Source organism: Megascapheus bottae, chromosome 1, assembly GCF_031878675.1.
Source record: "Megascapheus bottae isolate mThoBot1 chromosome 1, mThoBot2.hap1, whole genome shotgun sequence".
In the NCBI taxonomy this organism is placed as follows: Eukaryota; Metazoa; Chordata; class Mammalia; order Rodentia; family Geomyidae; genus Megascapheus; species Megascapheus bottae.
The window spans coordinates 104343237-104465132 of NC_143509.1; the positions used below are offsets into that span (position 1 = coordinate 104343237).

At 57.4% G+C, this 121896-nt stretch overlaps 3 protein-coding genes across 5 annotated transcripts; 1 reads left to right on the plus strand and 2 right to left on the minus strand.

Moving 5' to 3' along the window:
- Nucleotides 1-3821: 3821 nt before the first annotated feature.
- Pttg1ip (PTTG1 interacting protein) lies at nt 3822-16052 on the minus strand. Its single transcript, XM_090350550.1, has 6 exons — nt 15848-16052; nt 11342-11394; nt 10591-10699; nt 9145-9316; nt 7671-7717; nt 3822-4416 (listed from the first exon to the last, which is right to left on the minus strand). The coding sequence occupies exons 1-6, from the start codon at nt 15963-15965 to the stop codon at nt 4379-4381; spliced, it is 537 nt and encodes a 178-aa protein (XP_090206676.1). The 5' UTR covers nt 15966-16052; the 3' UTR covers nt 3822-4378.
- An 8487-nt stretch (nt 16053-24539) lies between these two features.
- On the minus strand, nt 24540-52470 carry Itgb2 (integrin subunit beta 2). The gene is made up of 16 exons (XM_090350562.1): nt 52345-52470; nt 45741-45801; nt 42054-42142; nt 41445-41625; nt 40493-40663; nt 39413-39654; nt 37712-37867; nt 36358-36453; nt 32694-32783; nt 31967-32107; nt 31468-31655; nt 29510-29754; nt 28781-29000; nt 28147-28349; nt 25403-25569; nt 24540-25164 (listed from the first exon to the last, which is right to left on the minus strand). The coding sequence occupies exons 1-16, from the start codon at nt 52354-52356 to the stop codon at nt 25102-25104; spliced, it is 2325 nt and encodes a 774-aa protein (XP_090206688.1). The 5' UTR covers nt 52357-52470; the 3' UTR covers nt 24540-25101.
- Nucleotides 52471-64274: 11804 nt separating this feature from the next.
- On the plus strand, nt 64275-111724 carry Slx9 (SLX9 ribosome biogenesis factor). 3 transcript variants are annotated; one of them, XM_090350593.1, is made up of 6 exons: nt 64275-64438; nt 65088-65193; nt 79091-79159; nt 84062-84209; nt 87978-88046; nt 111420-111724. In XM_090350593.1, exons 1-6 carry the CDS (start codon nt 64304-64306, stop codon nt 111475-111477), a joined length of 585 nt encoding a protein of 194 aa, XP_090206719.1. In that variant the 5' UTR covers nt 64275-64303; the 3' UTR covers nt 111478-111724. The 3 variants fall into 3 exon arrangements, with proteins under 3 accessions (XP_090206719.1, XP_090206701.1, XP_090206711.1); XM_090350575.1 differs by lacking the exon at nt 111420-111724 and adding an exon at nt 88876-89137; XM_090350585.1 differs by lacking the exon at nt 111420-111724 and adding an exon at nt 88876-89137 and having other exon boundaries at nt 87981-88046.
- Nucleotides 111725-121896: the final 10172 nt, after the last annotated feature.

Below are 121896 nucleotides of genomic sequence, written 5' to 3' on the forward strand. Positions count from 1 at the left end.
GATCTCAGCCTCCTGAGTAGCTAGGATTACAGTACTGAGCCAGCTCCATGACTCTTTTATCTGCAGTAAACTACTCAGAAAAACTTGGAAGTAGAGCTGTGGTTCAAGAGATAGAGTGTCAGCAAGGTCAGGGACAGCATCCAGGCTCTTAAGTTTGAGCCCCAGGACTGGCAAAAAGAAAAACACAAAGCCCAGAATGACTTGTAGCTGTACTTGTTTTTCCTGGGTGATCTAAGAAAGCAATGCATAGAAAACCGTGATTATATTAAGAGTGCACATTATTCTAACTTTGATTTATAATGTGCAATTTATTAAAATGCTTTACTAAATTCAAAAAAGAGAATTTGCAGGGCTGGAAGTTTGCTTGCCTAGCATGCATGAAGGCCCAGGTTCAATTCCTCGGTACCCCTTACATAGGAAAAGCCAGAACTGGTGCTGTGGCTTAAGTGGTAGAGCGCTAGCCTTGAGAAAGCCCAAGGACAGTGCTCAGACCTTGAGTTGAAACCCCAGGACTGGAAAAAAAAAAAAAAAAAATTGAGCCATTTGATCCATCAATCAGACTGTATTATTTATTTAGTGCTGTAATTTCTCAGGTGTTTTCAATGACTAATCTTGCCCACCTTTTGTTAAATTTATTGTTGTGTTTTCAGTGTTATAGTAATTTGTGTGTGTTGTCTGAGGGGAGGAGACTAGGGCTTGAACTCAGGGCTTCACACGTGGTTTTTTCACTCAGGCCTGTGCTCTCCTGTTTGAGCCACAGCTCTATGTTCGTTTGGTGTATTTTGGGTTTTCGTTTGTTTGTCTGTTTGGTAGTTTAGATAAGAGTCTCATGAGTTTCCTGCTCTGGCTGGCTTTGAACCTCAGGTCTCAGACCTCAGCCTCCTGAATAGCTAGGATCACACGTCAGCCTGTACCATCTGGCTGTATTGTACATTTTATTTTCAGATTTTTCGTTTTCCATTTTCAGCTGGTATTAAGCATGCTGTTCTTGTTTTTGCAAAAAGCCCATGCAGATACTAGCAGAGTCTGCTACTATTATCAAGCATCTATTGCCAAATCATAAACAATCCAACTGTGGTGCCCTAGCACTACCAGTCTACTTGTGTCTCGTTATCTGGATGAAGTCTGGTCTGCACCTACCCGGTGCTCTTGGCTGCTTTGCCCGGGCTCCCTCACGTGGCTGCAGTCTGCCAACTGCTCCACAGAACCAGCCATGTCTGGTGTGAGTCACTGCTGCCAGCCCAGCCCACTGCCTCTGGCAGGGTAGCCTGGGCTTCTCAACCTGAGTAAACTTCCGAGAGGGAACAGAAGATGCAGGCCTGCTAAGGCTGGGATTTCAGAGCCATGCACTCACTTCTGCCCTGTCTATTGGCCAGGGCACCACCTGGCTTGCCAGGCAAGGGGACAAGTATGCCATGGAGATAGACCTATGACAGCAAGGTAATGAAAATGTCAAAGAGCAGAAAACGGATAAAAATGCAAAAGAGCAGAGAGTATGGCTCATGGCAAGGCCTTTGCCTACATCTACGAGGCCTGTGGGAAATACCCACAACCTCCAAATGGGCAAAATGCACTGGGAGAAGATCAGGAAAATGCTTAAGCCCACAAGTAAGGGAAATGGGTGGGCTGACCCGGCCCCCTCACTGTTGGTGTGAAACAAGTTTCTGAGTGGGTAAAGGCTGCTTCCGAGGAAGTATCCCCAGACGACCCATTCTTTTGTGGACTGCCTGGCCTGCCACCTACAGAAAAAGAAATGAGGTGGCATGTTTTTTGCTAATATTCATACCAATGCATTTAAAGTCTAGATTGAATACATGGATGACTTCCTAGAAAAATAGGAACCAGAAAGTTTAAAACCTACACAATATGCAGCTGGATGGCGTGGTTCTCAGTTACTTAGGAGGTTAACATGTGGGGGATTGCGCCGGCCGCCCCGTGGCTCACGCCTGCCATCCCAGCTACTCAGGACGCTGAGATCCGAGGATCAAGGTTTAAAGCCAGCCTGGGCACAAAAGGACCTGAGACTCTTATCTCCAATTAACCTCTAGAAAACTGGAACTGGCTAGAAGGTAGGGCAGTAGCCTTGAGCTGAAGAGCTCAGGGACAGTGTCTAGGCCGAGTTCAAGCCCCATGACCCTCCCCCCCCCCACACACACAAGGGGAGAATTGTAGATGCCCTGGGCAGAGAAGCCCACAAGATTCCTTCAAAATAACTGGTACAAAGTAGGGCTCAAAGTGTGACTCAAGACTTGCCAGTCTAGCAAGTGCACAGCCAGAACCACACGCATGGAAGAGGACAGCAAGACACGCTGTGGGCTTCCCCTCGTGTGGAAGAGGACAGAAGGCCATGCTGTGAGCTTTCCCTCAAGTGGAAGAGGACTGGAGGCCACGCAGTGGGATTCTCTACGTGGAGGACATAAGAGCACACTGTAGGACCCCTTACTTTTCTGTCCCGGCTGGAATGTTTGGTGTGCACAGGAGGTGAGTTACTAAACGAATAAGCAGAGACCTGCCGTGCCATCTTCCCACAGAATGAGTGAATCTGAAAGCCATGGGGGGTGGGGAGGCGGCAGCCATTTCTAGGTTTTTCCCCTGGAGGCCCTGAAGATTTGCCACCTGCAGAGTACAGGTGTGCGGCTGTCCACCGCTGCCCATTACACTGGGGTGACCCGGGGTCATGGCCACTGCTCTAGCGCTGAGTAGAAAAGCACCACGGGCAGGCCACAGGCCTGCAGTGGAACCGGCCACCCCCCAGGCCCACAACCATGGAGACCGAACACTCAGACAGCAGAGCAGCATTAACTCATTTTATTGGAAATTTTGGTTAAAAAGCAAGGCACCTTCTGGTGTTCAGGTGTACAGCCTGGAGGAAGGCACAGGGCCCAAGGCCAGGCCCGCCGTTGCCTGCTGTGCTCCTACAATGTCCACTCAGCAACCTCAGTGACATCACTGTGACTCTACACCACTACTGCACCAGTGCAAGGCTCACTAAAGTCTACCTCAAAGTTTCTTTTATCAGCAAACAGTAGAAAGTCAAATTTTGAAAATATAAAATATGCTGGAATGTTTATAATACTTTAAATTGTTATCAAATGCCCAAGAAGTCAGAAAAATAACATATTAAAGATTATTTTCCTAGCTTGTAAAAATGTCTGGTAGAGACCTGGGGGCGAGGTGACAAGTCACAAGTGTTGGTGACACCAAGGCACAGGAAGCACAGGATGCAGTAGATAGGTTCCCAGCCCACCCACCACGGTGTGTCAGCCTCCTTTCCGAGATTTTAATTCAAGGCAATCTGGCAAGTGAGACTATTTCTGAATTTTATGGTGGCCCTCGCTCTCTCTCCCTGTCATCAAGCATACCATGGTTACTAAAGCTACACGTCTTGATTCTAAAGCGAAGTGCATTGTGGAGGGCTTTGTGGGCTACCTGGAGTCCACTGATGAACTTCCAGAGGCCAACACCGCTGGAGGCAGAGCTGCGCTGAACACAGTGCAGGCGGCTAGCGGGCAGCGTGAGAACAGTGCCTGGGCTGGACCCCACACACCTGCCTCCAGTACACCTGGCCCGAAGGGAGCCCTTCACCCTCCTTGAAGTGGACATGCCATCCCCAGGCTCCCCCGAGACAAGCCCCACCATGGCCCAACAGAGGAGGAGGAATCAGAGTCCTGCCAGAGCAACTGGACAGGAAGCAAGGCAGACTCAGAGAGGACTTCCAACCACACTTTGTGTCTCCAGGGGAAGATGTCTCATCACCTGGTCAAGATATTAAAATACCACCTTATAGGGCCTGAAATTTCACATCTAGGGTTTTTTGTTTGTTTTGTTGTTTTGTTCTTGGTGAAAATCTGTGTGAGGGAATCAAAAATGATTTTTAGAAGACAAAGTGGTTTTATCTCCAAAGCTATTCAATACAGATGGGCTAAGGAGTACTGTATCCTAGGAAGCTATGCTTTCACAAAGGCCTCCAGAACTAGAACTGGGTGGGCAGACATACCAGTCTTCCCTGAGGACCAAGGACAGACAGGTGACCTTCATGTGCTCTGTGGGCAGTGCAGGCCAGGCTGTGTGGCCGTGAGCCAGGAAGGGGTGTGGCAGGTGTGGCACACAGGCTCCTGGCTTGAGATAAGTTACACTGAGTGGAGAACAAATACATTTCCTCCAGAGAAACCCAGCGAGCTCTTAGCTTCAGCAACAGTGGCAAGGGAAGGGAAGGTCACGGCTTGCAGAGACAAGAGCAGGACTATGCTTCGAGGCTGCTCCCCTGTCCCAGCTGGAGGTTGGCAGGCTCACCCCCCAGTGTCTGCCTGCAGACTGCGCCAAGAGGCAGGCTCTCTCAGGAAGCTTTGGGACTGCCTGGTCCGAAGGAAGTACAGCTTTAAAACTTTGCATATGGGTTTTGTTCTTTAAACAGACCTGAAAAAAAAATTATAAATTTACTTACTCAACTGGAAATGACATTCACCAAATATAAGATAGCTAATTTTATAGTAAGATTTACTGAACTTGAGAGAAAAAGGAATTCTAAACAGACTTGAATACTATCTAAGCTGGATCTTTACTAAAGTCAAACATAGCTGGGTTTAAAACTGCTACCAGCCAGAAGTAGTACTGCTGGTCTGGAATCCCAGTACATGGGAGGCAGAAGCAGAAGGACTGTGAGGTTAAGGCCAGCCTAGAGAAAGATAGCAAGAGTATCTCAAAAGAACCAAAGAAAACACACACACACACACACACACACACACACACACACACACACACACACACACACACTCGACATGAAATTTATCAGAATTCCAAAAACAGCCTAAGAAACGAACTCACAGTTGCTAATAAAGAGAAATTAAAGTCAAAGCAAGTATTTTTTCCCACAATGGCTGCCTACAAAGTAAGCAAAACTCTTAAACACTGAACATCTTTAGATTTGTTGTTGAACTGCAAAAAGAATAAAGACCACAAAATTAACTCTAAGTGTTGCAATATACAGGATACAATGTCAATTTAACCATGAAATTCCCATTTGTGTACTTATTACCTAGGACTGGGAGTTCTTCTTTACAGGGTAGAGTTAGTATCTCTCCAACCAACACTCCTCCCTGCCCACCCTCCTGTGTGCACACACGTGCAGGCACATGCACGCAGCTGACTGCATCAGTGTAATTAAAGGACCAGCTCAGCCGCACAGCAGCGTCAGGTGAGGCAGCCTGGAATGAGCACAGACCTGATGGATCCATTCTCCTTGTCACTGAGTCAGTATTAAAAAGCTTCACCTTCGTGGAAAGCGGGCTGCATGCCATAAGGCTGCCCTCACCACATGGCAGAGCAACTCCATGGCAGTGGCTTACTGGAAGCCAAGCAGCTATACACAGAGAACCCTGGGAACCTGGGGGAGGGGCAGGGCAAGGACAAGGCACTCTGTCCTGGGGAGACGCGGAAAGAAGCAGGTTCACGTAGGACACCATGACCTTTGAGAAGTTCATAGGGTCGCTGAGAAGGCATTTAGCAGCCTTGAAGACACCAGCAGCCAAGGACCAGCAAGGGACAGATGCTGGCCTGAAGATACGTCTAGGGCCGGAGTCCAGCGCAGCCTTGGACCCAGTATGGTATGCTGAACAGATAGACCACCAGCCCAGAGACAGAGACCCCAATACCATACGCCATGGGGCGCCTCCATGGGCATTTCTTATTTCATCTGGAACCTACAGAGCCCCATTTTGCTGGTGCTGCAGCTTCTCACAGATGACCCAGAGACAATTAGCGCCAGAGTCTGGAAATCAAGTGTCTTCCACGACTCCTGTATGGAAGGTTTGGTCCCTATTTCAATGTTCAGACTTTTGGCAACTGGACCCAAAGGTTCTGACACCATCAGTAGATTAATCAACTGGTAGCCTGATTGGGAGGGGGCGGAAGCCAGAGATGGGGCCTGCTTGGAGGAAGCAGGCAGTTTCTATCACAACCGCTTGCTTTGCCACTTGCCATGGCCAGATGGGCTGAAACCCCAGCAACTGTGGCCCAAAGGCAGCTTTTCCTCCTTTCAGCCACTCATCAGAGGCCTTTTTTTTCTCAGCAGGAAACGCTCACACAGTGACATAATAATGTCCCTGGCAAATGAGACACTGACATACCACCAAGCTAGCATCTCACACAAATCCAAGTCGTCGTCTGTGGGAAGGATTTTCACACTCCCCTATCCAGACTCTAGAATCCATGCTAAGGCCAGTACAGTAGCTCACAACTGTAGCCTGCCCTCAGGCCTGTCGCCTCCCATAAGGGCAGGTCAGAGGTCAGCTTCTACTACCAGAAAGCAACCCCAAAGTCCACTGCAGAAAACTAGCAAACGTCATGGGCTTTAAAGCTCAGAATCAAAGCAGGAACAGATGTGGAGCTTAATGTTTTGTTACTATCGTGAGCCGTAGTTAAGAGTCAGTCATTTCACATGCTGGACATCTAGTTAATTCCAATAAAACAGAAGGTTTACCCATGCACATATGGTCACGCTGCTTTCCTTCAAGCTCACCCCCTGAAGAAATCGCTCCAAATCAAAAGAAGAGCTGGACACAGTGGCTCATGCCTGTAATCCAAGCTACTCAGGAGCTGAGAAAAAGCTGGAAGTAGTGGCTCAAGTGGTAGAGCTTTGGCCTTGAGAAAATCCCAAGGATTGTGCTCAGGCCTTGAGTTCAAGCCCCACAGCTGGCAAAAAAAAAAAAAAAGACAAAGCACAGAGGAGACTGAAGTGAGAGTGGCACCAAGTCCAGAAACTCATAGAGGGGAGGCTATGCAGTGCATTCTCCTTTCAGGCAAACAGGATGCTAGCCCTTCTAGAAATCGCCATACTTCCCAAGCGTGAACATGTACCCGTGACTGAGAAGTCTGCTGTGACAAGGCCTTGTGAGGCCGTCTGTGGGAGCCAGGGAGCTCAGGGGCTATGACTGGCTGCAGATCTGTCTGTGTGCTTGGACTGTGAATGACGCCAGGAGAAAAATCTCTCCTAGGCATAAGGAGGATGCAGGACAACGAGTGTCTGGCCTTCTGCAGTGATCCAGTCAAAAAACCAAGAGGAATCTCTCTGTGTACTTATCTGAGTCATTCCTGGTGTGTGATGTGTTACCAAAACTGCATGTATCAGTACTTCTAGATTTCTCCTCATCTACCTTTTTTTATTTTTACATAACTCCCCTAAGAGAGCCACAGGGTAGGGAAGAAATATTTAGTTTAATCATGTCTGTGGGTCAACCCATTCCTCACCCTATGATGGAATTGGAATATTAATTATTTAATAAAAAAGTTCAGAGCCAGGAGTTTGGCCTAGTGGTAGAGTGGTTGCCTAGCATGCACGAAGACCTGGGTTCAATTCTTTGGTACCACATACATAGAAAAAGGTGGAAGTGGTGCCGTGACTCAAGTGGTAGAGCTCTAGCCTTGAGGAAGGCCAAGGACAGTGGCCAGGCCCTGAGCTCAAGATCTGGGACTGGTAAGAAAACCCCCCAATGTTCTCAGATGCTCAGAGCGTGGCACGCTCCATGCATGCCCTGGGACCTGCTGGTGGGAGAGGCTGGCCTGGGGGCCGGGTGATGGCCAGCTGCTGGCCCCGGGACACGGCCGGGGACCACACGCAATAGTCCATCGCTGGCACCGCGCCAACCAGTCAAAGAGAAACAGTTGGTTCTTACCATATTTTTTTCTGATTTCATCATGTCTCGACTTCATCTCTGCTCTCCTAAAAAAGACATGAAAGAATACCAAGTAGCATCAAGCTACAACATACAAGGTCACTTTAAAGAAGGCGTCCTTAACTTTCCTCCAGTGGGGCTGTGGTTTCTTTGGTGGTTTCCCTCCAGCTTCCCAAGAGTGAAGTGTAAGGCTGAATCTATTCTGTGCATGCCAGTCCTCGGGCTTGACTCAGAGCCTGGGCACTGTTCCTGAGCTGCTTCGGCGCAAGGCTAGCACTACAGCACTTGAGCCATAGCTCCTGTTCCATAGCTTTTTTGGTAGTTTACTGGAGATAAAAGAGTCTCACAGACTTTACTGCTTGGGATGTCCTGAAACCACCATCCTCAGATCTCAGCCTCCTGAGTAGCTAGGATTACAGGTGTGAGCCCCCTGTACACACCTACAACTCCAGCACTCAGGAGGCTGAGGCAGAAGGTCGAGGAAGTCAAGGCCAGCCTAGACATCTTACACAGGAAGATTCCTATCAGAATCATATGCTGGGCTGAGAATGTGGCCTAGTGGTAGAGTGCTGCCAGGCATGCATGAGGCCCTGAGTTTGATTCCTCAGTACCACATAAACAGAAAAGGCCAGAAGTAGCACTGTGGGTCCAGAGGTAGAATGCTAGCCTTGAGCAAAAGACACTCGGGGACAGTGTCAAGGCCCTGAGTTCAAGCCCCAGCACTCAAAAACAAAAACATGAACAAATCAAATCAAATGCCTAATACATAATCTTTAAAAAGTTCTCTCCAGGGCCGATGGCTCACATGTGTAATCCTAGCTACTCAAGAGACTTAGATCTGAGGGTCACAGTTCAAAGCCAGCCTGGGCACTAAAGTCCGTGAGACTCTTATCTCCAATTAACAACCAGAAAACCAGAAGTGGTGCTGTGGCTCAAGTGTTAGAGTGCTAGCCTTGAGCTGAAGAGCTCAGGGACAGCGCCCTGGCCCAGAGTTCAAGCCTGACCAAAAAATAGTTCTTCCCATGAAAGGAAACACACTGAGCAGTAAAAAAGCCTTATGGCAGATTTTGGTGGTTAGGAAGATGACAGTATAACCCATCTGCCAGCCTGCCAGGGGATGCCCTCCCCAGCCGCAGCCCACCCCCCAAAAGCACAGTGTCCTCAGAACAGGAGCACAGCACCAGGCAGACTGAGCCCCTCCCCACATCCATGCTCCTCCTGAGGGGATCGGTGGACCCTCAAAAGGCCTTGCCACCTGGGCAGCTGGAAGGGCAGCCTGACACGGCAGGTGATACTGCCAGCTGCCATCCTGCTTCATCCATAGGAGGAAACAGACCCGTCTGACAAGAAGACGAGGGCCACTTTTCCTCTCTAACCACAGCCTAGAGCATCTTGCCCGGCCGTGACCTTTAGAAACCTCATGCTCCTATAGCATCATCTCCCACAGCCCCCAGATCAGTCACGGGGCGCTCACCTCTCCTCCTGCCGGATTCTCCTCTCCTCTTGCTCCCTCATGGCGCGCTCATCACTCTTATCTGGCTTCCGGCTCTTCTTTGTGCGGTGGCAGCAGCAGCAGCAGACAACAACGCTGAGGAGGGCGGAGCCTCCCAGCACCGACATGACAATAATCAGGGCCTCGAAATTCACTGAAAGCCCAATGGACGCAGTCAGTGCCATGCCAGATCCACGTCCACCACCATGAGCACCGGGTCAGGTTCACCCCACCACCCTCCCCCGCCCCCCCCCCCCAGCACTCCCTTCCTCACTGGCGCCAGCTGCCCTGCCACACAGGGCCCAGGGGTCTGGCCTCCCCCAGCAGTGGACTCATGGCGCCAGTGGCTTCCTGCAGCCACCGTTGGACTTCTGGATTAGTAGCACTGAGTTGAGGGGACAGGGTGACTGGTTTACCAAACTTGTTTAGCTCAGAAGTAGGTGCTACATCTGTTCGAATGCCTTTGAGGTTTTAATCATATGTTCTGTCTCATATGACCTAGTCTAAAAAGTGTAAAACTGCAAAAACTAAAAGCAGTCACTGCTCCACGGCCAAGAAACCAGACTGGGAAAGCAGACAGTGAAGACAGAGGCAACAGGCTTTCTTGTATGAAGACACACATGACGGGCAGAACTGAGCATGTGCAAATGCTCCCCTATCACCACCCCAGCCAGGGCTCTCTGGGGCAGGGACAGCAGGGATCCTTTCATAGAGAACCTACCAGGCCTTTAAGATAGAAGTGAGGTGGGAGCTAGGCGCGGTGGCTCCGCCCGTCATCCCAGCTACTCAGGAGACTGAGATCTGAGGATCAAGGTCCAAAGCCAGCCCGGGCTGGAAAGTCTGTGAGACTCTCATCTCCAATTAACCACCAGAAAACCAGAAGTGGTCCAGACAGAGCCTTCGTCTTGAACTAAAGAGCTCAGGGACTGCACTCAGGCTGAATCCAAGCCCCATGACTAATCAAAAAACAAAGAAAAAAGAAAAAGAAATGGGGCGGAAAGGAGATAGCTAAGGAAGGAAGGTGTGCGCTGCAGAACGATCTGCAAAGAATGAGCTCCAAGGAGTAAGACACACACAAACTCATTTAACCAGCAAGACCGAAGCCACCTAAATCCCTGAAGGGTTGTGTTCCTCAGGAGGAGTGTCTGTGAGAGCAACTGCAGCAGTGAGAGCAGCGTCCACACCAACGGGGTCCACGGCTGGGGAGTGCTGCATTGCACATGTGGGCTCCCAGGGTGAGCCTGAGGGCAGTCTGACAGTCAAAAGCCTCCAGCGTGCCCTTTCTCCAGCCACTCCCCGGCTGTGGGCCCTAGCCTATCACCACCTGCTGAGATCAGGGGCTACTGCAGCATGCTATGCCAACCGACCGTCTAGCTGTAACTTTCAAAAATGCGCTGATTTTGTAAGAAGTAAATGAAAACAACTCACCCCAGCACACACCCCATCGTGCAGAACTCAGCTCACAAAGGGAATGGGGCGGCAAGATTTTCCTCACAGGGTAGTCCAAGCACGCCTTGTTAGTATTGCACCACAGACACTGAAAGAGCGGCACAGCAGATGACGTGAGGACGCTCTGCCCCTGGCTACCACGCACTCCCCTCCTCTACAGACGATCTGTCTAAGCCTCACTCCTTTTCCACAACGCCCAACACCAGGGCCAATGGCCCTGTCAGCCATAGGAGAAAAGCGCAATCCTGGTGGCCAGGTTTTCCCAGTGCACCAGATGGCTGCGGTGTCTTGCAGACAGGCATGTGAGGAGCTGAGGGACGCTCCCTGGCAGCTGTACAAAGCACGGGTACCAGAGCACAACCGTGGCCAGGGCCTGGCTCCTTCAATACGAGCTGAGCCCAAAGCATGGCAGTGCAGAGGCGGGCAAGTCCTCTCAGTGGTGTCGCCACAGCTTAGCCCTTCTGTCACATGGTGTCATCGACCCAACAGACCTCTCAAGGTTGCACAGAAGGCCTGGTCATGGGCTTGTCTCCTAATGGGAGCACAACAGATGCTTCTCAGCTAGCTCTAGGGAGGGTCCCCCCTAAAGCAGGAGCGAGGGCAGGGACAGTGACCTCGCTCGGGGCAGCCTGTTTTTATGAGGCTGGAGTCATCTTTAATAAGTGCCCTGCCTCCCAGAGCTGGAGGAAGCAGGTCTGCGTCTGAGCAGGCTCCCCACCCCGGTACTCACGGAGACGTTCTTCAGGCACTCTTCACAAGATTTGTTTGTGTTCTGAGAACAACCTGCAGGGAAGACAAGGGCATCACCAAGGGCACTGGCTCAAGGGGTGCCAGAGCCAGCAGGAACACTGAATGGCAGTGCTGTGATCCTCTAACTCAAACCACCAGCTTTCCTGGAGCCAGCTTGCTTCAGTGTCCAACAAAGCAACTGCTGCCCACAGGCCTCTGCAAAGAGCCAGCATATGGCTCTCCTCCAGAAAGGAAGATCTCAGGCCAAACAGCTCTCCCAGAAAACAGGTATGCCAGGAGACTTCACTCCTCATGGCTCAGTGCTACGGGAAAGGGCACAACTCTAAGCAACGTGGAAGGGAGTCAATCAGAAGAAAACTCGTGAGGGAGAATTCCCCACATGCTCTCAGGCAGCATCTGGCAGCACCTCCCCACCCCAACACACACACTTTGATAAAAAGGCCAGGAGTTTAGCCTAGTGGTAGAGTGCTTGCCTAGCATGCACAAAGACCGGGTTCAATTTCTTGGTACCACATACATAGAAAAAAAGCTAGAAGTGGTGCTGTGGCTCAAGTGGTAGAGTGCTAGCCTTGAGAAAGTTCAAGACAGTGCTCTGGCCCTGAGCTCAAGCCCTAGGACTGGCAAAACAACTAAAAAAGCTCGCTCTCTCTAAACATATGTAGATATAATATACATGATATCCATCTATGTCATTGGTTGCCAAGAAAATGCAAAAGTGAGATGCAGAATGGCTAACACAGAAGGGATGGGCAGGCTCAGGCAGTGCTGGCATTCCTAAAATGTCTGCAGCTGCCCACAAAACAACAATTGCCATTCTGTGACCCCCCAGTTCCACCCCTGGTATTTTATCCAACAGAACTTAGAACACATATCCAGCAACACCTGTGCAGGCATGTGCACACCAACTGTATCTTTTTTTTTTTTCTCTCAAGGCGTGGGGCTTGAACTCAGGGCCTGGGCACTGTCCTTGAACACTTTTTGTTCAAGGCTAGCACTCTGCCACTTGAGCCACAGAGTCAGTATGTAGTACCAAGGAATAAAGGCTTCGTGAATGCTAAGCAAGCACTCTACCACTAGGCTATGCTCCTGGCTCAAGAGTGAGTGAGTGAGTGTGTGTGTGTGTGTGTGTGCGCGCGTGTGTGTATACACACCAGTCCTGGGGCTTGAACTCAGGGCATGTGCACTACACCTGAGCTTTGCCACTTGAGCCATAACACCACTTCTATCAGCTGTATTTCTAACAACCCCACGCTGCAAACGGCCCATGTGTCCTTCTCCAGGAGGCAAACATCCAAACACCAAACACTATTGAGCTCTGAAGACAAGAGCAAAAAGGATGAATCTGAAGACCTGGGAAAGGGAAGAAGCCATACATACACTGTATACAAAGGTGCTACCCAGGAAGTGGTGCTGTGGCTCTAGAGGTAGGGTGGTAGCCTAGAGGTGAATAGCTCAGGGACAGCACCCGGGCCCAGAGTTCAAGCCCCACAAGTGACAAAACAAAAACTTCAAAGGCACTATCCACCCAGCACGAGGACAGTGGGCTGGGTGTTCTGCATCTGAACAGGCACCGGGTCACACAGGACTAACTTACCCAAAGACACACCTAAGTTATCTGTGCTTCATTGCTGGAACACAACCTCAGCTCTGGTTACCCTCAGAACCATCAAGTACTACATCTCTTGTAGTACAAGAGAATGCATGTGTCTCCTGAGGCACACACCTAGGTACGACTATGGTGACAAAATGCACGATGTGGCTCCCTGAATTGCCCCCCTGCACTAATCTCAGCCCTGGCAGAGCCAAGTAACACCTGAGCCTCTGTGCTGTGGCGCTCTGAGGAGCTGCTACAAACTCAGGATCATACCGGATCAAGATGCTCCAACGGATGACAGAGGCACTGCCCCAGGGCACTGGAGGATATAGACAACAACTCGCATCTGGTAAGATCTGTGTATGGACTGTATGCTAACCCTACCAGCCAAGGACTGCATCAATCTTTCCCACTTGTGCAGAGGAAAGTCTGCTATCTTGGAGGAATCACTTCTGAAGAAGTTGGAGTAAAAGCCTTCCTCAGCAACTTGCTCACAAGTTTGGCTAAGCTAGCATGCAGTTATAGTTTGTCAGTAAAAAAAAATTAACATACCAGCTATTTTACAGTAACAAGCAGATGGAAGTGGGGGGGAAGCATCCAGCCAACAAACAACCTCTGGGATTCAAGGAACTCTCCTCCAGGCTGAGATCCTGCTCTTCTTCTTGGGAGGAAGGCTCATGGTGTTAATGTACCTGCTTTCAGTCCTTTTACAAAGTTATCTACAAAGAGAAAGGGTGTTCTTCCCTCTCATTAGCCCTGACACGGAGCGGCCTCGGTAAGGAGGAGGCCAGGATCTTTGTTTTCATAACTGCTGTGTGAACTGAAAGAAATAAAGATTGGAGAAGCACACCCTAAATTCTTGCCCTGGGCCTCTTGATTACTGGCCAGTGAGTGTTAACATGAAGCCAGGACAAAGAAGCAGGCAGAATGCCCAGCCCTGCTCCTCCTCTTTTCTACAGGCCAAGAACAAGGCCTGTCTTCAATACCAGGAAACATTATTAGTGTTGGGGCAGTCAGCTTTAAAAGAATTCCAAGTTTCGGTAGGTTTGCTCAGTTCAATGTGGTGCTCACAGAAAACACCATCCTGTGTTGCAAGAAGGAAATGCACTGACCTTTGGCCCCAGAAAACCAGTGTGCATTTCTCAGAGCCCACACTGACCTCTGACCTCATCATAAGAGGGAGAAAATCATGTGCTGTAGATAGAAAAGAATGCACTTGCATTTATTAAATGTGGAAGTGAATACAATGTGTCCTGACTTAAAGGTCTTATGACTTTGAGGTTTCAGCTTAGATTCTGTTTTGGTTTTTTTTTTTTGGTGGTACTGAAATTTGAATTCAGGGCCTAAAACTTGCTAGTCTGGCCTTTTATTACTTGAATCACACTTTAGGCTTTCTTTGTGTTGTTTTTTTTACTTTTGCCAGTCCTGGGGCTTTAACCTGGGAGCCTGGGCGCTGTTCTCTTTTGCACGAGACTGGTATTCTACCACTTAAGCCACAACACCACTTCCGGCTTTCTCTGAGTAGTTTATTGGCAATAAGAGTCTCATGAACTTTTTTCCTGGGCAGGTTTGGCATAGAGATCCTCAGATCTCAGCTTCCTGAGGAGCCAGGGTTACAGGTGTGAGCCACTGGCACTGGGTTTGCTGTTTATTGTAAAACTGAAATCTAGGGACAGAAATTTGGTCTAGTGGTAAAGTGCTTCCCTAGCAGGCACGAAGTTCTGGGTTCAATTCCTTGGTGCTACATACACAGAAGAAAAACGGAAGTGGTGCTGTGGCTCAAGTGGTAGAGCTCTAACCTTGAGCTGAAGAGCTCAGGGACAGCACCCAGGCCCAGAGTTCAAGCCTCACTATGACCAAAAAAAAAAAGAGAAAGAAAAGGAAAAGAAGAAGTCTGACAAGCTTTTCTGACCAGAATGGTCTCAAACCACTGTCCTCTCTCTCTACCACCTCTACAGCTAGGCCTGGACATGGCCCACGGACACCTAGCCTATTGGTTTTTAAAGAACTTCGAGGCTTCACAAAAGCTCTCCTGTCAGGACAGCGCGAGCCACGACTCACTTTTCAGTGCTTCCCAAGTTTCAGGCGAGTGAACAATTAGGTAAAAAAGGGCAGGCACCCTGCCATAGGCGAGGAGGGTGCACGTCACACAGCAGGCCCGGCTGGCGCCCAGGCAGTGAGGAGGCCGGGTGGGGTCCCTGGCCACTCCATGGAGGTGAGCAGAGGCAGGCGGCCCTCCGCCGTTTCTAGGAGGGGTCGGGGTGAAGTGCGCCCCGGGGCCCTGGGGGTCCTGGGGGCCCTGCCCGCCCCGCCCGGAGCTCACGGACCGAGCCTGAGCGCACAGGCCCCCGAGGCCCATCTCGGGAGTCTCTTGACGGGGTGTGGGCGCCCCACGTCGGCCTCCACGCGGCGCAGAGCCGTCCTCCACGGGTGAGCCTGGGAGGGTTTTCAACCTCCGGCGACGCGGGGGCCCGGCGGGAGGGGCCGCCAGCGACGACACCGGCAGGACGCGGAGGAGGGCATTCCCGTGACGTGGGAGCCCAGGACGCGGGGCCGGGAAGGGCGCCCGGAGGCTCCGCACCGCACCCCGGCCGCGGAGGAGGCGCGGGGACCCTGGGCCTGCGCTGCGCCCGGAGCCCCGCACGGCGCGGGCCGGGCCCTCGGAACAGCCGGGCGAGGGGCCCAACTGTGAAGGGGACGCGCGGACCGTGGGGCGTCTCACCCTCGGCCCCGGCCCGGGCGCGGGCGGGCGGGCGCCACCCCGGGGGCAGGGCGTCGAGGCGCGCGAGGGCGCCGCCCCGCCCCGGCCCACGGCGGCCGACCCCGAGGCCCCCCGCCCGCCCGGCCCCGGCCCGGGCCCCGGCCTCGCCCGCCCGGCCTCGCCCGCCTCACCCGCTCCCGGAGGAGGATCCTGCGCCGCGGCCTCCAGGAGGAGCAGCAGGAGAAGCGCGGCGCCGCCCAGGCGCAGCCCCCAGCGCGGCGTCGGGCCGCGGGTCCCGCCGAGCGCCATGGCCGGACCCCGTCAGCGGCCGAGGCGCGAACCCAGCCCGCCGCCAGCCGCCGCCAGCCGCCGTCCGCGCCCCGAGGAGCCGCGGCGCCCTCCGCGAGCGGGGGCGGGGCCGGGCGACTGCGCAGGCGCCGGCCTCGGGCCCCGCCCCCGCCCCGCCCCGCCCCCGCCTCGCCCCCTCCGCGCCTGCGCGGTCCCCAGCCCCACCCTTTGGGCCGCGGCTCCTCTTCCGGCTTTGCGGCGGTCGGGTGGAGATGCGGGGGTCTCCGGGCCCCGGGGGCCTCGGTCGGCGCCGGCGTTCGGGCGCCCGGGGCGTCCGTGGTCGGGCGGCGGCGGGGAGGAGGGCCGCTCCCGGGGCCGCGGGGCTCCCGGCGGGGACGGAGGAGGCCCCGCGGCGTGGGGCCGAGGCTTCTTCCCCGGAAGAGCGAAGGGGACCCTGCTCCAGACGGGGACGAACGGGGCGGCTGCGGCCCGGCCCGGGGCCCGAGGAGGCCGCGGCGGGCCCAGCCCAGCGGGGGGAGGGGGGGGCGGCTGGACGACCGCGGGGAGCACTGGACGACCGCGGGGAGCACTGCATGACCGCGGGGAGCACTGCATGACCGCGGGGAGCACTGGACGACCGCGGGGAGCACTGCATGACCGCGGGGAGCACTGCATGACCGCGGGGAGCACTGGACGACCGCGGGGAGCACTGGACGACCGCGGGGAGCACTGCATGACCGCGGGGAGCACTGCATGACCGCGGGGAGCACTGCACGACCGCGGGGAGCACTGCACGACCGGGGGGAGCACTGGACGACCTGAGACGACCGCGGGAAGCACTGCATGACCGCGGGGAGCACTGGACGACCGCGGGGAGCACTGCATGACCGCGGGGAGCACTGGACGACCGCGGGGAGCACTGCATGACCGCGGGGAGCACTGGACGACCGCGGGGAGCACTGGACGACCGCGGGGAGCACTGGACGACCGCGGGGAGCACTGCATGACCGCGGGGAGCACTGGACGACCGCGGGGAGCACTGCCGGCGCCCCGGCCCAGCGCCCGCAGCGGGGTCCGTTCAGCCGGGGAGGTGGGCCGCGCTTCCGATCGTGGTCTGATTCCAGGGCCAGAGAAGACCGGGGCAGGTCTGAGCTGCGGGTAGGGGCGTCCCACAGCCACGGTCCTCGACGCGGGCCTTCTCCTGACGGGAAGGCTCGGGCTCCGCAGGTCTGGCCTGCCCGCCGGCGGAGATGGACGTGCTGAGAGCACCCGGGAAAATAATTCCAAAGAAAGGGAGCCAAAGGTGGACCGTGCACGGGACGGACAGAAACTGCCCCCTCGGAGACTGTGCAGAGGCGGCTGCAGGCTGGCCGCGGAGCTGCGGCACTGTCAGCGGGCGGGCCCTGCCACGGGGGCCACAGCGCATGTCCTGTGTGCTGATGACGTCCCGGCATGGCCAGGGGCAGAGGGGCCAGCGGCGGGACAGGGAGGGACCGTCAGGTGGGTGGGGGGTACGATCCACAGCCGGTCACCACCGAGCCATTCCAGACATGGCCCCGGGCCCAGGCCTCCCGCCCGGATTTCCAGTTGAATGGCAGGAATGTCTTGGCTCCGTTTCCTGGGCAGTCCCACCGTGCCCAGGCCGTCACAGCAGAGTGACCTTTCGCCTTGGTCACAGGCCCACAGAAAGGGTGTTGGGAGAGGCTCACACCTCGCCTCCCCGCCGGTGGGCAGTGCACACTCAGCGAGCCTCCACTGCCCCTGCTTGTGTGTGTGTGCGTGTTGAAGCGAGCCGCGCCAGAGCCGGGCAGTCAGTCACCCAGGGCAGAGCGGTGCTAACTCCCTCCTCACCCAGCTAACCCGTGCCATGGCTCCGCACCGTCCCCTCACCCTGGCACTGGTCTCTTGGGAATCTCCACACCATGCCCTGCACAAGGACACAAGTGGTTGGGGCGTTTGAACAAACATTCTCCACCTTTCCTCCAGCTCCACAGAGTAAGTCCCTCTGAGCCAGGCACTGGTGGCTCCTTCCTGTAATCCTATCAGGAGGCTGGCATCTGTGGACGGAGGTTCAAAACCAACCTGAGTACACAAATCTGTACACATTCTTTTAGTATCGTTTTCTATTGGTCATAGGACTCGAACTGTCCCTGAGCTTTTCCACTCAAGACTTGCAATCTAGGGGCCGGGAGTTTGGCCTAGTGGTTAAAGTGCTTGCCTAGCATGCATGAAGACCCAGGTTCGATTCCTCGGTACCACATACATAGAAAAAAGCCACAAGTGGTGCTGTGGCTCAAGTGATAGAGCTCTAGGCTTGAGAAAGTCCAAGGACAGTGCTCAGGCCCTGAGCTCAAGCCCAGGACTGGCAAAAAACAAAACAAAACAAAGAGCCTCATGTACTTTGGTGCCTGTGCTGGCTTTGAACCATGGTCCTCAGGTCTCAGGTATGAGCCACCACAACCAGCCGAGATAATCTTACTTTCAGTTAACTAGCAAAAAAGCAGAAGTGGAGCTAGGGCTCAAATGGTAAAATGCCAGCTTCAAGCAGAAAAGCCAAAGAAGGGTGCAGGGCTCTGAGTTCAAGCTTCAGTACCAGTAAATACAGTAAAACAAATTCAGTGATACAGATGTTTAAAACAACAAGAAATATCAGCCTGAATTCCTGTTTATACCTACAGAGAAGAGAAAAGGAGTGGTACACAAGGCCACTTAACGATCTCTGAAGTTCAAGATATGATCTCGTGTTAAAGAGCTCCAGGCTCCACAGAATGACCCAGAGCAGTCCATGACCAAAAGCTCATGTTTCTCCAAAAAGACAGTTCAAACATGTGGCATCAGCTCAAGAAGCGTGACAGCCTCACCCTGGGCCACAGAGTAGCCCCTGTCCCATGGCACAGAGCAGCCACACCAGCGAAGTAGTTTGGTGGAATCCCAGGGCTCCTCCCCCTGCCCAGCTTTCTGGATCGTTCAGTGCCCACACCCTGAACTCTCATCATCACAAGTGCGTTCCTTAGTGAGTCCAAGAATTACTTCTAGGCAGCTTCTGCTTGGACCACAGCACATGGAACTGAGGGGAAGGGGAGCCCCAGGGCTCTGGGCTCCTGGAGGAGTCCTGGGCAAGGAGTGGGGTCTGTGGGAATCCTTAGCCAGGCAGGGGCCAGCTGGGATGGGGGCGGGGGGCGGAGGCAAGGGCTGGGGACAGAGGCTGTGCTCGGGGCCAGGGAGAATTTTCCAAGGCTGCAGTAGCAAGGACGTGGAGTGTGCCTCCGTGGAATGCTGCCTGCAGTCCACCTGGCCTGGCGCTGACTCCGAGGCTCGGGGCTGCTTGGTGCTGAGTGGCTCCGGCTGAAGGAGTCAACAGTCCCTGGCTAGCAGCTGGCCGCTCTGGGTCTGCGGGGAGACAGGGCCTTCTGCGCACCCTGCATTTTGGAACACGTTACTTGTTCAAGGCCACACAGCTGCTGGGAAGAGACAGCGATGGCCGTGAACCCAGGGTCGAGGTGTCAGCCAGCAAGGGTGACGCCTCGACGATGACGTCTGACAGCAGCCCTTGCGCACAGGACTTCACCAGGAGGACTTATTTTCCACATTGGCTGGGAAGGGACAGCAGAGGTAGCTTCATGTCTGGGTCCAGCCATCTCTGAGGACCGAGATGGGTCTCATGGGCACTGACCAGGCTCAGAGGAAACAAGAGTATTTAGGGAGGCTTGCTTGCAAATGGTAAAACAAGGGCTAGGAACCACTTTAGCCAAGTGACAGGATACAAGATCAACCTGCAAAAGTCAGGAGCTTTTCAGAACCCCAACAATACACAAACAAGGGGAAATCAAGAAAATGATCCCATTTGCAATAGCCCCCCAAAGAATAAAATATTTAGGAATTAACTTAACCAAAGATGTAAAGGAATTATTTAATGAGAACTATAAAAGCCTAACAAAAGAAATTAAACAGGATACCAGGAAATGGAACGACATCCCATGCTCATGGGTAGGGAGAACCAATACAGTGAAAATGGCCATACTGCCAAAATTGATATACAGATTCAATGCAATCCCCATCAAAACCCCAAAGGCATTCTTTACTGAAATAGAAGATATAATCCAAAGATTCGTATGGAACAAGAAAAGACCTAGAATAGCCAAAACAATTCTAGGCAAAAAGAGCAATGCAGGAGGTATTACAATACCAGACTTCAAACTCTACTATAGAGCCATAATAACAAAAACAGCATGGTATTGGCACAAAAATAGACCAGAAGATCAGTGGAACAGAATAGAAGACCCAGAAATAGAACCACAAACTTATAGTATGTATTTGACAAAGGAGCCAAAGATATACAGTGGAACAAACACAGCCTATTCAATTATTGGTGCTGGGAAAACTGGGCAGCCATATGCAGAAAACTAAAAATTGACCCTAACCTTTTGCCATGCACAAGCATTAACTTCAAATGGATCAAAGAACTCAATATCAAACCTGAAATCCTGAAACTGCTACGTGATAGTGTTGGAGAGACACTGGAACTCATAGGCACAGGCAAAAACTTCCTGAACAGAATCCCAGGGTCACAACAGATTGGAAAGCGACTTCACAAATGGGGCTACCTAAAAATAAAAAGTTTCTACACAAAGCCAGCCATCGTGGCTCACACCTGTAATCCTAGCTACTCATGGCTCACACCTATCATCCTAGCTACTCATGGCTCACACTTGTCATCCTAGCTACTCATGGCTCACACCTGTAATCCTAGCTACTCAGGAGGCTGAAGTCTGAGGATCACGGTTCAAAGCCAGCCCGGGCACAAAAGAACCTGAGACTTATCTCCAATTAACCTTTAGAAAGCAGGAAGTGGGGTTTGGCTCAAAGGTAGGATGATAGCCTTAAATTGAAGAGCTCGGGGACAGCGCTCAAGCCAAGTTCAAGCCCCATGACCCACCCACACACACAAAAAGTTCCTACACAGATAAAAGTATAGCTACTAAAGTAGAAAGACAGCCAACCAACTGGGAAAAGATATTTACCCCATAATACATCAGACAAATGCTTAATATCCACAAGCTACAGGGAACTCAAGAAACTAATTCCCCCCAAACCCAACAAACCAATCACTAAATGGGCAAGGCAACTCAAGAGAGACTTATCAAAAGAGGTGAAAATGGCAGAAAAACATATGAGAATGCTCATCATCCGTGGTCATAAAGGAAATGCAAATAAACACAACCCTAAGATACCACCTTACCCCAACAAGAATGGCCAATAATCTGAACTCAAGAAAATGACAAATGCTGGTGGGGTTGTAAAGAAAAAGGAACCCCACTGCACTGCTGGTGGGATTGTAAACTAGTTCAGCCACTCTGGAAAGCAGTGTGGAGGTTTCTTAAAGAACTGAAAATAGACATTCCCTACGATCCCGCCATACCACACCTGGGCATCTACCCTGAACATCATAACCCAGGATATGATAAGGACACCTGCTCAGCTATGTTCATCTCTGCACTATTCACAATAGCCAGGCGATGGAAACAATCCAGATGCCCTACTGCAGATGAATGGATACAGAAAATGTGGTATATATACACAATGGAATTCTACATAGCCAACAGACAAGATAAAATAATGGCATTCGCAGGGAAGTGGATGAATCTAGAGCGAATCATGTTGAGTGAGACAAGTCGACCTAAGGAACAAAAGGTGCATGGTCTCCTTGATATGTGGGTATTAGATCCAAACAGTACAAGAGCGAGGACTCAATATCTGGGTACCAAGGTTATGGACATGGACTTGGAGATATAAACACAACTACACAGGCATAAAAATCTATGACAGGCTGCACACTCTATAGACATAATGTTATCTAGTGATAGGTATCGTGACATACAAAGCCTCAGCTTAATTTATGTGCCAGTGATTGCATATAGAGATTCCCTTCTTGAATACTTGTTTGTAAAACATGTCAAAAAAACACAAAAATACAAGGGCTAGGGGCATGGCACAGAAGTACCGTGTTCACAGGGCATGTAGGAGGCTCTGGATTCAATCACGATCACCAAGAAATAATAGTAACACAGTACAAAACTGACACAATGTTAATTCAATTGCCTTAGGCCCTTGATGCAGAACTTTTACCTTGGTTAGGAATGAAAAGCTGACTAGAATGAAAAGGCAAATGAAAACACTGGCATCTCATTGGTGTCTCGACGAGGCACCCTAGATTCCACAGGGCAGGCTCACTGGGTTCAACCAACCTAGGCGTCAGGCTGGAGCCTGGGGGGCCATGGCCAGAAGACAGCATGAGAGTCTGTTCACGCTGTGCGAGAAGGGCCAGGGCCCACCTGAGGGGCCTGGACAGTCCTTGGGAAGGTGCTGTCGAAGGGGAGGGGGAGAGGAAGGAGACTGTGTGTGTGTGTGTGAGAGAGAGAGAGAGAGAGAGAGAGAGAGAGAGAGAGAGAGAGAGAGAGAGAGAGATTGAGAGAGATTGAGAGCGCACGAGCTCAGCTGCTTTCCTCTGTGCCAGAGTTAACAGTTAATCCTGGTTGGTTGTACGTCAGATGAACTTCTAACACCACTCTGCTCAGGGTGCTGGGTGGTGGGGACCCCAAGGTGAGGCCTGAGTCTCAGAAGAGGGCAAGCAGAAGCCTGCAGATAGGAGAGAGCTGGCAGGAAAGGCGCTGAGGCTGGGAGGGGGGGAATGGGGGGGCTGACTGGCTGCGGTCAGGGCAGATTTGAGTGGGATCTGAAGAGGGCCAGGGCTGCCTGGCCACTGCAGGAAACTCTGCCTCCCTTGGACAGAAAGAGGGTGTCACAGCCTGCAGTGGGGAGCAGTGCCAGCAGGTGGCCATAGTGGAACAGGCTCCCCTGGGGCCCTGGGACAGACGTCTAGCCTGGCTGAGGCAGTGTTAAGATAAGGCTCTGTGGAAAGTGCCTGTCTGAAAGCTTTTCTCGTAAATATGCTCGAGACACGGGGGCTGGGGAGGTTTTGCTCCCTAACTGGCCTTTTCTGACACAAAGGACTTTGAGTCCTGCACCAGCCTAACGGCCCTCGTGCCTGTGCCAGCTGCCTTGCATTCCTCCCCGACACAGTGAGGAGCCCCCATGGAAGGCTCTGCGCCATCATAGCTCACCTGCTCGGGACTTTTTGGCATTACAAGTCTCAGCAGACTCTCCTGAGCCATGGGGGCCAAGTTCCCAAGTCCATTCCCACACAGGCCAGTGGGGGAGCACGTTCCCAGCGTGGTCCAGTGGGAGGAAGACCGGACTCCCGTGTAGACCCTCTATTTGCATAAGGGCTCACCATCATTGGTGCAGACTCAGCCCCTCATTTGCATGAGGGACTTGCCCCTTATAGCCCAGCAGAAGACCTAGGACTCTCGTGTAGACCCTCTATTTGCATAAGGGCTCACCGTCATTGGTGCAGACTCAGCCCCTCATTTGCATGAGGGGCTTGCCCCCTTGATACAAGCACCTTCCTGTGCTGCCCTCATGTGGTATTGCAGTGTTAGGGCCCAATGAAGACTTGCCCTGGAGGGGTCTTGCCTACCTTTGCTGAGCTGATAATGAAGACAAAGAAAAGAAGAATGGTAGCAAGCAAGTGGTAGGCCAAGGGAGCTGAGCGGCCCTGGTGACCATCTGAGGAAGCTGGCACCCTGGCAGGCGGAGCGGCGGCCAGCAGCAGAGGAAGGTCGCCTTGCAGGAGTGCAGTGGTGGAAGCGAGTTGACCGTGGAGACAGAAGTGACGCTGGCTAGCTGGGATCAGGTCTCTAGCCACAATGGAGTTCAACCCTCAGGGCTCAGGTCAGAGCCCTGTGCCGCCCTCCCTGTCAGGGCCTCAGGTCAGGACCCTGTGAAAAGCCCAGGGCCAGCCACCGTCATTCAGCGCTATCATTCAAGGCCTAGGGTAGAAGCTTCTTGCCTGTCCACCATTTCCAGCGAGGCAGAGCAGGAGTAAGCAGCTGGAATTCTAGGGGGTGAGGCACCTGCGGGGTCCATGCTGGTTCCTCCTGACTCTCCACGGTCTGGTGTGGATTTCCTTCCGTACCATCAATGTCTGACCCTGTTCTGAGCCCTGTGCCATGCTGGGGGACGTCATCTGGGGGGAACAATCTGTCCTTGCCACTGTTTTATCCACACTCTGGCACATAGCACTCCTCAAATGGACAGCTGTCATTTAATCAACGCATGTGCCCTTGCACGGCTGGACTCTCACCTTGCAGTCCCTCATGTGGCAATTATATGTGACAGGTTCACTTACACATGGGGCTCAGGTCACCCCAAAAATAACCTATGAGAAATGGGCTTTTATAAACCCCTCTTGGCTTGTGTTTCCTTCACGGCCTCCTGCTCTCACATCTGACAGGCAGATGTAGGCAGCTGGGGAGGACGAGAAGCTTCACAGTGCCATGATGTTTTCATTAGAAAGCTGCCGTGGATTCAGGACAGTGGCTGGAGAAGGGTTTCCTATTACAAGCCAACAGAGGACAACAGACACCCTCCCTGTGGCACGCAGCCGCCCTGGGCTTGCAGGAGCAGATTCCTGCAGGTGGCAGTTAACCCCTGAAGTTCAGTCTGTTTTGCCCCAGAAACATTGCAGAGACCAGCTTCCATAGACAGCTGTGTGGAATATTTATTCACACACACACACACACACACACACACACACACACACACACACACACACACACACACCATTCATTAACAGTACAAGCAGTGGGATGACATTTTGTACACGGTAGATTAGATTTAAATACTAGTAAATCTGCACCACTCCAGTGCGACGGCCTGCACAGGGAGGCAGGAACCAGGCCTCCTGGGACTCGGGGAGCGCCTTTCCGGCTGTATGGACAGACTGCGTGGATCAGACGGAGGCTGTGCCTGAAGAGGAGCCTACATAAAACCCGGCCAGATCGCCATTTTGAAGGCAGAAAGAAGCAAGCAAGTTGGTCCACTGTCTGCAGGCCTGCCACTGTAGCAGGATGGAGATGGCGGGGTTTGGCGGGGAGGGGTCACGGATGGAGGTGGTGGACTTGGGGGTCACCTGGAGGCAGCGGGACTTGGGGGGGGTCACAGGATGAAGGCAGAGGACTTGGGGGTCACAGGATGGAGGCGGCAGGACCTGGGGGTCCAGGTGGACTGGTTCTGGTAACCTCATCTTCACTGTGCACTAGCTCTCAGCAAACTTAGGGTTCATGACTGTGGTGGTGGCACTCTTGAAAAGGGGATTATCCTGGAGAGAAATGGCACACAGCGGTCAGTGCAGGGGCCTCCAGAGCTGATGCCCGACTCCAAGGCCACCCCTTGGGTACAGCTGCCATCCTGAGGCGTGAGTCGGCGCAGGCCCTTCCTGGGCTCAAACCTCAGGGACAAAGCCTGTGCCGTAGGGCGAGCTGGGACAAGCCGGCCGCGAGGTGTGTGGGGAGGCCAGAGGTGCGTCTCCCCTCCGGTGGCCCCGGGAAAGCACTTACGTTGTTCCAGTGAGACTTGAGCTTTTCCTTCTCGAAGCGCCTGTACTCTCGGAGGTCGCTCAGGTGGGTCAGGGCCTTCCAGACGACCAGCAGGAGGACTCCGATCAACACAATGCCTGCCACGGTGCCCCCGACGATGGCGGCTACCCGGGGACCCTCCACGCACTCTGGATGGGAGCACACGTCCCCAAGGCTCAGTCTCCCCACGGGAGGGCAAGCACTGTACCAAGTCTCATTCCCAAGGGCGCACATGGGGGACACTCTGCCACGTGGACAAGAGAACCTGCCTGCCCCACCAGAAACAGGCCAGGCCCCATGGCTCCGGCACACAGCATGACCCCTGGTTCACAAGGAAAGGCCAGGCCACAGGCCACCCTCAGCAGAGCTGTCCCCAAACCTGTGGGTGGTGCCTGATATTTATTTTGTCAGTTGTGGGGCTTGAACCCCGGGCCTGTTGTGTTGTCCCTGAGCTCAGGGCTACTGCCCTGAGTGGTGTCACAGCACCACTTCCTGGTGCCTGAGGGACGGCCAGCATGCCACCACATGAGCAGGAAGCAGACTGGCCTCTCTGCTCAAGCAGGGCACCTAGGAGGCGACCCTGGTAGGGAAGTTCCTAGCTTCACCTCCCCACCCCCATCCCCTGCCCCCGTGGGCTGGCTTACAGTAAAGGACCAGCTGCAGGTAAAGAAAAATACAACACCTCCCAGGCCAGGTCTTTGCTGTCCCAATCGTCTCCTTCTTCCGTCAGTACCTACCCTCCCTGGTACCAGTTAAGCTTTCCCCCACTCTGCTTCCCTTAGGGGTGGACAGATGGAGATGTTTGTGCAGCTAGGGCCTGCTCACAACCACCCGCTTTCATAAAGGACTGTCACATTTCTCAGTGGGTGGCACTGCTCTGTTTCGCCTTGTGGGGTACAGCAGTCACAGGAGCAGGCCCGGGGCCTAGGCTCAGGGAGATGGCTGGGAGTCAGCAGTGTCCCCTCAGAGAGCCACGCCACAGGCCCTAAGTGTGGACAGAGGACGCCTGCTCCTGGAGCTCCTGCTGGAGTCCCGACACGAGCGTTTCAGGGAAGGCCCAGGGCCCTCGGGTAGGAGCCAGGGTGGTACAAACCAAATGTCGGCCCAACACTGTGCATCAGAATGACCCGGACAGTCTGGAGCTGCAGCCCCAGGACCCAGAGCTGTTCATGAGCTCCAGAAACTGCGTGGAGAGTCTGGCGTCCTCTCCAGGAGGGGTGAGAACAGGGTGCCCAGGGTCTCAGTCCCATGCGAGCTCAGGGGTGCTGCCAGCCTGGGCTTCCTGAGACCCCTGAAGGCCTCCTAGCCTGTCTCCCCAGTTGTCTGGGCTGGGCGTGTGTGTGTGTGAGTGTGTGTGTAAGCATGTGTGAGTGTGTGTGAGTGATGTGAGTGTGTATGTGAGTATGTGTGAGTATATGTGAGTGTGTGAGCGTGTATGTGTGCTTGTGTGAGTGTGTGAGCGTGTGAATGTGTGAAAGTGAGTGTGAGAGTGTGTGAGTGAACGTGTGAATGTGTGAGAGTGAGTGTATGTGAGAGTGTGTATGTGTGTGTGTGTGAGCATGTGAATGTGTGAGAGTGAGTGTGTGTGTGTGCATGTGAGTGTGTGTGAGCGTGTGTATGTGTGTTTGAGCGTGTGTGTGTGTGCATGTGAGTGTGTGTGAGCGTGTGTATGTGTGTGTGAGCGTGTGTGTGTGTGTGAGAGTGTGCGTGTGTGTGTGTGAGTGTGCGTGTGTGTGTGTGTCAGAAGCCCAGGAGCTGCCAGTGTAACGCTCAGGAAGACACTCCCACACCTCCAGCACACCACCCTCTCCCCAGCCTCTGCCTCCATCTGGAGACCCGAGTCCTAGAACCATTGTCCACTCCGCACCCTACCCTCCCGGTGCTCCCCACCATGCGACATCCTGGGCGGGCTCTGCCCACTCTACCCCAGCCCAATGATGGTCAACAGGAGAGTGTCCACCCTCCCGACAGGACAGTGTCCTCCTGGCCTCTGACAGGGCAGTGTCTACTCATCTCTGACTGGACAGAGTCTTCCTGGCCTCTGACAAGGCAGTGTCCACCCTCCTGACTGCACGGTGTCCTCCTCGCCTCAGGGAAGTGTCCACTCGTGCTCTGACAGGACACTGTCTACCTACCCCTGACTGGAGGAGCCCCTAGGTCCCCAGAAAGAACCATCCCATCTCTGGGTAAGACCTTGTCCGTCTGGTTCCTGACACGAGTGTCCGCCCGCCCTCACGCACGACCGCAGGACACTGTCCGCTTGCTGACGGCTGGCTTGTTATCAACACACGCGTGTACAACCCTCTTCTGGAAACTCGTGGAGGACCAGACTCCAGTCCCTCCCAGATCGGGTCAGGCCGCCCTCCAGGTCTCCCCTCCCGGGAGCCTGAGCCCAGACCTGTGCAGCCACCCTGGTCTGAGAGCCCCAGGAAGCCGAGGACAAGTCCCCACGCTTGCTCACTGGCTCGGGGCGCAGGGCCTGGCAGGGCCGAGGCTCAGGAAGGGACAGCAGATGGTGTGGGGCTGCCGGCACTCATGTCCACATGGGCCTACATGGGCCCCCCATCAGGTGAGCCATTCCCAGCTGGAGAGGGAGGGACCCCCGGGTGCTGTGCTTCCCTGCGTGTGCCTGCTAGAGGGCGGCAGGAGCAAAGGGAAAGCCGTAGGGCAGGGCTGCTGTGCCACGGCCAGCCGTCCCTCCCGCCCCGTCCCCTGCCCTGCCTCACCCCGGTCGTCCTCCACGTAGATGTCGTAGCTGTCCCACCCATCCCGCTGACGCAGGGTGTAGGAGATCCAGCAGTTGTCCGAGCCCCGCTCCTTGCACTGTTTGCCCTTCACGGGGCTGTCCAGCAGCCTCATCCGCCCGCACGCAGCACTGCAGTTCTTCTCATAGGCGCCCGTGACGAATTTCAGGCACTCAGCACAGGGGCTGCAGAGGACAGGGGTGCACAGGTGTGAGGGGCGCCCCGGACAGGCCAGCGGGTGGATGTGCAAGTGTGTGCGTATGTCAGGCTGTGGTGTGCACCAGGGGTGTGGCCTGGGTGCTGTCAGGACCCGGAGTGAGTGGGGGCTAGTGTGCTCTGGGAGGGGACAGAGGTGCACAGGGGATGGGGTGGTGTGCAGTGCAGGCTGGGCCCTGGAATGTGCTCAAAGGAAGTGGGAGGGCCAGGGCCTGCTCAACCCGCCTGGGAATACTGCGGGGCGGGAGGGGAGGCTGGGCATCCTGAAGGGGTCACAGCCAGGCTGGCCTGGGGGCAACTCACAGGTACTGGCCTGGGCAGGGCACACTCACAGGTACTGGCTGCAGCCAGGCTGGCCTGGGGGCACACTCAGGTACTGGCCTGGGCAGGGCACACTCACAGGTACTGGCCGCAGGGTGACGGGCAGCCTGGGCATTCCTCACACAAGGGCGGCTGGTAGCCTTGGTCACACTGGCACGTGTTGCAGAGGCACCTGCCGCGGCCACTGCATTCCACCCGGCGTGCGTTCAGGCAGCCCTCGGTGGACTTGGAGCACTGGCAGGCGGAGCCCTCGAAGCCCTCCAGGCACTGGCACTGGCCACAGGCGCAGACGCCCCGCACTGGGAGACAGCAGACGTCCCGGGACTCAGCTCCCTGCCACGGGGGAGCCACGGCTCCTCCCCAGAGGCTGGCTCGCCAGACACCCCCTCTTGAGGTGGTCTGAAGGTCCAGCCTCTGCCTGCCCCTCCTCTGCCCTCCCCTGTCCTCCACCCATCCCTCCTCCCCCCTCCTGCTCCTCCTCCCTCTGACTGCTCCTTCTCCACCCATCCTTCCTCCCCCCTGCCCCCTGCCTACTCCTCCTCCACCCGTCCCTCCTGGGCTCCACATCACCTGCCTGGACAAAGGCCCCAGGCCCTGGGCAGGCCCCATGCCACAGGGCACCACAGCCCTCAGCCAGTGTGGCTCTCCATAGCACACTGGGCTCTCAGCACACCACTTGGTCTTCCAGCTGCAGAAACCTGCTAGTCAGGCCTGCTGAGAGGCCCAGGGAAACTTGCCACCATCTGTCCATACCCTCAGCCTGACACTGCACAGGACAAGAAGGCCTGGCCAGGACCCCGCCACTCACAGGGGCCACCGCAGGCCTGGCCATGGTGGCGCTCACAGTTGACATTGTCACACTCGCAGTACCGCCCAAAGATCTCCTTGTTGGGGTCATCGCTGGCGTGGCACACGCACTGCCCGCAGATGCAGTCCCCCAACCCCGAGCACACGATGGAGCTGTTGTCCTTCCGGCAGCTTCCTTCCAGCTCCAGGCTGCTCCGGCCCTGTGTCTGACATTCGCAGTGTTTCCCAATGTAGCCAGCATCACACCTGGGACGAGAGGGGTTCTCAGGGCTCCCCTGTGGTAGGGACACTTCCTGTCCTCAGGGCTCCCCCGTGGTGGGGACACTTCCTGTCCTCAGGCCCTCCCCTGTGGTGGGGACACTTCCTGTCCTCAGGGCTCCCCTGCGGTGGGGACACTCCCTGTCCTCAGGGCTCCCCTGCAGTGGAGACACTCCCTGTCCTCAGGGCTCCCCTGTGGTGGGGACACTTCCTGTCCTCAGGCCCTCCCCTGTGGTGGGGACACTTCCTGTCCTCAGGGCTCCCCTGTGGTGGGGACACTTCCTGTCCTCAGGCCCTCCCCTGTGGTGGGGACACTTCCTGTCCTCAGGGCTCCCCCGCGGTGGGGACACTTCCTGTTCTCAGGGCTCCCCCGTGGCGGGGACACTTCCTGTCCTCAGGGCTCCCCTGCGGTGGGGACACTTCCTGTCCTCAGGCCCTCCCCTGTGGTGGGGATACTTCCTGTCCTCAGGGCTCCCCTGTGGTGGGGATACTTCCTGTCCTCAGGGCTCCCCTGTGGTGGGGACACTTCCTGTCCTCAGGGCTCCCCTGTGGTGGGGACACTTCCTGTCCTCAGGCCCTCCCCTGTGGTGGGGACACTTCCTGTCCTCAGGCCCTCCCCCGTGGTGGGGACACTTCCTGTCCTCAGGGCTCCCCTGTGGTGGGGACACTTCCTGTCCTCAGGCCCTCCCCCGTGGTGGGGACACTTCCTGTCCTCAGGCCCTCCCCCGTGGTGGGGACACTCCCTGTCCTCAGGGCTCCCCCGTGGTGGGGACACTCCCTGTCCTCAGGGCTCCCCCTTGGTGGGGACACTTCCTGTCCTCAGGCCCTCCCCCGTGGTGGGGACACTTCCTGTCCTCAGGGCTCCCCCGTGGTGGGGACACTCCCTGTCCTCAGGCCCTCCTCCGTGGCGGGACACTTCCTGTCCCCAGGGCTCCCCCGTGGCGGGGACACTTCCTGTCCTCAGGCCCTCCCCCGTGGCGGGGACACTCCCTGTCCTCAGGGCTCCCCCGTGGCGGGGACACTCCCTGTCCTCAGGGCGCCCCCGTGGTGGGGACACTTCCTGTCCTCAGGCCCTCCCCTGTGGTGGGGACACTTCCTGTCCTCAGGGCTCCCCTGTGGCGGGGATACTTCCTGTCCTCAGGGCCCAACTACTGGGTGTGCTGTGAGCTCTGTGTCAGTTTCCTCAAGAACCAGGAAAGGATGTCCCAAGGGCATATGTGTGCCCGTCCTGGGACCCTGGCACCTTGGTGAAGCTGTGCAGACAGCCTGTACCCGGTGCCAGCACGTGTCCCCTCCCAGGGCCTCGGGCGGTGGGCAGGGCACTGAGGTGCCCTCTCTGCACAGCGCTAGGCTGGAAGGAGGAAGTGGCCCTGGCAGTTCAGTAGGACACAGCAGCAGCCACGCCTGTGCAGGCAAGCTCAGAGAGGATGCTCCAGTGTCCTCCTCTGGGAGGAGGAAGCTCTGGGTCTCAGCCCCTGGGGAGAACGCCCCACAGCTGCACACCTAGACTTGGAGGGGGGTTGACGGAGGCTCAGGGGCTGGGAGGAGAGCTCACCCCACCTCCTGCCCCACAGGCTCAGGACGCCTGCAGGGTGGTGGTGCCTGCAGAGCTATGTGGGGGGGGTCTGCATGTGAGCGCTCCGGAGACCCCCGCCCGCCCTGCGGTGCCGCCGTGGGCGGTGGGGTCTGTGCCCGCCTCACCTGCAGACGCCGCACTCCAGGGAGCCCTTGCCCCTGCAGAGGCCTTGGTTCTGCCTCTGGTCCCGACATTGGCACTGGCACTGTGGGAGGACATGCACGGTCACCGTGTCCGTGAAGCCCAGGGCCCGGATGACAAAAGACTGCTGCTGGAGGCAGGCTGTGGCTGTGACCTTCACCTGGAAGGTGACCTGTGGGGGAGGGAAGGGCGCGGTGGGGATGGGGCCAGGCCTGGCTCTGCGCCCGTGCCTGCCCTCCGCAGGCTGTGTGGACAGACGTGCCGCTGCCCCGTGCCCTCTGAGGAGCCCCTGTGGGAGATCCAGTGCTCTGTACACCTGCACCACCCCAGCCAGCTGTCTCACGCTGCACACACTGGTCACTGCCGGGAGCCTGGCTGAGACCTTCTTCCTATTCCCATGTGAATCTCTGCTCCTCTCACTGACGAGGGGGACAGGCCTTCCAGAGGCTGGAAACCCTGGGCCACAGCGGACGCCCAGCTTACCGGGACATTGATCTGCACGCCGTCGCAGTCTCCTCTGGGCTGGCCTGTGTGGGACACTCCGTTACTGCAGAAGGAGTCGTAGGTGACCTTCAGGGTGTCGGGGAGGGAGCTGTGGTCCAGGAAGACTCGGGAGGACAGTTTCTGCAGGCAGAGTGGCCACGCTCAGGGTGAGAGGTCCCGAGAGCTCTCAGAGCACTGCTCGCTTCGGAGAGATTTCCCGAGCAGCCGGGGACCTGCTGGTGCCCGAGCCCTGAGGGGTGCCTGGCTCACTCCTGCAGGTACCTGCTTCCTGGGAGCAGCTCTGTGGGCAGTGGGATGGGCCTCGTGCCAGGGAGGAGGAAGAACAGGAGGAGGAGGAAGGGGAAGAAGAGGAGGAGGAGGAGGAGGAGGGGGAGGAAGAGGAGGAGGAGGAGGAGGAGGACCGGAGTCCCTGCTTAGGGAGGCTGGCACGCAAGGGTGCCCACCCCACAACGTCTTTGCAGTGATTCCAGGTTCTCCCCCACAGGTGAAGCATCTGCCCCGCTTCCAGGGACAACCAGCGGGCAGAGCCCGAGGGAGGAGTGTCCGGGTGGGGGCTGGCTGGCACAGCCACGCCATCGATGAGAGGACACAGATGTGCTCTGTGTGACATGGCCACCAGGCTGAGGGTCCCTGGGGGGCCCAAGGAGACAGGGCTCCGCTCCCTCCCCTCCTCCCGCTGCCCTGAGGAGCCACCCGGGCCACTCACATTGTAGGCGTTCTTGATGAGCTGCACCACGTTGCTGGAGTCGTCGGACAGCTCCCCCACGGCTGACTTGGGAATGATCTCGGTGAGTCTCTGTGGAGCGAGAGGAGCAGCTGCAGTGCCTCTGACACGGGGCGTGCACGCTCACGTGTGGGCGCACTGCAGAGCCCGGGGTCAGTGTCGGGCTGCAGAGGGCTCAACAGCCGGCTCTCAGGAAGGGGGCAGCCCTGGATTCTTGGTGTGAGTCCACCCGGTGGTCACTACCGAGCTGGTGGTGTCCCTGACTGGCCCTTGCCTCGTTCACCAGGAGCGCAGCATTCCCACCATGTCAGCACGGCAGGCAGAAAAAACCCAAGGGGTACAGTTATCAGTAAGATGTGGCAACACTGCTGGGAAGTGGGTTGGATGGGGGTGAGTGGCTGTAACAGTGACTGCTGCATAAATCCGGCAACAGTCAGTACTAGCGGACCGCCGTGCTGTCCAGAAGTGTCCCCAGAGGTGACCTAGCCAGAGACCCCTGATCACAGACAGGTCAGGCCTCCCACACCTACCTTCCGTGCCTCATGGAGAGAAACACCTCCTCTCCAGGGACCAGGACTCACAGCCAGGCCATTTCCTGCCTATCATGATGTCCAAAGAATGGAGTCCAGTCCCCTCCATGGGCTCATGAAGCCCTCATGGCCTGGTTACCAGCCTCCTCCAGGCTCAGGGGGAGAGGCAGCCCTGGATCAGGGAAGCTGGGCTCTGCCACGTTCTGCCTGTGGAAGGAACCTGCTCTCTGCTCAGGCTAGAAGCTGTGGACAGAGTGACTGTCCTCTCCAGCCTACTCCCTGCTGCCTTGGCCAATTCCCTGCAACAGAAATGCAGGAAGGCTCGTAGACCCCATGCCACAGCACAGGGACTAACTGTGACTTCTGCCACAGCACCAAAGTCCAGTTCTGGCTACAATCCCTGAGGAGGGACACCACAGCTTAATTACAAACCAGCATGCAGAGGCCACGATGTCCAGGTTGGTGGGCAGTCCTTCCTCCTATCCTGTCCTGGCCAGCCCTGGGCCAAGCTGACACTAGCAAGCTCTCACCACTAACTCAGACACCTGCTCTCCTCTTCTGTGTCTGAGGCTCCTCCCCTTCTCTGGGTCCTGGAACTGAGCCACAGAAGTGCTAGCCTTCCTTCAGCCCTAGGCACAGCAAGGTTTTAACTCCTATGTTGGATGTGAACCTGATTGCTCAGCAATGCCCATTCTCAAAAGCAATCACCATGGCACTCTACATTACCGCCCCAGCCTGAGCCAGCCTCTCAGCCCTAAGCTGCAGGGGCCTGGCCAGACAGAGTGGCATGCAGTGGCCTCGGGGCCACCGGCCTGGGGCCACGTGTAAGGGCCATGGGCAGAAGAGGGGGTGGATTTGGGATTTGTGCTCTTCTGTGTGGACAGAATGGATGTGACAACAGAAACAGGCAGGGAGGTAGCACCGCTGGGAGCCGGGTTTTATCTACATGAGAATTCAGTCCTGGAGCAGCCACGCTTTGAATTCAGTAAGCGCACTAGCTCAGGGACACTACAGTGGCCCAGGGAGGCATTGCTGCCCCTCTTTGAGGCAGGAATAGGATTCTTGCTGAGAAATGGCCCAGGTGAGCGGGGCAGGGTGGCTCTCGCCTGAAATCCTAGCTACTCAGGAGGCTGAGATTTGAGGATCTTGGTTCAAAGCCAGCCAGGGTACTAATCTTATCTCCAATTAATCTCTAGAAAACAGGAAGTGGCCTTGAGCCAAAGAGCTCAGGGACAACGCCCAGGCCCAGAGTTCAAGCACCATGACCCACAAAAAAGAAAGAAAGAAAGAAAGAAAGAAAGAAAGAAAGAAAGAAAGAAAGAAAGAAGAAAGAGAGAGAGAGAAGAGAAGAGAAGAGAAGAGAAGAGAAGAGAAGAGAAGAGAAGAGAGGGCCAGATGGTTTGGCTACATGGGAACTGGGGTCTGGGGTTTCCACCCAGAGGCCTGCTGACTCTAAAGAACACAACGTGAGATGAGACTTTATAAACACAATCACAACCATTACCTCCCCTGTCCCACACACACCTCCTCTAGGCTCACTCTGGCCTCCTCAGGCCACTACTCTTGGAGGAGCCTTCGGAGGGACAAGGTACAGAAGGCAAATCCCTGTGGCACAGTCACCCCACAGGCACGGACTCCCCACATTCTCCATGTTCCAGACAAGGTGAATGTTAGCAGGGCCCTCTGGGACTGCGGCCTTCCGGGGGTCAGCGTGGAACAGGGCAGGCAGGCACACAAGAGCTGCTGACCATCTAAGTGGGCTGGAGGCCAAGGTCAACCACAAGGACAGCTGGCTACAGCTGCTTGGCTGGCCCCCAAAGCCCCTAGGCCTTGATGGTCCAGCAGGTGACGGCGGTGGTGCAGCTTCTCGCTGGCCACCAGACATGGTGCCGGGCGTGTGCTATCCACATTTTACAGGAAGTGTGGAAGTCTGTGCCTGGTCGCTGGACTCTGCCATGAACCTTTCTTTTCTTTTTGCTACTTTTAACCCAAATCCCATGCTAATAAATGTGCCTGTGAATCCAGTGGCTTTGTTGAGTCCTGTGGCATGTTCAGTGAACCACTGTTCAGGAGAGGTGAGGAAGCCCTCACCTGAGCTCCCTGCATGCACCGGTGTGTGCCTTGGGACAGTGCCCAGAGTGGCTGTCTTACCAGGCCAGGCACACACACACCACCAGCTGCAGCAGGACTGCGGGACAAGGCACTGGTCAGCGCGTGGCAGAGCCGGAGCTGGCCCAGCTGCTCTGACAGGCAGGGTGGTGAGGGTTACAGGAAGCCACCGCAGCCATGGGACGTTTCCCTGCTGCTGCTGCTGGTGTCCTGAGGCCACTGGGGCCAGTCACTGCCTTGCTCAAGGCAAGTAGGCTAGCGATGGTGGAGTGCCCAACAGCAAGGGGCAGCCATGGCCTCCACCCACATGAGCAGAGTGGAGGTGAGCTCCCTAGACCTGCTCTCGATTGCACTTCCCAGACCCAAGGCAGAGAGCACAGGCGCAGGCTGCTTCCGTCCCCAGGCAAGGCTCTGCTTGCTGCAAAGCCAAGTGACTGGGGATCGTAGGGAGATGCCTTCCGCAGACTGGTCACATCCCAGCTCCCACTGATAGGGACTTTAGGAGACACTTGCTCCCAACCAACGAATAAGAGGTGGGCTCGGCGGGCCGTGGAAGGGTCCGGCTCTGGTCCTACCCTATCTGAAGGCTGCTTACCCAGCTAGACCCCTGGAGGAAACCCACCCCGCAGTGTCCCCAGTGTGTGGGCTCCTCTGCTTGTGTCACCGCGTGAAATGCGGACATTCAAATGCACGCAAGCATAAAACAAGGATGTGAGACACAGAAACCAATCAGATCTGTGGAACTGTAACATTCTAGCAAAACAACCAGAGATACCAGCAAGACCTATGCCACAAATATCACAGAACTTCACATCAGGAGAAACTCCTGCCACACCCCACACATGAACAGTGCCCACAGAGCCCCTGGTACCTCCCACACCACCGCCCACCCCGAGCAACGTGGCCAAGGCCAGGCCGCCGCCCAAGCACCAGCATGGGAAGTGAAGGAGGCAACTCCCCCGCAGGCGGGCTGTTGTCCTCCCCACCCCAGACTCCTCTCTACTCACCTCATAGGTTTTTACCATCCTCTTGGTCACCGCAAAGATGGGCTGGATGTTGTTTTCTGCCAGCTTGTGCGCCAGCTGACCCACGGAGGGGTAGTCCTGGAAAGACAATTGTCAGACGGTGCCTGGGCTGCAAGCAAGCCTTCCAGATCACCCTGCGAAGCGAAGCAAGAGCCCAGGTTCCCTGCACAGCTGCCTCCAACCCAGGCCTGCCCCTCTGGTGTGACGGTGGCGTCTTCTATGCATAAGGCGTATACACGCATGACAAGGTTGTGCAGGAAACTGGTTTCGTTGAAACAGAGCTATAATAGTCTGTATCCGCTCTTGATACAGAAGCCGTCCTGAATAACCACTGACTTAAAGCCAGCCAGAGTGAGAGAGCGAGAGCGTGTGTGTGTGTGTGTGTGTGTGTGTGTGTGTGTGTGTGTGTGTGTGTGTGTGTGTGCGCGAGCATGCGCGCACACTATCCTAAAGCTTGAAATCAGGGCCTGGGCCCTGTCCCTGAGCTTTTCTTTCCCCCACAAGCCTAGTGCTCTAGCACTCAAGCCACGGCTTCACTTGCGGATTTTTGGTAGTATGTTGGAGGTAAAGAGTTACAGACACTCCTGCCCAGGCTGGCTTTGAACCACAATCCTCCGATCTGGGCCTCATGAGTAGCTGGGATGACAAGTGTGAGGCACAGGCATCAGGTATGAGAGCAGCATTGGAGGGTCCCGTGCTGGAGACATGAGCACACGGTCTCTCCTGGGGGCTGCTCCAACACCGTCCTGGGGGACTCTCGAGAGGGGGAGCCTCTGGGACACTCCGTGTCCATGTCTTAGAGGCCTAGTCTCCCCTCAACACTGCTCCATGTGGGGTTCTGGCAGGGGACCAGGCCCACCCAAGCTCTGCAACCCTTCAGGTGTGTGAGGGTATCTGGGGCGGGGCCTCAGCCCTCACATGTCCCCTCCAGTGAGGGGCTGGGTAGAGTGTAGTAGGGCAGCGGATGGCAATTCCGGTACTGATGTTACAGGATCCAGGACTAAGTCGGGGTGGCCCGAGGGGGTCCTTGCCAGGAAGATCAGGGCCAGCACCACCTCAGCCACCCACTGTCTTCTCCTGGCCTGAAGCTGGGTCCCTAGGACCTCACTCCGGCATATCCAGGGCTTCTGAAAGTTTCTTAAGTTGGAAGAAGTCGTCCAGGCTCTGGCAAGATGACCTGGACAAGCCTGTATGCACAGAGACTGCTCTGCCCCTGTCCTCTGTTGCTCTCCAGCAGGGCCCTAAGAAGCCACAGGGGCTCCTTTAGTGGTCCCTGTCCTTTCCCGTCCCCCTCCCAGCAGGACCCCAAAGATGGCGGGGCCAGGAGAGCACTCACAAATTCATTGCTTCTTTTGTACAGGTTGTCCTCTAAGTGGCAGTGGCCGTCGTTGGGGGTCAGGATGGCACCCAGCTTCCCATCACCCGCAAAGTGGAAGCCGTCGTCTGTGGCGTACACCAACAGCCGTGTGACATTGCGCCAGCCGATTTCTTTCTGGAAGAAGGCTAGGTGTTACCAGCTGTGGCTTCCTGTTGGGCCCTCTGGAGCCAGGCCAGTCAACAGTGGCCCATACTGACCCTTCCCCCACTACTCCCCCTGTCCTGCATTCTCACAGCTTGGAGGACAGCAAGAAAGGGACAGGACAGAGGGAACAAAGTACCCAAGCAACAACCCCAGCCTGCTCCTTAGGAGGTAGAGGGTTGTTTACAAGGAAGTGAGTCCTTATGCCTGGGTCAACCACATGCAGGCCTGGTTCAGACACCTGCAGGCCTGGTTCAGACACCTGCAGGCCTGGATCAGACACCTGCAGGCCTGGGTCAGATACCTGCAGGCCTGGATGAGACACCTGTAAACCTGGGTCAGATACCTGTAGGCCCGGATCAACCACCTGCAGGCCTGGATCAGACACCTGCAGGCATGGGTCAACCACCTGCAGGCCTGGGTCAGACACCTGCAGGCCTGGGTCAACCATCTACAGGCGTGGGTCAGCCCACCTGCAGGCCTGGGTCAGACACCTGCAGGCCTGGGTCAACCATCTACAGGCGTGGGTCAGCCCACCTGCAGACTGGAAACAGATACCAAAGGAGAAGAAAAGAACTGCCACAGCGCACATTCTGGGCATAGCACCACATCGGGCTGCCTCATCCTCATCCCCCTCTCGTGCCTGTGTATCCTGAGCCCACGGTGCTGCGCAGACTGAGGCCCTCAGACTGCAGAGTTTGCTGTGGTCACCACAGTTAAAAACAAAACTTCATCCACCACAGAGTGGAAAACTACATGTGAAAGGATGAGCCCAAGGGATATGCACAGGGAGTGGTTGGAGTGTCCTTGAAGTGGCATGTGTGCAGGATGTGGGCCTCACAAACATGCATAATTCCATGCATGGAAGGTGCGTCAAGAACATGAGCACAGAGTGCCAGAGGCCCCAGGGAAGCTTCCAAGTCAGGGCATGCACCAGGCTATGCATAGTCAGAACACCATAACTACATCAACGTTAGTGACAAAGACAGCCCAGGACAGATGAAGCCAGGACGTGGTGAAGAGGTGAGGACGTGGGGCGTGGTGAGAGGGAAATGGTGCAGACTCGGGGCATGGGTGAGGAGATGGGATACGGTGAGGACTCTGAACACAGGTGAGGAGATGGGATGTGGTAAGGAGACGGCCTGGCAGAGCCACCGCTTTCCTGGCTGGAGTGCGAGGAGGGATGACAGGCTTTGGAGCTACAGGCCCTGCTCCCCAGTGGCGTGGCTTCCATGGATCTTGTGTAGAAGACATTAGACTTCAGAAGTCATAGGAGTCATTAGTTATCAATGAGTACTGTGGGAGATTGAGGGGGTCCCGGCTCTCCAGCTCCCTGGCTCTGTGGCCAGGAGACGGAGAGGGCTTCAGCCCATAGGCAGGTGCTGCCCTCTTGAGGCCACACTAGCAGGTGAGGCCAGGACTGAGTGGCCCACCTGCCAGGGGGCCAGTGCTCCAGGATGGCTGCCCACGGTGGGTGGCGGCATGGGGAAAGCAGAACACGTCGGCCACTGGACTTACCGGGCAAGCAGCCACTTGCATCATGGCATCCAGCCCACCCTCGGGGGCGTCCAGGTTTCCAGAAATCAGCTGCTTTCCCACCTCCGTCTGGAACTGGTTGGAGTTGTCAGTTAGCTTCAGCACGTGCCGGAAGGCAAATGGGGACTGGCACTCCTTCTCCTTGTTGGGACACGGGTTCCGCAGCTTCTCGGGGTGTGTGTTGACAAATGGAAGCACCGTCTTATCCACGAAGGACCCAAAGCCTGGGGACACAGGGTACAAGGCTGAGGACGAGGGACATGAGGGGACACAGGCAGGCAGCCAGCCTTGAGCGAGTGTGACTTTGCTTTCCTCAGAGAACAAAGAAGAAAGCAAGCCAGGGCCCTCAGGAGCACGAGTGCACATGTGTGCAGGTCATGCGTGAGATCACGAGCACCTCCGAGCACCAGTGTGTGCGTGCAGCACAGGTATATGATGGCATATCAGTTACACACGTGTATCCACAGCTGCACAGGCTGCACGTGTGAATATGACGCAGTGGACATGTACGGTCTTGTACGTGTGGGCATAGGTGTGTGAGCTGTACACACTGTACCTGAGTACATGCAAGGGACTGAGAGTACAACCATGTATTTGGTCTTGAGCATGTGATCACAGTCACACACGCACACACAGGTGCCCAGAATGTAATCAGCTACACGTGGCCATGCACACGTGATTGTGAATCACACGTCTGAACACGCATGGATGCCTCTCTGCACACAGAGAACGAGGCAGGGCACATTCCGGGCATAGCACGACATCGGGCTGCCTCATCCTCATCCCCCTCTCGTGCCTGTGTATCCTGAGCCCACGGTGCTGTGCAGACTGAGGCCCTCAGACTGCAGAGTTTGCTGTGGTTGCGGTCTCAAAGCTACCATTCCTGGGCAGTCTGCAGAACTTATAGCATTTCTTTGAAGGCCGGCATATCCGAAATAGGAGGAGAAATAGGGGTTAGATGACGTGCACAGCCCTGGTCCACCCCAGGGAGGCACGTCTGGAGCTCCTCGTCTCCTGGGGGATACTGGGGCAGTGGGCGGGGGGGGTAGGGGGGCGGCTCACCGATGCGGCCGGATTCAGTGAGCTCATTAAGGGCTCGCAGCAGGTCAGCCCCCAGCTTCTTGACGTTGATTAGGTCATCCAGCATGGAGTAGGAGAGGTCCATGAGGTAGTACAGGTCAATGGGGTAGCCCTTGGCCCGCCGGAACGTCACGTTGAACACAGCAGCTTGACCTGTGGCAGGACGAGTGGAGTGAGCACGCCCCTCATAGGACTTCTGTCCCTATGTGCAGCTGGCCCTGGCCCTCCTCCCGGGCCCATTCCTACCCCCTTCCTCCCCCACCACGGCCTTCTTCTTATGTCTAATGGGCAACCTATGACCTGGGCTTTCCAAAGAGCAGTGTCCCAGAGTCCCTCAGACACAGCTGCTTCCTTGCTGACCCTCTGTGCTCCTCTCTGGAGTCACCCCTGGTCTGCCCGCATGGAAATGTGTAGGGATGTGGCTGGGTCTTCACCAACACCAAGTGGCCCAGGAGGTACCAAGAGCAGAGCCTTCTGCTCCCCCAGCCCTGTGCTCCCCTCCCTCAGCCCGGCTGCAGGCTGTACTGGACGCTGTGCCCGGAGACAGGTGCTGGGGTCTCAGGGCGGGTTCTTGGCTGGCGACTTATCATAGCTCCTATTGGAAGTTCCTATCAGAACTTCTGCCAAGAGTACGCTCGCCTTCTGAGAGTGGACTGGGGCAGTGTTTTCCCAATAGCATGCTCTTCATTCTAAATAATACCTCACAACACAGGCCTCAATGAGGGGCTTGGCACTCAGCCACAGACAGGTTATGGGGGAAGATGTGCTGGGGGACAGAGAGAGCAGGGGCCGGTGCAGGTCAGACTTAGGTCATGAGGGCCCCCGCCCTTGGGTGTTAGCTGGCTCTCCTAGCTGCCCATGCTGACCCACGCCCAGGCGGTCAGCCTTGAGCCCCAGCGCCAGCCAAGGTCACCACACTGGGTGCCGAGCCTACCTGGCCGCAGGTGAAGGGTCACCTGCTGCGGGGACAGCTGCTTGCCACCCCTCTGTGGGTCCTTCTGGAGCTCAGCGAAGCTACGGGGGTCCAGGATGTCATCAGCCTGGCAGCCCTTCCTCCTCAGCTGTGCCCGGGTGTCGCAGCGCATGGAGTCCGGCTCCCCTGGACCTGTGAAGTTCTGGGGGGTGCACTCGGGCTCAGAAGGAGGCTGTGGGGCCCAGCTGTGCCCCCCTCCCTGGCAGTCACACTTGTGGGCAGGACAGTGACCAGAGAAGACCCCAGCCTTCTTGACAGCTTCCCCAGGGGCCCCTGGTCAGACCACAGGCTCTTCTCCCACCCTCAGCCACTGCCCAGCACAGGGAGGACTCAGGGCCCAGTGCTCCAGCCAAACAGCTGGCCCAAGATGGGCAGCACAGCACTCTGAGAGCTAAGGAGGGACAGCCCAGTCACCAGCACTGCCCGGGCTTTCGTGCAGCCCCTGGCAGAGCTGACGTCCTAGGAGCTGGTCCCACCCAGGGGACATGTGAGCATTTCCTCCAGTACTGTGATGACCCAGGGACCCAGGAACCCTGGGACATGACCAGAACTCAGGACCATGTAGCTTACCAGCTTCTGGCACCAGGCACAGCCGGGCCCCAACTGGATACAATCCCGGCAGGAGCTGACCTTGAACTTGGTGCATTCCTGGGACAGGGCTGAGGAGATAGACAGGATAAGCGGGTCCTGCCCCAGCCCAGACACCCTTGAGGAGGGTGAGGAGCAGGGGGAGGAGGAGGGGAGGAGGCAGAGAAAGGGTAGTGGTGGAGGAGGAGGAAAAGAATGAGGAAGAGGATAAGGAAAAGGGGAAGGAGAAGGCAGCCCAGGAGGGGACATCAAGTCATCCCTCATAGTTATGAGTGGACACTACAGGAGTAAGTACCCCCTGTTATGTGGGGGACCAAGCCTACATAGAGACCTGCTCCTGCATGAATGGTTTTTCCTTAGTCCCTTGTATCAGGAGAATGAAGGTGCCCCAGGATTCTGACCCAGAACCCCACCCAGGGAGCTGGTGACCCCCAGCATCCTGACCAGAACCCCACCCACGGAGCTGGTGACCCCCAGGATCCTGACCAGAACCCCACCCACAGAGCTGGTGACCCCCAGGATTCTGACCCTGGAACCCCACCCACGGAGCTGGTGCCCCCTCCCCCAGGATCCTGACCAGAACCCCACCCACAGAGCTGGTGACCCCTCCCCCAGGATCCTGACCAGAACCCCACCCACGGAGCTGGTGACCCCAGGATCCTGACCAGAACCCCACCCATGGAGCTGGTGACCCCAGGATCCTGACCAGAACCCCACCCACAGAGCTGGTGACCCCCAGGATCCTGACCAGAACTCCACCTACACAGTTGGTGACCCCAGGATCCTGACCAGAACCCCACCCACGGAGCTGGTGACCCCCAGGATCCTGACCAGAACCCCACCCACGGATCTGGTGACCCCCAGGATCCTGACCAGAGCCCCACCCACGGAGCTGGTGACCCCTCCCCCAGGATCCTGACCAGAACCCCACCCACGGAGCTGGTGACCCCCAGGATCCTGACCAGAACTCCACCCACAGAGCTGGTGACCCCCAGGATTCTGACCTGGAACCCCACCCACGGAGCTGGTGCCCCCTCCCCCAGGATCCTGACCAGAACCCCACCCACAGAGCTGGTGACCCCAGGATCCTGACCAGAACCCCACCCACAGAGCTGGTGACCCCTCCCCCAGGATCCTGACCAGAACCCCACCCACGGAGCTGGTGACCCCTCCCCCAGGATCCTGACCAGAACCCCACCCACAGAGCTGGTGACCCCAGGATCCTGACCAGAACCCCACCCACGGAGCTGGTGACCCCAGGATCCTGACCAGAACCCCACCCACAGAGCTGGTGACCCCCAGGATCCTGACCAGAACCCCACTCACAGAGCTGGTGATCCCCAGGATCCTGACCAGAACCCCACCCACGGATCTGGTGACCCCCAGGATCCTGACCAGAGCCCCACCCACAGAGCTGGTGACCCCTCCCCCAGGATCCTGACCAGAACCCCACCCACAGAGCTGGTGACCCCAGGATCCTGACCAGAACCCCACCCACAGAGCTGGTGACCCCTCCCCCAGGATCCTGACCAGAACCCCACCCACGGAGCTGGTGACCCCAGGATCCTGACCAGAACCCCACCCACAGAGCTGGTGACCCCCAGGATCCTGACCAGAACCCCACTCACAGAGCTGGTAACCCCCAGGATCCTGACAAGAACCCCACCCACGGATCTGGTGACCCCCAGGATCCTGACCAGAGCCCCACCCACAGAGCTGGTGACCCCTCCCCCAGGATCCTGACCAGAACCCCACCCACGGAGCTGGTGACCCCCAGGATCCTGACCCAGAACCCCACCGAGCTGGTGACCCCCAGGATCCTGACCAGAACCCCACCCACAGAGCTGGTGACCCCCAGGATCCTGACCCAGAACCCCACCCACAGAGCTGGTGACCCCCAGGATCCTGACCCAGAACTCCACCCACAGAGCTGGTGACCCCCAGGATCCTGACCCAGAACCCCACCCACAGAGCTGGTGACCCCCAGGATCCTAATCCAGAACCCCACCCACAGAGCTGGTGACCCCCAGGATCCTGACCAAACTCCACCTAGAGAGCTGGTGCCCCCTCCCCCAGGATCCTGACTAGACCCCCACCCACAGAGCTGGTGACCCCTCTCCCAGGATCCTGACCAGAACCCCACCCATGGAGCTGGTGACCCCAGGATCCTGACCAGAACCCCACCCACAGAGCTGGTGACCCCTCCCCCAGGATCCTGACCAGAACTCCACCTACACAGTTGGTGACCCCAGGATCCTGACCAGAACCCCACCCACAGAGCTGGTGACCCCTCCCCCAGGATCCTGACCAGAACCCCACCCACGGAGCTGGTGACCCCCAGGATCCTGACCAGAACCCCACCCACAGAGCTGGTGACTCCAGGATCCTGACTAGAGCCCCACCCACAGAGCTGGTAACCCCCAGGATCCTGACCAGAGCCCCACCCACAGAGCTGGTGACCCCCAGGATCCTGACCCAGAACCCCACCCACAGAGCTGGTGACCCCTCCCCCAGGATCCTGGCCAGAACCCCACCCACGGAGCTGGTGACCCCCAGGATCCTGACCAGAACCCCACCCACAGAGCTGGTGACCCCTCCCCCAGGATCCTGACCAGAACCCCACCCACGGAGCTGGTGACCCCCAGGATCCTGACCAGAACCCCACCCACAGAGCTGGTGACCCCCAGGATCCTGACCCAGAACCCCACCCACAGAGCTGGTGACCCCTCCCCCAGGATCCTGACCAGAACCCCACCCACGGAGCTGGTGACCCCAGGATCCTGACCAGAACCCCACCCACGGAGCTGGTGACCCCCAGGATCCTGACCAGAACTCCACCTACACAGTTGGTGACCCCAGGATCCTGACCAGAACCCCACCCACAGAGCTGGTGACCCCCAGGATCCTGACCAGAACCCCACCCACAGAGCTGGTGACCCCCAGGATCCTGACCAGAACCCCACCGAGCTGGTGACCCCCAGGATCCTGACCAGAACCCCACCCACAGAGCTGGTGACCCCTCCCCCAGGATTCTGACCAGAACCCCACCCACAGAGCTGGTGACCCCCAGGATCCTGACCCAGAACCCCACCGAGCTGGTGACCCCCAGGATCCTGACCAGAACCCCACCGAGCTGGTGACCCCCAGGATCCTGACCAGAACCCCACCCACAGAGCTGGTGACCCCTCTCCCAGGATCCTGACCAGAACCCCACCCACAGAGCTGGTGACCCCCAGGATCCTGACCAGAGCCCCACCCACGGAGCTGGTGACCCCAGGATCCTGACTAGAACTCCACCTACACAGTTGGTGACCCCAGGATCCTGACCAGAACCCCACCCACAGAGCTGGTGACCCCCAGGATCCTGACCAGAACCCCACCCACGGAGCTGGTGACCCCCAGGATCCTGACCAGAACTCCACCTACACAGTTGGTGACCCCCAGGATCCTGACCAGAACCCCACCCACAGAGCTGGTGACCCCTCCCCCAGGATCCTGACCAGAACCCCACCCACAGAGCTGGTGACCCCAGGATCCTGACCAGAACCCCACCCACAGAGCTGGTGACCCCCAGGATCCTGACCCAGAACCCCACCCACAGAGCTGGTGCCCCCTCCCCCAGGATCCTGACTAGACCCCCACCCACAGAGCTGGCTCCACAGAACTCACCGGATCCTAGGAGAAGCTGGCCTACCAGGGGGAGCAGTAGGAGGCAGCAGCAGGAGGTGCCCTGTGGAGAGAGAGGCGGGTGACTCTGGGCCTTGCTGTCCTAAGTCCTTCACACCTTGCACAGGTGTGAGAACTAGGGGAACCTGCACAGGCCTGCTGCTCTAGGCCCTGTATTGGGACCCCGAGAGGGTCAGCAGGGCCAGGCATAGCAGGCAAAGAGTTCCCGAAGGGACACGCATACACGTGTGCATGACCATGCGTGCCAGGAGCATCCATGTACATGCATATGCCACATGGATGCACACTTGTGTGCCTATGTGTGCATCATGTAGCCACATGTCTGTACATGGATGCGTGTGTACAATGCGCCACACATGCATCACACAAGCGTGTGTTAACGCATTTGGATGTACATACATACCCACAGGCACACATGGTACACCCCAAACAAATGTGGTACCCTGCCTGACCAGGGCAGGGTAGAGCCTCTGCCATACCCAAGTGCCCAGCTAGTACACTGAGCTTGAGCTTGGCATAGAGACAGGATTGGCCCTCAGCAAGTGGCAGAACCAGGACCAAGTAACTCAGATGGGTCTTGAGGCGAGACATGCTCTCTGCAAGTACATGCCCTCCCTCCTCTAGAAAGGTCCAGAGCAGCCAGAGTCAGCTCCTGGGGTACCTGGGGTGTTCTGGTTGACCCTGGCCTGACTTACAAGGACTTGAGAACTTTGCAGCTGGCTGAGGCCTATTTATCAATCAGGCAAGAACACACCTCCTTGCCAGAGCCTGCATCAGAAATGAAATCAGCACCCCTCTCAAACTAGGCCCGCCCTCACACAGGGTGGGCGCAGAGACCAAGCGTGCCCTGTCTGCCTGGGAGCTGCTCAGAGCTGAGTGGACAGGCCCAGGCCAACAGACCCCAGCCTAGTACCATGCATCCAGAACACAATGCTGGTTCCATGCTGTGACCGAAAGGCCACATCGAGTACATGGGTCCTGTTCTGGCTCCCCACATTCACCACATGCGTCTTGGCTCTGTGGAAATTGTAGGCAACAGAACTCTGCACCGCCCCTTGACCACACCCTTTTCAGCTCCTAGAACCACTGCAATGAAAGCCAGGAGCTGTCAAAACCACCTCAGTACTTCCTGTTGGGGCAGAAGGAGAACAGTCCTGGCTTCTGGTTCAAAGAGGGAGGTGGTTTTGGTTTACCAGGATTTAACCCACTGCTGAGCCCTTATCTCCACATCCCCACATCCCCAAAACTCACCACTGCTGAGCCCTTATCTCCACATCCCCAGGCCTCAAGCTCAGGCCAAGGTAGTAAGGCTGCAACAGAGCTCCCTGCTGCAATGCCAGAGGCCTCCAGTGGGTTTGCTGACCCCACAGTAGCCACCGGGGCCCTTTCCCCAGGACTCACACACTGGTCTCCAAGTGTAGTCCCCTTCTGAGGTCACAGCTGTTCTGAGCAGAGAGCTGAAGAGGCCACCCCCCGACCCCTCTCCCCAGAACACCCAAACCACGTAGGTAGCCGAGAAAGACAACCACAAGCTTGGGTAAGAACCTGTGCTGTGTGCTCTCTCCTGCAGCCACAGACTGGAGTTCCCTCCTCTCCCAGCCCTCCAACACTCATGAACAACCTCATGCGAATGCCTCTGATCCCCAGATAGGGAAACTGAAGCCCCAGACCACACCAGGATGCAGAGCTCCCTTCCAGGAGAAGAGCATGGCTCTGTCACAAGATCAGCCCACAGGCCGCAGAGGCTGGCCCTGACCACAGGAAGCAGGAGGCGGCAGCCCTCTCCGTGTCTGTGCTACCATTCTGCTTAGTCCCGGGAGTCTCAGCCAGGCCCTGTCTCCTGCAGCTGAGCCCAGACAATGGCGGCCACGGGAGCTGCTAGGGCAAGGGGGATGAAGGCCAAGCACCAGGAGGTAGGGCAGAGCCCTGGCCTGTGACCAGCTTGGCCCTGGCAGCCAGCTCACCCCTCTGCAGGGCAAGTAGAGGGTGACAGTCCTCCAGGGTGACAGGCCACCACGGGCTGCTGCCACTGGAAGACCAGGGCTTCACTTAAAGCTGGGCCCTGAGGCCCCAGAGAGCAAGGCCCTTCTCGACCTCTCTGCCTCACTTTCTGCTGTATGACTGGAGGCCATCAGGCAGTGCCCAATATCTGGCATGGGCAGGGCCTTCCCAGGGCAGCTGGCCACCACAGAGGTGCCTTGCTACCGTGATTCCCCCATGACCCAGGCCACACTGGCAGAGAGGGCAGGGTGATGGTGAGGAAGACAGCAGCTCCTCTGCCCAGCTAGGCCTGGCCTGGCTGGCTATGACCTGGAGATGGAACATGGCTGTGTCTGCCACCTTGCCACTGTGGTGTGGGCATTGTCTTCACCAGGCCCTAGGCTTTAGTGGGGGCTCTGTGGATCCAGGGTAGGTTCCCTCACCAATGTGCATTGTGAACACCATTGAGAGAGACACTAGAGGACCCCAGCGCCACTGGCCATGAGAGCCACCCTTGACTCTGACCCTCTGACCACTCCATCAGCCTCAGTGTGACCCTCCGTGGGGAATGTCACCCTGCTCTGTGCCCTGGGGTGCCTCCTCACCCTTGACACTCACAGGACCCTTCTCCGAGAAGGAAGGCCTGGAGGTTCAAGTGCTGACTGGTGTGGCATTTGAAGGAAACAGGATAGCTCCTTCTAACCCAGACACGCATTCTCAGGAGCGCAGATGAGGAGATAAAGAGGGAACACACAGAGAAAGAAAACAGGAGACAGGGAGCCGGTAAAACGTGAGTGTTTTGATAACAGTTCCCAGAGTCACTTCCTGTCACAACTGTCACAAAGGTTTGCCAAGTTGCAAAACTCGATGCTCTGTCTACCTGAGGAAGCTGAGGTCCTGAGTGCCTTAGAACACTGAGTCACGGCCTGGCCAGGCCTGGCCTGCGGCAGGGAACAGTGACCTTCTCTGTGCTCTCTGGGCCAGATGCTCTGAGCAAGCAGAGAAAAATGGCACCAGCACTCTAGGGAGGAAGGGGAGGGGGAGGCAGAGAAGAAGAAGCAGAATCGTGTCTCCCAAGTGCGTCTCAGTAGAAAAAGCAAACATGAATGATGAGGGTGAAAGAGGCTTCAGATGTAGCCATCTCAGCTTGACACATACAGAGAAGAATTGGGGAGCAGGTGGGCCCGGGGCAGAGCCCCTGACAGACCCAAGGAAGTAGGGGGACCTCAGGAAAACTCTTGACCCCACAAAAGCAAATTTTCCCAAGTGTCTTTGAGGCACTGAAAGCTTCAACGGCCACAGTTACTGACCAATGGAATGAAATGACTCCTTAAAGATTAATTTGGAAACACTCAAGAAACCCCCTCAAGTCCAAGGGGGAAGTGAAATCTTTTGTCCAGGCATGCAGCACAGGAGGTGGCCCATCTCCATGGAGAAGGATCAAGACCTTCACCCCAGTGGAGCCTCAAAGCCCAACCACCAGCGCTTTCATTGTGCACGTGAAAGAAAAACAGTGAGTGGTGTAAATGTAATTTCAACAAATAAAGCCAAGAAATAGAAGACTATGTTTCTCAGAGCAGGGAAATCTGAGTGCAAAAACTAAGGGGAAAACATCAATAAAGGAGAATGTAAAATGACAAGGTCATTTGAGAAGATCAAATTGTAGGTCACACCTGCAATCCCAGCTACTCAGGAGGCTGAGATCAGGTGGTCTCCATTTAAGGACAGTTAGAGCAAAAAGTACAAGATCTTCACCATAACCAATAAGCTACAAAGAAGGCATACGCAAGAAGACTGAAATCCAGTACAGCCCTAGACAAAAATGATATTAGAAAAAGAACAAAAGCAAAAGGGGCTGAAACATGGCTTACTTGGTAGAGCACCTGTCTATCAAGGGCAAGGTCCTCTGTACAAACGCTAATATTTAAAAAAAACCCACATACATTTTGTAAATAATGAAGTGGATAGAAAACACTAATGCCTGTCCAGTACAAAAAATGAACAGTAATCTTGATGTGAGATCTTAGAGACGGATAACAGAAGGTAGGTGTCTCTGAGAAAAGGTCACCGTCAGGATAGATAATTCAGGAAAGCAGAAGCATATCTGGTTCACCTTCCTGAACACCTCAGACTCCAGCCCTGCACTGGCTCCGCATATCTGCCAGTCACGAGCTGCTGTGAAAAGCAGTCAGAGAGCTGTGGAAGGCTCAGGCCACAGCACTGGTCAGAGACAGCCCTGGGGTCAGGGTGGCTCCTGGCCATGGGCAGGGTCCCACAGAAGCGGGACTGTACCCTTGTGTCCTCTGCCAGCCATTCTTGCTTCCCCAGGGACCAGCTCTGAGATACTCATCCCACTGCTCAGGCAAAACAGCCAGGACAGGGCAGGACTGTCTCATCCCTCTGCCTAGCTGTCCAGGGCCTACATTCAGTCACTCCCACTGCAGACCCTGTGACAGTAACTATGACCTGAAGTCTGGCAATCACTGTGCAGGTGCTTTTAGAGATCAACACTTAAGCCGGTAGATGCTGTTAACATAGAGCATCTTAGGAAGTGCAGTGGGACACATCCATCAGGTGAGGGCACGCCTCGAGTGGGCTGACCACACAGACATGAGATAAGGCCCGGCTTTGGAGGGCAAGCTAGAGACTAAAGAATAGCACTAGGGGCTGGGAGTGTGGCCTAGTGGTAGAGTGCTTGCCTAGCATGCAAGAAGTCCTGGGTTCCATTCCTTGGTACCACATAAATGGAAAAAGCTGGAAGTGGTGCTGTGGCTCAAGTGATAGAGCCCTAGCCTTGAGCAAAAGAAGCTTGGGGATAGTGCCCAGGCCCTGAGTTCAGGTCCCAGGACTGACAAAAAAAAGAAAGGAAGGAAGGAAGGAAGGAAGGAAGGAAGGAAGGAAGGAAGGAAGAAAGAAAGAAGGAAGGAAGGAAGGAAGGAAGGAAGGATGGGAGGAGGAGGGGGCAGAGCTGTGACTTCCAGCTCAGCCTCAGGAGGTAGCCAGAGCTGCCGTGTGTTTTCTTTGCTCGTTACCATGCAGCCGTGGGTACCACCCTCCCTGGATCTCATGTGGTTCCTCTCAGGCCTGGGCTCAGGTGGACTTCAGGTCTCTTGGAGCTCTGATTTAGCTCCTATTGGGTGGGCAAACCAGACCCCCTCCTCCTGCTCTAGAAGGAGGAAGACTGGTCAGGGCAGAGGACTGCTAGGGCCACATCTCTGGGATCTGGCCTGGCCTCCATCCATCCCCTCTCTGGGGCCTGCTTTTTCACCAAGAAGCTGCTCTGACTGACCACTGGGGACTGCTTGCCAGCAGTCCAGGGTGGACGTTCTGAGAAAGCAGGCTAGGGGGACTGCGACCTCTCCCCACAGGCAAGCTCTCCCCTAAGCCTGTCATCTGCAGAGCTCCACCCATCCCCAAGGGCACAGTGTTGTCCCCTATGGGCACTCCCACTATCCCTTCACAGGAAGTGAGTCTGCGCTATGTTTGATTTCGGACATGGCTGGCCACTGGCTAGCTTACTGTCCCATCTAAGGGATGGGGAATGTGTCCCAGAGAGACTAGAGGCCTCTTGCACTTGTCTCCCTCGTATGCCTTCCAACGAGCAGACATGCTCCCCCCACACCAGACCACAAGCAACCCCTCCACCCCCAGAGGTGAGAGTTCTCACCCCGGGCTCCTGGACTAGGCCGCCCACAGGCAGGTTGCTGCTGACCACTTGACAGAACAGCGGGTGATGGGGGCAGGAAGCCAGTTTTTCTGTTCCCATCTTCCGTCCTATTGGACTCCTCGAGTTTGTCCCAGGCACTTCCACCAATGCCCTCAGCCCAGCCTGCTGGGAGCAGAGCTCCATCTGCTGAGCTGAGAGAGGGCGGCCCACCACAGCCCTGAGGCCAGGTGCTCCCAGAGTGTGGGCCCTGTGGCCATTCATTCTGCACCTCTGTGGGTGGAGGGCTTTCTCATTTGATTGGATGTGGGGCCCACAGTGGGCACAGAGGCTGGGTGGCACAAGTCCTAGAGCCACCCAGAAGCTGGGACACATGGGAGGTGGTCCCTTAGTGAAAAGTGAAGCCCTCAAGCTGCTCCACTGCAAAGCAGCCCAGTGACAGTCCAAACCTCCATATCCCTGTAATCACTGTCCTCCTCCTCCTCACCCCTGGAGTGGCACTAGCCTCCATGCTCACAGGCAATGTGCCACCAGCCAGGGAGTCAGGCAACCATGCATCTTTCCTGTTCCCCACAGCTGGTCCCAGGCCCCCACTGCACTCACCCGCTATTAAAGCTGCCCGCTCCTGGCCCAGGGCCCCAGGCAGCACCATGGAGGGGCTCTGTCCTGTTCTCTGGCTGCCTGACCCATTTCCGCAGGTCGCTGGTGCTCCCCTGGCTCTTCCAGTGCCTCTCCAGAAGGAGTCTCAACAGATGAGGGAGGGTCTAGACTGAACCTCTCCTGGCAGACTCGCTGCTAGGGACACTGGGGACACGGAAAGGCCACGGGGCCCACTCTGGGGCAGGTCACATGAGGCCGTCTTCAGGGGCTGACTGCTTGGGGAGCGTCCAGGGCTGAGGCGTCCCTGGTGGACTCCTCGTGGACGGAGGGATCTTTACTCACCCCGCTTGGCATCTCGGAGGTTCGGGGTCCGGCCGGGCTCTCAGTGGCTTTGCGGGCTGCTTGCCAGCAGGCTCTGCAATCACGTCTGGAAGACAGAGGAGCGGGGTGCTTCCTGTTCAGTCAACTCCCCAGAGGAAGTGGTGACAAGCATCGGGTTGCCCCACAGGCGAGTCCCGCCCAGCCCCTCTGCTCCAGGCCTTGGAGGCAGGTTGCTCAGAAGCCACAGCCGCGGGGTGGGGCCTGCCGCCGGGGGCGCGGCCTGCCGCCGAGGAGGGCGGGGCCAGCGGCGTGGGAAGGAGCCGCGCAGGAGATGGAGTGACAGCTTCTAGGCGGCTGCCGGGGGTGCCCTCGGAGTCCCCGCACCGGCACAGGTGGAGGGGCTCTCTCTGCCGGCCCCTGCTCCTGGAGAGGCTCCGGCCTGCAGGCGAGCACCGACCGGAGGGGAGAAACCACAGAAGAGAACGGGAGGGGAGTGAGCGGGAGGCGCGCGGTGCCCGGCGGGAGCGCGTGGAGCTCGAGGCGCGCGGTGCGCGGTGGGAGCTCGAGGTGCGCGGTGCCCGGCGGCGGCGCGTGGAGCTCGAGGTGCGAAGTGCATGGCGGGAGCGCGTGGAGTTCGAGGTGCGCGGTGCTCGGCGGGAGCGCGTGGAGCTCGAGGCGCGCGGTGCGCGGTGGGAGCTCGAGGCGCGCGGTGCCCGGCGGGAGCGCGTGGAGCTCGAGGTGCGCGGTGCGCGGTGGGAGTTCGAGGTGCGCGGTGCGCGGTGGGAGCTCGAGGTGCGCGGTGCCTGGCGGCGGCGCGTGGGGCTCGAGGCGCGCGGGGAGCTTGAGTGCGGGGAGTGAGCAGGAGCTGGAGGCCGCCAGAGCCCCCGCGGTGAAGCCGAGGAGGAGGGAGGGCCGCGGTGGCGGCGAGGACCAGGACTCCTGCCGCGGCCCTGGGGAGTGGGGAGCGGCGGACCCCGGAGAAGCACACCCAGGGTGGAGCTCCGCCCGGCAACCAGGCCAAGCCCGCGTGCGGCCCCCAGTTCAAACCCCAGCAAGGGCCAAGAGGAGGAAACCGCAAGCCGGTGGAGGGCGGAGTGGGCGGCCCAGAGCTCCGCTGCCCGTGCCCAGGCCGGGGGCGGGGGGGGGGCAGACCCCTAAGTACCGACCCTACTCATCAGAAGGACGGGGCCAAGCCGGACTCAGTATGTGACTGTCATACTCGGGGAGTGGAAGCCAGAACGCGTTCATCCTCAGAAGGGGGAACATGCTGCAAATCTCCCAAATAATAAAAAGAAAATAACACTGACAGGCAAGAGAAGAGGCGGGCGGACCTCGGGAAATACTTCCAGCATACCAGGAGAGGGGCAGAGCACGTTTCAAGGAAAGACTGTCGACCAAGAACGGTCTACAAAGCTGGGAAGAAGGAACCGAGTGAGACGGCCCCACGCCACCCAGGGCTGCACGTGTGGACCAAGTGAAGTGGACATAGTGTCACCCTCTCTAGTAACTGTGTTCCTGAATGTGGCAACGTGTGGCTGTCAACTGGAATGTGGGCTTCCGCTTTCTGAATCGATTAACAGGAAGCCGCAAGGTAACTTTGACATTGCACAGTTGGCCTGGAGTTGATGTCATCGGGCCCCTTGACCTTTGCCTTTCTGATTAATGACTTGACCTGTGTGTACGTGTGTGCCCAGCGTGAGTAACACTCAGGGTTTCCCTTTCTTGAGATCCAGACTTCTTTCTGGCACTAGCCTGGTTCGTGTCACCAGCAGTAAACTTTGTGTCTTCTCTAAAGAGTGCTCTTGACCTCCGCTGACACTGCTGCAATATGAGCAGTGTCCACCACTGACACCAGTGGGGCACACCAAAACGTCGTGCACAGGTCACTAATGAAGCAGCCCTGATGAAATGCAAACTAAGATGGCAACCAAATAAAGATAATAGTCATTAAGTGTAAAAACTGCCAGTTTATAAGAAAAACAAGGAACTGAGGAACAGTCCAATGACTAAATAAGCAGACTCCAGGTTGGAAAAAAAACACTACAACTTAAATAACAAATCTCAAGACCTAAAGGGTTTGGAGAGCCAGGCACTGGTGGTTCCCATCTGTAGCCCTAGCTACTCAGGGGCTGAGATCTGAGGATCAAAGTTCAGAGCCCTCTTGGGTGAAAAAAGGACATGAGGCTCTTTCTTGCTAATTTACCAGCAGAAAGCCAAGTTCGAAGTGTGGTTCATGTGATAGAGTGCCAGTGGAGAAAGCAAGTTGAACAAGGGGGAGGCCCTGAGTTTTAAGACCCAGTGCTGGCAAATAAAAGGAGGAGGTGTGAAGGTGAGATGTCCAGCTGAGATTTACGAATTTACAAGGCATCAACAAGCCAGAAAAACGGTGACTCATACCTGTAATCCTAGCTACTCAGGAGGCTGAGATCTGAGGATCAAGGTTCAAAGTCAGCCTGGGCACTAAAATCTATGAGACTTATCTCTAACTAATCACCAGAAAAATGGGAAGTGGGGCTGTGGCTCAAGGATAGGGCAGTAGCCTTGAGCTGAAGAGCTCAGGGACAGCGCTCAAGTCCAGAGTTCAAGCCCCATGACTGACAAAAGGAGAGAGAGAGGGGGAGGGAGGGAGAGGGAGAGACATCAACAGTCAAAATACTTAGGCCACGCATTAAAAACTTTATTTTTCAATATTTTTGGTTAGGAACAAGGGCTTCATCTTTTAGAGTTATGTGTTGAAATATTTACAAATGGTATGATGCAACTTTTCAGCTTTTCTCCCAAATATCAAGAGGTGAGGTTGAACTGGCAGTTACTGGTAGAAATGTAGTCAAAGTGTGAGTGAGTGGCCTCAACTGTTGACGGTAAAAGATGGTGCTGGGAACCAGGGGTTCATAATATTCCTCTCTGTTCTTTAATATGTATGTGGAAATTTCTATAGTAGAGATCTTTTAAAAACTGAAGGTTTGTTCCATGGGATAGGGTTTCCACTTCCAATGTGAAGTTTTGGGGGTAGACAGGGGTCATGCCCACAATAACTGAGACTGCCCTTGCTGCTCCTGGGTTGTGCAGTGAAACAAGACAACAGGTCTTATATCATGCATATTTCATCATCACTGGAAAAAAACCACTGGAAAAAAGTGTGAAAGATAGTATCAGGAAAACGGTTAAAAATGTCATTGAAGGCTAAAAGCAAGCAATAGAACACATATAATGTATTTAAAAACATAACAAAAATAGAAATAATATCAGGCTGGAGCCTGCTTCGTGGACTGAGGACAAAGGAGAAGGCCCCAGAAGCCAGAGGGTCCAGGCCAAGCCCATAAGGAGGTCAAGAGAAGGAAGCATGCAGGTTTTGCAATGTCCAAGACTCACTCCTGGGCCAGGTGTGGGTGGAAGTGACCCCAAGAGCATATGCCCTGGGGTGGACCACCATCCCAAATGGGACCCAGAAGGACGTAAGTGGGAGGTACATGCAAGTGTACTGCAAAGATTCTGAAAAGTGAACCAGAACCAGAGCCATGGGAGGCCATGGGAACCCAGCCACACAGCACCAACACAAAAACTTGTCACACAGAGGAGCTGAAAGGACCCAGAGTCTTATTAAATACTTTTAAACCACTGAAAAGTACTCCAGCAACAACAACAAGAAACTCCCAGGGACTCATAAAATACAGCTGACTCCATGAAAGTATCATCAATATTTAAAGCAGTTACTAGTCACACACTCTATGAAACAAAGGCAAATGCAAAAGTAGAAAATCACAGTAGAGACTATTTAAAAATACTGAAAAATATATAGAAATACAGTGTCACAGGGCCGGGAGTTTGGGATAGTGGTAGAGTGCTTGCCTAGCATGCACGAAGACCCGGGTTGGGTTCCTCCGTACCACATACATAGAAAAAAGCCGGAAATGGTGCTGAGGCTCAAGTGGAAGAGCTCTAACCTTGAGAAAATCCAAGAACAGTGCTCAGGCCCTGAGCTCAAGCCCACGACTGGCAAAAAAAATACAGTGCCACAAAACAGGCTGCCAGGATGGGGAAAACAGAGGAAAGGCTGGGTTTGAGGGCCAAGGGCAATCACTCGAGAGGAATGATAGAAAAAGACCGACAAAAAGTGAGGCGCAAACCCTGAGAGACAGTGGATTGTTGCCAGTATTACTAGCTGCTGGGCTGGGGACATGTGTCAGCAGAATCCTAGAAAGAAAATAAGATGTAGAGCCAGGAAAAAAAAAACAAGTATTTCAATAAATGGCTGAAGCTGGTGCCAGTGTCCACACTTATTATAATCCCAGCTACTCAGGAGGCTGAGATCTGAGGATGGAGGTTTAAAGCCAGCCCAGGCAGAAAGTTGTGAGACTCTTCTAAGTGGTAGGAAACTCAAAGTTGAGGTGTGACTCACATAGTACAGTGCCAGCCTTAGCAACAAAGCCGAGAGCACAAGGCCTTGAGTTTAAGCCTCAAGACCAGTATGCATGCATGCGTTACACACACACTCACAAAAATGAATGACTGAAAAATACAAATTCACAGAAACCAGATGAAGCTGGAAAAGGATAGATTTAAAGAAATGCAGCTTATTTATACTTGCCACACTTACACTACTGAAAACTGAAGACAATTCTGAAAGCCTCAGGTAAAAATGACACAGTGCAGTCGGTGTGGTGGCTCACACCTGTAATCCTAGATACTCGAGAGGCTGAGATCTGAGGACTGTGGTTTAAAGCCAGTCCAGGCACTAAAGTCCATGAGACTCTTATCTCCAATTAACCACCAGAAAACCAGAAGTGGGGCTGTGGCTCCAGGGTAGGGCATCCAGGCAATGCCTAGGCCCAGAGTTCAAGCCCTATGACAAGACAGACAACAACAACAACAACAACAACAAAAACAGGGCATTCAGAGGGGCTAGCAGTGGACTGGCAAATTTCTCACCTCTGAAGGGCCTTAGAGCACATCAGACCACAAACCACATCCCAAGAATGCTCAAAGAAAAGCTGTGGACCAAGAGCTCTGGGTACAGCTCAGCCATTCCTCACCCGTGAAAAGAAATACACAACACCCCCAGAAGGAAAATACCCCTCCCTGCAGGAGGGAAATATACATACACCCAAGGAAGTAAAATACACACACACACACACAGAAGGAAAATAGACACACATCCACAGAAGGAAAAGCAAGGACATTATTTCCCTGCAGACAGACACGCTAAAGAAATCCTAGGCAGAAGCAAAACAACCACAGAGGAGAACCTGGAAGCTGAGGACTAAGGACAGTGGCAGGAATGATAACTCTCTGGGTAGATAGATGGCTTTTCCCCTCCTAAGTTTGCTTACCATATGATGCTGAAGGCAAAAAGGAGCCTTGCCTGCTGGGCGCCCAGGTCTGGTGGGGATGAGACGTGGCTGTCACACCGTGGAGTCAGCAGGAACTCGTTGAGTCACACAGCTCCTCTAGGACTTGAGGCTGCAGACTTTAGTGGTTAACTGTTGCTCAGTATAAGGCCCTGCGTTCAATTCCCACCATTGGAAAACGAAAAGAAAAGGGACTGCTTAGAGGTAATAGTTTTTAAAGAAAAGTTTCTCGGGCCGAGAGAGTGACTTAGTGCTAGAGGGCTTGTCTAGACCTGGGTTCAATTCCTCGGTACCACATTCACAGACAAAGCCGGGAGTGGTGCTGTGGTTCAATTGGTAGAGCATTAGCCTTAAGAAAGCCCAAGAATAGTGCTCAAGCCCCAGGAATAGCAAAAAAAGGTTTCTTGGGATTGGTGGTGTGGTCAGGTGGTCAGTACCAGCCAGTGAGTGAAAGCATCAGCTACTCAGTTTGCATCCTGGTCTTGGACAAAAAAGGTCTCTCTCCATTTCACCTGAAGTGGGAAAACGTTGTTTTTCAGTAGACGGTGAGGCATTTGACTTAGCATGTACCCCAGCAGCTGTGGCTCTACCTGAGGGCATGGGAACACGGATGGAGCGCTGGGTACGCTCAAGTCCACACCACAAACACCAGACCACACGGCCCAGGAAACACAGCAGGCAGACAGGAAACGGAATCTAAGCAGTGGGCCTGAGGCCACCAGTTGCATGGAGGGTGAAGGGGCTTAGTACACCAATTTCAAGGTAGATGTGGATAGGAAGAATGACCTCTACTTAAGAGTCTGAAATGTACTTCAAGCATGATAGTACAGGATGGAGAAGGGGGGAGAATATGCCACCCACACAAATCAGGAGGGAAGGAGTGCAGCATGTCGATGCCCAAGCAAAGACTTGCTGACAGGAGGCAGCCATGGTGGCTGCAAGCATCTTACTGCTCACAGACTGATGGCACCACCCCTGCATCTGGAGACTGGACAGGTGGCTCAGGGGGGTGCCGGGGGCCAGGCCGGAAACCAGCAGCAGGACTAGAACTGCTCAACTCAGGAAGTACAGAGCTGTCCAGGGCTGTGGGCACAGGGCTGGGTCCTTGGTGGGGGAGCAGCCTTGGTAGGGGTCTGTGTGAGGCTGAGGTGTTCAGGTGCAGCGTAGAGTTCGGGGTTCCCTGAAGGTTTGACCACCAGTGTGGAGTCTCTAGGGAAAGTGGCTGCCTCCCTAGTACTTGCCTTACCTCGGTACCTGATGCGTCACCTCCTGTGAGGCCGGAAATCCTGGGTTGTGTGTATTTTGGAGTGAATATCCTGAAGGTGGAGGAGCTGGGAGGATGGAGGGGACGGGAGGGGGGGAGGGGGGCGCGAGGGGGGAGGGATCCTAGCCACTTGCTTCATGACAGGGACGTGCTGGGGCAACTCCAACCCCACCAGCCCGGTGCCTGGGTGAGGGGATACGACAGCAAAAAGTGCTTTCCTGCCCACAGCACTCTGAGCAGCCCACGACCCCTCCACTCCTGACTTCCCAGCTGCCTCACCAGGAGTGAGTGAGCGGGGCTGGGGAGGGGTTCTGGAAGCATCTCTGGCTTTCATGTGCAGTCCCTCTTGTCACACTGGGAGTCTGACCTCTCCCTGGGTGGCAGCGGGGCTTCCCTGTTGTGTAGGGCACACAGCTGGCTTTCTAGAACAAGGTGGGGGGTGTCAGTAGCAGGTAGTCAGGAGTGGGCAGTGATGCAGGCCGAGGAGTGGGGAGGGGAAGGGGACCCCAAGGTGGAGTCCAGGCCTCGTGGGCGAGGGCAGCCAGGCGAGTGGGGAAGGGAGAGCCCTTCTCACATTCGCACCCAAGTGCCTGCTGGCCAGTATCCCCTCAGCTCCTCACTCTGCTGCCACACACAGGCCAGGATTCCTCGGGATTCTGAAAGTTTCCACGCAGGAGTCCACTTGTGAGCAAGGTTCAAAGGTGAAGGGAGATTTCTGAGAACTTGAGCAGGATTCGCAGTGCTGTGGGGCACGGGGGAAGGGTCTGCGGGGCCTGTGGGTGATGAGAGCGGGGTCAGCATCACCTGGGGCCTCTGTGGTGGGGTTGGAGGGCAGCCAGAGGCAGGATGATTCCTCTCCTCCCCAAAGAGCCCAGGGGGTGGGCAGAGCTCAGTAGGACTTCTGGGGGCCCCCGGGACTCTCAGGCTGTCTGCCTCTCCTCTCCCTAAAGCCTCCTGCCCAGTGAGGTGCAGTTCTCTGCAGCTGGGGCCTTCTGCCCTGCCCCATCTTTGCCTCTTCTTTCTTTCTGACTCTTTCCCCAGTGACTGCTGCAACTTAGACTTGGCGCTGCCCCTCTGTGGTGAGGCAGGGGCAGGAGGAGGAGCTGGCAGAGGAGGAGGTGAGAGATGGGAGGCCAGACATGAGACAGGCAAGAGCGGATGTGGGAGGGGGATGGCCCAGGAAATGTATGGGCAATGTTTCATGTTTCCAGCTCCAGTGCTTTCTCACTTGGTCCCTCAAACCACAGAAACAGGGTAGCAGCTTCTACTCGCTGGGGGTGCAGGCCAGCCCAGTCCAGAGAAGACTAGAGGGAAGAGAGGGGAGGGAGGGGCGGCTCCCTGCCCCCTACCCCAGTCCTGGCCTCTGCCTCTGTTCCCACACCATGGCTCCCCACCCATCACAGCCCAAATCACTTCCTCCGTGGTCTTCCTCTTTGTGGCTTCCCTCCTCGGTGTGTGGGGGAGGGGTGACCAAAGAGGCTGAATTCTGCCTCCTTTAATCCCTCCTGATCCAGAGGCTGGACTTTGGCCCTAACAAGGGCTGCCAGATAAAACTCACTTTCAGACAGAGGACAGACAGCTTGGACTATATGGAGAAATATTCTTTTCTTTTTCTTTCTTTTTTTTTGCCAGATCTGGGCTTGAACTCAGGGCCTGAGCACTGTCCTTGGGCTTTCTCAAGGCTAGAGCTCTACCACTTGAGCCACAGTACCACTTCTGGCTTGTTTTTACTATGTATATGGTACCAAGGAATCAAACCCAGGTCTTCATGCATGCTAGGCAAGCACTCTACCACTAGGCCAAACTCCCAGCCAATATTTTTAAAAAAAATTTTTTATTGTAATTAATAGGGGGGGTTTACAGTTATATTCACCAGATAAAAGGAGCATCACATACACATTGATGCCCCTTCTTATACATGGAGATATATTCTAAGAAGCATTTCATAAAACTGCACAAGGGTGGGAAGGTTGAATTCTCAAGAGATTGAGCAAGGAAAAAGATTGAGCAATTGTCAACTGGAGGGAAACTAGATGGTCATACAAGGAAGAAAATATAGTTACATCTGTCTATTTTCATTGGTACTGAATGGCACTTACGTGCTTAGAATAATGAAGGGACTAAAACCCAAACTGTAATGTAGCTGTGCACACAGATGAGGGGTTAACACCCTCATGGGAAGGTCGAATGCCCTCCACCTCTGATCTGACTTCTTCCCCCATTACAAAGGCCCCACTGATGTGTAAGGTCCAACTCTTTACCCAGGTGCCACTGGACTCAAGGCCTTTGCTTACCCTTGGAACATATCACTTTATTTTGGTCAGTTGTGGGGCTTGAACTCAGGGCCTGGGTGCTGTCCTTCAGCGTTTTTGTGCTCAAGGCTGGCACGTTGCCACTTGAGGCACTTCTGGTTTTTGGTGGTTAGTTGGAGACGAGTTTCACGGGGATTTTCCTGTCCAGGCTGGCTTCAAACCATGATACTCAGATCTCCACCTCTTGAGAAGCTACAGTTATAGGCATGAGCCACTAGCACTCAGCGTCACTTCTCTTCATGTTCTTACCAAGCTAGTATTTCTTCTTCTTTTTTTGCTGCCAGTCCTGTGGCTTGACCTCAAGGTCTCAGCACTGTCTTTGTGCTTTCTCAAGGCTAACATTCTACCACTTGAGCCACAGCACAACTTCCAGCTTTTTCAATGTGTGTGGAACCAAGGACTCAAACCCAGAGCTTCCTGCATGCTAGGCAAGCACTCTACCACTAGGCCACACTTCTGGCTCCCAAGCTCCTGATTCTTGTTCAAGGTGTGGCTTCCTGTAACGTCTAAACAGAGCTACTTGAGGGCATGTCTAGCACTGAATGCTCACTGAAAGCCTGGACTTGTCATGACTCAGTTCCCCTGGGTGCTACTCCAGCTCTTCTCAGCCCAGGGGAGAGCACAGATGCGGAGTCGGTGATGGCGTATTCTTGGGTCTGCTTGATGAAACCCTTTCCTCAGCCCAGGTGTTACAAGGACTAGGAGTGGGGTCCTACAGAAGGCCTGGCACACCACAAGTGCTCAATAAACGTAAAGATGTAGACAGTAGACGAGTGGGGATACAACGCGGTGGCAGACTGCCTGCCTGGCATGTGTGAGCCCCTGGGCCATATCCCCATTACAAATAAATAAGGATGGGTATGGTGGCTCAAGCCCGTCATCCTGGCTACTTGAGAAGTGAAGCTCAAGATACTCCATCTCAGCAAATGATTGGGTGTGGTGAAGTGCTGTCCTCCCAAGCCGGTAGGGAGGGAGGCACAGTGGAGGATACAGAGGCACTAGCCTGTAATTCCAGTGACAAAGGGAAGCCCAACCTAAGGCCCACTGTCCAGGTCTGCACAGGCATAAAGTGAGACCCTGCCTCACACATAACAAAGGCTCTGATGGAGTAGCTTGGGTGGTAGAGTATCAGCTTAGCAGGTGTCCAGGCCCCGAGTTCACGCCCCACATAGGCCACAATCAGTGAATAAAATTAGTTTGGTTTTTGAGTAGAGGATCTTTTCTGGCTTTATAAAGCTGTTTTCTTCACATTTAATTTTTTGCTTTAACATTTTAATTCCTGAGCTTGTATTGTCCTGCCACAATGGCTCTCCAGGCATTTTCTTCTTTTGTAGACAGTGCTGCCATGTGTGGTGCTTTGGCTCTGCCAAGGGCACCGGGGCGATCACAGCTTTGCGGTAGCTTCTGATTGACCCTGACAGTTATGCATTCATTCCCAGATGAGGATGGGACTGGGTTGGCCCAATGGCTCATGTGGTAGGGCACCTACCTAGCAAGTCCAAAGCCCTGAGTTCAAACCCCAGTATTGTCCTTTCCCCCCAAAGATGGATGCTATCATCAATGAAGCTCACAAGACCCCCAGATACACGTCACAGGACCTAAGGCCAGCTGTCTAGCTCAGAAGGAAAAGGACAGCTGAAAGCGGAGCTTTCAGGGCCACCATCAATGTCAAAATTGCAACACTGGCCACCTCTTCTCCCCCCCACGCCCCCTCACTTCCTCTGAGTCACCCTACACACCCCATATTAGAATTCATATTATTTCTACCCAATGGCTTCCAAAATAGGGGAACTTCTCTGATTTGTACCTAAGCTTCACAAGACACCCAAAGGGGGTCAGATAAGCATGTCACATGCCTGGGTTCCTGCAGTGGGGTGTGGAGTGGACAGCTGCAGACTCAGTAATCAAGAGGAAGGCAAGCTGCAGGGACGGTGTCTTCTAACTACTGTAGAGGTCTTAAACAGCAAAGAAGAACTCCAAGTCATTTTATCCCCAGCCTCCCCCGAGTCAAGCCAGAGACTGCAGGTCACTAGGACCAAGGGACCCTAAGGCAGCTAGTTATCCACCTGGGCCCAGCACGCTAGGACCCCCTCCTAATCAGTCCAGGTCTCCAGGACCCCGAGTTCTTGGTCTTGGATAGGTCCCTGCGTCCACTGGCAGGGAGCCTGTCCCCATGCTCAGCCGGCTGCTCACCTGGATATACTAGACTTGGTGAGTGCTGGGAAGGGACCCCAGGGGTCCAGCAGGACCAGATGGAGTGCAAGAAGAGCTGGGCGGCTGGAACTGAGGGTCCGTCCGCTTCCCCATCCGCAGGTTCTGAACGGGACCTGCTGCGTCCCTGGGCTGGGGGCCTGGTGGTGAGGGAAGGAAACCAGCCACACACCTGGGCGTCTTTACGCAGGGGCCACGCAGTGACTGCATGGCGGACTCCTGTCTCGCCGGCAAGGGGAGACCAGAAGCAACCCCGGCAAGCCCGCTCGGCTCCCGGGGAGGAGCGGGAGACGCGCGGCAGGCGCCTCACCTCCGGGCTGGTCCAGGGGGGCCGGGTCAGCTCCGGGGTCGGCCCAGGCTCCGGACAGGTGGCACGCCCCTGTCCCCGGGGCTCCGGCACGCCTGTCCCCCGCGGGGAGGGAGCTGTCGCCTTCCCCTCCGTGAGGGTGGAGGTCGGCCCCGGCCACCGACCCCGCGGTCACCGGGAGGCGGGGAGGACGGGGGGGCCCTGCCCGCCGGGCCGTCCTGCCCTCGCCGCAGCCCTGCGGGAAAGACCGGGACACTCAGGCTGGACAGCCGACGCCGTGGGGCCGGCGCGGCCTCCCCGCGGGAAGGGGCGCGGGGACGGGCGTGGGGGCGGCGGCCTCTGCCCCGAGAGGGAGCGGAGCGGGACCCACGCCGCGGGGCCGCCGCCGCTTCGGCTCCGGGCGGGGACGCTTCCGGCGGCGGCCGGAACCCCGCGGCCCGGGCCCGGTTTCCGCCGGGCCGGAAGGGCGGAGCACCGACTTCCGGGAGGCTTCTGCGCGTGCGCCGCGGCGTCCCGGCCGCGCGAGGCTCGGGAGGCGATGGGGAAGGTGCGGGGGCTGCGCGCCCGCGTGCACCAGGCCGCCGTGCGGCTCCGCGGGCCCGCGCCCGGCCCCGAGCGGCCGCCCCACGCGTCGGCGCCCCCGCAGGCCTCGGCGGGCGCGGCCGGAGGGAAGGTGAGCCCGGCCCCGGGGGGCGTGCGGGGCGGGCTCGGGCCGGGGGGCGAAGACGCCGGGCCGGGCACGGGCAGGACTGCGCCGCCGCTCGGCCCCACCCGTGCTCGGGAAGCCCGGCCTCGCGTCACGGCTGCCCTGGCTCGAGAGGGCTCCCGGCCGGCCGGCCGGCCGGCCAGCGCCTCTCGTCCTTGATGATGAGCGTCCAGCCCGAGTTCCTTCTGCTTCTGGGGAGGGGCGTCCAGAACGCCTATCCCGCCCCAGAGCAGCTCAGCGGAGTGGTGTACGTGGAGGTGGCCCGGCCAGGGGCCCCCTCTGGGCCTCTGCTGTCGACGTCCAGGGGCCTTGGCGGGTACAGGGGCGAGGGACCCCGGTGGATCGGAGCGTCGGCAGTGACGTGGTGTACGTCCTGATGGAGGGATGAATGGAGGCCAGGGGGGTCTAGGAGGCAGATTGCCGGGGGGCAGGGTCGTCCCCGCGAGGAGCCTGTCTGCTCTGAGGCAGGAGGTTGGCAGCTGGAGACAGGCTGCTTCTCCGACTCCTCCCTGTCAGAGACCCGGGGCTGATATCCTCTCTGCTGAGCCAGTCGCCTTTGCGTGGTTCTGCAGCCACAGCCGTTCATCTGATGTCTTTCCTTTGTTGGGGACCTTAGGACTGGGCTTTCCACACCGACATCTTTGCCAAGACCCAGATTGACCCCAGAGCCTTGGTACAGAAGCTGGAGCTGGACCAGGAGAGTGTGGTTTCCCTGAAGAGAGGTAAGCCGCTACCAAGGACAGATGAGAGGCCACTGCAGCTTGGTGCAGGCTGCACATCTACCTGTGGCAGCCTGGTTCAAGTTAGTTCATGCAGTTAAACAGGTATCATTTGGGGTGGGAACATGGCCTAATGGTAGAGTGCTTGCCTAGCATGCTGAAGCACTGGGTTCCATTCCTCAGTACCACATACACAGAAAAAAGCTGGAAGTGGGGCCAGGAGTTTGGCCTAGTGGTTAAAGTGCTTGCCTAGCATGCACAAAGACCTGGGTTCGATTCCTCGGTACCAGATGCATAGAAAAAGCCAGAAGTGGTGCTGAGGCTCAAGTGGTAGAGCTCTAGCCTTGAGAAAGTCCAAGGACAGTGCTCAGGCCCTGAGCGCAAGCCCAAGACTGGCAAAAAAGAAAAAAAAAAATTTATGGGAAGATTTATTTAGAGAGTCACTCAAAAGAAAAAAATATAGTATTGAGAAACTCCATGTGCCCTCACCAGCAGCAGCACACACACATACTGAATTATTGAAGCCAGTTACAAACTCCATGGTATTTTGTCCATCGGTACTTTATTATGTACTCCAAAAGATTCTTACCAAAGATACACTTACCCATAGCACAGTAGTCACACCTAAGTAATTAAGCTTTAATTCCCTAGCCAACATGCTTCCTCCCGGGAACAGTGTGTCTCAGTGTCTCCAGCCTACTCCTTTTTTTTTTTTTTTTTTTTTTGCCAGTCCTGGACTTGAGCTCAGGGCCTGAGCACTGTCCTTGGACTTTCTCAAGGCTAGAGCTCTACCACTTGAGCCTCACCACCACTTCCAGCTTTTTTTGTAGGTAAGTGGTACCGAGGAATCGAACCTGGGTCTTCATGCATGCTAGGCAAGCACTTTAACCACTAGGCCAAACTCCCAGCCCTCCAGCCTACTCTTAACTTCTTACTTTTGTGTTTTGTTCTCTGCCGGAGTGGAGCAGGTTGCTTTTCTGTTGGTTGCCCCTCCCCCTTGTGGATTTTGCTAACTGCATTCTCCTAGTTTCTTATAATTTCTCACCTACAGCCACCATTCTGACCTAAGCTTCTGTCTTGGGGGTGTGGTATGTGATGTGGAGTTGGGTGCTTCCTGCAGGCACCCATCTGTGAGGTGGGGGCCTGGACCTGAGGCTCCTGTCACACCACATTCTGGAGAAGCCTTTTGTAGATACATTTGATGGTCTTTTCTGTGCTAATAGCAGCTGACCATTTAACAACAATAGCAGATGGCATTAGAGCCCGATAGCTCTGGGTCCTTGGCCCTGTCAGTCCAAATCTTTCTGTGTATTCCTGTGCACAATCTCATCCTGCCATCTATTGTATTCTTCAGAGTTTGGGTGGCTGCATTTTGTGCTTTGCTCCTCTTACAGCCGTTCTTAGTGGTCCCAAAGTCCTCGGAGGTATTGATGAACGGACCTGTGCTGCTAGTGCTGAAGAGTCTCCTGTGGTTCTTCCAAGTGTGAGAAGCTCTTGTGAGGTGTCTTGTTGTGGTTTTGTGTGGAGTGTGTCCTTGGGAGGGAGTTTGCGTTGATCTCAGCAGCATCATTGCTTTATGTCTCATGGTTGGCTGGGCACAGAGAGCCGCCTGCTCTCCTCTGAGCCTTGGCACCCATGCATGGTGCCTCAGATGAGCCACAGGCGGCAGTTGGCCTTTCTCTGAGCTCGGGCTTCCCTAATAACTTTGTGGGGGCCTGTTGCTGCCATGGGATGGGGCTCTCCTGCAGCAGGTGTGGGCGGGGCCTGCCGGAAGCCCCCCATTGGCTGGGCTCTTTAGCCTCCTTTAGTCTTCCCCTGCGACTCCCTACCTACCCCAGCAGGGCGGGCTGAGGCCATGCCCAGGGCCGGCCTTCAGTAGCATTACAGTGATTCTGTGTGTCTGTGGGTTCTCTCTGAATTGGAGCATTTGTGGCATTTTTAGACTTGAGTGTTTTGCGTTTTGCTCTTTGGCATTTTGCGCAGATGAGTTCCTCCAGAGCTGCGGGCCCTGTTGGCATTCAGGTGGAGTTAGGGAGAGCAGATTGTTAGTTCAGCAGTTGATGCCAACAGCAGTCCTCCCGTGACCAAACGAATGGTCCCAACAAAGATGACTTGTGGAGGGAGATGCTCTGTCCTTCCAACAGCCCACCTCACCTCCATGGTCCTTTCCCAGCCGCCCAGGCTGTGCTGTGGCTGCTTCACAGAAAGACTTTCTCTAGTATGCTTTCCTTTACCCGTTTCGTTCATTTTGTCTGCTGCTGCGGCAGCACATGTAGACACAACCTGTAAATGTAGACGTAACACTTTTCTCCCTCTTCTCACCTGCTCTCCTTCCCTCCGGCTGCCTGCACTGTGTGTTGGACTGTGCTGAAGCAGATTAGCCCTTGGTACCTCTACGGTGGTCTTCATGGTTGCAGACCAGGCCTCAGTTAAGCAGGGAGAACTGGGGCAGGGGTGAGGTATGCAGAGCTAAGGCAGTCACAGGCCGCAGGTGAGGCCTAAGACCTGACCTTTATCACAGTCTTTGGAGGAGTTGTAGAAAATTATTATCATTTTATTACTGGAACAGGGTGGTCCCTGCATTTTTGAGTGTCTTCCTCCTCTCTATCTTTTAATCAAACAAAGCTTTTTATTATTTTTGTGTTTAAAAATTACGATTATTGGAGGGAAAACCAGAAAATATATATGCATGTAGGAAAGCTAATCTCATCACCTAGTAATAACATGTAAATGCTCTAAATATTTTTTATTACACATTTTTCTTTTTTTTCTCGCAGTATTAGAGTTTGAACTAAGGGCCTGTGCTTAGTAGTAGACACTCTGTACTGAAAATAACACTGTTTATTTATGTTTTTGTTTATTTTAAAGGTGATGTACAAAAGATTACAATTATGAGTCAAGTATGAGTACCTTTCCTTCCATATGGGTCTTTCTCTTCTCCTCCTCTCCTAGTCCCTCCCTCCTGTCTCCACCCACAAGTGAAGGAATGGAAAGAGATCTTCCATGTAAACACATCTTCAAGAACACAGGAGTCGCTGTATTGATAACTGATAAAATAGGCTTTTCAGTAAGAGCAGTAGGAAGAGACAAGGGAGGTCAGGACGGGTTAATAAAGGGAACGGTCCGTGAAGAGGAAGTTTCAGTGGGTACGCTGCACCAGGTAATACATTGGGCAAACACTTGGATTTGCTGAATGTAATAGTCCCCAACACAATAATAGTGGGAAGATTTTAACACTCCACTCCCCCACAGAAGCCTCCGAATTAAATGGCAACATAACCCGAATGGACTTAACAGATGTGCTCAGAGTATTTCACCCAACAGTGACCCAGTTTACCATCTCACAGCAGTCTGGTGTCCCGTCCCAGATCTGTGTCTGGGGCGTGCAGATTCCTGCTAGGTGGAGTAGATACAGGTCTGTCTGGCCCGAATCCTGCATTGGCATCTTATTTCTAGAGGGGAAGGAAGCAGCGTTCCAACACCCGGACCTCACTGGAGCCCTGGAGGGGACAGATCCCTGCTATGAGGTATGGGGAGATTTTCCCCACTTTCCCCCAGTCCTGGACTGACATCTACTTTCTGTGGGGATAGGAAGCTGTGTTCCAGCCTCTGGGACAGGCGGGACCCTGGGAGGAGGTGGGTCCCTTTAGGGTGGGGCAGGGAGATTGTCTCTTTTAGCAGTTCAGGTTTTTTCTGGGCCATCAGCTGTGGTTGCTGGGGGTGCAGGGTCCCAGTTAGCTGTTGTTTTCTGGCGTAGAATCGGGGTTGTGCGCAGTGGTCTTCCGTAGAAAGGGGCAGGAGAAGGGGCAGGGGAAAGGGCTCTGGCCTCTTTGCTCTCTTCCCGCATGGCGTCCCTTCTCTCCCTTCTCAGGCGGGAGGGAGGGGTTGGTTCAGGCACTCTGGGTCACCACCAGTGCTTTTCCCCTTGGGAGAAGGAGTCCTGGCCCAGTACTCACAGGTCTTGGTGTTTATTTTGACTGGGCTACAGCATGTGGTAAAAGTTTCTGGCTGGATGAGGCGGTCCCAGTTTCTGCTCTGTGACTCTGGGTTGTCAGGTGTGTTGCTTCCTGCACCTGTCGTTATTGTGGCTTAGCCCTGCTGCGCGGGTGGGGGATGGCACTACAGTTTTCTCTCCGTGGGTGTGTTAGGTATAAGCCCTTCATTCTTGTGGGGTTTTTGTCTATATTTTCCTTGTCTTCTTGAGGCGAAGCGCATGTTAGAACCTTAGATCTCTGATCAGAGAGAGCTATGGTGATTTCCCTGTTGCTGCTCCACTATCTCCCCAGCCACCTCTCGGCTGTTTCCTCTAAGATGATAAGAAGGCATTACCTATTTGTGGGGCTTGCCACACAAGAGGCTTTCAGTGGATCTTCTATTTCTTGGGGTCCAAGGTGATGATCAAGTTGATTGTAGCAGATACTAGCTCAGATTACAGGGCCCAGATGCAAACTTGGGGGCTGCCTCTTAGAGTACCTCTGTTTCTATGCAGAGAGGCGGCAGCTCAGGGAACACTTCCCTTCTCTGTCTGCAAGTTTCCTCCCGGGGTTCCAGCTTGGCAGCCCAGCTCCCTGGTGTCATGCAGCCAACTGACTGGGCTAGCCAGCAGAGCCCAGGCTCTCAGCCAGTAGTTGTGGCCCTTAAATTGTTGTAAGGTGAGTGGCAGCGGTCTCATCAGATCAGTCTGAAGCCCCGAGTGCCCAGCTGTCTATCGAGAGCAGCCTGCACTGGGGCCGACTGGGGAGGCGTGTGGAGGCGGGCAGCAGGCTGGGCTGTGCAGCTCTGGAGCCCGTGTGCATTGTCTGGTGGGCACTGGGCTCTGGGAGGTGTCTTAAGGCTCTAGGACTCCTTTCCCAGGCTGCTTCTATGGGCTGGCTGGACTGGTGCCTCTGGGCAGATGCATGGGGCAGCAATGCAGATCTGCACCACAGCCTGCGTGGACCTCCTCACCTAGGCTGGGAGTGGTGGCAGGGCCTCCCTGCCTAGGTTGAGAGTGATGACAGGGCCCCCCTGCACTAAGGTGAAGGCTTTACTTTGACTTCCCATCCCACCCCCCTCTGCTCTGCTGGACTAAGGCTGCACCCTCCCCCACACCAGCACCATAGGGACACTTTAGATGCGGTGCACCGGACCCTCTACTGGCTGCTGGCACTGTTCATACTGTCCAGGGACTCTGAGGCTGGGGCCTGACTGAGCTCCAGCAGTGCAGCCAGCCTCTCCACATGCCCTACCCACTCGGAGGGTTCTTGAAGCCCAAAGAGTGCTCTGTGCTGTTTGCCCTGGTCTTTCTGGCCTCTTGGCAGGGCCTTTCAGATGAAGTAGCTTCTTGGGCACCTTCGAAGGCGCATCCCCTCAAGGCTGGTCAGTGAGGGTCACTTACAGATGTCCCTTCGCCTCTGTGATGGTCCAGATGTTTCAGACAGTGTCATGTAGCCACATGAAGCTACGTTACATTGGCTTTCTAAGATGGACACTGGCACAAGTCACTTCCTCGGGAATAAACTCAGGGAGGAAATTCTTCCTCTACCCGTGAAGCTGGCATGGGGGAGCCACAGGGGTGAGGCTGAGTTATAGAGGTCAGAGTCCTGTGTGGGATTACTGTCAGCAGAGCGAGTGTCAACGGTCAGGGTGTAGCACGGGACAGAGGCCCTGGTTCCCCAGGGCTGCTGTTCTCGCTGTGTCTTTCAGCCTGGTGCTTGTTGGCCCTGGCTACACGTCTGTGGAAGGAGACAGTAACATTTGGGGTTTTGACATGTCTGCGGAGCGGGGCTCCTCTGGCAGGGAGTCCTGTGACTGCCAGGTAGAGCAGGCCTAGTGGCTTCTCACAAGTCCTGTAGTCTTGGGCCCGGACCCCCAGGCCCCATCCAAAGGAGGACCAGACCCTCCTCATGGGTGCTGAGATTGACTGCAGGCAGAAAGGTCCAGGCTCAGGAGACACGGCTGTGCTCTCGCAGCGGACCCAGCCAGGCGGCTCGTGTCAGTTACTCATGTTGCTGTCATCTCCTGAGCACTTGACAGCCTGGAAAAAATGGACTGAGGTGAAGTGAGAAGCTGAGTTTATGTATGATTTCCATCATTCTCAGATCCTGGAAGGACGCTGCTGTTGTTTGTGAGGGAAATGAACTGAGGTTTCTCCTGGAATTGGTGCGGTCCTCTGCAATGTCCAGGTCTTCCTACATTTTCTCTACTGCATCTGTTTCTGGAGGTCTGTGTACCACATCTCTCGGGAGCTGCTTTTGGGGGGGGGGGCGGGGTGCAGCGAAGCCCACTTTCAGGGCTGAGCCCCAAGGTCACTGAAGCTCTTTCATACCACATCTCTGGGAGAGATACCACTCTTTCAGGGCTCCGTTTAAAGGTCACTGGCACGCTGGCTTCCAAGGTGTCCCAGACCTCCCCAGTGCTCTCATGGAGAGCAGGTGGACCGAGGCTAAGGGACGCTAAGGAGCTGGTTTTCTGGCATGTGGGGAACCTGCAGCCAAGTGAGGCCCCCTCTGCTCTGTTCTGTGAGCCTGCTCGGTATCCTGGTGAGATTCAGAAAGAAATGGTCCTAAATGTGTGGCTCTCCTGCTCCTCAACTGCCCTGGGCTCTCATCACAGCCCCATCTCCTGGTGTCTTGGGCCAGGACTCTGGTCTCTGGAGTGCTGGTGTGTCTTCCCCCCTCTCTCACTGTGGACTGAACATAGGTGGTGAAGGCCTCAGCCCTCAAGTCCAGGGATTCCAAGCATCCCCTGTGGGCAGCAAGTCTCTGTCAGCCTCTCTTTACCCCTCCTCAGCTTTCCTAGATAGAGCCTTTTCTGGTTTCTGTGTAATCACCTCTGTCCTGGATGGCTGACACTCTGGACCTGGCTGGTGGCTTTCCTGGGCTGCAGGTCATGTAGAGGTCTGCAGCCTAGTCTCTGTGGCTGTTCATGCCCAGTGACCTGCTTGGCCTGCCGTGCCTGTCTGCCTTTGTTAGCACATGTCTCATCCCTGCCTTGCACTGAGCCAAAAATAACTGCACATCCCTGGCCTGGGGCTGAGGGTGCAGCTGGTGTGGTCCTGAGGCTGCGCAGTGCTGCCTGGCTGTGCATGTGATTTGGAGGACATGCATGCATGCGCCTCTGAGGAAGCAGTAGTTTGCATTCTCTGTCTCTGCTACACTCTTGGAGACCATCTGTCTGCGGTGTGCCATCTGCCCCAGGTCCTCTCCCATCCCTCATGTCCTCCAGTTACAGTCAGGGGCTCTGCCCCCTGTGAGAATGTCTGGACTCTGCACCTGCAGTTGGGGGACTCCGGTAGTGCGTGCTTCCCTGGCCTGAGAAGAGATAAAAGTATATATAGATCCGAAGTTGGGGCCCGGTGTCCCCTCTGAAGACCCAGGCCCCAGCAAGCTCACCTTTGCTGCAGGCTCAAAGGGTTTTGCTAGAAGTCCCTGAGCCTCATATCTGATTCATACATATTCTGTCCACGTGGGACTGGTTGGTAGAGGACAGGACAGGGTAGATTGGACTGGTATGGGATGGGACAAGATGGGACTGGCGTTCTAGAGCTGGAAGGTGTGCACAGACTGCATTGCAGCACATTGCTGCTGTGTGCCTGAGGCCACCAGCGACATGGTGGAAATGGCCCAGAAGTGCTGGGTTAGGAGATACGTTCCCTGAGCCCAGGGTCGTGGTCACAGCCCCCAGGACGTGCCCCTGGACCTAGGTGCCTATGCGTATCCAGACGCTGGCTCTCTGGTCTCCAGGCAACGAATGCTTCCATCTCTGGATGTACTTGCAGGACACCATGATGAGACCTCATCCACCTGCACTCACGCCGTGACCAGCAGAGGGCAGCAGAATCACGTTCCTTTCTAGGTCAGCCGCCTGCAGGCCCTTCCAGGGATGGCTCTTCACACTGTCCAGAGCCCAGGGGTGTGAGCAGCTTGTCTTTAGGGGACATTTTAAGTTGTAAACCTGTCTGTCGTGTTCTTCCTCAGTCTCTGCTCTGTAGCCAGACTTACCACATGCAAAGCAATGTCGGGTGGACCTCGTGTGGGGCACCGGTGCCCGTGCCCTTGTTGTCTCCACAGCGTGGGGGTTGTTTGCTGTGTAATCTCTCCGAGCATGCTGCTGTCTCTTCACTGGTTAGATGGGAAGTTCTGGTGTAGGACTGGTGTCCTTAGGAGAAAACCTTGTGGAGACACTGGGGATAGGCGGGTGTGGCCAGTCTAGCCCAGAGGTTCCTGTGTGGGCCTCGACAGCATTTCACAGCTGGTAGTGGACGTGGGAAACATCATGGAGCCACCTGGGGCTGGGTCCTGCCATCCTTTCTGCTGCTTCCTGGTGGCCCCACACTCCCTGTGGTCGCTGCCCTTCTTTATCCACAAGGCTCCAGGAACCTCGGAGGCTGCCATGGGGCTCCTGTGAAGGTGGGCCCCCAACCCCATCCTAGAACAGTGCATCTGAGAGCACAGTGCGCATGCTTTCAGTGGACTCACCGCGCCTGTTGGAGCTGAAGGCCTTAAAACTGCCTTCAAATCCAGCAGTGGAAGACTTTGCTTCCTCTGCTCCAGTGGCCCCGCAGGCAGCTTGCAAAGGTACGTGCTGGGCTGCCCACGTGGGCACAGAGGAGGTGCCCGCCCATGCAGGCCCTGGCAGGGGAGGCTGCCCGTGTGCGCTGTTTTGGGGGCAGGATACAGAGTCTTGGAGAGCAGAGGACAACTGATGCCACCCTGCAGCCCCTTCTGCTGGTGCCTGGCTCCGGGAATGGAGCCAGTGCTGTGGCAGAGTTAGAACATCTACTGAAATTGCTTTCGGGGCTGAGAAAGCAGAAAGGGACCCCGGTCCTTCCTGCTGATGATGCCCACTCTCTGCCACCCTGCAGGGCGGTGTTGTCCACTCTCCACGCCTGACTGTGAGCCCTGCCGTGCCTCACCTCCGGGGGCTCCTGAGCTCTGCATGCCTCACCTCTGGGGGCTCTGCGCCCTGCCGTGCCCCATCTGTGGGGACTCATGAGCCCTGCATGCCTCACCTCCAGGGGCTCTTGTGCTTGGACACTGGGCCCTTCAAGCACCTTGCTGGCCAGAGCTATCTGATGCTTGGATTGATTCTGGAATAATGTTCTAGAACTCTGCTTAGGAGGTTAGGTTCTCTTTGGAAACCAGAGGACTGTCCAGGAGCTTCCTTTCCCTGTGGGTTTGCCCTCTGCTCTTTGGAAGCTCTGCCCATTACCAGTGGTTCAGTACCTTGGTGAACTTGGTCCCCTCCTTGTTGGACACCCACCCCCCTCTGGGAAGACTGGCAAAAACGTGTCATCTGAGAGTTGATGGTGCTGTTTTAAGCCTGGCACTCGAGGTCCGGTGGCTAGAATTATTTCTGCTGTTTGTAGAGCCTGGCTGGCAGTGTGTGGCCAACCTGTCCACTCCTCACTGGAGTCAATGGTGGCACTGGCTGCCTGTCTCCTCCAAGAAGAGAGGGGCTGCCGTCCTGGCTACTTCAGGAAGGGAGGGGCTGCCGTCCTGGCTACTTCAGGAAGGGAGGGGCTGCCAGCCTGGCTCCTCCAGGAAGGGAAGGGATACCAGCCTGGCTCTTTCAGGAAGGGAAGGGGTACCAGCCTGGCTACTTCAGGAAGGGAAGGGATACCAGCCTGGCTACTTCAGGAAGGGAAGGGATACCAGCCTGGCTACTTCAGGAAGGGAAGGGATACCAGGCTGGCTACTTCAGGAAGGGAAGGGATACCAGGCTGGCTACTTCAGGAAGGGAAGGGATACCAGCCTGGCTACTTCAGGAAGGGAAGGGGTACCAGCCTGGCTACTTCAGGAAGGGAAGGGATACCAGCCTGGCTACTTCAGGAAGGGAAGGGGTACCAGCCTGGCTACTTCAGGAAGGGAAGGGGTACCAGCCTGGCTACTTCAGGAAGGGAAGGGGTACCAGCCTGGCTCTTTCAGGAAGGGAAGGGATACCAGCCTGGCTACTTCAGGAAGGGAAGGGATACCAGCCTGGCTACTTCAGGAAGGGAAGGGATACCAGCCTGGCTACTTCAGGAAGGGAAGGGATACCAGCCTGGCTCTTTCAGGAAGGGAAGGGATACCAGCCTGGCTACTTCAGGAAGGGAAGGGATACCAGGCTGGCTACTTCAGGAAGGGAAGGGATACCAGGCTGGCTACTTCAGGAAGGGAAGGGATACCAGCCTGGCTACTTCAGGAAGGGAAGGGATACCAGCCTGGCTACTTCAGGAAGGGAAGGGATACCAGCCTGGCTACTTCAGGAAGGGAAGGGATACCAGCCTGGCTACTTCAGGAAGGGAAGGGATACCAGGCTGGCTACTTCAGGAAGGGAAGGGATACCAGCCTGGCTACTTCAGGAAGGGAAGGGATACCAGCCTGGCTATTTCAGGAAGGGAAGGGATACCAGCCTGGCTCTTTCAGGAAGGGAGGGGGAGCCAGGCTAGCTACTTCAGGAAGGGAAGGGATGCCAGCCTGGCTCTTTCAGGATGGAAGGGGCTGTCAGCCTGTCTTCTTCAGGAAGGGAGGGGATGCCAGCCTGACTCCTCCAGGAAGGGAAGGGGCTGCCGGCCTGGCTACTTCAGGAAGGGAGGGGGAGCCAGCCTGACTCCTCCAGGAAGGGAAGGGATACCAGCCTGGCTCTTTCAGGATGGAAGGGGCTGCCGGCCTGGCTACTTCAGGAAGGGAAGGGATACCAGCCTGGCTCTTCCAGGAAGGGAGGGGATGCCAGCCTGGCTCTTCCAGGAAGGGAGGGGATGCCAGCCTGGCTCTTCCAGGAAGGGAAGGGATACCAGCGTCTAAGGCTACAGAGCTGGCCTGGCCAGCTCTGGAAAACGCCTGGGGAGTGGCCAGCCACAGTGTCTCCTATCACAGTCAATTGCAGGGTTTGGCATCTGCCCCTTCAATGTGCAGAATGGTTTGGAGATGCCTGACAGCTCATCAGGAGAGGTGATTTTCATCCATGGGACGGTTCAGAGCCCGTTCCGTGCTTGCTCATCACTTCAGAGTTACTTAACTGCAAGTAAAGATGGAAGCAACTGTTTCACAAGTCAGAATTTTACTAAAATGATGAACTGATAACACAGATAGGATACTGGACGTATTTATTTAATAGAAAAGTAAGGGTTGCCAAGGGCAAGGCCTGGATTCCATCCCTCACCAAAACAAATTAAAAACAGGGCAACGGACAGGAGCAGGAATGGAGGGCTAGGAGGATGGAAAGAGGATTGGAAGGCCCTGTAGTTAAGGTAGACTGCAGAGGGCCGGGAGTTTGGCCTACTGGTAGAGTGCTTGCCTAGTAAACACAGAGACCTGGGTTTGGTTCCTTGGTGCCACATACATAAAAAAAGCCACCCGGAAGTGGTGCTGTGGGTCATGTAGTAGAGTGCTGGCCTTGAGAAAGCCCAAGGACAGTGCTCAGGCCCTGAGTTCAAGCCCCAGGACTGGCACACACACAAAAAAGCCTGAAGATAGGAACAAAGCAAGAAAGTGGCAGCCTGAGAACATGCGTTGATGGAGCGGGTGGTTAACAACTTTCCAAGGTACTAATTCTGATGTGGGTTACTTGGCTCTAGTTTATAAAGCTATTTTGAGTTTTTCTTTTCACAGACTCTTGCTCTGCCCCCTCACCCCCCACTCAGGTAACTGCTTATCCTGCCCTCCTGCCCCATCGGGTTCCCTGCTCCAGACTGCAGTACGTGCTTAGGGAGCCCTGGTGAGTGGACTGGACGGTTAGGTAATGGCTCCCCGTCAGTGACTCCTATCCTGACCCCTCCCCACTCTGTTCCTGGGAGCATGAGATTTTGGGGTGTGATATAATGATCACTGTACAGCAAGCTCCTTCCTGAACTGGAGCACACATTGGTAGTCAGACCGTGGCTATGGGTACACCCATGTCAGACACGAGGAGATACTGACTAGAGGAGACACCAGGCATTGGTGCCAAGGCCCTGTGTGTCACAGCCTGGTGGGCCAGTCCTGGGCCTGTCACTGGACAGAGGATAATAGTAGCTGTCACACACACGTTCTTTATGACCAGCTTCTTTTCTTTCTGAGATGTATGCTCCCTTTCCCTTTCCCCGTTACCTTCAGTAGCTGTGCAAGGGTTTTGAGTTTTTCCTGATGTGTGCATCTTGACTGGGCCACCCTCTGTCACTCTTTCCCCGGTCTACGCTAGGTGAGCAGGCTGCACTGTGCACCCTTGACGTGAGACAACCACCAAGTTGACCTGCGGGCCATCTCTCCACTGGCGGGTCCTTCTGACTTTGTTCATGTAATTTTGTACCCTGTGGAGGCGTTAAACTTGCCAGTAGTGGAAGTTTCTTCTCGTGTGTGTCTCAACTCTTCTGCTTTTTATTTGTTGGTGTTTAATGGTACCGGACGTCAAGCAGGCATTCTTCTAGTGATCTGTGCCCCCAGCACTTTATTCCAAATTTTTTTTTTTTTTTTTTTTTGCTTTTTTTGGGGATGGGAGGGTCTTGGGTCTTGAATTCAGCCTGGGTTTTGTCCCTGAGCTCTTCAGCTCAAGGCTGCTCCCCTAACCTTGAGCCAGGCCCCACATCCCGTTTTCTAGAGGATAATTGGAGATAGAATCTCTGGTCCTTTTGTGCCCAGGCTGGCTTTGAACCTTGATCCTCAGATCTCAGCCTCCTGAGCTGCTAGAATTACAGGCATGAGCCACTTCACCTGGCTTTCTGTTTTGCTTTGGAGACAGTCTCATTACTGTTTCCCCTGGGCTGGCAACAAACTTGCCAATCTCCTGTCTCTGCATCCTGAGGAACTGCGGTTATAGGGATATGTCACCTTGCCCGAGTTTTGTTTTGTTCTTTTTACCAGGCTCTTAGCATGTTAGTTGAGACTGCCTTGACCTTGGATGCTCCTCTCCCGAGTCCAGTGTGCACACGTTTGCATGTGTACCAGCGGGCACGTCGTCACTGTGCCCTCTGCCTGTTCCTCATGCAGGTCTTTGTTTTCAGAAGAGCGGGTGATATTCTATTCTGGTTTTCTCCATCAGAGCACGTGAACTCATCAGAGGGCATCTGTGCTGTCACGCAGCTCCTCTGCCACATGCCCGTTAGAGCAGAGTGCCCTGACTCACACCCGGTACCCAACGGCCCTCCACAACTCCCAGGCATCCTGTTCCTCCCCACTGCCAGGATGCTGAGGGGAGGTGCCGACAGCTCGCCTTTGCTCTTCTGGACCGAGGGCTCTCTGCCACTGTGGCTACACCACGGGTACTGCTGTTCAGCCAAGCTGCGCTTGGCTGGGAGGTGGCCTGGCACAGAGGAGCCAGGCCATTCCCAGGTAGCTGAGGCTGCTCCCTGCCGCTTCAGGGCACAGCCCTGGCCCATGCCACCGGTGCAGGCCATCCTGGATGCCAGCTCGCGGGTCCGGGTGAGGTCTGAGGAGAGAGGTCCCCCTACCCAAGCCCGTCTGCTCCACAAAGCGGTCCTGGGCTGGCTGGGAGCAGGCACCTGACACGCAGTCCACAGGCAGCACCCGCCCGTGGAGCTGTCACAGGCCTGTGGGGATGGCTAGCTTGCTGTTCTGCCCTGGCTGTGCCCATGCCAGTGTGTGTGTGTCCTCTTCATCCTCCCGCCGTGGTGGCTTCAGTAGCAGGCCCTCTTCAGCTTGGCTGTGCCTGAGGCCACCCTGCCGCTGTGAAGACCCTGGTGTCCGGGGGTCCAGCACACCCCTTGGTGGTGACAGGAGCAGAGGCCTCGTTCTGCTCGTCCTTTTCATCTCCGTGCTTCACCGAGCCCACGGCCGCTGAGGGCCTAGCCTGGCCTCCCCGAGCGGTGCGTGCAGAGCAGCGGTGCAGGCAGAGCAGCCTTGCTCCCCACCAGCGTGCTGGGAGCCGTTGTGGTGGGCTGTTGTCCCGTGAGAGCAGGAGCTCTGTCCGTACGCTCACTTCTCACTGTATGCTCTCTCCTCAGGTTTGGAAGCAAAGGCCATTTTGCCTAAGAAGGAGAAACGGAGGCTGCGGCGTGAACAGTGGCTACAGAGTAAGTCTGTGTCCTCGTGTTCCAGCAGCATGGCAGCGCTCATCCAGCCGCCCCCCAGCGGTCCCGCCCCTGCCCAGACCACAGGAAGCCGTGTGGTCATCCTGGTTCACTGGTCCTGGCCTGGCGTCACGGCACTCCAACAGAAGCCACAGAGGAGGGCACTCAGACCAGTAGAGGCCACATTTGGTGGCCGGCTCTCAGCTGAGGGGGATGCAGAACCCCTGGGTGTCCCCAGAGTGGGTGGCATAGCCTCCCCCACCAAGTGAGCCTCGGCAAGGCCTGGGCAAACAAGAGAAGCCGGGTTTTCGGGCCCTTTGGTTAAAAAGGGCCTGGTGTTTGCTCCCACAGTGTGGTTTTTGCTGTGTACTGACACACGTTGCTGTGTACTCGTCACGTTTTAACTCATGGCCAGTGCTCTACCACTTGAGCCACGCCTTCAGGTCAGCTGTGTTTTGTTTTGCTAGTTAGTGATTGAGTTTCAAGGACTTTTCTCCCAGAGTTGCCTTCAAACTATTATCGTTAGCTCTCATCTCCTAAGTAGCTGGGATTGTAGGTATGAGCTGTGGCAGCTGGCATCCCATGGAGGGTTTTAATCACAAAGGTGGCGTGGCTTGGGGGAGTCTGAGTGGAGACGGCTGGAGGAGCAGATAGGACCCTTTCCTCTCGTCTGTGTGTCCGGGAAGGGCCATGGATCTTTTCCAACTCAGCGCTGAGTGGGCCCAGGCTTGCCGCCAGCCATGTTCCAACATGTTGAATGCGTCTTCTTTCACCCCTTTATTTTAGAATATGCAGGCTTTTTTTTAATAGTGCCAAGTATTTTCTAATTTTGAAAAAAAGATTTTGTTTACATTTAACATTACAATTTTGTTCTTGCTCTTTTTAGGGTGCTTCTGCTGACTCGGAAACTAGTTTGTCACGTTTCCATCTTAATGTCCTCACATATTGGAATGTCATTTTCCTTCTTTTTTGCTTTGACGACTAACAGTATGTGTTTTTTAATTTGTTTTTGTGTTTATGGTGCTTGAGTTTGAGCTCGTTGGGCTTGCTAAAATAAATACCCTAGCACTTGAACCATGAAGCTGGCTCTCTTTGCGTTTTGTTATTTTTCAGATAGGTCTTGAGTTGAAGCCTTGCATGTCCTCATGCAGCGCCCATCCCAAATCCTCCTTTCATGAGCTCCTTGGCCAGCACCAAAAGGAGGTAGCACTCAGAGAAACGGGTCAGATTTTTCCACTGTCACTTGTTGGATATTGCCTAAGAAATAGTTAATTCTGCATTTCCTTTTTTCACCCTTCCTAGCATATAGAGTTATGGGAAGTATTCTCTGTGAGGTAGATCTGAGCAGGAAATGGGTCATGGCTGGTCAGGCCCAAACATCTCTGGAATGAGTTAATTCCCCGCTGTGTGGCTCCTGGTCTCCGCTGAGCCCTTCATGTCCTCAGTGTCCACTTGGCTAGCCAGGCCTGCATGCTGTTTTCTCACAATTGTCCCCTCAATTTTGCTAGATAGTTAAAGTTTACCATTTCAGGTCCTAATTTTATTGATTTAAAGCTCTGTCCTGAATCACGAGTGTCTGTTTTACTGGCTCTCCCTTGAGACTCTTTCTGGGTCCATTTGGCCCAGAAGCGCTTGAGTTTTCATGTTGTCTCCAGCATTGAGCGCTGTCAGTTAGCTGTGTGTGTGGTTGACGCTGTTTCTTTGTCATGAAGTGTCTTCTCTCCGTGCTGTCCCTTCATCATGCTTGTTCGTGCATTCCAAAGTAGATGTCAGATATGAGCACTTTCCCCCAAATAATTTGGCTAGGGGTTAGTTTGTTTATGAGCCTTAGGTCCCCTTTTCCTTTTGAGGATTGTGTGCAGTGACTAGTGATTGCTGAATGGTGTAAGCGCCTGAGCCACCTGTGTCCCATGGGGGCAGTGACCTTCCCATCACAACAGAGCCCTCTCCATGTAGATGGATGGGAGAGTCCTGCCAGACAAGCTCTGCCCTGCCAGGCTGCACACCTAGGCCTGGGGCTTGAACTCTGGCCCTGGTGCTATCTCTGAGCTCTATAGCTCAAGGCTACCATTCTACCCGTGGGCCTGGGTGCTGTCCCTGAGCTCTTCAGCTCAAGGCTACTGCCCTAACCCGGGCCTGGGCATTGTCCCTGAATTTGTCACCTCAAGGCTACCACCCTACCCCTTGAGCCACAGTGCCACTTCTGGTTTTCTGGTGGTTCATTGGAGGTAAGAGTCTCACAGGTCTTTAGTGCCCAAGCTGGCTTTGAACCAAGATCCTCAGATCTCAGCCTCCTGACCAGCCAGGATTACAGGTGTGAGTCATGTGCCCCGCTGGTGGTCCACTGAGTCAGCAGATCTTTTAGATGATACTCTTGGGTATCCCTCTTGCGTGGATATGGTTGTTTCTTTGTGGATTCCTGGGGCCTCAGTGTTCCTGGGTGGCTCGCTCTGCTGTGTCCTGGCCACAGTGGTCCTTTCTGCCACTGAAGCAAGCCTTTTCTCCACCAGCTGCCCTCCCCTCCTGAGCCTGTCCACTCCCTCCTTCGCACCCAGGTCCATCAAGGCATGGGCGTGTGGGCCCTAGGATGCTGGTCCTTGAGATTCACAGACTCATTGCTTTCCCGCCCCAGTGTTCCTCCAGAATTGTGGGGTACCCTGCCCCTCCCCAGTCCCTCCATTGGCTTTACCAAACATGAATGCTGCCAGTGTGGTGTAGCACCCAGAGGTTGGGATTCTCTTTTCCCTGCTTCCTAAAGAGCTGTGTCGAATGGGCTTGGCTGCTGCTTGGTTGGTTGGTAGTGGTTAGCTCATACATAATCAATCTTCAGGAGTGGTGTGGGGTGAGGAACACCCCCAGGTCTGCCACCATGCTCCTGCTGTCCTCTGCCTTCTCTGCTCTCTTAATTTGGTTCTTCATAATTTTCTTTGTGATTCATTGGTCTTCCTAAGAGCTCTTCTTCTTTTTTTGTTGGTCATGGGGCTTGAACTCAGGGCCTAGGGCGCTGTCTTTGAGCTCTTCAGCTCAAGGCTGGTGCTGTACCATTTGGGCCACAACACCACTTCCCGTTCTCTGGTGATTCGTTGGCGATTCTCGCAGCCTTTCTTGGAACTGTGATCCTTGGGTCTCAGCCTCCCCAGTACCTGGGATTAAAGACGTGGGCCACCAGTGCCCGGCTTGTGAGCCAGGGAATGTGTTCACTTCTTTTTCTTGTCGGTGGTGCTGCTGGGGTTTCAGCCTGAGCCTGGCCCTTGCTGGGTCCTCTCTGTCACTCGACCATGTCGCAGCCCTCCCCTTTTCCCAGAGCCTCTCTTAGTTTTTCCTTGGTCCGGCCTGGGACTGTGGTCCTTCTGTGTACACCCCCATTCACTGGGATTGCAGACTTGAGTAAATGTGTTGGCTTGTTTGTGGACATGTGGTCTTGATGACTCTTCACTGGGTGATCCTTGAACTGTGGTCCTGGGGTCCTTCCTGCCTCCTGTGGCTGTGTTGACAGGCTCGATGAGACGGCCCAGCTGGTCTGTAGCCTCGGCCCTTCCACCTCTTCCTCCCTTTCACCTGGGAGTTTACAGGTTAGTACCAGTACACCTGGCTATTTGGACTCTTTGTGCCTATACAAAGACCTGGGTCCTGTCCTTTAGTTTTTCTCCCAGGGTTGGCACTCCTGCCACATGAGCCACCGTTCCACTCTGGCTCCTACCTGGTTAACTGAAGGTAAGAGTCTCATGGACTCTACTGGTGATCTTCAGATCTTAGACTCCTGAGCCGCCTGTCTATGGTACCTGACTTGTTTCTAGTCATTCCAGGAGTGGCTGACCCCCTGCTTCTTCTCTGAGCCACTCAGACAGGACAGTGTCCTCCCACTCACCTCCCTGCCTCTGTGCCTGTCTCTTTTCTGTGTCTTACTCAGCTCCGGAGGCCAGGTGAAGTGTCCTGGGACTGTGGTGGTTTGTAACGGGAGTACGAGTGTTCTTGGAAATGTAATGCTTGCTTGGCAGGACCATGGTCTCCGCCGTGGTCACATCCAGTGAGCAGGCTTCCTTCCCCCTTGCTTGCATTTTGTCTGTCGCCAGCCTGTGAGGAAGGCCGCCTCTCGGCCTCCAGCCCCCCACCTCCCTCTGGGTGCTCTTGCTCTCCAGGGAGTTGATGAGGTGCTCGTAAGTTGGAAAGGCATTGTCACCTTGCAAGTCCAGAGGAAGGGTGCTCGTCACCCTGCAGGGGCCTTCCCAGGGCTGGGCAGACCTGGCGTTGAGGCCTCCCCGGTGGTCCCTGCGAGGGCATCTCTGTGTCCTGCCCAGGCACCTCTGTGCCTGCTCTGGGGCCCGGCAGAACAAGGTGCTGTGGGCTTGCCATGAAAAGCGTGTGTGGCACTCGTCACATTAGCAGTGGTGAGTCGACACTTGTTTAGATGGGAATCAGATCCCAGGGCTGTACCCACGCCCTGCCGCGGCTCCCCCCTGCGAAGGCCAGACCTTCACCCCGTTACCCCTGTGACCCGGCCACCCGCTCTGCCCCTGTGGCTGCCGGCCCTCCTGTGTGGAGGCCACCTTCCCACGTGAGTAGTCCCGTGGACGTGCTCAGTGGTCTGAATGTCTGGGGACAGAGGCTGTGGGGTCCATTGCCTGGGGCCACCTTCTGCTGCTGGGCTGGCCCCAGCCACATCCCCTTCACAGGAGCAGGCCTTGGAGCCGCAGTTCTGAGCTCACTGTCAGCCTGTAATTAAAGTGTGCCTCTGTAGCTGGAGCCAGCCACCCACCCCCAAGTCTCCTGGGGCAGAGCACAGGTGACAGCGGGAGACGCGCAGACTGCCTGCTGCGTACCTGGGGGCGGGAGCCTGGGCCCCCGGGGTCACGTGTTTGGAGCTTGGCATTTGCTTCTGTCTGTGACCTGTCCCCTCTGCCTCAGAAATGGAAGCCATAAAGTTGGCAGAGAAGAAGCTGAGGGAGGAGCGGAAGCGCAGGGCCACGGTGGTGGTGGGAGATCTGCACCCTCTGATGGATGCCTTGCCCGAGCTGCAGGAGCTGGAGGCCTGCCGCCAGCCACAGGCCAGAAGGTGAGGGACCAGAGAGGTTCCCAGGGAAGGGAGGGCCAGGGCAGGAGAAGCAGTGCCGTGGCTGTGTTTGCCTGTGGAGGGCACCCCCTGCATGGAGCCCTCAAGGCAGGTGTGCCGGCTGGTGAGGTTTCCAGTGCTCCCGCCTGGACTGGTCCTGCTGCTATGCCCCTCACCAAGGCCTTGCCGAGTGTGCACCCTGCTCCTTCAGCAAAAGCCTTGTGGGTGGCAGCTGCCCCATGACTGCCCCATGACTGCTTCCCTCCTTCCCTATTCCCAGCAGAGGTGAGGCTCGGGGGGCCTGTGTCGGAGCCCACTGGTGCGGGTTCACACGTGGGGTCTGTGCCGGCCTCTGCTGCCAGGCCAGTGGACAGTGCCTGGTTTGTGTTCTGTCACAGCTGCTGGACTTGCCCCATGTAGTCCTGTCACTTCTAATGTAAGTTCATTCCGTCGCGTCTCCCTCTGAGGAGGAGGTGCCTTCGTGGGCTGACCTTGCTCGAGCTGGGGGGGGGGGGGTGCCGCGGCAGAGACTTACAGTCAGACTGGCTCACCAGCCGGCAGAACACAGCCAGCGCGCAGATTCCATTTCTGGTTCTTGAACAAAAATGTGACCCTGGTCATGGGTCCTTTCCCTCTTTCCAGTTTTCTCATCTGAAAAATGTGCTGAGGGCTCCCGGGGGGGGAATGTGCCGGGCCCCAGAGACGAGGGCCACGCTGCTGTTTTGGTTCAGCTGTGGAAAAGTGCCATCAGCCCCCCAAGCTTCAGTGCACCCTAAACCTCAGTGACCCCAGAGGCTCAGCGGGGCATCTCTGGACCGCTGGCTGGGGACGCTTTACCTTGTCACAGTTTTAGATTTACTGAAAAGTGGGGTACATTCGTGTGTACGTCTGTCACCCTTCGGGAACAGTGCTCACTTCCAAGTAGCCACGGATGTAAGCTCATAAGTAATGAAGCCACACCTCACATTTCCTCAGTTCCCTGGGGTCTGCCCGTCCTAGCATCTCCCTCGGGCTCCACCCCTTTGAGGAGCCCCACGGACGTGTAACGTCCTCCCATCTCCTCAAGTCCTTCTGCTCAGAGTGGCTGGGACTCTCCCTGGTTTTTTATTCTGTTTTAGTTGAGTTTAACTTTGTTTTGGCAGTATTAGGTTTGAACTCAGAGACTTCCGCTTGCTAGCCGGGAGCTACCGCGTGAGCCATGCCTTGGGGCCTTTGTGTCTTGGACGCCCGAGGTCTTTCTCGTGTGAATGCTTGGAACATTCTGGATGGTGGTCCCCTGCTTATGCTTCCCTCGAAGCTGAGCTGGTAGCTGTGACCGCGCTACCCACTTTCCGTGGGATGGGGTCTTGAGTCACCACCCTCCCCGTGTCTCTCTGAATCTAGCTGCTGCTTTTTTTTTTTTTTTTGACACTATTGGCATTTGACTCAAGGTCTGTTGTTGGTGAGACAGGCACTCTGCCACCTTAGACACATCTTCAGTCCATTTTACTTGGTTAGTTGTTTTCCAGAGGGGCTCATGCATTTGCCGGGCCAGTGTGGGGCAGCGCTTCTCTCCATGCTGAGTAGGTGAGATCACAGCTAGGTGCTGCCACACCCAGCGTGCTTTCCCAGGATTGCATTCACGGTGCCCTGCCCGAGCCAGGCACGTTCCAGCCATCCCTCAGTGGATGGTACAGGATGCAGGATTCATGTCACAGAGACCAGGTGCCTCCTTCATGACATTGCACCAGGCACACACACTGCCAGCCAGCTTGCCCCTGGAGGCTGTCCTGTGCCGGCAGAGGCCTGGTCACTGGCTCCTGAGCACCCGTGCCCTCCTGCTGTCTGCAGCCCTCCCCTGGGGAGGCCACGAGGCCCCCCTTCCTCACCGCTGCATCTGCAGAGGTGCTATGGCGTGCTGCGGAGCGGAGCGGGTGCGCTGTTTATTTACAGCGGCTCATTTCTGCGGCGTGGAGTCAGGATGGGTGTTAAAGATGCTTTGGCTGGCATCCAGCACTCCTTCAGTTTGCTGGTGACGTTGTTCCGGCATGGCCCGCTGCAGCTCCCTCCGCTGCTCCCGGGTGGCTCTGAGAGCCCCTTCCTTCCTCCCTGCCCAGGCCAGCAGGGGCTCGGGGCTCACCTTGGGCCCTCGGGACCAGACCTAGAATCGGCCGTTTCTCAGGGGAGCCCTGGCTTTTGTCTGGACACCAAGGTCTAGAGCTGGGTGGCACTGGTCCCTCTGGCACCACTGGGAGGTGCAGCCCATGCCCCGTGGACGCTCAGTGAGTTCTGTAGAAGGACTCACCTGCTGAGAGCCAGGGCCCCTCGGGCAGAGTCGTCCGGTGCCCGTCTTGTGGTTGGTGCTGAGGACTGGAGCTCGGCCTTCCCTTGGCCTCTGCCAGAGCACGGCTGCGTGCAGCAGGGCAGAAGAGCCCTGCCAGAGGGCACTTAAGGCTCAGCTTCCCTACGGCTGTGTTGAGACTTGTGTTTATGAACTTAGGGGTTCCTCTTAGCTTTGCACCGTTCACAGTGTATATCCTGGTTGGGCGTCAGGCTCAGGGGGACATGGTATGGATGGCCTGGGGTCCAGCCCACCACTGCAGCCTTTCCCTCCAGGCCTGAGGTGCAGCCAGTGACTGAGCTGACCCCGCCTGTCTTCACCCGAGGTGGTCGGTGGCTGTCCCTTCCCGCCTGTCCTCCCCGCCCCGACACCACACCCAGGCTCTGGCTGGCAGATTTGGGGTCAGTGGAAGGGTGGTTCCCTGTCCCTGCGCAGGGTAGCTGTGTCCCTGTGTCCGTGGATGGGGTCTGAAGCCCCCATTCAGCACATGCTCGGCCTTCAGCACAGGGCATTCCTGACCCTGCGGTCGGCGGCTCTGGTCCTCCTGGCTCCACAGCCAGCGTGACCAAGAGGATGACCCCTCGCCCCAGGACCCTCTGCCTGGCTTGCTGGTCACTGCAGACAGGGCCTGCAGCCCAAGTGGGCTCTTTCCCCCACCTGCCAGGGGCCATGTTGGGAGCAAACCATCTTGCACTGTTTGAGGGGGCACAGGACAGAGACGAGGCCTCTCTGGAGTCTCGGCAGCAGTTGGACCCACACTGAGGGGCCTCTTCTTGGGCCAGCTGCTCCCTGGAGGGGAGCCTGGAAAGCCAGTCTCTCCCTCGGCCCAGATGCCTGGCTGCTGCTGGGCCTGGTGGGCGGTGCCTGCCCCGCCCTCTGACAGCGGTAATGAAGCCTGAAGAATCTGAACGGTCAGCGTGGCTCACAGCCCACACCTGCTACTCAGGCCCAGTGAGGCAGCTCGGAGGCCCCAGCCGTCGTGAGACATGTGCCCTGGCTCGGAGGTCAGGCAGGGCCTCAGCCCAGAGGGCCTCGGTGTGCGGGCATCCTCGGGGTGACCTGGAGGTTCTGAGGCCCCTGCAGGTGCCCTCTGTACCAGGGCATGCCCCAGCTCCTCGGGGAAGTAAGAACAGGAGGCACTGTGTGCTTTCACCAGGGGAATCTGCCCGGCAGGGTCAGCGCCCCTGGCAGCTGAGCCCCTGGGTCCAGAGCAGGTTGTCCAGGTGGATGGCCTGTCCTGCAGGCTGTCCAGGGGCGCAGGCTGAGACGTGGGCCTCTTCCAGCTCTCAGGTCCTTAGGCAAGGCGAGTGCATGATTCCCTACCCTCGGCTCCAGACACAGCTCCCGGCGCTGCGGTGCTGGGGTCCCCAGGGGCTGCTTGAGGACCAGCCTGCTGCGTGGTGTTCAGGTGAAGTAGGGCATCTCGCTCACTTGGTCTCTCTTGTCCTCAGCAGGGCGACCAGCCAGCCTAGGCCAGCCGAGCTCAGCCGGATGAGTGCTGCCCAGAGGCAGAAACTCCTGTGAGTATACCCTAACCACAGTGTTCTGTCTGCTGCCCCCATGCCAGCAGGGGCTGCCAGCCTCCCAGCTCCTGCCCCGGTACCCGGGCTTCCGGGGCTCTGTGCTCACGAGGCCCTGCCTTATACATGGACTCCAGAGGTGGCAGAGTTCCTCCAATCCACCTTCCAGGAGTGGTTTGGATTGCTGTACTTCAGGCAGGCCCCGTGTGCTCTGGGATGGTGGCTGTGACACCTTTGAGAGTGCAGCCCTCGGGGTCTGCCTGGACCAGCAGGCTCTGGCAGCCCGTGCTAGGCAGCGAGACCCCAGCCCTTGTGACTGCATGTGGTCAGGATTTCTCAAGGTCACTCCGGGCCAGGCTTACCCACGGCCTGCAGCCTCTCCTGGTGCTGCCTACCACGGCTTCCTGCCTACCATGGCTTCCTGCCCACCTCGGCTGCCCTCATGGCCCTTAGCACCTGTTTGTCTGCAGGGCTCTCCTGGGAGCTGGCTGGGGTCAGGGCGGCTGTGGCTCTGTCACCCCGGCCTTCCTGTGCACATTCTCCTGTCTGCATCCTCACTGGGAGAAAAGTGCCTCTAACGTAAGGACAGGGTGGTCTCCAGTCCCCGTTTCTCAGTTCCTGCTTTGGCAATAACCCATATAGGTCCCTCTGCAGCCTGTGGTGCAAGGCTTTCCCCCCATACACATACACTGCAGAAGCTCTGAGTCCTGTGGTCACACAGATGGCATTGTCCCCTCCTGTGTAAGGTGCCTGGGCATGGGTTTGCTGACCGTCCGCTCTGGTTGCTGAGTGCTCCCAATCTGCTGACCTCTGGTCTCCATTCTTTCAGCGAAGAAGAACAGATCCGGTTTCAGGAGCTGCTGGCTAGTCCAGCCTATAGAGCCAGCCCCCTGCTGGCCATCGGGCAGCAGCTAGCTCGGCAGATGCATCTGGAAGGTGGTAGTCAGTTCTGAGTTCCAAGGGACGTAGAGAGGGCCAGCTCCTCTCATTCGCTCTCTCGGCCTGGCGGACACCCCTGTCCAGCACAGGGCCTCTTGATAATAAAGTGCCTTGTGGACTCCTCCTGTGACCTCCGTGCTGCTGTGGCTCAGTTCTGCATCCCCTTCCTCACCCTAGATGGCAGCTCATTCCCCTAGGCCAGGATGCCCACAATGGAGAGAGCTGGTGAGCAGCAGCAGCCACACCTCCAGGACCACAGTGGGAAGGAAGCGTGCCACCACCTGCAGTCCTGGCTGCAGACAGCCATCCCAGGCCGCCCTGTCTCCAGCAGGGGCCTAGCCACTGCTCCTTGAGCTCTTGTGACTGTAAAGCGGCCAGTCCTGTCCTGGCCCACAACCTCTGGGCCAGTCTAGTTATTAGCAGATACTCGGCTCCATAATTGGGCTGTGGGAGGTGAGGGGCAATGCCTGCTGCCCCCAGGGCCCACGCAGCGTTTCCTGTCCTCAGCCACCCGGTCCTGTCCTGCAGGGGCAGAGAAGGGGGCAGCAGTGGGTGTGATGAGGTCATTCCAGGGACTCCCACATGGGCCCCCTCCCCCACCACGTCCACCGCACACAGGACACACACCTCAGCAGGAGCACGCGTGGGTCTCTACATAGCTCGCCCCTGTGGACAGAGAAGTAGTTCTCTGGAGTCTGTGTGTTGGTGGGACAGGCCCTGTCGGGAGGTGCACAGTCCAGCGTGGCTGCAGGTGGACTGTGGGGACTCCATGAGCTGTGCTTGCGGTGTCCTGGCTGTGGCAAGGCCCAGTGGAGGGGGGCCGTGCAAGGCTGGGTCTGCACATGCAGCAGGTCCAAGTGACCCCCCTGTGGATCTCGTTTCTGTGTCTTCCAGTCTTTGTAGAGTGATGTGAATGACTTGGCAATAAACGAGTGGAAAAGTTGCACAGTTCGCTGGCTTTCGTGCTGCCTAGCCCTGGAGTGTGTTTTCTGATTGAGGGTAGACAGCGGGTAAGAGCCCCTGGGGTGCAGCGGGGCCCGCCCTCCCACGTGGGGTGAGGCCGTGTCCCCTGGCAAAGCCCAGCCCCGCTGGGGCCAGGGCCACACCGCATTCAGCACATGCATGTGTGAGGAGAGGAGTGCACAAGGAGGCCCTGGGGGGCGGGAGGGCCTGCAGCACCTCCCTCGCCCAGCGCTCTTGAGGGATGGTGAACCTTTGGGGGTTTTTTGGCCAATCATGGGGCCTGGTTTCTATGCCTGAGCTCTTTTGCTCGGAGTTAGCACTCTGCTACCTGGAGCCACAGTGCCACTTCTGGTTTTTGGTGGTTAATTGGAGGTAAGAGTCTCAAGCTTCCTGGCCCAGGCTGGCTTTGAACTGTGGTCCTCAGATTTCAGCCTGTGTAGCTAGGATTACAGGTGTGAGTGGCCAGGCGGTGGGCCTCTGCAGGGTGTAGTGGAGGGAAGGTGGGTCTTCAGGCGTGTGGCTCTCCCTCCCCGCAGACTTGTGCCAGTGCTCCACGCTGCCACAGGCCCAGAGCCTCCGTGGACTGGAGCCTCACTTCCTTCTCCTCAGTCCACCCTCGTGGAGAGCCTTTCACAGATGCAGGAACAGCCCTTGCCAGGGCTTGGGTGGTGTTGGGAGGCCCGGGCCGGCTTTCTGCACAGTTTCGTGGAGGTGTGTGGCCAGTTGCTGATGGCCCCGGCCCCAGGGTGGCCTCAGCGCTGTGCGTTTGTCAGGCCAGCCGCCCAGCGCCGGCCCTGCCCCCGCCCACGTGGGGGTTCCCAGTGCTGTCTGCAGCAGAACGGCGGCAGTAGCTCCGTCACCACCTGAGGCGGCTGCTGACTCCCCAGGGCCCCTCCCTCTGTCCTGATGCCCTGGGGTGTGGCTCTGCTCACCTGGTCTCCCCATGTCTCCTGGAGGGCACCACTCGCTGGATTTGGGGTACCCTGCTCAAGGGACCTCGACATTTCTTGTTTTGGGAGACGGGCTTGCTATGTGCCTTATGCTGTCCTTGAACCCATCTCCCACCTCTGCTCAGGGCTGTGATTGTAGGCGTGTGCTACCAAGCCTGGCTTTGTGCGCTGTCTAAGTGTCTTGTCAATGCCTCCATTCCAGGTTTGCCCTCGCTCCCTAGTAGGCATCTGGTCTGGGGCAAATGGGAAAGTTTTAGAAGCTCCTTTCCCCCTCCTGGTCAGTAGAGGGTGGGTGTATGTTAGTTGGGCTCCTTTGGTGGGGAAGGGTTGGCAGAAGAGATGGCAGGGACACCAACTGTGGACATGGTATGAAGAAGGTGTCCATGGCAGAGCCGGAGGCCTGGGGACGAGGCTGGGCGGTGGAGAGCCGGGGTGAGCACTGTGCACGGCGATGGACAGGCCAGCTCCAGGGTCTGTTCCTTCAGCCTTCTGCACTCCACACTGGCCTTCCAGGATGTGGTGCTCGTGCTCTTGTCACTCCTCTCCCGCTCAGGGCCTCTGCCCAAGCTACTGTTGAGTGAATGAATGAATGAATGAATGAGTGGAAGGCGGGCCTGCGGGCTCTGCCATGGCCTCCAACGGCTTTGGAACGCACACCCTTGGGTGTCTGTGGGTACTAGTGGGCTGGTCACAGCCGTGTGGGGTGGGTCATGCAGAGAGGGTTGGTGCTGGCCGGATGTGCCACTGTGTGACCAGCAGAGTTAGAGCTCTGCTGTGGGAGTGAGGCAGGCAGGCCGGTCCCAGGCTGGGGTCAGGCCCAGGCAGAGGCGCCCACAGGCTTCTGTGCTGCCTGGAGCCAAGTGTTGAGCAAACCCGGGCCTGTTGCTTCTGGAATGTGCCTCGCTCGGTGATAGCATCGCTGGGAACCGCGAGTGCTGGCGTGGGCAAGGAAAGCCGGCCCCTAGAGGGTTCTCGGCCACCACCCTATGTCCTGGCTCCAGGGCCGCTATCAGCCTTACTTGCAGGATGTCAGGGAGCCGGCTGGCTGCTGGAGATAGAGGGGGGCTGGACCCCCGCCATCTCTTTGAAGCCTGTTTCCGGGCCCTCGCGGCCTGAGGCCCTGGCTCCTGGCCGAGACTACCTTATTTTAAACTCGCTGCCGTGTTCTTCCAGAGACTAGCGGAATGTAAGTTGAAACGACAACTGCACTTCTGATACTGATTTAGACAATTTAAGCTTAGATTTAGATTTAACACTTTAAAGCCGAAACGACAGGATGAAAATGTCAAGTGTCTTGATAGGCCGCTCCTCAGGAAGTGAGCACTTCTTTTCTGAGCTCCTGTTTCTTCCCTGTGTGCAGACACTGAGGCGGCCTGGTTCCCAGCTTCCCCGTCCCGGCAGGTTTGCCCTCTGCCCAAACTCTAGCCCAGACCAGCAGCCCGTCCTGCCCTATGCAGGGCTGTGTAGGGGAGCTCAGCCTGGGCCCTCCCCTCCAGGGTCAGACCTGAGCTCTCTTATGAATGGGAATCAGCCTGTGCACGTCCACCCGCCCAGGGCCCCTGAGCAGAGCTGTCTCTGCCACGAGCTGCCGGTCATGAGCCCTGGGCTCGAGGCGTGGGCTGCAGACGCAGTGACAGGTCTGGGCGGTGTCTGCATCTTCGAGGTGCTGTCCTGTGCATGATGTTTGCTGAAATGCCCTGCCAGCGCCCAGCCTGCACGTCCACATTGCCAGGCAGAAAATGGACAGAGGGCAAAAGGGAAGGGGACAGGAGGGACAGGAAAGGTCACTCATGCCATAAAACCCCCAGCCATGTCCACGACTCCTCCTTGGCTGCCAGGGCTGCCAGCAGAAACGCTGCTCTCCCCCAGGACCTGGGGCTCCCTGGGGCACAAAACCAGCTTGTAAATCCAGGGCCTTGGAGCTAGGGAGGGTCAGGGCCTGGCTTCTATTTCCTAGAAGGGAGAGGGGCCCACGGGCTCGGGGCAGCACACAGCCGACCTGTCCGACTCTCGAGTCAGTCGGGGGTACCTGGGAGCACAGACACAGTCTACCACTGAAAAGACACTTGCCCGCCTCCAAGACGACTCTTCCGGGGAGATGGCCTGCCACTGTGGGCACTGATGGGGCGGCCAGGGGGGTCACGTCTGGCCCCCCTCCAGACCCAGGGAGGGGCACGCGTGCCAAAGCCACTTAGACCCGACAGAGACTTCCCTCTTCTCACTGCCCCTCGCCTCCTGAGGTGTGGGGCTCCCAGCCCCCGCAGCAGGGAGAAGTGTCGGTCCTGTGCCTGTCTTGGGTGGACCACGTGGATCCCCCACCTGTAGGAGGCTGGCCAGCCCCCCAACCCCCAGCCAGCCTGCAGCCCTAGATCCCACCGGGGTCTTTCAGGGTATCTGGGACAGGAGCCACAGCCAGAGGAGGCCAGCCACCTTGTCCCCAGGCCCTGCCTTTGCCCACCAGATCCCGGCTGTGGAGGCCTTAGGGGACCTCTAGGCAAGCTCCCGGGGGCAAAGCGTTCACCGCTGGTGCCCTTGGGACCTGCTGGCCCTGTGTCACCCCATAGAGCCCCAGAGCTTGTACAACAAACTGGATCTTCAGTCCCTGGGCTGCATCCAGTTAGGGATTCAGTTCAGGGCAGAAGACCCAGGAGACCGCTGGGCAGATTCACCAAGGCTGGTAGAGCCGTTTGCAAAGGGCTTTGTCTGCAGCCACCAGGGGCAGACATCATGTCAGCCTGCCAGTCTCTGAGTCACCACTTCTATTACGACTGCCGCTCAGGAGATGGCTGTGTCTAGACTCAGCTGTGGGAAGCGCAGCTCCCCAGGCCTGCAGACTCGGGGGCCGGGAGAGGGCTGCGGGTCCACTCAGGTCAGTGCTGTGTGCGAGAACTTCCCTAGCGTACTGGACCTTACTCAGGGTGCAGGGTCAGGATTTTCCAGACTTAAGAGAAGCCTCTGCCCAAAAAGCTGCCTTAAATGTCCAGGCTGAGCACCACGGCTACGCACGCACGCAGCCAGCACCCCATCCTCACAGCCCGTGGGGATGTGCACGTGCGTGCCTGTGTATGTAGGCACGTGTCAGGTGGCCTCCTAACAGAAAATCTGAGTTCCCCGCCTGGCACAGTGTGGGCCCATACTCTTAACTGCATGCTCTATCAGAATAGGAACGAAACATACTGTTGCAGGCCATTTTTATGAACAAGAGAGGTTAAATGTTATTGAATTCCTTTTGGTGCCTGTGGAGAAAATCATATGTTTTGTTGTCTTCCCTGCTGGCGGCGTGAGTGGTAGATTTAATTTTCTGCCTGCCGCTGAGCAGGGCTGTGGGCTTCTGGGTCTCATGCAAGGTGTCGGGGGCTCAGCTGCACCGTGCGTTTTTCTGCTGGGCTTCATGGTAGCGTTCCCTCCCTGCACCCGTGAGAGCTACCTGGGGCACTGCTGTTGCACAGGTGCTCCTCCTGCCTTGGTGACAATCTGGGGGTGGGCAGAGATTGGAGGACCCCTCTCCCTGCCCAGCTGGCCAGGAGCCAGGTCTGTAAGCCGCAGACCGTTCCCTGGGATTAGGGTTGGACCGAGCTTCTTCTGGTCCTTCAGGACCGACCTGCATCGGGATGGCCTTCTCCCCCTCTCCCAAACGGCGAACCAGTCCAGAACCATGGCCGTCCTCCAGATTCACGACTGGATGGCTCCCCACCCGAGACCTGGAGCCAGGGCCTGCCGGCATGTCCCGGCCGTGGAGGGCAGAGCCACCCGTCACCCACCGCCCTTCCCCACCTGACACCTGCGGGTGTCCTGGCCATGGAGGGTACACCCCACCTGTGTCTTGCTGGGCAGACACCCATGTAGAGGCCACCCAGCAGGGCTGGCAGACAGAGCCGCCTCCAGCTTCCTCAGAAGACCCACGGCCCAAGAGCCGTCAGCGAGTGAGGCCCCAGGGATGGGAGGAGCTCTGCATGCAGGCCCAGCTCCACAGAGACAGTTACTTGAACCCGATGTGGGGCGGAGCTCACAGTGGAGTCAGCGGGGGGTCGTGGAGTGGGGAGGAGCTCACGGTGGGCTCAGCCTGTGTCATGGAGTGGGAGGAGCTCACAGTGGCTCAGCCTGTGTCGTGGAGTGGGGAGGAGCTCACGGTGGGCTCAGCGGGTGTCGTGGAGTGGGAGGAGCTCACGGTGGGCTCAGCGGGTGTCGTGGAGTGGGAGGAGCTCACGGTGGGCTCAGCCTGTGTCGTGGAGTGGGAGGAGCTCACGGTGGGCTCAGCCTGTGTCGTGGAGTGGGAGGAGCTCACAGTGGCTCAGCCTGTGTCGTGGAGTGGGGAGGAGCTCACAGTGAGCTCAGCCTGTGTCGTGGAGTGGGAGGAGCTCACAGTGGCTCAGCCTGTGTCGTGGAGTGGGAGGAGCTCACAGTGGCTCAGCCTGTGTCGTGGAGTGGGGAGGAGCTCACAGTGGCTCAGCGGGTGTCGTGGAGTGGGAGGAGCTCACGGTGGGCTCAGCCTGTGTCGTGGAGTGGAGGAGCTCACGGTGGGCTCAGCCTGTGTCGTGGAGTGGGAGGAGCTCACAGTGGCTCAGCCTGTGTCGTGGAGTGGGAGGAGCTCACAGTGAGCTCAGCCTGTGTCGTGGAGTGGGAGGAGCTCACAGTGGCTCAGCCTGTGTCGTGGAGTGGGAGGAGCTCACGGTGGGCTCAGCCTGTGTCGTGGAGTGGGAGGAGCTCACAGTGGCTCAGCCTGTGTCGTGGAGTGGGAGGAGCTCACAGTGGCTCAGCCTGTGTCGTGGAGTGGGAGGAGCTCACAGTGGGCTCAGCCTGTGTCGTGGAGTGGGAGGAGCTCACAGTGGCTCAGCCTGTGTCGTGGAGTGGGAGGAGCTCACGGTGGGCTCAGCCTGTGTCGTGGAGTGGAGGAGCTCACGGTGGGCTCAGCCTGTGTCGTGGAGTGGAGGAGCTCACGGTGGGCTCAGCCTGTGTCGTGGAGTGGGAGGAGCTCACAGTGGCTCAGCCTGTGTCGTGGAGTGGGAGGAGCTCACAGTGGCTCAGCCTGTGTCGTGGAGTGGGAGGAGCTCACAGTGGGCTCAGCCTGTGTCGTGGAGTGGGAGGAGCTCACAGTGGGCTCAGCGGGTGTCGTGGAGTGGGAGGAGCTCACAGTGGCTCAGCCTGTGTCGTGGAGTGGGAGGAGCTCACAGTGGCTCAGCCTGTGTCGTGGAGTGGGAGGAGCTCACAGTGGGCTCAGCCTGTGTCGTGGAGTGGGAGGAGCTCACAGTGGCTCAGCCTGTGTCGTGGAGTGGGAGGAGCTCACAGTGGCTCAGCCTGTGTCGTGGAGTGGGAGGAGCTCACAGTGGCTCAGCCTGTGTCGTGGAGTGGGAGGAGCTCACAGTGGCTCAGCCTGTGTCGTGGAGTGGGAGGAGCTCACAGTGGGCTCAGCCTGTGTCGTGGAGTGGGAGGAGCTCACAGTGGCTCAGCCTGTGTCGTGGAGTGGGAGGAGCTCACAGTGGCTCAGCCTGTGTCGTGGAGTGGGAGGAGCTCACAGTGGCTCAGCGGGTGTCGTGGAGTGGGAGGAGCTCACAGTGGCTCAGCGGGTGTCGTGGAGTGGGAGGAGCTCACAGTGGCTCAGCCTGTGTCGTGGAGTGGGAGGAGCTCACGGTGGGCTCAGCCTGTGTTGTGGAGTGGGAGGAGCTCACAGTGGCTCAGCCTGTGTCGTGGAGTGGGAGGAGCTCACAGTGGCTCAGCCTGTGTCGTGGAGTGGGAGGAGCTCACAGTGGCTCAGCCTGTGTCGTGGAGTGGGGAGGAGCTCACAGTGGCTCAGCCTGTGTGGTGGAGTGGGAGGAGCTCACGGTGGGCTCAGCCTGTGTCGTGGAGTGGGAGGAGCTCACAGTGGCTCAGCCTGTGTCGTGGAGTGGGAGGAGCTCACAGTGGCTCAGCCTGTGTCGTGGAGTGGGAGGAGCTCACAGTGGCTCAGCCTGTGTGGTGGAGTGGGAGGAGCTCACGGTGGGCTCAGCCTGTGTCGTGGAGTGGGAGGAGCTCACAGTGGCTCAGCAGGTGTCGTGGAGTGGGAGGAGCTCACAGTGGCTCAGCCTGTGTCGTGGAGTGGGAGGAGCTCACGGTGGGCTCAGCCTGTGTCGTGGAGTGGGAGGAGCTCACAGTGGCTCAGCAGGTGTCGTGGAGTGGGAGGAGCTCACAGTGGCTCAGCAGGTGTCGTGGAGTGGGAGGAGCTCACAGTGGCTCAGCCTGTGTCGTGGAGTGGGAGGAGCTCACGGTGGGCTCAGCGGGTGTCGTGGAGTGGGAGGAGCTCACAGTGGCTCAGCCTGTGTCGTGGAGTGGGAGGAGCTCACAGTGGCTCAGCCTGTGTCGTGGAGTGGGGAGGAGCTCACAGTGGCTCAGCCTGTGTCGTGGAGTGGGAGGAGCTCACGGTGGGCTCAGCCTGTGTCGTGGAGTGGGAGGAGCTCACAGTGGCTCAGCCTGTGTCGTGGAGTGGGAGGAGCTCACAGTGGCTCAGCCTGTGTCGTGGAGTGGGAGGAGCTCACAGTGGCTCAGCCTGTGTCGTGGAGTGGGGAGGAGCTCACAGTGGCTCAGCCTGTGTCGTGGAGTGGGGAGGAGCTCACGGTGGGCTCAGCCTGTGTCGTGGAGTGGGAGGAGCTCACGGTGGGCTCAGCCTGTGTCGTGGAGTGGGAGGAGCTCACAGTGGCTCAGCAGGTGTCGTGGAGTGGGAGGAGCTCACAGTGGCTCAGCCTGTGTCGTGGAGTGGGAGGAGCTCACGGTGGGCTCAGCCTGTGTCGTGGAGTGGGAGGAGCTCACAGTGGCTCAGCAGGTGTCGTGGAGTGGGAGGAGCTCACAGTGGCTCAGCAGGTGTCGTGGAGTGGGAGGAGCTCACAGTGGCTCAGCCTGTGTCGTGGAGTGGGAGGAGCTCACGGTGGGCTCAGCGGGTGTCGTGGAGTGGGAGGAGCTCACAGTGGCTCAGCCTGTGTCGTGGAGTGGGAGGAGCTCACAGTGGCTCAGCCTGTGTCGTGGAGTGGGGAGGAGCTCACAGTGGCTCAGCGGGTGTCGTGGAGTGGGAGGAGCTCACGGTGGGCTCAGCGGGTGTCGTGGAGTGGGAGGAGCTCACAGTGGCTCAGCCTGTGTCGTGGAGTGGGGAGGAGCTCACAGTGGCTCAGCGGGTGTCGTGGAGTGGGAGGAGCTCACGGTGGGCTCAGCGGGTGTCGTGGAGTGGGAGGAGCTCACAGTGGCTCAGCCTGTGTCGTGGAGTGGGAGGAGCTCACAGTGGCTCAGCCTGTGTCGTGGAGTGGGAGGAGCTCACAGTGGCTCAGCCTGTGTCGTGGAGTGGGGAGGAGCTCACAGTGGCTCAGCGGGTGTCGTGGAGTGGGAGGAGCTCACGGTGGGCTCAGCGGGGGTCGTGGAGTGGGAGGAGCTCACAGTGGGCTCAGCGGGTGTCGTGGAGTGGGAGGAGCTCACGGTGGGCTCAGCCTGTGTCGTGGAGTGGGAGGAGCTCACAGTGGGCTCAGCGGGTGTCGTGGAGTGGGAGGAGCTCACAGTGGCTCAGCCTGTGTCGTGGAGTGGGAGGAGCTCACAGTGGCTCAGCCTGTGTCGTGGAGTGGGAGGAGCTCACAGTGGCTCAGCCTGTGTCGTGGAGTGGGAGGAGCTCACAGTGGCTCAGCCTGTGTCGTGGAGTGGGAGGAGCTCACAGTGGCTCAGCCTGTGTCGTGGAGTGGGAGGAGCTCACAGTGGGCTCAGCCTGTGTCGTGGAGTGGGAGGAGCTCACAGTGGCTCAGCCTGTGTCGTGGAGTGGGGAGGAGCTCACAGTGGCTCAGCGGGTGTCGTGGAGTGGGAGGAGCTCACGGTGGGCTCAGCGGGTGTCGTGGAGTGGGAGGAGCTCACAGTGGCTCAGCCTGTGTCGTGGAGTGGGAGGAGCTCACAGTGGCTCAGCCTGTGTCGTGGAGTGGGAGGAGCTCACGGTGGGCTCAGCCTGTGTCGTGGAGTGGGAGGAGCTCACAGTGGCTCAGCGGGTGTCGTGGAGTGGGAGGAGCTCACGGTGGGCTCAGCGGGTGTCGTGGAGTGGGAGGAGCTCACAGTGGCTCAGCCTGTGTCGTGGAGTGGGAGGAGCTCACAGTGGCTCAGCCTGTGTCGTGGAGTGGGAGGAGCTCACGGTGGCTCAGCCTGTGTCATGGAGTGGGAGGAGCTCACAGTGGCTCAGCCTGTGTCGTGGAGTGGGAGGAGCTCACGGTGGGCTCAGCGGGGGTCGTGGAGTGGGAGGAGCTCACGGTGGGCTCAGCGGGGGTCGTGGAGTGGGAGGAGCTCACAGTGGCTCAGCCTGTGTCGTGGAGTGGGAGGAGCTCACAGTGGCTCAGCCTGTGTCGTGGAGTGGGAGGAGCTCACAGTGGGCTCAGCCTGTGTCGTGGAGTGGGAGGAGCTCACAGTGGCTCAGCCTGTGTCGTGGAGTGGGGAGGAGCTCACAGTGGCTCAGCGGGTGTCGTGGAGTGGGAGGAGCTCACGGTGGGCTCAGCGGGTGTCGTGGAGTGGGAGGAGCTCACAGTGGCTCAGCCTGTGTCGTGGAGTGGGAGGAGCTCACAGTGGCTCAGCCTGTGTCGTGGAGTGGGAGGAGCTCACGGTGGGCTCAGCCTGTGTCGTGGAGTGGGAGGAGCTCACAGTGGCTCAGCGGGTGTCGTGGAGTGGGAGGAGCTCACGGTGGGCTCAGCGGGTGTCGTGGAGTGGGAGGAGCTCACAGTGGCTCAGCCTGTGTCGTGGAGTGGGAGGAGCTCACAGTGGCTCAGCCTGTGTCGTGGAGTGGGAGGAGCTCACGGTGGCTCAGCCTGTGTCATGGAGTGGGAGGAGCTCACAGTGGCTCAGCCTGTGTCGTGGAGTGGGAGGAGCTCACGGTGGGCTCAGCGGGGGTCGTGGAGTGGGAGGAGCTCACGGTGGGCTCAGCGGGGGTCGTGGAGTGGGAGGAGCTCCCCAGCTATGCTGTTTCTATAAGTGGTCACATGGTCACATGGAGGCAGGAGGGACAGGGAAATGAGAGGAAAATCCAGGGGCTCTGACTTTGGTGCCGTGGGACATGCACAGACTGGCTTGCCACAGGACTCCAGCCTGGAGACCTTCCAGGAGAGTCATCCAGATGTCTTCACTGTAAACACCGGCCACGAGCTGTCGTCCACGTCGGGCTGTAGAAAAGACCGAAGGGATACACTGCATGGGATGGGGTGACGAGGAGAACGTCCTCTCTGGACCATGGCAGAGTCTGTAGGGAAGTGTGAGCCATCTTCCTGGGAGAGAACAAGAAAGGTAAGTGTAAGGTCTGCCAAAGGGAAACGCCACGCAGTTCAGGAGAAGAGGGCTTATTGTATGAGGAAAGAGTAGACTCCTGCCACCCAAGATGGAGTCGGCGAGCAAGAGAGCTCATGGCGGGAAGTGAGAGATGATATAGGAGGAGGGGTATAGCCACAGCGGAAGTGGATGTGATGAGCCAGGGTGCAGGGGGAGAGAGCCAAGGGAAGAAGCCATTCCTTCCAGGCAGACCTAACATTCCTGCCTTCTGATAGTTGTAAAGGGGCACCGACATTGAGGGTAGAAGGTGGGGATGCTGTCCGTCCAGAAGGAGCAGTAACAGTTCCAGGATCTTAAGAGGCAGGTGCCATCATAGAAGGGGCAAGACCAGGGACAGAATAAACCACTGTGGAGGATATAAACCAGACTGATGAAGGGTCTTGAAAAAGACTTGATCCTCAGGCAAAACTGGGGGAGAAGGAAAAGGGCTTTAAGGAGTTGAGGGAGCCTTAGATATGGGACAGCGGGGTCAGATTAGAAAGGAATGTAGAAAAGGAAAGTTATCTATTCTAAAGAGCTAGTAAGAAGGCCATCTACACCCACCACTGAGCTCTGGGAGGGAAAAGACAGGCTGGAACACTCAGGTAACAACGCATAACTGGCTCCCATATCCAAAAGAAAGGATACAAGTAGCTTGCCTGCAACCTGGAGACAAACCCTGGGCTCCTCCATGGTGAGGCTTGTGGGATCCAGCGGCCCTGGGCACCTTCAGACTTCCATTGCCAAGCTGAGTTATCCTGGATAAGTTGGGCTCCTCACCATGTGTGGGGGGTGGGGAGGACTGGCCCACCTTGTAGAGACGAGGAGGGACAGTCGACTCCCCAGTGTCCCGGCTGTCCACACCTTGGCAGGGTCCAGATGGTGGTTGTAGAGGAGGGCAAGCTCTTGCCCAGTGGCCTTCCTTGCCACACTTAAAGCATGGTCTGGGTGGTGTGTGTTGGGTGCTTCTTCTTTGAGAAGCCCAAAGAGCAGCAGCCAGGAGCTGGCAATTTTTCCTGTTACGGGCAGCCTTATCAGCCTTTTTCTGCTCCTCCCGGTTGTTAAAAACCTTAAAGGCCGTGCTCACCAGATCTCCTTGGGGGATTTGAAGGCCTTCCTCAGCCTTTTCAACCTTTCTTTTTGTTTTTTTAATATCAGGAGCTGATTGGGAAATGAAATGGGTACTAAGGTCCACTATACCTTCTTTTGACTCCAGGTCCAGCTTAGTATAACGCTGGAGTATCACTGTAAGGCTATCAAGAAATTCGGCCGGGTTTTCAGTGGGTCTCTGGGTAACCTCCTTTAGTTTTTCATAGCTGACTGCATGGAGGGCTGCCTTCTGGAGGCCAGCTACCAGGCAGGTTACCATCCTATTTCTGCCAACCCTTCCAGGCGCATTATTTTCATAACCCCATTTGGGCTCTTCCCTGGGCACAGCTGTTGCCCCTCCTGGGAAAGTATTGTCTAGGCGGTGGGTTTCATCAGCATGTGCCTGGGCTGCAACCCAAACAAACCCTTTCCTTTTCTTCAGAGGTAAGGGTGGAGGGCAGGGCTGTATATAAGTCATGCCAGGTGAGGTCATAAGTCTGAACAAGGTATTTAAACTCTTTGGTATTAATATTAGGGTCTTGGGAATAAGATCCCAGTTGCTTCTCAGTCTGGGAAAAATGGCTCATTGAAAAGGGGGCCTGTGCACAAAAAACTCCATCCGCCCCTGCCAACTCTTGCAGAGGCAATAAGGGGGCTACAGGAGGCTGTGAGGCACCAGTGCAGGATTGGATGTGAGCTTTGGGAGATGAGGAAAAAGGAGATGAAGGGGGAGGAGAAGGAAGGAAAGGTTCAGCTTGGGGAGGAGAAGCAGTCTTCAGTGCTGAGCAGGGGATCAGGCACTTTAGGCTTAGGAAGAGGGTCCAGGCTCTTAGGTGATTTGGCAGGGACAGGCTGCCCCTGTGCCAAGAGGCTGGAGAAAGGTGAGTAAGATTGGTAGAGAGAAGGCAAGCGTGGAGAGCAAAGAAAGCCTGAACATATAGAACCTCTTGCCATTGACCATTGCGTCGGCAGAAACTGTCTAAATTCCTCAGAACATTATAATCCAAAGTCCCGTTTGGGGGCCATGGAGACCCATTGTCTAGCCTGTACTTTAGCCAGCCACGATTACAATCAAAGATGAGCCGTTGTGGCTTTATGGAGTCTCTGAGTAGTAGAACAGCTAAAGAGCGTAAAAGCTATCCCAAGGGGGTGTCCCGGCTTGGGGAGACTGATGAGACCCCATTGTAATAAGAAACACTAAGAGGAAGTGAAGTCTGTGAGGATGGGGGTGGTCAGTGAGGAGGTAGGGGAAGAGCTAGTGAGGACATGGGGGGGCAGTAGATGAGGACATCAGGGGCAGAGTCAGTGGGGATGGGGGTGGAGTCTCTGAGAACATGGGGCGGAGTCAGTGAGAACAACGGGGTGGAGTCAGAACAACAGGAGGTGGAGTCACAGAGAGCATGGGGTGGAGTCAGTAAGGATGAAGAACAGGAAAGTAGAGCATGGGGGAAAGTGGGGAACTCCAGTCTCACCAGAGCAGATCCGGGGGTGCAGGTCTTAAACTAGACACACCAAGATTGCCCTACGTAGGGGTGGGTGAAACCAGACAGAAAAAGAAGGCCTTCGACAGGAGTCACTCCCCAGGTGCAGACAGGAAACCCTGCAGCCAATGCAGCGCCAGCACTGGGAAAGGCAGAGGTTGGCGGTGGAGTTTCCTTTCTCTGGTTCAAAGCGGGGGCAGAAGGCAGATTGAGCCTTGGAGAAATGGAGGGGGTCCAGCGACTCCTGACCTGAGTCAGGGCACCAAATGTAAGGTCTGCCGAAAGGACACTCCAGGGGAGTTTAGGGGAAGAGGGTTTGTCGTGTGAGGAGAGAGCAGACCTCCTGCTGCCCAAATGGAGTTGGTCAGAAAGAGCGCATGGTGGGAAGCGAGAGATTATTTAAGGGGGGAGGTGTGGCCACAGCGGAAGTGGACGTGATCTCAGAGGGTGGGGAAGCACCTCAGACTGGGGGGCCTCCCACTGCCCCCAGGCATGCCCGTTTTCAGGGTTACAAGTGCTGGGCGGGGATTTCCAGGATACAGGGGGACAGAGCCAAGGGAAGAAGTCATTCCTTCCCGGCAGAGCTTACAGTAAGGAGCCTCTGGGGAGGGGCTGACACTGCAGCCACAAGGCCAGCCAGGCTGCCCGCAACCTGTCCTGGCTGCAGGGGACACCCACAGCCTAAGCCTTCACCCAGGGCCTCCTTTCGGGTGGCAGCTTTGGAGAAGTCCGTTGTGTGGCTCTTCGTATCAGGGTGCCATCGCCAGGTGCCATCTTGAGCTGGGGCCTGTTGTTTGACAATGAGGCAGTCCCAAAGGCAGGTGTGGGGACCCGAGCCCCGGGGTTGGGGAGAGGGGTGCGCTGTGGACCCACTGGCAGTTGAAGCAGTCACCTGAGGATCTCAGCCCTCGAGGCCCACGGTCGCATTCTCCCGCACCAGCTCCTCTGCCAGGTGGATCGGACAGGCTCACGCGAGGATGTGGCTCCAACTGGATCACCTTTTAGACCACAAAGCAAGTCTCGATAAATATGAAAAATTCTACACGAGTCCTTGTCTCCTATCAGATGGCAATGGAAGTGGAGCAAAGCCATGCTGAATGATCAAGCAGTCACTGAAGACAGTGAGGGGATTGGCAACTTCCTAGAATGGTAAAAATGAAAAGACCACTTACCAGAACCCGTGGCGCGCAGCGAGGACAGGCCCACCGCGGGGATGGCCTGGCTGCCGAGGGGCCCCGTCTCTCCTGGAGTCTGCTGGACGAGGGGCCCCAGAGGAACTGCCCTGGGCCTCGGCAGCCCGGCCCCACGAGCTGCGCCAGGAAAGCCAGACAGCCCCGTCGTAAATCACAGGCGCTGTAACACAAACTTAACCTTGTGGTGATACTTTGGTTGTTTCCACTATCCACACCTCGAGGAATGTGCTGGGTCTGCCAAGGCGTCCGGGAGCCCTGTCGACACTGCGCTCAGCGGGGTCCGTGCATGTCCACCGTGCCCACCCGGTGCTCACCCCAGCCCGTGAAACAAGTGGCTGCTGCCCATGGGGGCTCAGCGCCTCCTCGATGCCAGGCTCGGGGCTCCTCTTACGTTCCACTCAGGTGTTTATGTCACCTCTCTGGAGACAGAGGCACTGAGTGGCTCATCTCCCACCTGCCCCGTGGTGGCCACCACCCGGAGCCACAGCCACGGAGTAGCCAGGTGACAAGTCTGGCTGTGGAGATCCAGCTCTGACTTCCCGCCCTTAGGGTGCTGTGTGGCCCCTCACCCATCCATGAAGCACGGGACTCCACCCCGGAGGCCCTGGCCACACCTCCGTGTCCCCAGCCCCAGGACCCTGTCAGGGCCCACTAGTTGCAGCCCTTTATTATGGAACAAGCCAAGGTAAACGTCTTTTCTTTGTGACTCCCCAGCCTCTGGGGTATTGCTATAGTAATGGAAACTGTAAGTCATACAAATAACACGAGTGTGTCGGCTCGGCGGTGTGCCCTGACAGGCGAGAGGCGGGGCCGGGTCATGGGACTATGCCCACAGTGGGTCCTGGGACCCAGGGCCGTGTCCTGCCCTCGGGGTCAGCAGTCTGGGTGGCCTGTGTCTCAGGGCTGGGCAGGGCCTCCACAAGGGGCAGGAGTGTCTGAGGACGGCGTCACGCAGAAGGCTGGAGCCCGGGGGGAGCTTCGTGGGTGAATCCCTCTCGCTGTGTGTCAGCAGGACCCCACCTCGAGGCTCCGGGGATCTGCAGGCTTCTGTTCCATTACAGCCTCACTTGCCTCCCCAGTGTGGGCACTGCAGCGTGCCCGCCACGCCTTCTTTGTGGAGGGTAGGGCCATCCTGGAGTCAGAACTGCCTAGCATCCTGTTCTAGGCGGGCACTCTGCTGTTGAACCACCCCACCGGCTGTCTTTGTGCTGGGGTTTCCCACTGGTGGCTGAGGAGGCATCTGAAGGCTTTTCTGCCTGAGCTGCCCTCCACAGTGATCCTCCTGAGCAGCCCCCAGAGGTAACATGGGCGATGGGAGCTCACGCACCGCGCTCAGCCTCGCTCAGCCTCGCTCAGCCTCGCTCTTCCTGGCCAACCCATCCAGAGCTGCACAATTGGGCTCCGCGGTGAGTCAGAGCCAGGGAGCTCTGGACTCCCCCTCCTGACCTCCCCCCTGAGCTGCGGCTCCAGCCTCTACCTCTGCAGCCTTGGCAGCCCAGCAGGCCCACTGCCTGTTAAATCAGACCGCGTTCCTGGAGCCACATCACAGAGGTGCTTTCTGGAACCATCCCTGGGGAGCAAGCGCAGAACCAGGCTGGGGTCTGAGAAGCCCAGTGGGCCAGGGCCTGGGCCCGGTGGCCCGGCACGTGGAGGAGGCAGCTCTCAGCAGAGGCGAGGACAAGCCTGAGACCCCCGGAGTGCAGACGCTCAGGGTGAAGCCCCCTCTCCACCCCCTTCCTGGAGGAGCACATCCCAGGCCACGGAGGCCCCAACCGGGCTCGGACTGAAGCAGGAGAGACCCCTCAGTGGTCCCCTGGCCCTTCCGGATGCCGCGGAGGTGGGGTCCAGAGCCCAAGTGTGTGTGCCAGGGGACAGGGGCTGGCCCCGCACAGCCACAGCCACCCACTGGGGTCTGGTGACAGGACTCAGTCCTGCTCGGCCTGATGGGCTGCAGGGCAGTGTGGGGGGAGGAGGGGGGAGGAGGAGGAGGGAAGGAGGGAGCAGCTGCCACCCCGAGATCACCTGTTATTTTTAGTCCTGCCGTCAGCTCTGCAGGGCGCCCAGGTCGAGGTGCTTCTGCTGTCGCTATTTTTAGCCCATGCTGGAGGGGCTGCCCTGCCACTGGTGGGCTGAGTGCATCCCCAGCCAGAGCAGGAGCACCCCTTCCCAGGCCTGTACCCCAGCCAGGCTGGGCTGAGGCAGGGTGGACTCTACGCTGTCTGGGGAGAGTGTGCCAGCCAACCAGACCCCAAGGAGAGGAGGTCTCTGCACTGTTCCCTGCTCAGCAGGGCCCACCTGCAGTTCTGGCCCCCACCCCCAGTACCTGCAGTTCTGGCCCCCACCCCTCGTACCTGCAGTTCTGGCCCCCACCCCCAGTACCTGCAGTTCTGACCCCCACCCGCCCTTGCAGCCTGGGTCTCCTAGGTCCTCACTGGGGTTTCTGCAGGTGCTTGGAAACCCAGGAAGTGGGGCAGAGCACAGATGAGCGGCCAGTTGGGTAAAAGCCAGCGTGGGTGTGAGCACAGGGACGTTAGATGGCCTGGTGGGGGGAGGGAGGCTGGAGCTGGGGATGCCATGGGGAAGTGGGACTCAGGTCTGTCGCACAGCCTACGTCTCTCAAGCCCAGAGGGCCCCCAAAGGCCGGGCTGTATTGGGCTTCGTCCATGGGCACCTCTGAGCCTGATGCCCTGCCGGTCAGAGGCCCGACACCCATATCATGGCGGCCCCTGGAACGTCCCTGAGCCAGGACCTGACTCCATATGGCAGAGCCTTGTGTCCTTCAGCACGGTGGCAGCTCTCACCGATGCTTGGCCCCCACTCCACCTGTCGTGCCTGCTTTGACACAGCCAGGGAGCAGCTTCCGCTGAGAAGACGGAAGTGATGGCTCTGGACATCGCTGGAACCTGGAGTCCGGAGGGAGGGCCCATAGGCCCCAACCAGCCTGCAGGGCCTGGAATCCAGGGATGGACAAGGACCCCTTGTGACACAGTCTGTTCTGGCTGACCAGCACGGCATGAGAGGCAGAGGATGAGGGCGCAGCTGCAGAGCCGGCTGCCTGGCCAGGAAGGCAGCTCTGCGTCCACGGGGACCCGTGGCCCTGCCGACAGGAGTGACTGGGACAAGAAGATCTGGGGTTGTGGCCGAGGGCTGAGTATGGGCAGTGAGCCTGGTGTTGGTGGACCCAGCAGCCAGCACTCCGTGCTGCGCCCTTTTCCAGGAAGCAGGTTCTCTCCACAGGCTTTCACGGCAAGGCTGCAAGGCGCGGAGGAGCTGGCGGGCGTGCTGTGCCCAGCGGTGTGATTCAGGCCAGCTATGCAGCTTGGGGCTCATGCAGCGGCTTGGGGACATGCACATGTCACAGGCCCTGGCTCTGGACCTGTCCCTGTGTCCCCAGGATATGTGCAGTGGTGGACAGGGCCTGAGCTCAGCCAGGGGCATCTCTGCCTACTGGGGAGTCCCAGTGGCTTCCAGCCAGGTCATTCTCAGGGCCCCCTCCCCTGTCCCCAGATGACCACTGTCCTTCTATCCCAGCTGCCTTCATGCCCTGTACCCCACCAGGCCTGCGGAGGGAACCCGCCCTGAGCGTGTGGGTCCTTGACTCTGAGCCACGCAGGGCGTCTCTGGTGCTGAGCTGGGTCGGGCCCACGATAATCACTGCCTTTTCCCCATCATGCTCGTGATCTGGACAGCTCAGCCCCAAAACCAAATAGAAATGCTCACAGGCCTGAAGACACCATGAAAACCCCGGAGCCGTGCGCCCCAGGACCCCACGCTGGAACCAGCCCAAGCCTGTGGGTTGGTTCATCACTGCCCGTGTCAGGCTCGAGGCCCCCCCGCAGGAGCTCTGCCACCAGCCGAGAAGCAACCATGAGTCACCGCTCGGTGACATCCTAGCCACCTGAAAGCTGCTGGGGTCACTAAGCAGGTGAGGAAGATGGCTCACTGCCCAGGCTCAGCAGTCAGCTTCTCCCCGCGTAGCAGATGTAATCGACTTAGGAAATACAGAAGCTCTGCCTGGCACCACCAAAACGCACACACGCTCGTGCCAGCACACATGTCAACATGGATCCTAATCCCCAGAGCTGTTCACCAAAGGGCGAAGCGTGCACTCAACCTTCTGGGAAGGAAGGTGGGGATAGGTGCAAGATTCTAAAATGAGGAGACTGTCCTGGACCACGGGGAGCAAAGGCCTGCCACAGTGTCCCTTTGGGAGAGGCAGAGAAAGATGTGCCATCCGTGAGGAGCGGGGGCACAGGCGTGGAGGAGTCAGGGCGCCAGGCACCGGGCGGGCACGGGTGGGCAGCGGGCGTCCTGACTCCGCCCTTCCCTCCCCTCAGATAACTCCGACGCCCATTCAGGTCCCTGGCCTCATCTGAGAGAGCACCCGCCCCGGGTTGTTTGTAGCGGTGCTGTGTGGTGGTGGCAGCGGCCCCAGGACACTGATGCCTCCGGCTCCCCCCTGGACGGGAAGGCTCTTGAAGAGGAGCCTGTGTGTTGCTGGGAGACTGGGCTCCCTGTGTCGCCGGCCAGGTCCAGTAGCCCACAGACCCTTGAGCTCGGCCTGCTGAGTGCTGGAATTGAAGGCAGGCACTAGTCTGCCCAGCAGCTTATGTGCATTTTTGTAAGTGAAAGAAGCCAGGCCACTAGGCAATGTCTGTATAATCCTGTCCTCTGTCTGCCCCACCGAGTCCCTGCGGGCTGCCCCAGGGCGAGAATCCATCTGTTCACACCGTAAACACTGTCCTCAGAATTAGAAACCGATGGCAGCTGCTGGATTGGACCTTGGAGGCCGGGGGGGGGGGGGGGGGGGGAGGCTGGGAGCCAGCCAGGCCCTGCTGAGTGCGTGGAAGTCCTGCCCGCTGCCCGCTGCCTGAGGGTCCCCGAGAGCCCCAGCGGGCACAGCGCCCAATCCATGGTCCACCAAGCTACCAGTGTCCCTTTATCAGTTACCATCTTTCAGAGGAAATCACCAGAATTAAAAAAACAAGTAGTGGACACACACTTGGAACTGAGTCCATTAAGGCACATTATTCTCTCCAGTGCAGCTGCCACCATGTCTCCTTCCAGAACCTTCCCCTTGCCCAGACGGCACCCTCCCGTGGCTGGGTAACCATGTGACACTCCCCATCACGTGGCAGTGATAAGTGGGGACACGGCAGGAGGAGTCACGAGGCTCATGGTTTCTGAGTTTCAGGTCACTGAGACCACTAGGCCACACTCCCGGTCCAGACCCAGTATCTTCATATAAATCCAGGGAAAAAAACTGGCCAGATCCACTATTCCAGGCCCCCAAAGCCACCGCGCTGGAGGGGAAATTGTGTTAAAAGTGTGTGTGCACTGGGATTTGTACCTGAGAACAGGGCCCCAGGAGGAGATGTCGGGGTCCCTGTCTGCATGGCTTTCGTTTTCTTAGCGTTTTTGTTTTGTGGGTACAGATCTTTTGTCAGGTTTATCTCTAATATGTGCATATTGGAGTTCTTGTAACTGGTGTTGTTTTGCCCTGGGCCAGCGTGCCTACGACTTGAGCTACAGCTGGAGAAAAGGCTCTCAGCGACTCTCCTGCCCCACAGGACTGCACTGAAGTCCTCAGGGGAGCTGGATCGAGATCCAGACACTCAGGGCTTTGTGGAAAGGAGGGTGTGTGTGTGTGTGTACATGTGTGAGCATGAGTGAATGTGTGTGAATGTGTGTGAGTGAGTGTGTGAGTGAATTGTGTGTATGTGAATGTGTGTGAATGTGAGTGTATGTGTGTGTGAATTGTATGTACATGAGTGTGTATGTGTGTGTGAATGTGAGTGAGTGTGTGTGTGTGAATTGTGTGTACATGAGTATGTGTGTGAATGTGTGTGAATGCATGTGCGTGTGTGTGAATGTGAATTGTGTGTACGTGTGTATGTGAATGTGTGTGAATGCGTGTGTGTATATGTGAATTGTGTGTACGTGTGTATGTGAATGTGTGTGTGAATGTGAGTGAGTGTGTATGTGTGTGTGAATTGTGTGTATGTGAGTGTGTATGTGAATGTGTGTGAGTGTATGCGCGTGAGTGTATGGATATGTGTGTGCGTATGTGTGTGAGTTGTGTGTGGGTGTGAATTGTGTGTGCGTGCTTGTGTATGTGATGTGTGTGTGTGCGCACGTGAGTGTGTGAATGTATGTACATGCGTGTGTGAGTGTTAATTGTGGGTGAGTGTGTGCGAGTGAGTGTGAATGTATGTGCATGCGTGTGTGGGTGTGAATTGTGTGTGCTTGCATGTGTATGTGAATGTGTGTGTGCGTGTGTATGTGTGTGAGTGTGAATTGTGTGTGCGTGCGTGTGTACGTTGCTGGGTCACACTTGCGGCCACACCCGTGGAGGTGGCTCTCCTCGCACGCACACATGCTTGCTTGTCGTGTTGGTCTGGGCTCTGAGACCTCCTCAGCCCTGCTTGTTAGCCATGGAGGCCTGCTCTGTTTCCATAGGGGGGCCTGGCCTCGGCCCGGCCCGGGCAGGAGTCCTTCCCTTTCCTTTCTCCTCAGGGCTGCCCTGGCCTGGCGCCTGCAGGGGTGGACGGCAGGGACGGGCTGGGAGAGGGGCGGCACCCCGCGCCCCCAGGGGTCTGCTGCAGCCTGGCCTGCAGATGCTGCCGTCAGAGGAGCCATTCCGTGGGCCGCCTTTGCCGAGAGCTTCTCAGAATGGATGCTGCGTTTTGTCAAGCTCGCGTCCCCCGACCAGTGATGTGGCGCTGTTTCCTTTTCACCTCGTCAGTGTGATGAAGTGTATCCGCCGATTTCCCAGGCTGTCTCCCCTGGAGTCGGGGAAAGCTGTCCTGGTGCATCGTCTTTCCTTGTACGTCGTGTGTGCCGTTACACTGCCTCCTCTTCTTCTTTTTGGTTTTTTTTTGGTCCTGGGGCTTGAACTCAGGGCCCGGGCACTGTCCCTGAACCTCTGTGCGCACAAAGTTAACACCCTACCCCTTGAGCCACAGCACCACTTCCAGATTTTCCTGGTAGTTAACTGGAGATAAGAGTCTCATGGACTTCAGTGCCCGGGCTGGCTTTGAACCGTGATCCTCAGATCTCGGCCTCCTGAGTAGCTAGGATGACAGGCCGAGCCATGCGCCTGACTTTCACTAACTTTTGTAAAGCTGGCCAGCCATGCGCACCCGTGTTTTCTTTCTTGACGATTCTGCACTCCCGCCTGATTTTTGTGTCAGAAGATGCTGGCCTCACAGGATGGCCTGGGAAATCATTTCCTTTCCAGTTTTGTAGCCAAGTTTATGAGCACCCAGGCGGGGCACTGTGGTACCTGCGTGGGGGGAGGGTTAACTACCAATTTAGTCTTCAGCCAATTGTTCTTCCTGGGGGGAGTGGGGGGGGATGCTGCATTCCCGACACAGCCACTTGCACTCTCTGTCCCCGCCCCCCCGTCTCTTAGCAACCCCCCCCCCCCATCTACCCCCTCTCCTCTGACTGGCAACGGTGACACGTTTATTGCAGGAAGTCTGGGCAGTGCATGTACATGACGGAACCCAGCAGTGCACGCTGTCAGTGCTGAGGGCCCACTCTAGGCCCCGCCATGCTGCAGCCGCCCTCCACACGCGAGACGGGACAGGAGAGGATGCAGTGCCCTGGGGACGCGATGGTCAGCTGAACACCATCGATGCCGGACTCAGCCTGGACAGCCTGGACGGCCACCGAGCTCAGTGCTGTGGCGTCAGATAACTGACACACCTGCTCCGTGACCCGTGGGTGGGTCCAGTGCCGGGGTGGACACGTGGGGCCAGGGTCACTGGCAGCCCGTGGGCAGGGAGGGCACCCTGGGGCTTTGTCTCACTCTTCAGAAAACATGCAGGTGAAGCATCATGCGCGCTCATCGTGCATGTCCGGCAGTTTTGGTCAATGTTTTCAGAGTTCGGCTGACCACCTGAGGACGGGCTCCCTGCATTCCTCTTCAGGCTCCCACTGAGTGTGCATCTGGACCCATGGCCACAGCCAAGCTGCCCTTGCCAGAGCCCCTTGGCCTGGATTTAGGGACTTGAGGAAAGGGCTCAAATCTGTCCATGTTTGGTAGGCTGTGTCTGGGGGAGGGAGAGGGAGGGGGAAGGAAGGAGGGATGGAGGGAGGGAGGGAGGAGCTGGTGGCCATGGTGGCATGGAAGGGCTGTCCGGCCTTCTGCATTGCGCCTCTCGGGCAGGCTGCCTGCGGACAGCTGGGACTGAGCTGTAGCATCGGGTAGGGATGGGCTGCTGGTGGCGGCCTGCTGGGATTCTCCGGGGTATTTGGTTCCTGTGCATGGCTGTGTGCCCTGAAGGTTGTGAAAGTGGGCTAGGAGGTGCCCCACAGAAGTGTGTGGAAGCAGAGCCCGGCGCCTCCTGGAAAGACACCTCTGGGTCTGAGCCTTCCAGCTGCGGGGACCTTGTCCCTAAGCAAAGCAACTGCTCTTTGCTTCCCATCTTCCAGATGGCAGTCCCGCCATCCAGGGGGCCTGCAGCAGCACCTGAGCCCACGGGGCTCCAGCCTGGCATGGAGGGACAGCCCCTTCCCAAGGCCTGTCCTGGCCTGGAAGCATGGAGGCAGAAGCCGCTGCAGACAGGTGCGCCAGCCAGCACGGGTGCCATCAGATCAAGTGTTTGGATCACAGGGACTCAGACTGACACTTCCAGCCTGCTGAAAGGGAAGCACTCATCAGGAAGCCGGCAAAGCATCCCGGGATCCATGCTCCTCCCAGAGCTTTGCTTTCTGGAGGACGCTGGCTGGCAGCCGGCTGGCACGACAGCTCCTGCGGCCGTGGCGGGGGGCTCTGAACGGCACCCGAGCATGCCAGCGGTGGGGCGGCCCCTGGTTTGTGGGGACCTGGGTGGAGCAGAGTGTGAGCATCACTTTGGGTGACCCATGTCACACGTCTGGGTGGGGCTGCCACTCCAGGACTCAGCGGCCAGGGGTGAGGAGGCAGCGGGGAAGGGCAGGGCAGGGCAGAGGAGGGACACACAGACCAGCCAGTGGCTGTGGGGCAGGGTGCTGGGCTCGTGGGTCGTGGGTCTGTCTGAAGTTTGTGGGCTGGGTTTGAGTTGTGAGCCTCGCAGGGAGCAAAGGCTAGGGACACGTCCTCTGGCCACCCAGCTTTGTTGTCGCCCAGCCCAGCCCTGAGCCAGGCCCTTGCCCTGCCTTCCAGACACAGTCTCTGGGAAGAGGGACGGCCCTGAGCCTGGGAAAGACCAGAGGGTGACCACAAAGGCCACATGAGGCATGATAAGAGACCAGACATGCCCATCCAGACCACACTCTGGGGGTTTGTGAAGTCGCCTTTCTGCTGTGTCCCTGGCCTCTGCATAACCTCCTTCACTCATAGACGGGCTGCGGCAGCTTTCACAGAGCTTGCAGCCCGGAGGCAGCGGGACTGTCTGGCCCAAAGAGCCTGAAGTTTTGACTGTTTCCTTTGGAGACGTCCCCCAACTGGAGGCAGAGAGGAGCTCCTGCTGTGGGGCTCAGCTCTGCGTGCGTGGTGCGTGCGTGCGTGCGTGCGTGCGTGCGTACATACGTGTGTAGGACTCTGACCCAGGGCCTGGGGTCTGTAGCAGCCTCAGCTCTGCTTGCTGTTTCGCTCTAGGCTGCAGTGCCTGACTGATTTCTCAGTCGCACGATTTCTATAATAAACAGGTCCATCACGTGATTTGAAACTTGCTTCTGCCACAGTAGACATGTGCCCGAGGCCACACAGCTCTACCTGGTGTGTGCCAGGATCAGAGAGGTGAGCAGCGTCTCTGCCCTCACCGCAGGAGTCAAGCCATGTACCACTGGCCAGGTGGACTCCCCAGAAACCTCATGTCAGAAGCAGCTCCTTCACAGCCACTAAAGCCATCAAAGCAGTCATTTTAGGGACACCCTGTCTTGAGCCCAGAGTGACCACTTCTCACCTCCTGGGCCATGGCTTTCTGAGCACTGCACTGGCTCAGGCCAACCTGGCCTCATGGCCAGCACGGGGTATTTGGTGAGAAAAGTACCTGTTGTCTGGGAGTCGCCCTGAAGTCTCAGGGAAAAGTCACACTTCTCCTCACCCAGTCACGGCAGAGGTCTGGGGTGGAGCGTGCCGATTGGCCAGGCCCAGGGTCCCTCCTGTCCTGAGTGAAGGTGCCAAGGCTAGGCCAAGGCTGAGAGTGGGAGAGGGCCCACGACCAGCCCGTGTCTATGACCACCCGGGGCCCACGACCAGCCCGTGTCTACCACCAGCTGGGGCCCACGACCAGCCGGCATCCACACTCATCCAGCACAGGTCCTGGTGCCCTGGAAAGGCAGCTTGGAGCTGGTTCTCTTCATGATGTCACTGGCTCGAGCCCCTTGTCTGAGCTCCTGGGCTGGCAAGAGGCTCTGGCCTCCGGACGGTTGGCTCAACCCACACCCAGCCTGCTTTGTTTGGGACTAATGAGGCCCCTGACAGCTCACAACATGGAACAAATGTGACGTTGCTGGCGGACAAAGGCCTTCAGTGTCCTTGCTGTCTTCTCCTGATCTCAGCCCCCCCCACTACCATCAGATGCCTACTCCGCAGCAAGCAGCCCCCACCCCCAGCCACCCCACTGTCCCCAACACTGGTTAATCCAGCATCCCTACCATGTCACCTCATGCCTACCCCCTCCTGGCCTGATGGATGGCTGACTCGGTGGTTCCCCTGGTCCTCCGACCTCCCTGCCACCAGGCACAGTGGCTCTCAACTATGTCCTCCTCACGTGCCTGGCTGGCATGTGCCGCTCCCGCGAGGCAGCTTTAAAGCACCAGAGGGCGTGGGCAGCAGTCACACTGTCCCGCTTCCTCTGGGTCCTGGGACGTGGTAAGGTTCCTGCTCACAGAATAACAAAAGGGCCAGGCATCACCTGGAGGAGCGGTCGCCAGGGATGCAAAGAGGACTGAGGAGCCAGAAGCAGGCCCAGGCCTCCTGGGACCTACATATACCAGATGCCAGCCTGACCGTGTGGTGGGGAAGGTGCCTGGGCAGGGGAGGAGGGGCCTGGACAGGGGAGGGAGGGGCCTGGACAGGGGAGGGAGGGGCCTGGGCAGGAGAGGAGGGGCCTGGGCAGGAGAGGAGGGGCCTGGGCAGGGGAGGGAGGGGCCTGGGCAGGAGAGGAGGGGCCTGGGCAGGAGAGGAGGGGCCTGGACAGGGGAGGGAGGGGCCTGGGCAGGAGAGGAGGGGCCTGGGCAGGAGAGGAGGGGCCTGGACAGGGGAGGGAGGGGCCTGGGCAGGAGAGGAGGGGCCTGGGCAGGAGAGGAGGGGCCTGGGCAGGGGAGGGAGGGGCCTGGGCAGGGGAGGAGGGGCCTGGACAGGGGAGGGAGGGGCCTGGGCAGGAGAGGAGGGGCCTGGGCAGGAGAGGAGGGGCCTGGGCAGGGGAGGGAGGGGCCTGGGCAGGGGAGGAGGGGTCTGGGCAGGGGAGGAGGGGCCTGGACAGGGGAGGAGGGGCCTGGGCAGGGGAGGAGGGGCCTGGGCAGGAGAGGAGGGGCCTGGGCAGGGGAGGGAGGGGCCTGGGCAGGGGAGGAGGGGTCTGGGCAGGGGAGGAGGGGCCTGGACAGGGGAGGAGGGGCCTGGGCAGGAGAGGAGGGGCCTGGGCAGGGGAGGAGGGGTCTGGGCAGGGGAGGAGGGGCCTGGGCAGGAAAGGAGGGGCCTGGGCAGGGGAGGAGGGGTCTGGGCAGGGGAGGAGGGGCCTGGGCAGGGGAGGAGGGGCCTGGGCAGGGGAGGAGGGGCCTGGGCAGGGGAGGGAGGGGCCTGGGCAGGGGAGGGAGGGGCCTGGGCAGGGGAGGAGGGGCCTGGGCAGGGGAGGAGGGGCCTGGACAGGGGAGGAGGGGCCTGGGCAGGAGAGGAGGGGCCTGGGCAGGGGAGGAGGGGTCTGGGCAGGGGAGGAGGGGCCTGGGCAGGGGAGGAGGGGCCTGGGCAGGGGAGGGAGGGGCCTGGGCAGGAGAGGAGGGGCCTGGGCAGGGGAGGAGGGGCCTGGGCAGGGGAGGAGGGGTCTGGGCAGGGGAAGAGGGGCCTGGACAGGGGAGGAGGGGCCTGGGCAGGAGAGGAGGGGCCTGGGCAGGGGAGGAGGGGTCTGGGCAGGGGAGGAGGGGCCTGGGCAGGAAAGGAGGGGCCTGGGCAGGGGAGGAGGGGTCTGGGCAGGGGAGGAGGGGCCTGGACAGGGGAGGAGGGGCCTGGGCAGGGGAGGGAGGCGCCTGGGCAGAAGAGGAGGGGCCTGGGCAGGAGGCCATGATGCAGATGACAAGGCAGGAGGACTGGAGGAAAACCCATCTCCTCGACCTCCTGGCTCCCTGGTCCAACGTGGTCCCACATGTGGGGCCATGAAACGGACACATTCCTGATTCATTTAAAATGCTGCCTGGACAGTGTGTCTGCTGAAGGAAGAGGCTGGAAGCCTGCCAGACACAGACCAGAAAATAACCACTGCACAGAGCCTGTCCCTCACAGGAGGGCTGGGGACCAGGGCTCTGTCTCCTGAGCCCCCGGCTGTGCAGAGCCTGAGGACCACGTTAAGGCAGCGTCCAAGGTCAGGGTCTCTGTTGGACCTGAGGCGATGGAGGGACCCCGGCTCACAGCCAGGCATGGAGGGTCCTGGGAGACAGCCGGGCTCAGCAGTGGCCTGGCCTCTGCTGAGGGCCCCGGGGCTCTGTAGGCGTGGAGGCTGGTCTGGACCCGTAGCCTGCGCCACCTCCACCCCACCCCCACCCCCCCCCCCCCCGGCCCCGGCCCCCGGCTCTCCCCAGCTCTCCCAGGCTCTGGGGATGGCAGTTCCCCTCCTGTCTAGCCGAGGCACATGGGCACAAGCCTTCCTTTGGTAATCATCTTCCATCTCCTGGCTTGGAAAGTAGGTCGCGCTGGACAGGGGGGCCTGGACCCCGGGCTGCTCACAGCCTCTGGGAATGGCCGGCTGCGGGGTTGGAAGCGTTTGATTTTCTGACTCAATGTGTATTTATAGCAGGAGAGACGCTCCAAGGACGCACTCTCCTCTGCGGAGCACAGGAGCCCAGCGTCCTCGGCACCGGGAGCGTGGCTGCCGCTGGCCCGCCCGCTCCTGTCTGTGCCTGTCCTGCTCAGAGGGCTTTGCCTGAGGGAACAGAGCAGGGGTTCAGAAATGGGGCCACCTGCTCCAGAGGGGAGACGGGTGGGCAAGGCCACGCTATCTGTGTGCAGCCCAGCTGGCCAGGGACCCGCGGCACAGAGGAGGCTGCGGGACTTGCAGCCTGCTGTGTTCTGGGGAGCGGCGAGGCCGGGCCGGTCCAGTCTTGGGCCCTGTGTCCTCGGCACCTCTGGAGAGGGATTCTGCCCATGGTGGAGGACAGACAGAAGGTGACAGGGCTAAGGGATGCTGTCTGAACTACAGCCCCTCAGCCTTCTCCACGGTGACCTCCTCGGGCCCCTTTCAGGGATCCCCACTTCCTCCACACCTGCACCATCCAGGGAGGCGCCTGGCGTCGTAGCTTGGATGCCGCCAGGCTCCTGTCCCTGGGCTTAGCCCCAGAGACCCTCACCACATGTTGAGTTCTTGTTCTCGGTGCCTCCTCCAGGGCCGTGGCTTGAGGACTCGGGCAGGCTGGGACCCAGAGGGACTCAGGATGCCTGGGTCTAAGGATGCCCCACGGCTTTGAGCCACAGGGCTGGCCACAGGGAGGGACCAGGGGGACGCAGAGGCCGAGGGGTCCTAGCCACGGGCCGACTGGGAGCTGCCATCCCCTGGGAGCGGGCACGCTCTGTCTTCCTGTCTGGGAGCAGCTCAGAGAGCGACTGCAGCCACAGTCTTGGCCAGGACCCGTGCCTTAGGGAATGTCGGCTTTCATTCTTATTTTTAGCTTCAGGAATGCGAGGCTTGATCGTATTTTTTTTTAAGAGGGTCCAACTCTAAGATAGAGCTAGGTCCCTGGGCCTCATGCCAGCCCCGGGGCATTGCGCCCACAGCCAGCTCCAGGCTGGAAACGCAAGGGGCATGGTGTCCTGCGGGGAAGCCTGAAGGCCAGCTCTCAGCCCGAGACCCAGGGCGGGGCCAGCTTCACTGGTCACTGCTGGAGGAGCCTCTGCCAGGACCAATGGCCAGCCCGGCACAGCCTGGGCCACCAGACCTGGACCTGTGTGAGGAGCTCTGGCCTCAGTGGTCACTACGCTGTCATCAGGGCTTGGCTTGGGTGACAGTAGAGCAGTGGACAGAACTGCAGCTGCCCGACCACGCCCTACCAGAGGGGCTTTGGTGGTTTCCGTGTATTCCACAGGTGTTTTGTCCTTTGAGTGCTTGCTGTCCACATGGGACTGGAGCCCCTGCCTCTGCCTGGAGCTGGTCTGGGGGGCTTTGGCCACCTGCTGGGCCCTGGGGAGGCCCTGCTCACCGCTTGAGCATCGGGCCTGTCCTTTCTCCCAGAGGAGCTGGCAGCACCCCTCAGTGACTCAGCCAGCACGGGGTTCCCAGGAGCCTTGGTCCCCACGTGCCCCTCAGCCGCCGTGAAGGAGCCCTGGGAGTCCTGCAGTCCCCCCCCCCCCGACACTGTTCCCGCAAGCCCGACCTGGCTCCAGGCACTCCGGCAGCCAGCCCGGGCACCGGGCACCGGGCAGAACTGGGAAGCACACAGAACAGTGCCCTGGCACAACTCTGCACTGGCTGCCAAGGAGGGGCCTGTGCTCAGAAGTAGGCCTGGGCCCCAGAGACCCCAGAGCAGCTGGGAAGTGGAGGCCGGAGCGGGGTGTCCAGCAGGGCCTGAGGGAGACAGGCAGGCGTTGAGCATCCAGGATGCTTTCTCCTCTGTGGGGGCCAGCGAGGAGGCCCTGCAGGAGCTGAGGGCCCAGGCAGCGCCTGGCTCTGGGCCTGCCAGGATGATACGGAGGAGCGCTGGCTGGGGAGGTGCATGTGTTGGGAGGGGGACCACAGAGGCTCTGGACTTGGGGGAGCTGGGGTGTGGCCACCTCGGAGCCCCACCACGGAGTGGACTGAACCCTAGCGGGGCCGGATCCCTGGGCACCCAGGCAGCAAAGGGAGCGGAGCCTTCAGGAGGAGGGAGCTCAAGGTGGCAGGTCTAGCCTATGGCTGGCCAGTCCTTTAGGCCAGGCGCGTCCTCCTTCAGGTCGCTCTGGGCCTTGTTGTCCACCAGGGACAGAATCTCCAGCGAGGGGCTCAAAAGAGCATGGACAGGGTGAGTCTGCCCCGGGGCCAGCTGCCCAGTTTAGGCCCAGACATCCTGGGAGCCCTGCCTGGACTTTGCCACATGACCAGCTGTGGAGTTGTGGGTGCCACCAGGGGTCCTCGGGGAAACGTGAGCAGGGGGCATGCATGAGTCTGAAGCTCAGGGTGGAGACTGGACCTGGAGTGGAAATGGGGCAGAGCTAGCAACACAGGCACAGGACCAAGGCATTGCCTGGCGGCAGAAGGATTCCAGAGAGCTCACACCTGGCTCTTCCATGAAAGCGGAACTGGGCGGCGAGCAGGGTTGTCTAGAGAGGTCTGCAGGCTGCCCACAGTGGACACACAGCAGTGAGGGCCTGGCCACAGCAAACGCCCTCCCAGGACGTAGAACCTGCATCTACACCAACAGCTCTTCCCCGGAAGATGCCTGAGCCCTTTGCCCTGGTATGCCTTACTTTTTGATTTCTCTCTCACAGGCTTGTTTATGGAGCACCGGGATCTGGCTGTACGTCTCGAATCAGCCACTACACAGATTGACACCTTCCCAGGCTGTCTTTCTATCAGTGCAGACCTTCATGTTCTGGCCCCTGGCAGAGGTAGGCATGGCAAAGGCTCTTAGGACATATTAAGTTATAAGAAAAATTAGCAGCGGAATGCCAATATCTCATGTTCAGAATCCTAACTACTCAGGAGGCTGAGATTATGGTTCAGAATCAGCCTAGCAGAAAAGTCTTCAAGACTCAGTCTACAAAATAACCAGCAAAAATCAAGGCTGGAGGTCTGGCTCAAGTAGAAGAATGCTGACCAAACAAGATGAGCGAGCTTGAGGCGCTGAGTACAAGTCCCACTAAAACCAAATAAAAAGAGATTAATAAGCACCAGGCTCATTATCATGCAATCCAAGTTTCTAGACAGGCAGAGACCAGGAAGACTGTAGTCGCACATCCCACCAGAGGACACCCATCCACCAGACACCATCCCACCAGACGCCATGATACCAGAACAATGTCATCAGACACCATCCCACCAGATACCATGATAATAGAACATCATCAGACACCATCCCACCAGACACCATGATCACAGAACAATGTCATCAGACACCATCCCAACAGACCCATCCCACCAGACACCATCCCACCAGACACCATGATAATAGAACATCATCAGACACCATCCCAACAGACCCATCCCACCAGACACCATCCCACCAGACACCATCCCACCAGACACCATCCCACCAGATACTATCCCACCAGATACCATCCCACCAGACACCATCCCACCAGACACCATCCCCCCAGACACCATCCCACCAGACACCATCCCCCCAGACACCATCCCCCCAGACACCATCCCCCCAGACACCATCCCCCCAGACACCATCCCACCAGACACCATCCCACCAGACACCATCCCACCAGACACCATCCCCCCAGACACCATCCCCCCAGACACCATCCCACCAGACACCATCCCACCAGACACCATCCCCCCAGACACCATCCCACCAGACACCATCCCACCAGACACCATCCCACCAGATACTATCCCACCAGATACCATCCCCCCAGACACCATCCCCCCAGACACCATCCCACCAGACACCATCCCCCCAGACACCATCCCACCAGACACCATCCCACCAGACACCATCCCACCAGACACCATCCCCCCAGACACCATCCCACCAGACACCATCCCCCCAGACACCATCCCACCAGACACCATCCCACCAGACACCATCCCACCAGATACTATCCCACCAGATACCATCCCCCCAGACACCATCCCCCCAGACACCATCCCACCAGACACCATCCCCCCAGACACCATCCCACCAGACACCATCCCACCAGACACCATCCCACCAGACACCATCCCCCCAGACACCATCCCACCAGACACCATCCCACCAGACACCATCCCCCCAGACACCATCCCCCCAGACACCATCCCACCAGACACCATCCCCCCAGACACCATCCCACCAGACACCATCCCACCAGACACCATCCCCCCAGACACCATCCCACCAGATACCATCCCCCCAGACACCATCCCCCCAGACACCATCCCACCAGACACCATCCCACCAGACACCATCCCACCAGATACTATCCCACCAGATACCATCCCCCCAGACACCATCCCCCCAGACACCATCCCACCAGACACCATCCCCCCAGACACCATCCCACCAGACACCATCCCACCAGACACCATCCCACCAGACACCATCCCCCCAGACACCATCCCACCAGACACCATCCCACCAGACACCATCCCCCCAGACACCATCCCCCCAGACACCATCCCACCAGACACCATCCCCCCAGACACCATCCCACCAGACACCATCCCCCCAGACACCATCCCCCCAGACACCATCCCACCAGATACCATCCCACCAGACACCATCCCACCAGACACCATCCCACCAGACACCATCCCACCAGACACCATCCCCCCAGACACCATCCCACCAGATACCATCCCACCAGACACCATCCCACCAGACACCATCCCCCCAGACACCATCCCACCAGACACCATCCCACCAGACACCATCCCACCAGACACCATCCCCCCAGACACCATCCCCCCAGACACCATCCCCCCAGACACCATCCCCCCAGACACCATCCCACCAGACACCATCCCCCCAGACACCATCCCCCCAGACACCATCCCACCAGACACCATCCCACCAGACACCATCCCACCAGACACCATCCCCCCAGACACCATCCCACCAGACACCATCCCACCAGACACCATCCCACCAGACACCATCCCCCCAGACACCATCCCCCCAGACACCATCCCCC

What these genes read in the sequence shown, in the direction of transcription:
- Itgb2 (XM_090350562.1), bottom strand. An exon ending in GACCCTTCACCTGCGGCCAG is followed by an intron (nt 40,664 to 41,444) that starts GTAGGCTCGGCA and finishes GTCCTGCCACAG; the next exon opens with GTCAAGCTGCTGTGTTCAAC. An exon ending in CACTGAATCCGGCCGCATCG is followed by an intron (nt 39,655 to 40,492) that starts GTGAGCCGCCCC and finishes CTGTGTCCCCAG; the next exon opens with GCTTTGGGTCCTTCGTGGAT.
- Slx9 (XM_090350575.1), top strand. Translation starts at nt 64,304, where the DNA reads ATGGGGAAGGTGCGGGGGCTGCGCGCCCGCGTGCACCAGGCCGCCGTG. An exon ending in TGTGGTTTCCCTGAAGAGAG is followed by an intron (nt 65,194 to 79,090) that starts GTAAGCCGCTAC and finishes CTCTCTCCTCAG; the next exon opens with GTTTGGAAGCAAAGGCCATT. An exon ending in GCGTGAACAGTGGCTACAGA is followed by an intron (nt 79,160 to 84,061) that starts GTAAGTCTGTGT and finishes CCTCTGCCTCAG; the next exon opens with AAATGGAAGCCATAAAGTTG.
- Pttg1ip (XM_090350550.1), bottom strand. Translation starts at nt 15,965, where the DNA reads ATGGCGCTCGGCGGGACCCGCGGCCCGACGCCGCGCTGGGGGCTGCGC. An exon ending in AGTGCCTGAAGAACGTCTCC is followed by an intron (nt 10,700 to 11,341) that starts GTGAGTACCGGG and finishes CCGCTCTTTCAG; the next exon opens with TGTCTGTGGTGCAATACTAA. An exon ending in AGAATCCGGCAGGAGGAGAG is followed by an intron (nt 7,718 to 9,144) that starts GTGAGCGCCCCG and finishes TGTCTTTTTTAG; the next exon opens with GAGAGCAGAGATGAAGTCGA.